The sequence below is a fragment of the Mustela putorius genome, unplaced genomic scaffold (genome assembly GCF_011764305.1).
Source record: "Mustela putorius furo isolate JIRA1106 unplaced genomic scaffold, ASM1176430v1.1 tig00003859_pilon_pilon_pilon, whole genome shotgun sequence".
Classification (NCBI taxonomy): domain Eukaryota; kingdom Metazoa; phylum Chordata; class Mammalia; order Carnivora; family Mustelidae; genus Mustela; species Mustela putorius.
Window position 1 is genome coordinate 32596518 of NW_025422011.1, and position 101190 is coordinate 32697707.

A 101190-nucleotide genomic window follows, 5' to 3' on the forward strand; every position below is an offset into this window, starting at 1 on the left:
ACCCAGCCACCTACCAGATAGAACAAACAACTGTCGCTCTGCACATCAGCCCCTCAAAACTACATGGTAGCATAGGGCCAAATCATAGAGGGTCTTGAATGCCAGCGGAGCTATGGAAGAGAGAAAAGTTAAGTAATCTGATTGGTATTTTAGAAATAGAACACTGGCGGTTGTGAAGAAGATGGATGAGAGGAGGTAATCTAAAGCAGGAAGACCGGTTGGGGTAATAATCCAATACTTCAGATGATGCAGTAGGGCAAAAGCTGAGTGGCTAGGGAAAGGAAGCTTCGAGGAGAAGACCGGAGCAGCCTGGGAGCAGGCCTGTCCAGGTGGGGGACCGTCGAATGGGCCTCAGCTTGGCAGCCCCCGAGGTGGGCCTGGGCACCATGCCTGCCCCAGCTCTTAGGTAGGGCTGTGCCTCCTGCACATATGGCCCCAGAAGTTCAGGACAGGCAGTCCTCAGGGGCTCAGCCCAGATCCAGTCCTTTCTGGGCCCATCTACAGAGCCCTCTGCCCTATAGCTCAAGCCCCTGAGCAAGTGACATTTCCAGAGTACACTGTCACCACCAACTCCAGTGTCACAGCTCAGCCTGGGCTACAGAAAGCTGGGGCCTCTTCTCTGTTAATTTTCTCCAACTCCTCAGAGGCTGGGCCTCAGGCCCAGTGAAGTCACAGTTTGGGAGGCAGCCCTGGCTCCCTGCCGCCCACGGAGGCTATATTTGGAGCAAGACAACTCCCTACAGACATAGACTAGGGACCCACCCTGCAGCGCTGCCCCAACCAATTTTACCTATCCAAGCAGTGTGAGCGTCACTCACATTCGCACGTACCTGCTTATTCATTCTTTCGGTCCCTCACTGATTCATTCCCCATAGAGTTACTGATCCCCTCGTATGACGGGACAGGCACAGCAGGATGTATGGTGGGCACGTGTGTGTGTGTGTGCAAATATATGTGGGTATCTGTGTAGAAATGGGGATGGCAGAACATACTCTCAGCACCCTCCTCAGGGTTCCACGCTGCCTGTGACTCAGGATCGGGGCTCAGTGGCATCTGCGGGCACCTGTGAGCCTGTGCGTGCAGGCACCTGCTCTCCGAGGAGGCAGCTGTGACTCAGCTATACCCGGCAGTCTGTACGGTACCTGTGCGGATAGGACTGCGTGTGCCTCGGGAGCCCTTGCCCCCAGGGGGTGAGGGAAGCAGTTGTGACTGACTCAACTGCATTCCATGACTGGGTGCCCCCAGGCCAGCTGTGACTTTACACCTTGCTCACTTGCCAAGCCCAACAGCCGGTGCTGGGTGCACATATTCTGCACAGAGTGTGCAGGGACAAAGTCCCAAGTCAGAGGCCTCCAGTAAGCGATCTGGGCCCCACTGCTTCCGCCCCTCCCCTGGCAAAGGGCCCTCATCCCAACCTCTCCGGCCTGGCCTCCTAGAGCCTAGAGACTGTGCGACATGCGGACTCCTCCGTCTCCCCCACCCACGAGTGCCAGGTCTGCATACATTAGGAACCAGGCTGAGGGGTACAGAGCGGCCAGCCCGATCCATTTTCTTCCCATACTCCAACTTCTCCCATTTCAGCCATGATCACATCTTTCTCCACCTCCCAGTCGCAGCCTTAGCAGGCACAACCCCGGCAGCATTTCCAGTCTCTGGGGCTCCAGATCCCCAGCCTCAGCTATGGCACCGCCTGGTCCCTCCTTGTCTTCTTCCTCTGTGCTCCTTGACCCGTCTATCCCCGGCGGTCTCTCTCCTTATCTGCCCAAGGGTCTATCTTTGTCTCTTTCCGAGGCAGACTGTCTGCGGCAGAGGCTTCACAGGAGTGGAGGTGCTGACAGGGTGGGGGTGTGGGGAGGCCACTTGGTGTCGCTTCTTGAGCCTTATCAGCAAAACCGAAGTTCCTGCTCAGGGCTCAGGCTGGAATTTCGCCCTGGATGACCTTGCTCCGTTTGCTGGGGCCTCCGCAGGGACAGCCAGGGTCAGACCAGTCAGGAAACAGGCCCCTGCTTGTTGGCTGCTCCCCCTCCCTCCTCACCCACTCTCATCCCAGTCCTGGGGGGCCCCCAGCCAAGCCTGTCCACAGAGGACACAGAGGGGAGAGGACTGTCCCTTCCTAGGCTCTTACAGGAACAGGGCCCTGGCTGTGTGTGTTGGGGGCAGCAGGGAGGGGTGAGCCATGACCTGAATGCCTCAAACTACCAGCAGGGCACTTCCCAGGCCCCCCAAGCGGGCAGGCACTGCAGGCGTGTGGTACATGCCCAAGGGCTGGGAGAGGCTCTGAGTCCGGACATGTGGGTTTTGTCCCCCATCCACCACTGCCTGCCCTTGGGCAATTACCACATTCCCCTCATCCGTAAAGCAGGAAAAAAACGACACCTTTTTGGGCTGTTGATGACACAATGGTACTGCCCACGGCCGCCTCCGGTAGGCTCAGTGCCCGTGGGTTTCCTCAGTCCTTAGCAGACACGGCCACTACCCACTGGCGCTCCCACCCGCCCCAATGGGACCGCCCTGCTGCGGGTGCGACAAGGGACGGCAGGGTGGCCGGGAACATGGCCGCGGCGCACGCCTGCCACCTGGCGGCCCCCAGCGGCGTCGCCCAGGCCGGCATCCCGCATCCCCGGCTCTGCCTGGCCAAGCGCTGCAGGGACACAGGGTCATTCCCCCAAAAGGCACCAACAGCTCACTGCTCCTGGGTCTGGGCTGCTTCAGGACCTGCCAGGGAGACTCTGGATAGGGGGCTCGTCTCTTATGGGGGCGATCGTGACCCTCCTTCCAGCCGAAAGTAGGCCTGAGACCCCGGGCAACCATGGTCCATTGTCCCTGGAGGGTGGGGTTAGAGGGGTATTTTATTGTCTCTGCATACTTCCTTTGTCTCCATTTTCCACATTTGGTATGTACTACTTTGTGATGAGAAAAAACTACAAACATTTTTTTTAAAGATTTTATTTTGGGGAGTGGTCAAAGGGAAAGAGAGAGAATACCAAGCAGACGCTGCACCCAGCTTGAAACCGGGTTCAAGGATGCGGGGATGCGGGGCTAGATTCCACTACCCTGAGATCATGATCTGAGCTGAAATCAAGTCGGTTGGTTAACTGACTGGGCCACCCAAGAGCCCCCAAACGTTATTAAAAAAAAAAATAAAAAATCAGGGAGGGGGCCTAATTGACTTGTCCATCAGGGAATTTTGAAAGACTTTCTAGTATCTCTATTGGGAAAAATGGAGACTAGTATCTCTATTGGGAAAAATGGAGACTGATGGTCCATCCTTCACATAAGCTGGCATTAACTCTCTTAAGAAAGGCAAGAAAAAGTAGCCCCAGCCTCTGCACAGGGTGGTGGCGTTAATGCTCTAAACAGACCAGAAATTCTGTAGAAGAGAGTTGCTTGCAGGTCAGTCACTGTTGTCTCCTGTGAGCTCTGATCAGGCCCAGGCGACTATATCCAGGACATATTTGAGGACAAGGGTGTCGTGCCAAAGGGGCCATTAAAAAGCCAGCCTCTACTAAGTACCTACTCGGTGTCAATATAGCCATGAGGAGGATCTCCCACCCTTAAGGAGCCTTGGGCTTGGGCAGCTCAGTCAGCTAAGCGGCTGCCTTCAGCTCAGGTCACGTTCTCAGGGTCCTGGGATCGAGCCCCGAATCGGGCTCCCTGCTCAGCAAGTCTGCTTCTCCCTCGCCCTCTCCCTCAGTGATCTCTCTCGCTCTCACTCTCTCTCAAATAAAATCTTTAAAAGAAAAGGAGGAGCCTTGGGCTCACCGCTGAGAAAGCGCATCAGGGCTAGATAGCAGTGGGGAGCCTCACCCCACATGTGTTGAGACAGAATCAGCAAGAACATCAGAATTGGCAGCAGGAACAGTAGCTGGATGAGGCCCTGGGAGGTGGTAGTCCCAGACCCTTGAGATCCACTTCAGAGCCTGGCTGCGGCCCCCCCAAAGGGCCTGTGTGACTGGGAAGTGGGAGTCTCACTGGACAGGAGCCATCACCTTTAGGACCTCTGCCATGCAAACGTTTGCCAAATACAGGCCTTTGCAGGACACCGGCTATGGAAATGCAAAGAGAGCACGCTCCAGTGGCTTTGCATGATCACCTACTTCAGTCACCTACAGAATTTTCTCAGAGCCTGCCAGTTCACCAGCAATTTCTCGGTTGTGTCCTGGCCCAGCCAAGATGGAAAGCCCCTTCACCACCTGACTTTCTAAAGAAAATGCACCCAGATGAAGCAAGGCGGCCAGGGAGGGGCTGCGGGGAGAGCATGTCTTTGCAGTGTGGAGAAACCTGAACGGGTTTATATTCCCTCACCAGTGATGGACAGATGAACATCATGTGCTTCTAGGTGTGACACCCCCAGAAGGACACATGACCTGTGCAGGACCCCTCTGGGAATACAGAATCTAACTCAGGTGACAGAGTAAGGTAGAACTATGAGTAGAACCCAGGTCTGTGTCACTCTGAAATCCAGCCTCTTCCAGCTCAGCACTTTTTTTTTTTTAAAGATTTTATTCATTTACTTGACAGAGACAGAGGGATCACAAGTAGTCAGAGAGGCAGGCAGAGAGAGAGGAGGAAGCAGGTTCCCTGCTGAGCAGAGAGCCCGATGTGGGGCTCGATCCCAGGACCCTGAGATCATGACCCGAGCTGAAGGCAGAGGCTTTAACCCACTGAGCCACCCAGGTGCCCCCAGCTCAGCACTTTTGAAGGACATTGACTCCTTGTGATCTCGGGCTGAGAGGGCAGCCACGCTGGAAAAAAGCATTCTCCCTGTCCCTTTAGCCATCTTACAGCTCACCGTGCTGTGGGCAGTACAGGGCCTCGGGACTCAGGGGTGAAATCTTCTGCACACCTTTTTGGATTCCCTGTGTGTTCCTGCTAAGCGAGTATTTCGGAGGCAAATGGCCTCCAAATGGGAACAGAGAGCCCAGTTTGGCAGGATCAACAGCAGCGCTGATTCCTCTTCTCATCCCGGCCACCCTCCTCCACCGCAAAACCAGCCCGTGGGCTCACAGGGCGTCTTCCCCAGGGAGCTGGCCCACGATGGCCCATCAGGAGGGCAGGGGGCCTGAGATCAGAGCAGGGAGAATGTACAAAATGGGGCCCAGGGAGGCCTGCTCCCAGAGACCCCGTGTGGGCTGCAGGTCAGAGCAAAGCATCAGCTGAGGGGAAGAAGCAGGGTAGCAGGGACAGGAAATGAGGGGTTCGGATGGGGAGGGAGCGTCAGCTGCTAGCCTCAGGGGCTGAACGGAAAGGGGGCTGCCTGCCTCTCCCCCCTCCTCACACCTTGCTGGCTCTCAGCGAGGCGCCGTGGACCGCTGTTGAGGAGGTGGACCCAAACGGGGGAAAGGCTTGCATTCCTGTGGTACACAACCTAAAGAAACCGTGTGCAATGCCTGTGTAGAGGAGGAGGGATCTGAGGCTAGCTCGGGCTGGCATTCCCTGTCCACAGCAGCTTAGCCATGGCGTGGGGCCGAAGACACAGCAGCCTCAGGCCAGCAGAAGCTGAGCATAGGACTGGAGCGGGCACGGCCTTTCCTCCAGAGCAAGGTGAGGCATGGACATGCAACTGGCTGGTGATGGGGACAGAAATACATGGAGATGAACACGTTTGATGTCCAAGCTTAAAGGGGAGCCAGGGCAGGTACTGAACCACATCCTACGAGAGGCATTCCAGTGTGGACTTGGCTCCTCCCCTTCCAGGTCCTTCTCTGCAAAGTGAGGGGTTTGGACCCCCTGACCTCTAGGGACTAGCCAGTTCTAGCATTCTAGATGCACTACAGTTACCAACAGCCAACAGTACAAATATTGTGTCGAGTGGATGCATTTTACTTATAGAACAGCTGCCCATTTCCAGCTTCCCAGAAGGTTCACTTATGCTCTTTTGCAATCAACCACCCCGCCTACCCCAAGGTCACTCTACTTCTGATTTGGAAATCCACAGATTAGCTTTGCTGGTTCTGGAAATTACTATAATCACGCAGAATGTTCTCCGGTTTCTTTGCTCTACGTGATGTCTGTGAGATTCATTCATGTTTTCCCATCCTTCAGTGATGTGATATTTCTCATTACAATGTCGTGTCCTTTGGATACACCAGTTCGTCAGTCTCCCCGCCGGTGGGCGCTGAGTGGTTTCTGCTTTGGGGCCATCCCACCAAAGCTGCTGTGAACGACCCTCCCGCTGGGTCTTGGTGGGGACACAGACCTCAGTTCTCCTGGGGGTGGAACTGCTGACTGCTGGACACATGTTGTTTTTAGCTCTAGTAGATATTACCAAATAGCTTCCCCAAGCAGGGACGTGACTTTTATGGGCCTCAAAATGAGTATAAACAAACAAGGAAATAGAGGGGAAGAGAAAGAAACATATTCCTTAAACAATTCCCAGGACTGATCCTTTCGATACATTTTGAGTTCCTGCGGTGAACTGGGGACGGCTGGGCGGCGCGTCTGCGGCGCGTCTGCCGCACATGCTCGAGGCCTCAGGTGAGCCTGATCCCGGCTCCTCCGGCCGCCAAGCCTTGCGGGCCTCTGCTGAGGGGACAAGGCTCTGCCAAGCACAGCAGGCGCCAGTACAAGGCCCAGCAATGAACGCTCGTTCCTTACCAGCTGCTCAATGGTTGCGAGAGACCCTCTCTCTCCTGGAAAGAAAATCAAGCTCATGGTAACTTTCATATTTCAAACCTCAGCAACCTGCAACACAGAAAGACTTTAAAACATACCCAAGCAATTCCCTCCGGATCTTTGTGGAAAAGGCAAACTCAGGGCACCTGGGTGGCTCAGCGGTTAAGCGTCCGCCTTCGGCTCAGGTGCAGGAGGCCTGCTTCTCCCTCTCCCACTCCCCCGCTTGTGTTCCCTCTCTTGCTGTCTCTTTCTCTGTCAAATAAATAAAATGTTTAAAAAAAAAAAAAAGGCAAAACAATGAGAGTTTCTGAAGCATAGCACCCCACGCCGGCTGTGCCAGGCCTCCTGCCCTCGGCTCTCTGCCAGCTACCAGAGCAGGCAGCCTCTCTCCAGGACAACTCCTGGGACTCCTTTTTTTTTTTTTTTTTTTAAGATTTTATTTATTTATTTGACAGACACAGTGAGAGAGTGAGCACAAGCAGGGAGAGTGGGAGAGGGAGAAGCAGGTTCTCCACTGAGCAGGAAGCCCGATGTGGGGCTCCATCCCAGGACCCTGGGATCATGGCCTGAGCCGAAGGCAGACGCTTAATGAGTGAGCCACCCAGGCACCCCTACTCCTGGGACTCTTTGAGGGAAAACCCTGACTGTGTTCTGGGCACTAGAACTTGCCTTTCTGTAGAGCAGGTCTTCTCAATCTTGGCACCATCGACAGCTCAGGCCAGAGGACTCTTGGCTACAGGGAAGTGTCCCATGATTGTAGGAAGTTCGGCAGCATCTCTGGCCTCTACCCACCTAGACTGCCAGTAACAGTACCAGTTGAGACAACCGCAAATGTCCCCACACATTGCCAAATATCCCCTGGGGGAGGGGGGCACAAAAGTGTCCCCTGTTGAGAACCACTACAGTAGAGAAAGATGTTTAAGAAAACATTAGCGAGTGTGTTCTCTCCTTCTAGAAGGGAAAGATCAGCTTTCCAAGACACAACCAAGCTGGCCTGAGTGAGTGGGCTGGCTTAGCCCACAGTAGGCATTTCAGTCTTGGCAACCATGTGAGACCAAAACAAAAAACACACTATTTACTCTGGTAAAACTGAAAGAAAAACCAAAAGTCATAAAAAGAAAATTCAGGAAAGCAGAGGTTAAGCGGATTTGGAGGTAAGAGCAACAATGAGGGAGATATCTTAAAAGGTCCCGTTTGTGAGCGCACACGTCTGCCATGGTTTCCCACAGGAGTAACTCAAACACCAAACATGAAGACTTAGTTCACCTTGTGACCGCACTCATCTGGGGGTCCAAGCTCCAAACTCAGGGTTTTCAGGGAGTATCCCTCAACTCAAGTCCATCTCATTATGTGAAAATATACAGATAGCCACAAAACCTCACCCTGTTCTAGTAAATCAGGCAGTTTAAAATGCATGCTGTTCTTGTGTTTTTAATTTTCTAAGTCCATTTTACTAAAAACACACACACACAAAAAAAAACACCAAAAAAAACACAAAAAACCCAAACATACAAAACATTTTTAATATATCTTAGAAAATTAGCAAAAAATTAAGAAAGTTCAGCATATTACATTGTACAATATTTAGGTAAGAATGTTTGCAAATTATAAATATTTGTTCTCTTTCAACATAGGACATCATAAAAATACATTTTTAAAACTTTCTTCATGTGTAATTCCTATAAATGATCATATCCCTATTTATTAAGGAAAAGGCCTGATTATAACAAGCATTCACACACTCCTGAAATTTTCTGTACAGTAACTACAAAAAGCAAGGGGGTCTGGCAGCAGGTTGACCCTCCAGACCATTTTAAATATTAGAAAGAATTCAGTTAGTATCAAATCACCACTCCAATGGGGCTTAGTTCATCTCTGTGCTATCTTTCATTCCTCAGGATCTATCAGCCAAAGCACTCGCTCCCTTGAGTTGGGGCCACCTGGGCCAGGACGTGGATCAGCGGCAACGCATTGGGTAGAAAGCCCCACACAACTGCATCGGGGACCGCGAGCAGGGATAAGGGTCACATGCTGCCAGATGGCCAGAGCAGCAGTTGCAAGCCTCCTGGCCAGCGGCACCCGCAGCAGATCAGCGGGCTGGTTTAGAAGGCTGCGCTCGGAGACAGGGAACTGCTGCCACAGAGGAGGGAGAGCGACTCCGTCCCCCATGGCGGCTGACGGCGCCCCCCCCCGCGCGGTGTGTGCGCGGCTCACTTCCCACGAGCACCTGAGGGAGCTAAAGGGAATTTTCAGAAGCTGAAGTTTTCAAGGAAAGAGTAGATAAAGAGCTTGATAGTGTCGAATTTTTTTTCTTTTCAGGTGAGCCCTGATTTTCAGGCAGAGAAATCAGATGGCTTCCTTAGTATATTGACCTGATAGGAGGCACAGAAGGAAGATCAGAAGCGGCAAAGCCAGTTCCTGTGTCTTTAGCATCGAGCTTTCCAGCTCCACGGGGCTGTGCCCCGATGGGCCCGGCCCCTCACCCCCCTCACTCCGTGCTCCTCCTCCCCTTCCAGCTCTTCTCTCTCTCTTCCAGCTCTGCCTGGGTGAAAGCCGCAGGGCCCCAGTTAGTGATCAGGTGAGGGTGTTTGGAACCTAAGGGACAAACACACCTTAAATACAGGAAGTACCACACCCTTCAGTTAACATACCCATTTCCCCACAGAGAAAACAGTCACTTTCTCCTTTATTTCTCCTCTGAGGAATATCCATCAATGTCATACCCCCCAAAACCACCAGAAGACGAATGCAAAGGGAATTCCTGGGCCTTCTTATCTATTACAGGGCAAGTTACTCAAGAGCAATTGACCCCAAACAGCTTGGTTTCTATGTATTTGGACTAATGAAGACTTTTAGCACAATTCAAACACACAAATAAAAGAGAGGAAAAAATTGGGAGAATATCTGATTACTCCAAGGAGTGTGTTACCTGGCTCTATCAATCGAATTAATCCTTCATGCTGAGCCACTTTGTCTTTCCAGCTCTTGGTCTTACTAGTTGCCATCTCCAGCTTCTTCTTAACTCCCTGGAACACAAGGAGATTTTGGATGATGCAAACACAACAGGAGCTCAAGAGCCAAATAAAAAATGGCTGGGTGCTGACTCTATGATTGCGGGTTATTCCAGGAAATCCTCCCAGCCACTCTCAAGAGGAGCAACTCTTATTACCCCCATTTTACAGATGTGGAAACCAGATGCAGAGAGCTTGAGTAACCTGCCTGAGGTCAGCTAGGGGACCTACTGACACTGCTACACATGAACGGGTAAGACCCCTGTGTAAGCATCACGGCTCGCCACTCCTTGGCTCCAAACGCCACCTCCCCTGTCCTGTGTGTGACAGCAGGTAACTCTCCTTGCCAGTGGGCACCATTAAGGTTGGTCAGTAAAGGGCACTGAAGGGACACTGGAGGAAGGGCCTCTGCTTCCGGGTTCTACTGGACCCTTCTTGGTTGCTGAGAACCTGCCGCTCTTCTCAGCAGCTACTGTGGCAGGGGGCACCCCAGGGGCTCACCCCAGTGGCCAGAGGACAGCCTCCCAGTCATTGCTCTTTTGCCGTCCAGGGGGCCAAGGCCATGCTCTCTCCAAGGAGGTCGGGATCACAGTCATGGGCATAAGGGGCCAGGATCAAAGGGGGACCCTCTTCCAGCTGGGTCCCCTCTCTGGGTGCCCTGCTTCAGGCACAGAGGCATGGGCTGCTTCCTGTACCTGCCATTGCTGCCTCCTTAGAGTCTTCATTTCCTAGCAGGCAATCCCCTTATTGTGGCTAATAACTGCTTATATTAGACCTCTCCTGTTCAGATTACTGTGTGCCTTTTGACTGGACTTGACCTGATCCCCCTCACCACCTATAAAAACTACTACTACTCACAGCTAGGCAAAATTCTCACTACAGCTTCTTACAGCTAAGCAACTGTTGTTCTTTCTAAATGTTTAAGTTTTTACTTTAAGTCCAGTTAGGTAAGCCAGAGGACTAGATTAGTTTCGGGTGCTTAAACGTTTGTTTTGGAAACCTGAAATCCAGTCATCACCTCGTACTGCTCCAGCGCCTGCTTCCGCTCGAGCTCCAGCTGCGCCAGCTGCTCCATGGCTTCCTGCAGGGCCCGCTCTTTCATGACGCGCTGATTCTCCAGCTCCTGCTTCTCCGCCTCAGTCGTCTGAATGGCCTGCTGCTGCTCCAAGTGCCACTTTTCCAGTTCAGCCCTCTTGGAAGACTCTTCCTCGAGCAACCTGCGACACAGAGCGCTCAGGATCTAACCTGCCCGGGCGCCCACACCCGGCAGATGCCAGAGCCCCCGAGGCCATCTCAGCCAACCCCCTTCTTTCACAAGGAAGAAACGAGCCGCAGAGGCCCACATTCCTAAAGCTGGTAAGGCGACCCTTGCCGCCTGTCCTGCTCCTCTCTGTTGCACTCTTGTTTGAAAACAAATTAACATTTATGAGAGGTTTACTGTGCCACAAACTGGGCCAAGAACTAAGTGTATTTTCCTAATGAATCCCCACAATAAACTTAAGTGCTCTCAGCATTCATAGTTCAATGATGAAGAAAGTGAGGCACAAAAGCTAAGTGACCTGTACCACGTCATTCACCTGGCAGGTGGGAGGGCCAAGTTGTGAAATGTGCCTGGGCTGCTGTAACAGCAAAACATTTCTCATCTCGTACAGACCTACAACCAAGGACAATGCTAACAAACTAATTAAGTGAGGGAAGAAGGAGCCAACAGAAGGCAGACTAAATCAGCTCCCACTTGGCTGAACAATCACTACGTGTATGTCACTCCCTTGACTTCTCGACTGCTAACCCATCAGTTCTGCAAGGTACTGTCATCCCTCCAAATGAAGCAATAAAAAGTCAGGGTGTAAGTACATTACACAGCTAGTAGTGGATTTTTCACCAAGGTTTGTGTGACTCACTCCAAAAGGCTATCTTTGAGTCACAGGCTGCCTATCTAAAATATCGAGCTACAGAGGCTTTTAAATAAACTGAGGTACAGCCCAAACCTGTACCAAGTACAGACGGTGTGGTTAGATGCCGGCCCAGGACCAACACACTTCCAGTGGCCCAAACATCAGCATATTCTTCCAAAGCCAGCGAGAGGAGGAGTAAAGTGACGGACCAGATGGCCTCATGTCACCACCCCAAGCCCGCCGCCCCCCCCCCCCCCCCCCCCGCCCCGTGAGAACTTCCTCTGCGACACCCTGCAGGGTGCTTATCCGACTCTGCTCAAACCGTCTGAGGGATGGCCCGCCCACTGCTTCACGGATCCAGCAAGTTTATTTATGGGCAGCCGTGGAAAGTTCTTCCTAGACTAGGAATAGCTCTCCCATCCACTGCTCCTAGTTCTACACAGGACCGGCCACTCCTCCTTAGATGTCTTCCGGAGTGTAAGACCCACAGCTGAACACAACACTGCAAATGTGCTGTGACAAGTGTTTGTCCACCCACTCAATATGTGCATGTATGATGCACCTTCTGTGTGCTTTTCTAGGCACTGGTGAAACAACATGGAACAGGAAAGGCCTATTTTTTCATCCTAGTGGTAAGAGTATAGAAGGGGATGCACGTTTGCAGGTGTTCAGGCTGCCCGGTCTGAATCCCCTTCACGTGTCCAAGGAATCTGCACAATGGGCATCTTGATGGGAAGCAGGGCCCATCTCCCACTATGGAAGCCAAGGCCAGACCCCTGCCCTCCTGCCCTTTGGCAGCCAGGGCACAGTGGAAGCCCGAGATGGGCCTGCCTAAGCAGATGCATTAGGAAGAAACGAGACTCTGGAACTTGGACTCTGAAGCAACCGACACAAAAGAGCAAAGACAGTGGAGACTTTATCTTGCTGGAGGTGGGAGCATCCCGTGTTGAGTGACAGCAGAAGGCGTAGGGACCAACACATGGTGCCAGTGCTGACGTCAGTGGCATCCTCAGAGCGCTCTCCCCCCAGCCTGGCTGGTGCTGTGGCTGGGCTGCTCAGCCTTGGTTCATGCCTGTGTTCAGGCCTGGCGACCTGCCTGCTCTACACAGATGGAAAGCCTGTCTAGGGCCCTAGAAGCCAGGGTCTTCCAGGGCCCTAGACCAAGAGTAAACAAGTTGGCCAGCCAGCCAGGCCTCCAAGGTCTCTCCGGTCTGGCAGACACTCCTCCCTCTTCACCAGAACGTTAGTCATTCCTAGAAACAACATTCGCCCCAGCGAAGCACATAAAGACACAGGAGACAAACAGAAATGGCACCTGGCCTGAAGCTTCCGCACGGTCTCCTCGTCTTGCCGGGCCTGTCTCTCGTCCTCCAGGGCCTCCTGCAGCTTTAGATACATGTCTTCCAGCTCCCGGACTCTCTGCAAATACTGTTCCAGTTCAGAGGACTTCTGGGCAACTTGTTCTTCCATCTGCTGTCTGATCTGATGGGATAAAAGGGTCATGTTACACTCAGGCTGACTTTATCCCCAGGGAAGGTCTCCCGCTGCTCTCAAGGGGCTGTTCCTGATGGCCAGCCCTTGCCGCAGCCCAGCAGGGTGGGCAGGGCCCCGTCCCCCACTCCCAGACTGAAGATGGAGCCAGGAGAACACCGCAGCCAATACCAACACTGAGACCGCAGCACAGTCGGGGCCACAGGCTACAGCCCTCATGCTGTCTTTCTGCCCAGGGAACATTCCATCCCTTCCACTCCACACTTTAAGATTCAAGTCAAGAAAAATCGTTTCCCTGAATAATTTCTCTTTAAAGTCCTTTCTATTATACAACCACAACCTCTTTACCCATAGTCTTCTCTAAAAGGAATGAACCTCTGCCCAGTTAGAACAGCCAGAGGGAGGGTTAAAGGGGAAAGGGACGACTGACCAGCAGCCAGCGACTCCTCTTACCTGGCTGCCTCCAGGCCCCTCTTCTTCCTCCCTGGGGCACATCCAGCCTTGGGGGGACTCAAGCACCCAAGTTATCACCCTAACAAGTATATGGGTTCTCCTTTCTGTATTAAACAGTTTTGAATCTCAAAAATTGGAAGACAAGGATATCTCAATGTAACAGCACACCAGCATATGTGTTTGTGGTTTATAAAATATTCTCACTGCTCACTTCCTTGTCCCTAAGAGTCATGAGAGATCACATGACAACACCTCCAATGTAAAGAGAAAACTTATGCTCAAAAGCAGGAGTAGAGAAGAAAGAACCCAGCTCTTCTGGCTGTGAGTACAGCGCTCCTTCCCCCAACAGCTGCTTGCCTATGAACTTTTCTCTCCTAACATGAATATATCTATCTCAACTCCAAGCAACAAAAACTTAATAAATGTCACCAGCATCTATTTGATGGGCACTGGGCTCAGTACTCTCCCATACATTACAACTCCGCGTAAGACCTGTGTTCCAATGAACTAGCTAACCACCTCCAGCAGCCTGGCTCTTGGGTGTCTTGGGGGATGAATCAGAGCTTCTAAGGGAAGCAGACCAGAATTCATATGTTCTCATGATTTCAGAACCTCCCACTTTGCTCATGACAGAAGAGGAATGTCATGGAACCCGTGCTTACTTTTTCCATAGCTACTTATTTTCCAAGCCAGGACTCTTTGAGAAGGAAAAAGAATGCTGTTAATAATTATATCAGGATGGCAAGGACTAGCCCAGCAAACCAAGACATACAGTCACCCTAACCACAGTACTTATCACCCCATTCCATGAGTTTCTATTCTGGGGTACTAAAAGCAAGGCTTACATCTTTTACCTTTATATCCTTGGCCTGGTGGCTGGCACATAGGTGCTCAATAAGCCCATACCGAATGAAGAAACACAGAACTTCCCTAGAGCCCCCTGCAGGTCAGAAGCATAGCCCAGCTGACAAGCTGGCCTCCCTCCAGCCTCCCAGGCCTTGGTCCCTCCCCCTTCACCCAAACTGGCTCTGTGAGCGAAGGCAGCAGGTCCCAGGTTCCCAGCTGTGTGGCACTCACAAGCTTCTCTCGCTCCAGCTCTGTGCTGAACCTGGCCTGTAGTTCCACTTGAGTCTGAAGACGTTTCTTTTCTTCTTCTGCTGCACGAGATGCTGCTTCTTCCAGTTTCTACCCAATCAAAAACCCACCCCCAGAAAAGCAATAAATATTAGAGTGGAGGTGCATTAGGAAAGAAAAATGGTGGCACGTGGGTGGCTCAGTCGGTTAAGCATCTGACTTCAGCTCAGGTCATATTATCAGGGTCATGGGATAAAGCCCCACATTGGGCTCCACTCGGCACAGTCCGCTTGGGATTCTCTCTCCCCGCTCCCTCTCTCCTTCCCCGCTGCTCGCTCTTGCACATTCTCTCTCACTAATAAATGAATAAATCTTAAAAGCAAAGTCTCAAAAGACCTAACTTTACACTTCAAGGAACCAGAAAAAGAAAAAAATGAAGCCCAAAGTTAGTTAGAAGGAAAGTAACAAGGACTAGAGCAGAAATAAATAAAAGAGACCAGAAAGATAAGAGAAGATCAGTGAAACTAAGCTTGTTCTTAGAAAAGATAAACAAATTGACAAGTCTTTAGTTAGACTCACCAAGGAAAAAAGAGGATACCACAAACTACAAAGGATCATAAGAGATTAGGAATAATTATACACTAACAAATCAGACAACCCAGAAGAAATTTACAGATTCCTAAAAACATACAACCAATTTGATTACTAGAAGGAGATTCAATCAGTGATCAGAAACCTCCCCAAAAAAACAAGCTGTCCCAGGACCAGACAGTTTCACTAGTGAATTCTACCACACATCCAAAGAAGAAGTAATGTCTATTCTTCTCAAACTTTCCCTCCAAACTCATTTTATGAGGCCAGTGTTACCCTTATATCAAAAGCAAGAAAAGAAAATCAGGGGTTAGTATCCCTGATGAACACAGATGCAAAAATACTCAATAAAATATTAGCAAACCAAATTCAACAATACATTCAAAGGATCATATACCATGATCAAGTGGGATTTATTCTTTTGTATAATTTAAATTTTTGAACCCTATGATTATATTATCTATACAAAAGATTATGTATTTTCTAAAGAAACCACGTAGAAATAAAAGTTATTTGGCAGAGGAGCAGGATGAACAGGGAGAGCACAGAGGATTTTTAGGGAAGGGAAAATAAGCCTGAATGATACTGTAATGGTAAATACATGGCATTATACATTTGTCCAAACCCGCAGAATGCAGAACACCAGCATGAACATTAAGAGAAACTACGGACTTTGGGTGCTATGAGTATCAGTGCAGATTCATCAATTTTAACCAATGTACCACTCTGGAACGGGAGAGGCTGTGCGTGTGTTGACACCGGAGGGACATGGGAAATCTCTGTATCTTCCTTTCAAATTTTATTGTGAATCTAAAAGTGCCCTACAAAAATAAAGCATTTTTTCAAAAACAAACAAAAAAAAGTGGGCAGCCACCTTAAAGAAATGTATTAATTTACAAAAACTACATGATTTCTTGTTCTTTCTTCCAAATTAAGTGAAGCCAATCAAGTCTTACAAAACCCACAAACATTATTGAATTCCAGGTGATTAAAATATTCATCTAAGCAGTTTTTTTCCCTAAATATGTTTCAACGAAAGCTTGATGAATTTTATTTCTTTGTGAGAAAAGGAAAACTAAAGATTATTAAGGGATCTATAATAACTTCTCAACACTTAACAAATCCCAAATCAGTTTCTTAAATAATTCTGTAAATCGAGGTAGGAGGAGAGCTGTCTAGTTTGGCCTAGGCCTTGCCAGCTCTGGGCATACATTCACATAAAGCAGAGCAGGGCACCTATATCCTCATGGGAGACAGAGTTTAAAAGAGTCTAAAGGTTCAAAAAGATGCCAGATGGGTGAATCTCAAATGCATGATGCCAAGTCAAAGAACACAGTCTTGAAAACTTACATACTGAGCAGTTCCATTTATATCACAATTTGGAAAAGGCAAAAATACAGGAACAGAGAAAAGATGAGCAGTTGCGGGGGTTAGGAATTTGTGGACAGTCTGAGTACAGCGGGCAGTGTGAGGAAATTCTGTGGGGCAGTAGAATTGTTCTGCATTCTGTCTGTGCTGGTTACAAGAATCTAGACACATGTAAAAACTCACACAACTATATATAAACCATTAATCTTACTGTTTGTAAACTGCCAAAAAATTAAAACGAAAGAAAAAAGGACACCAGAACTTTCAAATTTTAGCAATACTCTATCCTAACTTGCGTAACAGGAGAGCCTGCTTCCTCCTCTCTCTCTCTGCCTGCCTCTCTGCCTACTTGTGATCTCTGTCAAATAAATAAATAAAATCTTTAAAAAAAAAAAAGGACACTGGAACTTTCAAATTTTGGCAATACTCTATCCTACTTGGGTAATAGTTTCAGGGGTATTCACTTTGTGATGCTTTCGGACACACTCTTTCGTACTCTCTTCTGTAGGACCTATTGCATAATTTTTAAAAAATTATGAAAGAAGGACAACCAGCCCAGATTTCCACCCCACTCTGCTAACATCCACTACTGCCATATGTACAGTGGATGATGGAAGCAGTGATCACATACTACAGGTGCTCATCCTAGTGGGATGTTTTAAAAACTTACGGGAGTTTTTAAAGAAAACATTACAGCAGAAAGGCAAGATGCAAGAGTGATTCAGGAGGAAGAGCAACAAGACCTAAGAAGCTGCTTTTAGAAAGTAGGCATGTCGGGGCACCTGGGTGGCTCAGCTGTTAAGCGCCTGCCTTCGGCTTGGGTTATGATCCTGAAGTCCTGGGACAGAGCCCCACATTGGGTTCCCTGCTCAGCAGGGAGTCCGCTTCTCCCTCTGCCCTTCATCCTGCTCGTGCTATCTCTCTCTCAAATAAATAAATAAAGTCTTAAAAAAAAAAGAAGAAAGAAAGTAGGTAAGCTCTCTGGAAAACAGTATGAAGAGTCCTCAAAAAGTTAAAAGTAGGGCTATCCTATGACCCAGCAAAGGATGCAAACATAGTGATTCTGCACCCCAAAGTTTATAACAGCAATGTCCACAATAGCTAAAATATGGAAAGAGCCCAGATGTCCATCAACAGATGAATGGATAAAGATGTGGCGTATATATACTCGACAATCAAAAAGAATGAAATCTTGTCATTTGCAACAACATGGATGGAACCAGAAGGTATTATGCTACGCAAAATAAGTCAGAGAAGGACAAATACCATATGATTTCACTCGTACATGGAATTTAAGAAACAAAACAGATGAACATAGAGGAAGAGAAGGAAAAATAAAATAGATGAAAACAAAGAGCAAATCATAAGAGACTCTTAACTATAGGAAACAAACAGGGTTACTGGAGGGGAGGTGAGTGGGGATGGGGTAACTGTGATGGGCATTAAGGAGGGCACATGATATAATGAGCACTGGGTGTTGTATGCAACTGATGAATCACTAATAATATACTATATGTTAACTAAATTGGATTTAAATTAAAAATTTAAAAAGAGGGGCGCCTGGGTGGCTCAGTGGGTTAAGCCTCTGCCTTCAGCTCAGGTCATGATCTCAGGGTCCTGGGATCGAGCCCCACATCGGGCTTTCCGCTCAGCGGGGAGCCTGCCTCCCCTCCCCCACTCTCTCTCTGCCTGCTTCTCCACCTACTTGTGATTTCTGCCTGTCAAATAAATAAATAAAACTTAAAAAAAAATTTAAAAAGAAAGGTATGATGGATAGGAGCAACTTTCTAGCTTCGTACACCCACATTAATTCCTAAGGTTACAAAAGTACTAGAAAATTCTTTGTGAATCTACTCAGAGGATGTCAGCACAAAGTGTGGCATCTCCATGGACTAGAAAGGGAGAACCCCACCAGGAATGTGGGGGCTTATATTGTGAGTATCTCCCATACTCCACAGCAAAGGTGCTACAAAAGAGATAGGAGACACAAAAGGGTCTTTGATCTTGTAGACAGCAGGTGCTCACTGATTCAAGGCAGAAACAAGGAGAGTGTCCATACAATGAGGACCGTCACCTCCAGAACTATGATACAGCTGAGCAACAAGGTTTTCCAATGAATGTCAATTATCCTATACAATCAATAGTACTTGATCTCCTAGCCCAGAGATGGAAGGAGAAATTGACCCAGACTGTATCTTTGATTCCAAAAGGTAAGTGAGACCCACAGTTCTATACTAAGAGTATTCATAAGTAAAGCTAGCGGGGGGGCACTGAAAAAGCAACACATCACGCCCAGGTCACCAAAAGTGACCTTGACATGGAGGAAATAAAATTTCTCATCTTTCTCTGACAAAATTCAACTGTGCTCACTATTCTTATACATGTTCTTGTCCGGTCAATGAAATGGCTTGCTGACCTGAGGCCCTCATATTTTCAAGGCTGGTTAAACCAGGATGTCTCACTCAGCAATCTAGATACACTTCCTGAGAAAATAATTTACCAAAGAAGCTGTCTAAAACTGCACGCACCTGGTCTTGGTAGACCCAAAGCTTGTCAGGAAGGTAGCTGTGGCCCCTACAAGGGAAGGGAGAGCCCCCCCAGCCCGGTGTCCACACCCACCTTCCTCACGGTCTCCAGCTCCTGCTGCTTGTTTTCGTTGGCAGCCTGGAGCTCCTTCATCTGTCGCTCCAGCTCCTCCTGCTCAGCCAGCAGCTTCTTCCGCAGTTCTTTCCGACGCTGGCGGGCTTCTTTATGTGGTGGGGGACTGCCCAACTTCAACAGATGGATAGTAGAATGAATGGCTGTAAAAGGTGTAGGACAGAAAAAGGGATGAACTGTTTATTCTTCATAAGCCTAAAATGCGGATGGCATAGTGGGAAGAAAACCAGAGGCCCAGTGGACATTCTGCTTCTGCCACTGAGTCATAACCTGCAGCATCGGTCTCCTCATCTTTGAAATGAAAGATGTGATCTCCAGAGTCCCTTCTAGCTCCAAAATTCCATAACTGCGTATCTACTCTTAAACAGATACTTCACACGGGAATAGTGCACACAATTGAAGAACTTACAACACTTTCAATTCCCTTCTCTGTATTTCTAAAAAGGCCAAATAAGAACAAGAAGTAGTAAGAGCTGAGATTCAAACTTCCTGATATTTGATTTGCTACATGCTGGGTTCAGTCTGCCCTTATCTATGCCTTATGAAACCATATCCTTATACACTCCCTTCCTGAGATGGTAAGAGTAGCTAGCATTTATTGAATACTTGCTGTATGTGTATCTTTACATGCATCATCTCATTTTTATGTATTTTCCTGATTGTTTTAATTAATTTTTTGAACAGCTATTACTTTCACATTGTTCAAATTCAAAAGCATGGAAAGTCATACAGGAAAAGTCTCCCTCCTGCTCCTATCCCAAGTTCTGGCTTCCCCTCTCCATTACCAACTAATGTTAACAGTTTCTTGTGCATCTTTTCTAGAGATATTTTAAACATATACAAATAAATATGCATATGCATCCTCCATCTTCTTTTGACATAATACACTCTTCTGAGCCTTGGTTATTTTCACTTAATTTATCTTAGATAGCTTTCTGTATAAAGCATTATACTGGGCACCTGGGTAGCTCAGTCGGTTGAGTGTCTGCCTTCGGCTGGAGTCATGAGCCCAACGTCTGGGATTGACATCAGGTTCCCTATTCAGCGGGGAGTTTTCTTCTCTCTCTCTCCCTCTCCCCCTCCCCCTGCTCATGCTCTCTCTCATTCACACACACACACACACACACACTCTCTCTCTCTCTCTAATAAAATCTTTTAAAATAAGTAAAACAAATAAATAAAACATTATACATACTGTACAGAACTGTTTCTTCTATCATTTATTCAACCATTTTGCAATTAATGGACATTTAGGTTATCTACAATCTACCACATTTCTGCAATGATGTGCCATTTTTTAAATGTGCAAGTGTATCTTCATTATCTGTTAACCCTCACAAAAACCTTAAGAGGTAGGTACTATTTTTTTAAAAGATTTTATTTATTCAGACGAACCACAAGAGACTATGGACTCTGAGGAACTAAGGGATTAGGAGGGGAGGGGGGTGAGGCGTTGCGTGGGCCTGGTGGTGGGTATTGTGGAGGGCATGTATTGCATGGAGCACAGGGTGTGGTGCATAAACAATGAATTCTGGAACATTGAAAAGAAATTAAAAAATAAAAATTTTTAAAAATTATGTATAACTTCACTTGAAACAACAAAGAAGACTTCTATCAGTTAAAAAAAGAAAGATTCATTCATTTGAGAGAGAGGTAGTGAGAGCATGAGCAGGGAGGAGAGGGGGAAGCAGGCTCCCCACTGAGCAAGGAGCCTGATGCGGGACTCAATCCCAGGACCCGGAGATCATGACCTGAGCCAAAGACAGATGCTTAACCAACTGAGCCACCCAGCTGCCCCAAGATGTTGGTACTATTATTATCCCCATTCTATGGAAAAGGAAAAACAGCTACAAAATTCATAATTCAAGTGACCTAGGAAAGGGGATTTAAACCTAGGTGCACTTGCCTCAAAATCTTAAGCCACATCAAAATGACCAAAATTTTCAGTATAATTGTACTTATGTCCAAGAATATCATATTCAGAAGCTCCTTTCATGACTAAAAAAGAAAATCTCATATGTAGTGTTTCATTCTTTACTAATTTTAGAATACTTTATAAGTTATTAAATCAAAAGTTTGTGTTCTTAAAATAATTATTTAAAACTAGTGATTTCTTATGAAAATAACAGATCTTTTTTTTAAATAACAGATCTTAAAAATTACTGGAAATATTCTAAAGTGATTGCATTATTCCTCTTTTGTTTTCTGTTTATTAAAAATTCAAGATGGTCACTTAAAAATCCTTCTAGTTCTTAAAAGTAGAAGTTCCATTCTCTTCAAACAATAAAAGTTAATAAAACCTAAAATACCCAGTCTATAATTTTCCCATAATCTTATTATGCAAATGAAACTGATGAAAACTTCGGGAACTCTTCTCAATTTGTTTTTCTTTCAGCTACTATGCTGCAGGCAAAAAAGAGAACAATGCCTTTAGCATCTTTAATGAGATTAAAATACAAAGTCAGAGCTCTCAAATTATATCTTGACAAATAATAAAAACTGTCTTACCTTGAATCCACTCCTGTTTCTTCTTCTTATCTGAGGCACTGATTTCAAAGGTCTTATCAAAACATTTTATGAGAAAAAGACATTTCTTCCCATCTTTGTCAGGCAAGGACTAACACAGAAAGCAAAATCAGTTTTTTTTTATTTTATTTTTAAGCATTTAAATTTAATCTCAATTATTTATACAAATCCAGCTGAAATTCAACATCAAGAGCATATTTCTGATTTACAAAATGCTACTCTCTAGGCAACATTACCTATGGTAACAATGACCCCTGATTAGGATACTTCATCTGGACTGCGAGAACCACCCAACACCTGCTTTGGCTCTCCCGAGCACAGGAACTCTTGCATGTGAGCACACCCCTTACAGGAACCCTGGAAGGTATATCCACATTGTTACAACAGGTACTGACCCAGTGCACTACTAGACTACTAAGCCAGGGTGATTCCCATGTCCGCCTGATGCAGATCCATTCTCTTTGCACTTGAGCTGTTATTAAGAGCAAGCTGTAGCTCCTGTTCTATATCCGTAAGCAGACTGGTATGGCCTATGGTAAATCTTGTGAGTCTCCATGTTTAGCCAAATCTAAGAAGACCCCTTCATGGACAGTGCACACCCTGGGGTATTAATATAGCTACACTATTTCATCCATCAAAATACACTGTCATTTATGAGCAAGATTTTAGGTAATTTAAATGTTCTTCATCAAATACAGATGTGATGATAGTTCAGATATAAATTAAAACTCAAAATTTATGTTTCTTCAAGGCTTCACTTCTTTACAGAATTAACAGCAATGAATAAGGTATCCTGACTGAAAGTCACCTAAAATATTCAAAGAGAATGCTTGTATTTTCTTTAATTTTACTTACTGTACTCAAAATGGCCCAGATTGCCTCATATATTCGTGATTTCAAACACTGTCTTACTGAATATTTTTGTGTTTTCTTTTTTATAACTCCATTTTATTCAATAAATATTTCCTTAGTGTTCAAATAAATCTGACGTAATCCCTATACTTTATTCATGAGACAAAAAATAAATTCACATCACAAAAAATTTTTGTCAGTTTATCTTGGTTTTGGTTCAGAAAATCTGCAACTGCCTATACTATTTTCTAAGTATTAATTTTAAGATTATTTTAAGGTTCTATAATCTAGAAGCAAGATAAAAGACTTCAGCAGCAGGGGGCAGCATCAGAAAGAGGTAACAAGAGACTCTTACCTCCACACAGCAATTTTCATCCAAGAGAATGTCTCCTTTCTTATCTTTCAGATCCTCACTCACATAGTAAGAAATTATGTTGGGTTTTAGTACAAACCAGCGTTCAGTCCAGTTTTTCCGTTTATGGCCTTTTTTCATCATGTAACCCTACGAAGGATTAAATCTGGTATAAATGCCTGGCCTTTTATCTATTGGAGACAATATCAGTGGTTCTTGACCTTTGTGGATCTGAACCCACTAAGGATCTATGAAGGCCGAGGGCACTAAATCCAGTCAAATACATGCATATGGAAGTTTACACAGAATTCTGGACATGCAGAGACAACAGTCCGCCCCACACCCCATCTCCCAGTGCTTATAGCCTTAGAACTCCCAGTGCTAAAAGCATTGTCATTTTTTTAATTCTTTTTTTTTTTTAAGATTTTATTTATTTGACAGACAGAGATCACAAGTAGACAGAGAGGCAGGCAGAGAGAGAGAGAGCGAGCGAAGCAGGCTCCCTGCTGAGCAGAGAGGCTGATGCGGGACTCGATCCCAGGACCCTGAGATCATGACCTGAGCCGAAGGCAGCAGCTTAACCCACTGAGCCACCCAGGCACCCCTTAATTCTTTTTTTTAAAGACAGGGAGAGATAATCTTAAGCAGGCTCCACACCCACTATGGAGCCTGACATGGGACTCAATCTCATGACCCTGAGATCATGATCTGAGCCAAAATCAAGAGTTGGATGCTTAACTAACTAAGCCATCCAGGTGCCCCTGGATAATAAAAAATTATATATAAACTTTTTTATAGTGATTCTCAGTAAATTAAAATCTCAATTAATGAAAAGGGTAAACTTGGCCAAATATATATTTCAACCAAAGGCACCAACCTAGCCTTCTACCGACCTCCCTCTCTCACTACTCTGGAGGAAGAACTCTGCTCCAGATGAACAGAAAAGGAATGAGCAGTTAGGATTCTGGCTTCAAAATGTAGCTTCTACACTCACACTTCGTCTAGGCCTATACTTCCTTCCCAGATAGCAGTCATGAAGGTGCATAATTCATATTTTTACTTAAACAAAATGACACATTATTACAGGCCAAGCCCTTCGGGGTTGTTTGAGAATAGCTGACCTTTTTATCTTTTTTTAAAGATTTATTTATTTATTTATTTATTTGAGAAAGTGCTCATGTGCTCAAGGGGGCGGGCAGAGGGAGAGATAATCCCAAGCAGACTCCCATGGAGCACAGAGCCTAGTGTAAGGCTCAATCTCACCACCTCAAGATCATGACCTGAGCCAAAACCAAGAGCGAAACACTTAACTGACTGAGCCACTCAGGAGCCCCAAGAACAGCTAACATTTAAGTATTAAATGTACAAGGGCTGATGGCCTATAGCAGACTATATGTTATCATTAAATATTTATTACCTTGCTGTATCATTTGATTATTATGCCAAGTTCTAATCATATACTTGTTCAGTTTCTTAATCCTTAGACATTTAAGTAAAAGCTATCTCATACTGAAATTCACCTGTAGTCTGATTATCCTGCCATCCTGGTGGGCCTAGAACTCTTTGGACAGAGACCATGTCTCACACTTCTTTTTAGCACTAAAAACCTAGACAAATGAAACCTCAATTAATGTTTATTGATGGGAATCAATTAGGGAAAAAGAGCAAAGACAACAATATCACCTGCTGAATAAATAAAAGACCAAGGTAAGGAAATCCCAACTTGGAGTTATTATTCAGTATAATAATTAAGAAATCTGGGGCGCCTGGGTGGCTCAGTGGTTTAAACCGCTGCCTTCGGCTCAGGTCATGATCTCAGGGTCCTGGGATCGGGTCCCGCATTGGGCTCTCTGCCGAGCAGAGAGCCTGCTTCCCTCTCTCTCTCTCTGCCTGCCTCTCCGTCTACTTGTGATTTTTCTCTGCCAAATAAATAAATAAAATCTTTTTTAAAAATAATAATAATAATTAAGAAATCTGAAAAAGCCACTAAAAATATATATAATTATATAAATTCTATTAAACATTAAGCTTCCCATATGTGTATCAGATGCTATGCAGGTCATAATCTATAAAATAAATGCAGTTTTGCTATATAAGGGTATTTCTCTCCAAAATAAGGGTATTTTTCCGATTTTATAAAATACACAATCAGGGGGGCGCCTGGGTGGCTCAGTGGGTTAAGCCTCTGCCTTCAGCTCAGGTCATGATCCCAGGGTCCTGGAATCGAGCCCCACATAGGGCTCTCTGCTCAGTGGGGAGACTGCTTCCTCCTCTCTCTCTGCCTGCCTCTCTGCCTGCTTGTGATCTCTCTCTGTCAAATAAATAAATAAAATCTTAAAAAAAAAAATACACAATCAGGGGCACCTGGGGGCTCATTGGGTTAACCCTCTGCCTTCGGCTCAGGTCATGATCTCAGGATCCTGGGATCAAGCCCTGCAGCAGGCTCTCTGCTCAGCAGGGAGCCTGCTCCCCCACCTCTCTGCCTGCCTCTCTGTCTACTTGTGATCTCTATCAAATAAATAAATAAAATCTTTAAAAAAATATATATATCTATATATATATAAAATCATATACATACATTCATGTATAGACTCATATAAAGTAGTAAGTTCAATAACAAGTAAGGAATAAAGAAGAAAATAAAATTTACAGAAATCCCACAATCCAGATCACTTTTAACATTTTGGTGACCATCCAAAGGGTTGTAAGATACTTCCTGTTCAACAACCTGCTTTTTTCTCTGAACAATATGCCATAAGGATCTTTCAGATCAACAAATATGGCTGTACACATAACATTAAAGTACTTCAAAAATAGTAAGAAATGTGTTCACTTAAATGCTTAAGTGTACTTTAAAATTATATCAGTAATTTTTTTTAATTAAAGCCTTATATAAGACTAGGAAAATAAGAAACTTTATTCCTGTTCTAATCAGTGTAAAAGTATAAATGACTTGTACTCAATGAAAATATCTTATTTCAAACATACATTCTAAAGGTAAGGAGACAGGACTCTTACCTGTTTCAACACATCTAATATAAGCTCATTAAAGACTTCATTAATCGCCATGGACACTGTCTGCCGGTCCATGCCTTTGCTGAACTGTCCATTTCCAATAAGCTCAATCAGTTCCCACACAGAAAGGCCATCTTTACTGTCATCAAAGTTGATTTTATAATGTTCAAATTGTTCTTGCTGCCAACCTCCTCCCATAGCTTCTGTAAGTTTCTTAAGTAGGTATTCAATCTGTATAAAGAAGAATGTAAAAGTATTAATTCCTAGTTTAAAAAAAAACTTCTTAAAACTTAGATATATATCTATGTTACTTACACTGATAGGGTCAACTTAGGACATGTTTTTTTCCAGTTACAAAAGCATATCTTTAAATAATCATGATACTATCATGGGGAAAGGTATGGATACACTGGTCTTATACTAACCTTATGAAACAAGTAAAGGTTTCAAAAACTGATAACCCTCTAAAAGTACAGTGTATCAGTACGCAAACTGCATACATACAGTACCATACACAAACTAACTGATGAGATTTCATTACTCTCTATTGGATGAGTATTTCAATATACCAGAATACTGATTTTACTGAACTAATATGCAAGTACTAAATTAAATAAGCATTTCAAAGTAGAATGTACAAGTTAGTCCTCAATTTACACATTTTCCACATAACCAATTATTTGAAAGTTATAATGCTTCCTCCCATTAGAATGTTGACAATGTCAGCAACAATGGCTGAACTTTTAACCCACGCTGGAAAAGCTGATGAAATCCTGAAACGCATACATTTGTGTAGAAATACAGTAGAAAATATTGCTATTGAAGTAGCAGCAGATGAATAAAAGAGTGAGGCAGTAATACTCACTGAATGAAAAATTGGTATCTTATCTTCCAAAAAGTCTAGGTTTCCTACAGGGCTCTTGAATTCAACAGGTCCAAAAATAAATGAATCACTTCTACCTTCCAAATGGCTTCCCCTTCTATTATTGATTTCAGCTGGGAACACCATCATTCGTCCATGCCAATCCTTGTTCCCCACTCCTTTATACCAAAAATCAGTGATAATAACCTACCGCTTTTACTTCCCTAGATCAGTGTTTTTCAAACTGTACATTATAACCCAATATAAAATCGACTTATTAGGTAATAACCACCATTATCCTTAATGGAATGAAAATATTTGAGTTCACCTATAATAAAGATAAATGTTTTGTGGTAAGTTTGGCTTTGTGGTGTGTCTATGTATGCAGGGTCATGAAATAAAATACTTATCTTCCTACGGATTACAGTCAAAAGAGAATGAAAAACGTTGTCCCAGCAGTTCTCAAATCCATTCCTTCCTACTCCAGCTGCCTTGGTTCAGCATCCCAGTTGGTATCCTTGACTCCAGCATTGCTCCCTTGCATCTATACTGTTAGAGATATTCTTCTAAAACACAAGCTGAGCCTGTCACCTCCCTCTTTAAATCCTGTCTTGGCTCTGTGTCACCTCAAAGATGAAGGCCAAGCTCTTCTGCATCCCTTGGTGAGCACGACCCTCCCAGGCCCACCCCGGCTTACTATCTGTCTCCAACATGTCTTCCCCCATGCCCACTCAGATGTTACACTCCACCATACACAGATCAGAGGTCTCAAGCTTATTCTGTAAAGGGTTAGGTAGTAAACATTTTAGGCTTTGTGCATCTCTATTATAATTTACTCTTTGTTTTGGTTGGTGTTCTTTTTTTTACACTTTAAAAATGTAAAAACTATTCTTAGCACATGGGCTATACAAAAATAGTCTATGGGCTAGATTTGGCAATGAGCCATAGTTTGCCAACACCTGCCATAGATTATAAAGAGTTTACCAACTTAACACACCTTTTTATGCTTCTACGCCTTTCCCCATGCTGTCCTCTCTGTTTTGAATACCTCTCCTCATTTCTATATCCAGCTAACTTGTATTTGTCCAAAATCTCTATCATGTAGGATATTCCTACTTAAAGTGAGGTATGTGGAACAACGGCAACAGCACCACTTAGACGCCTGTTAGAAGTGAAGAATCTTGAACCTTACCAAAGACGCAAACATCAAAATCTGCATTATTTTTTTTTAAAAGATGTTATTTATTTATTTATTTGACAGGTAGAGATCACAAGTAGGCAGAGAGGCAGGCAGAGAGAGAGAGAGGGAAGCAGGCTCCCCAATGAGCAGAGAGCCCAATGTGGGGCTCGATCCCAGGACCCCGAGATCATGACCTGAGCCAAAGGCAGCGGCCTAACCCACTGAGCCACCCAGGCGCCCCCAAAATCTGCATTATAACAAGAACCCCAGGTACTTCCCCATGCACACTGATGTTGGAGAAGCACTGCTCTAGCAAAACTGCTCTGACCAACCCTAATCCAGGTTAGGTGGTCTTCTATGTCACTGAACTTAGCATACTATACTGAAATCATCTCTTTACTCATTTTCTTCCTCATCATTTTCTGAATTCCTTATACAAGAGACCATGTCCCACCCATCTTTGAATCTCTAGAAATCAGCATCATACCTAGAATGTGGAAGAGCTCAATTAACGTTTATTAAACTGAAATAAACTAAGCTAAGCCTCAATTTTTTCATCTATGAAATGGACATAGTAACACTTGTCATAAAGAACTACTATGGGGATAAAATGAGACAATTACTAATTATTTTGTATAGTGTCTGACACAGTACGTACCCCATCAACATTACTTCCTTTTGCATTGAGTGAGTGGTATATTATTCAAACATTTAAAATTACATTTTAGGGGACACCTAGGTGGCTCAGTTAGTTAAGCAGCTGCCTTCGGCTCAGGTCATGATCCCAGGGTCCTGGGATCAAGTCCCGCATCAGGCTCCTTGCTCAGAGGCGAGCCTGCTTCTCCCTCTGCCTCTGCCTGCCACTCTGCCTGCTTGTGCTCTCTCTCTGACAAATAAATAAATAAAATATTTTTTAAAAAAATAAAACAAAATAAAATTACATTTTAGAGAGCATTTATGAAATAACATAAAGAAGAATGCAAAATTAAATTTACTTATAGTTTCCACTGCATAAAGAGTACACAAATATTTTGACAAACACTAGAGGAAAACATAGAAACAGTAAGTCTAATTTGTTACAGATAAGATTGTAAGTTAATTTTTCTTTCTTTCCTTTGCACTTGTGCTAATTTGGTTGTAATGATGTCTGTGAAATAATGTATTTTAGCAGAGAAAGAAGGTCAACAATAGGAAAAATGTGCTTGCAAAGAAATGTATATCCACAAAATATCACAGAGTCAAAAATATCAAGAGTTCTATGTATTTAATTTGATAGAATACTGTAAATAAGTCCTCTGGTGTGGAAATGATCTTCTCTTCTAAATCTAGCATATGGTAGGCAATCAACAATGTTTACTTGTTGGAGAAAAAGCACAGTTAGATCCTTCCTTTCTCTTGTTGGAAACAGATCATGTATTATTATTAAGCTTATCAGATGTTATTACTCCCTTGGCTTTTAAATAGAAGTATAGGGATGGGAGAGGGGGGCTGGCTATCTCAGTCCATAGAGCATGTGACTCCTGATTTCAGGTCGTGAGTTCAAGACCCACATTGAGTAAAGCTTACTTTAAAAGAAAAAAAAAAAGTTCATTTGCACCTGGCTGGCACAGTTGGTGGAGCATACAACCCTTGATCTTGGGGTTTTTAGTTCAAGCCCCACATTGGGTGTAGAGATTTCTTAAAAATACAATCTTTTTTAAAAAAAGAAGAAGTAGTAACAGGGATAGTCAGTGGAGGAGAGAGAAAAAAATGGTCAACAAGACAGAGAAAGAAGAGAGGAGGAGAGAATGGGGCAGAAAAGAAAAGGAAGAAAGACTATCGACAAGAAAAGATTAAAGAGAGACGAGAGAAAAAGTCAAAAAGGACATTAAGATAAATAAATGCCCAAAGTAAAATATATTAGAGGCATTAAATTAACATGCACAGAAGTTCAGTCCCACTAACTTAGCAGCACAAAGAAGGGCCCAGGCTGTCTGATCACAAGTTTTAGTAGTAAAGCCAACAGAAGGTACGTACATGCCTATGGTCACATGTACACGCATGACCAAAAAAATGGTGCATCCGAATGACCATTCATACTACGGTCAGGAAACAGTCTCAGCTTTTTCTCACATACCACTGTGAATACACCCAAGTCCCTCCCACTCCAAGCTTCAGTTCCTCTTGTATATGGAATGGTCTTTTATAATGTTAGTAACTCAGAGTGCCTATTAGTAGCAAACTCGGCTCTAGAGGCAGCCTCCCAGGTTCCTCCTGAACCTTTCTGAAGGCGCATTACCAAAGCCTTCTGCATTTGTCATCAGCACTGAGCATCTGCCTGGACTGTCCCAGGCAAATTATCTAGATTCATTTCCTGCTGACTTCCAACACAATCATACACTTATCATTAGCAAATAATTGAAGGACCTCTTAATTCATTATATTGGGCCAGGGAGACAAACATTACCATTCTCAACTACTCAATTGTACTAAATAATAAATCACGTGCCACTGTGTTAGTCTCAAGTGGCCTGCATCAATTCTAAGAGCTCATTCAGTTTCAGGAAGCAGCTTACTTCCTCCTTCCAAGCAAGTTTCACCAAAAATAACAAAGAATAAACTTTCAGGCTGCATGTGATTTTTAAGGCCTTTGGCTCCAAAAATTGTCATCATTAAAAACGGCCTCCATTGGCTTAACAACAATTCAGGTTTTATTTCACTAAGGGTCTCTAAAAACTATTTTAGATTTGATATTTAATTGCATCAAGACAATTCTTCCAAATAAGCCCATAACAGACACATCCTGTTTTGTTCTTGGCTCTGTGGAAAATGAATACTAATGAAAAAACTACCGACACACATTTCCAGGAATATCATTTGACAAAAATTACAGAACCATCTTAAACAGGAACATACTGTATCTTGACTTCTACATGATTAACTCACTTAAATATTTAATATTTGACTATTATATATATTTTTTAATATATATAAATATATATTTAATATTTTTGACTATTTTAACATTACTTTCTAGGTATTGGGAAACAGAGTCAAAAGCAAACATTTATACAACTTATGTCATTCATACAACTACCACTGTTATTTATATCTTTTATAGCATTAATCGAAGCTAGCGAATAAAATCTTAATTAAAAACATTCTACACTTGAGGCACCTGGGTGGCTCAGGGGGTTGGTGCCTCTGCCTTCGGCTCAGGTCATGGACTCAGGGTCCTGCGATTGAGCCCCGCGTAGGGCTCTCTGCACAGTGGGGAGCCTGTTTCCTTATCTCTCTCTGCCTGCCTCTCTGCCTACTTGTGATCTCTACCTGTCAAATAAATAAATAAAATCTTTTAAAAAAAATTCTAGACTTAAACAAAATACTAATAATCATTATGATAGATGGATGAATAACTAAAAACATAAAAATTACCTTAAATGTATAAAGCCTAAAAACTGTTGGTAAGATTACAAATTAAATTCATACATACACTTGTGACAAATTAAGACATTATATTCCAAATTTTGTTTTTAAAATATGCCTGTATTTACATTAGATTTTATTAATGTAATAAAATCTAATCATTTTTATTAATTAAAATTAATAAATTTATTAACTAGTCTAAAAACTAGTTCAAATCATGTTTTAAAAAAATGTACTAAAGTATTTAGGAAGGAAGCAAAACATAACAGACAATAGCCACCTTTTTTACTTATTTATCTGTCACAGAGAGAGAGCGAGCATGCACAAGCCGGGGAGTGATAGGCAGAAGGAGAACCAGACTCCCCACTGAGTAAGGAGCCTGATGTGGAACTCGATCCCACCACCCTGGGATCATGACCCCAGCAGAAGGCAGACGTTTTAACTAACCTAGCCACCCAGACATCCCCAGACAATGGCCACCGTAAGAAATATTATGATTCAGTATTTTCCATAAAATAGTGTGACCTTGAGTTTACAGTGCTTGGTCTAAGGACAAGAGATGTGCTAAGAGCTTAATAAATACAAAGCTGTATTTTAAACTTCAGGAGGCTGGTTCAGCAACCGGACAAAGCAATTCCACATAAATCTCTCCCAATGATTCCTTCTTTCCCCACACAAGTACTCCAAGCCACAGAGAAATTGTACATCTAGGCAGAAATGCTGAGAGAGTTAAGGATGTCAAAACAGAGTAAGTCCAAATAGTATCACTAACAAGGTATGCTGCCTGCCTATTCTAAACAAGTCAAAGAGAGGTCATTCCCTTTTCAACTGAGATTAATTTATTTAGAAAGAGGACCAGAGGGGGAAAAAATCTAAACATTCTAACAGCGTGGTTTTTTCCCTAAATGAATAAAATAATATGTAAATCTAATTTAAACAAATAAAAAATATTTTATATAAATAAATACTAGATAGCATCTGGTAAAAATAAGAAAAGAAGAAAAGGCAAAAGAAAAGAAAGGAAAAGGAGCAAAGACGTTACTATCAGCCCACAAAGAGTAAGAGACCCACACTACCTCCAGTGCCAAAGAAAACACAAACAAATTTAGAATACAGAGTAACTACAAAATGTCTTAAAAGGCAATACTGGAAGTTTTATTAGCATAATTCTTACAAGCAACAGCTAGGTTTTTAAAATGCCATCAGTACATCTTTTTCAACACCTATTAATATTCCATCCCCTTCTATATGTCTCTGTATTAAGCTAGACAATTTTGGTGTGCAAGACTCTACAGCACTTTTTATTCCCTGTATCTCCTTTACCATACATGCAATATTACATCATTATTGTTACTAGCACTAAGAAACTGTTCCCACCACTACAGTAAAACTGTGTTCTACCTGATTACCAATGACCACCTAATTAGTAAATCCAAAGGCAACTTCTTACTCATCACCCTCTAATTTTTCTGTTAACATCTAATGCCAGTAACTACTTTCCTGCTTCTTAGAACTTTTTCTTTCTTTGGCATCCATGACTCAACACTCTCCCAGTTCTCCTCCCACCTCATAGACTATTCAATTCAGCTTCCTGTATCAAATCTACTTCCTCTTCCTGCTACAGAAACAGTCCCAAAGTTCTGTACTCAGCCCTCACTTCTCCCACAACAGTTTCTTCTTCCCTGATCTAATCTACTTCCATGGCTCCCCAATCTCTGTCTAAAGTCTGGGCCTCTCACAAGCCCTAGAAGTCCACTTCCAGTTGAATACAGGACAGCTCCACAAATATGTTCCACCTAAAACACCAATATACCCAACCCATCATCAGACACCATATCCCCAACTTATTCATAATCCAGTCATTCATTCATACACACACACGTGTGCACACATTTAGTGAGCACTTATCATGGGGCTAGACACTATGCTAAATGCTTCACATCATCAAATATTTTAGTCCTCACAAAATTCCAATAAATGGAATAGTTTTCCCCATTTTACAGATGGGGAAACCCAAAGAGCTTAAGTAATCTTTTCAAGGTCACATACTTAAAAAGTGGTAGAATTGGGATTTAAACCAGGCAATCTGATTTCAAAGATCATGCTTTTTTTTTAAGTTGTTGTTATTTTTTTTAACAGACAGAGAGCACAAGTAGGCAGAGAAGCAGGCAGAGAGAGAGGAGGAAGCAGGCTTCCTGCTGAGCGGAGAGCCCAATGCGGGTTCAATCCCAGGACCCTGGGATCATGACCTGAGCTGGAGGCAGAGGCTTTAACCCACTGAGCCACCCAGGCGCCCCTCAAAGATCATGCTTTAAACAACCACACTATATTACCTTCTGATTGTCAAGGCCTGAAATTTATCCATAGTCCTACACAGTCAGGCACTATGAACTTCTTCCTGTCACCTCCAGATCTCTCCCATCTGACCTTTTCCACTCCCACTGACATTACCATACTTCAGTCCTCAAATACCAGTTACCTTCTCTCAACTTCCCATCTCCTTTCTCTGTGTATTTCATTTATTACTCGTCACTCTCTTGGTTAAAATCATCAGTGGCTCAGAGCGCGCCACTGCCTACAGGATAAAGTTAGAACTCTTCCTAGCCTCATCTAGTACCACTCCTCTTCATAGCCATCATGTTCCAGTTAGAAATGGCATGTCATTCTTTTTGACTGCCTAGCATCTAATCCCCTTCTTATGTCTAGGCAATTCCCTACCATCCGATAAAGAAGCTAAAAATCCAAATGGATCTTTTACAGGCCTGCTTTGCAGCTACCTCATGGTACCTGACACAGGCCGTAACTAGTCAGATGTGTTATCCCGACTGAACTGGAAATTGGGCACAGAGAATTCTCTCTGGTAGCAAGAACAACTGCAGGAAGACTGGAGTCCTGGGCCACAAAAAGTGTGCAGGGCCAGAGCTGTCCCACAGCACAAGTACAGTCCCCACCCTCTGGAGGCAGCAGCATTTTGCTTGTGATTCCTCACTGGAGTGACAAGTATGGATCCAGACTGATAGCATTCAAACCTGGTTTCTCTGCCATCATGACCACTCTGTGAGCTACCCAATATCCTTTCTGGCATCACTCAGGCCGTCAGCTGTTTCTAAGTAAGCTTCCTGACTAGCTCTTCAGACAAGTGGAATACCTCACTCACCTCAAAACATGCCCTTTGCTTTCCTGACTCACATGACCTTGCCCCCTGTTTCTTCCACCCAGAATTCTTCTCCATGAGTCAAAATTCTTCCTATCTTTTAAGGCCCAGCACAAGTGCTACTTTCCCCATAAACATAAAAGCAAATATTTCATGACCACTTTCCAAAGGCCAGGCATTCTCCTTGTCCAATGTTCACAAAAACAGTAGGAGACAGATACTAGCATTAACCCTATTTTATTGCTGAAACTACAGCAAAAACAAACAATGCACATCACCCAAAGTCACATGGCTAGTGAACAGTGATAGAGCTACAATTCACATCCAGGAAATCTGACTTCAGACCCCTGCCCTTAACCAGGGAACAGCAAATGACAGCCACGGATCAACTCTAGTCCATCAGCCAAACATGACTTATGGCATGTCTTATACAACCAAGACCTAAGAACAGTTTCTGCATTTTCAAATGGTTGGGGGGGGGAGAATAATGTTTCATGATCCATGAATATTATATAAAATTCACAAATTCACATTTCAAAGTCCGTGTTACTAAAGCACAGCAACATATGGTCTATGCTGCTTTCTTACCATAACAGCAGATTTAAGTAGCTGCAACAGAGACAATAGGGCCTAAAAGGGCACAAAGCCTCAAATACTTATTGTCTGGTCCTTTATGGAAAAAAGTTTAAGACGCTACTTTTGCCCATTAGATTACATTGCCTCTTACAAAGCTTTCCTTCCTTACCTCCCCACGCTGGAATAAATCTTTCCCTTCTTAGTATTCGCATGGCCTTTGCACCTCTCTTATAACAGGCAGCCTATTTTGCTTCAAATTACACTTGACTTACTTTTTTCCTTGAACAGACTACAAATTCCTTGAAGGCAGGCAGTAATCTTTTTCACTCTGCACTCCTCCTGGCACCTTACTTATTGTTGGCAGTCAACAAACGCTTGCTGACTTTAAATAAAGTACTGCAGTATGAACTTTTAAACAAATTTTCCTAAAAAAATATTAATAACTCTGAATTGACAGGAGGGGTAACAACAGGCCCCCTCAATCACTGCTGGTAGGTGTATAAATTAGTACAGCCTTTCTGACAGGTAATACTGCCTGTTCAGCAAATACCTTGAAAGTGTGTTTTTTAGAAGTCAGAATTCCACTGCTGGAAATTTGTCCTAAGGAAATAAGCAGCCTAGTGTGCAAACATGCAACAACAGTAGTCCCAGCAGCTGATGCATTTACCGAGTACATCCTACATGCCACATACTGAGCTAAGTCCTTTAAATGTAGAAGCTCCTAACCCTTAAACACTGTGATGAGCCCTATTTTATAGGTGAGTAAATTAAAACTCAAGAGGTGAAATAATTTGTCAAAAGTTAAGGAATGGGGCGCCTGAGTGGCTCAATGGTTTAAAGCCTCTGCCTTCGGCTCAGGTCATGATCCCAGGGTCCTGGGATTGAGCCCCACATCGGGCTCTCTGCTCAGCAGGGAGCCTGATTCCTCCTCTCTCTGCCTGCCTCTCTGCCTACTTGTGATCTCTGTCAAACAAATAAATAAAAAATCTTAAAAAAAAAAAGTTAAGGAATGACAGATTTCTTTTAAGGGGAGCACTACAGCTGATTGTAATTCTGTGTATTAGTCTTTTCTATACTTACTACTATAATAAGCATGCATTACATATGTAATTTTTTAAGGCAGAAAGATAGCACAGAAACCCTCCTCCTGTCTTTTTTTTTTTACTTTGGAAGCTCAGGGAAAATAAGTCAAAACAGAATAAGCAAATGCCCTTTTTCATTTACTTTGGAAAGCACAATAAAAAGTCACCATTCTGGACTTTGAAATGAGGATAGTATTTCCTCACACGAAACAGCCTTGAGAATAACAATGTGGAGTCTATGCTTTCCATATAGCAACACTCAGCCAATTTTGCCCTGCTCTCCTAAAATGCCATACTGGTTTTGCCAATATGTAAGTAGACAGAAAATTATGTTGTAACTTGCACTGAATAAAGACTCTGGATATGAAGACGGAGTCATCCATAATTATAGCAATTTAGAGAGGAAAAGTCCCACCCTGTCTGCAAATCTCCAGGGATATGACATGACCCCAAATCACTGAGTTTTGGACTTTTTTGGACTCAGGCTGTTTTGCCTCTGATCCAAAAACACTAGTCCCGGATCTCCTTCTATATCTACACTGAATTAGCACAATACTTCCATGCTAGATCTATTAAGTGCTATGATGACCACATCAGAATTTCCCAGAGCCACACCTTACCTCTTCTGGCACAATAATTAATGGATACTTGTCCTCAGATAAAAAGTTGAAAATGACCCATATTTTAAATGCATCTTCTTCTGTAATGAGCAGGGGACTCTTGGTGAGGTTCTTTTTGACACAGAGGGTCCAACACATCCTATTGAATTCAATCTTGTCAAAGTTGTCTTGGACCTAAAAAAAGAATGAGTTAAAATTTCAGTGAAAAAATTCCAATGAGTGAGGAAATATTCTAAAATATGCAGGATATAAGCCAAGTAGAACAGATACAGGTTTCCGTTTTAACCAATCCAATTAACCAATAAGCATTTTCTAAGTACTTGCTTGTGTACCACACTTTCAAAAGCCCAATTAAGAATGTTATATTTAGCGGGACAGTAAAGTAACATCTACCTGTCCAAATCACTCACTTGGCACATAAAATACTAGCTTGTTGAATAGTTATTTTTTCACATGTACACATTCTCTTCTAAATAAAACTACCAACCCTGGTACAGAGGAGTGGAGAATGTCAATTACTTCATATGAGCCATATGCAAATATCTCATCTCTACCTGTACAGTCAAAGAAGACATTTTCTTTTTGGGGGGAAGGGAAGCTTTAATTGAAATTCTAAAATGATAGCCCCGACATACAGTCATTCAATCATGCATTCGATATTCCCTCAGCATCTACCATGAACCAAGTACTATGCTACAAATTAAGGATGTAAAGATTAAGAACTGGTCTCTGCTCATAAAATATTCCATTTATTAGGGAAAATAGATATGCAGCAGACAAATTCTAATATAATACCATGTATAATGCAATAGATTTTCACTCATTTAACAGATAAGATTTAGATAGTAATTATTATCTGCTAGGGATACTTAATATAATACTAGCCCATGTCTCCAAGTAATGTCAAGACAATTACAATATAGTATGGTAAGTACTATAATAGAGGTAAGCAGAGGGTTCTGTGGGAACACTGAGAAACTAATCTAATCTTAAGAACTGGGGGAAGATTTGCAGAAAAAGTGACATGACAACAGAGTAGAGTCCTAAAGGTTCATTAAATATCAAACAGTTTATAGTCACTATGGAAAACAGAATGGAGGATCCTCAAAATAATTTTTTTAAAAATCCCATATGAGGGACGCCTGGGTGGCTCAGTTGGTTAAGAAGCTGCCTTCGGCTCAGATCATGATCCCAGCATCCTGGGATCGAGTCCCACATCGGGCTCCTTGCTCAGCGGGGAGCCTGCTTCTCCCTCTGCCTCTGCCTGCCACTCTGTCTGCCTGTGCTCGCTCTCTCCCCCTCTCTCTCTCTGATAAATTAAAAAAAAAAAAAAAAAATCTTTAAAAAAAAAAAAAATCCCATATGATCCAGCAATTCCACTCTGGGAATGTATCCAAAGGTAACAAAAATGCTAACTCAAAAAAATATCTGCATCCCCATGTTCCTAGCAGCATTATTTACAATAGCTAAGACATGGAAACAACCTAAGTGTTCATCGACAGATGAATGGATAAAGAAGTTGTGCTGTATCTCAATCCCAGGACCCAATCAGGAACTGAACCGAAATCAAGAATCAAACACTTAACTGACTGAGCCACCCAAGCGCCCCTTACAACCTGCATTTAAAAATCCATATTCTGGGACAATAAGGAAAATGTACTAGAGAAGGCAGAATGGGTGGCAGGACGATATGAACAAAGCATTTCTTTTTGGAAAGAGAGAAACAAAGTGCTATGTGTACCATAAGGAAGGAGTCACTAACAGACAGCAGTGAGAAATTTCTCTTGATCTCTACCTAGAATTTGTGGTGGGCACACCAGTTCCCTAGGAGTACGAAGATCTCCTCTGTGCTCTGTTTTCAGTACCCTGTCTCAGTCTGGCACCATTTCCCATACCCCAATCGTACACAATTGATCCCACAAAGGGAAAGCAGTAGATGCTGATGCAGCTTCTTTTTCTTTTCTTTTCTTCTTTAACACCATTTATGAAGACTTTTAGTGTGTATGTTTGGCATTTTATATGCAGTTTCTGACTTAAACTTTATAGTATCCATGTAAGGCCAAATATTGCCCCTATTTTACATATCAGGAAATAGAGGTTAAGAAAAATTGAGTACTTTTATCAAGTTCACATGGCTTGTAAATCTGAGGAAACAAAAGTTCAGGAAAACTGAATACTAAGTTCACATGGCTGGTAAATATAAAAGCTAGAGCTTAAATCAAAGCTCAAATGCTGTTATCTTTCCACTATGCTAAACTGCTTACAGAACTCAGTAGATGGAGGACCTCTGTGCGATAGAAGACATCTCTACAGGACTCGTTTCACAGGCCACCACCATCAACTCTATCCTACACCCCCAAAAAAACACTTTGGGGAATCACATGTATACAAAAGCATGTAGGGGCACCTGGTTGGCTCAGTGGGTTAGGCCTCTGCCTTCCGCTCAGGTCATGATCTCAGGGTCCTGAGATGGAGTCCCAAGTCAGGCTCTCTGCTCAGTGGGGAGTCTGCTTCCCCTCTCTCTCTGACTGCCTCTCTGCCTACTTCTGATCTCTCTCTCTGTCAAATAAGTAAATAAAATTTAAAAAAAAAAAAAAAAGCATGTAGCCTTACCCTGAAGAACAAGAAGTGATTCTACGTGTATTATCTGATGAATTATAGGGTTTCTGAGGGGGAGTGGCTAGACTTATAGCTAGAAAAAGCAAACAAACCAAATCACAAACAGCTTTGTAATTTTAAGAAACACAATAAGAAACCCCCAATTGAAGGGGTTTAGAGCAGAGAATGAGAACAGGTCGTCAGTGGCCCTGATTATTACTTTGCAGAAAGATGGTATTTGAGGCCGACCTTGAAGTATATGAAGAGTGCAAGGGAAAATATTACAAAAGACAGAAAAGGAAATGGCATGAGCAAAGGTATGACAGAAACATCACACCATCACATCATACCAACCAAAGGTATGGCAGTTTAGGGAATAGTCACAGGATGGAAGGAAAGATAAAGTTTTCAATTATGAGCATCTTCCTGAAGGTCTGGTAAGATATTTAGATGGAGGTGTCCAAAGACAAACAAAGTGGAATGTAGCCTAAGAGGAGAAGCAGATCTGTGAATCAACTGTATGCTGTTGACAACAGAAGCCATGATAGTCAATGAGATCACTGACACAATACGTAAATCGAGAAAAGAGATAGAATCAAAAAACAAAACCTCGGGGCATATAGACATTTACAAAGCAAGAGGAGGAAGAGGAATTATGATGACCAAAAGAACAATCAAAGTGGTAGAAGAATCACAAAGATATGAAAATTGAGTGAGGAAACATTTAAGAAAGTTTGATCAATAGTGCCAAATACTACAGAGATTAAAAAGGAGTTGAGAAAAGACCACTGGTTTAGAAACTTAGTGGTTACTAGTTACCTTCAAGATAGCCAAGAAGTTTGGGTAAAAATCAGATTGCAACGACATCAAAAACCAAGCAAATTCTCCATAAATTTTCCCAGGAAATAAATAGTGGCTTTTTGATCCAAATCCACCATATAACTTAATTTTAATAAATTGTCTGTTTGGCTCATTCCTTTCTCTAAAATTTAATGCACTATTCTTCAGTTTCATCATGCTCAAGAATAAAAACATACTAAATGAAGGCATTTACGTATTTTTAAAAAGTACAAAATAAGATCATGTATGAAAAGCCCACGCTAACATTGTACACAACAGTGGAAAACTGAGTTTTTCTTCTAGGATCAGGAACAAGGCAAGGATGCCCACTCTCACCACTTGTATTCAACACAATACTGAAAGTCCTAGCCAGAGCAATTAGGCAGGCAGTCAGGCAGGCAAGAAGGGAAAGAAACGGGAAAAAAGAAAAAGTAAAAGGAAAGACAAGACAAGACATAACAAGACAGAGGGAGGGAGGGAGGAATGAAGGAAGAGAGGAAGGAAGGGCATCCAAATGAGAAAGGAAGAAGTAAAATTACCTGTTTGCAGATAACATGCTCTTTCTTTTATGTAGAAAACTCTAAAGATTCCACAAAGAAAACTTGTTAGAACTAATAAGTCTGGCAAAGATGCAGGATACAAATCAACACTTAAAAATCAGTTCTGTTTCTAGACACTAACAATAAGCAATCTAAAAAAGAAATTTTAAAAATCCCATTTAGCATAGTATCAAAAAGAATACAATACTTAGAAATAAACTTAACCAAGGAGGCAGAAGATTTGTACATTGAAAACTACAAAATGTTACTGAAAGAAATTAAGGATGACATAAATAAATGGAAAGACCTCCCATGTTCATGGATTGGAAGACTTGCTATTGCTAAAATGTTCACACTACCCAAAGCAATTTACAGATTCAATGTAATCCCTATCAAAATCCCAATGGCATTTTTTTTCCCAGAAACAGAAAACATCATGCTGAAATTCACACAGAATATCAAAGGACCATGAATAGCCAAAATAATCTTAAGAAGAACAAAAGTGGAGACCTTATACTTAAACAAAATATATCACAGCTACAGTAATCAAAATAGTATGGTACTAGCATAAGGAGAGACATATAGACCAGTAAAACAGAGCCCAGAAATAAATCCTCATGTATGTAGTCAAATGATCTTTAACAAGGATGCCAAGACTATATAACGAGGAAAAGAAAGTCTCTTCAACAACTGGTGCTAGGAAAACTAAGTGTCCGTATGCAGCAGAATAAAATGGGCCCTTATATTACACCATATACAAAAATTAATGCAAAATGGAGTAAAAATCTAAATGTAAGACCTGAAACTACAAAACTCCTACAAGAAAACAGAGGGGAAGAGCTTCACGACACTGAAATGGGCAATGATTTCTTGAATATGACAATTATAGCAAAGGCAACAAAAGCAAAAAGAACTAAGACTACATCAAACTTTAAAACTTCTGCACAAAATTAAAGTAAAAAATAGATTACTTTAATTGGCTCTATTGTTGCCCAATGGTGAACCAGTCCTTGCCCATCACAGAAGTTACACTCCAGGAGGAGGGGTATCAGTATCAAGCAATACAGCAATAACCTAACCATCTACATGATGAAAACTCTGGTAAATGCTACAAAGGGAAAACACAGGAAAGTGTAAGAACACTTTATAAGACAGCAAATTAGCTCTGGGAAGAGCAGTGTGCTCCCTGGAGAAACCTCCCTGAGGAAGTAACAATCAAGCTGAGACCTACAGGATGAACAGGAATTAGATGCATTTTAAGGGTGGAGGAAGCCTTACAACAGAGGAAGTGACATGTCTGAAGGCTCTGTGGCAGGAAGGGTCTTGGTAATATGAGGAACAGAGAGAAGAAGAGAGAAGACCAACATAACTGCACTGAAGTGAACGAGAAGGGGAGAGGAAGAAAAGGAGGCTGGAGAAGGCAGCAGAGGCCAAATCAAACAGGCTCTGCATGCCATGATAAGGACGTTGGGCTTCACCTAAAAAACACAAGCCATTGAAGGATACGGGCTCAATATTTAATGCTTGCGAGATTAAAATAAATCTATACACTGAGAAGATTTCAAGGTCTATTCTAACTATAAAAGGTCTAGAAATCTATGATTCCATACTCCATCTCATCTAAGATTACAAACTGCTCCAAAATCCCAGTTTACATCACACATAATCTATTGAAAGTCTCACATCTTTTAAAAAACTGATAACGGCTGCCAGTGGTTTCAAGGTATCCAAATGGAAGATAATACCCTAGAAAGAAGTGTATAGAGTTGTTCTCATTTTCAACATATTTCCTTCTCACTAAAATCCATACAAGATAGTGATGCTATTTATAGACCTCAATTCTAACTAAAAGACTTAAAGTATTTACAAAACTAAACACACATGTTCTCTAAACTAGAATTCTCATCCAAACCAGCTCAAGACTAAAGTTCCTGTGGCACAGACACAGTCCTCAGAAGATAGGGAAATTGGCCAGTTTGATGCTTTGGAAATTGATTGTAGAAATTGTTTTCTCAGAAAGTATTCATACTCTCCCGGGGCACCTGGGTGGTTCAGTGGGTTAAAGCCTCTGCCTTTGGCTCCAGTCATGATCCCAGGGTCCTGGGATCGAGCCCCACACTGGGCTCTCTGCTCAGCAGGGAGCCTGCATCACCCTCTCTCTGCTGCCTCTCTGCCTACTTGTAATCTCTCTCTCTCTCTCTCTGTCAAATAAATAAATAAAATCTTAAAAGTATTCATACTCTCCCATCAATAATTATACTTCAAATAATCTATCCTAGAAAGAGAATCAGAGTCAGATAATAATTTACTTAGAATAGTCACTATTGTTTATAAGAGTAGTGGAAAAAAATAAAATATAAGCCCACCAAAAATGGCATAGTTATAAAGCCACAGGACAAAATTATCATACAGTCATTGAATACCACTTAGCGGCTGGGTGACCTGAGTCAAGTAATGTAACCCAAAGCCCAGTTTCTTTGTCTTTACAATGGCAGTGATGATGGTACTTAACCCATGGAGCTGATATAATTCAGAACACTTGTTTAAAATATTTAGCAGAGGGGCGCCTGGGTGGCTCAGTCAGTTAAGCGTCCATTTTTTTTTTTTAAGTTTCCTTTCTGTGTTCCAGAATTCATTGTTTATGCACCACACCCAGTACTCCATGCAATACTTGCCCTTCACAACACCCACCCCCAGGCTTACCCAACCTCCCACCTCCTCGCCCCTCCAAAACCCTCAGTTAGCTCCTCGGAGTCCACAGTCTCTCATGGCTCGTCTCCCCCTCCGATTTCTCCCAACTCCCTTCTCTCCAACTCCCCATGTCCTCTGTGTTATTCCTTATGCTCCACAAGTTAAGTGAAACCATATGATAATTGACTCTCTCTGCTTGACTCATTTCACTCAGCATAATCTCCTCCAGTCCCATCCATGTTGATTCAAAAGTTGGGTATTCACCCTTTCTGATGGAGGCATAATATTCCATTGTATATATGGACCATATCTTCTTTATCCATTTGTTTGTTGAAGGGCATCTTGGTTCTTTCCACAGTCTGGTGACTGTGGCCATTGCTGCTATGAACATTGGGGTACAGATGGCCCTTCTTTTCACTACATCTGTATCTTTGGGGTAAATACCCCATAGACAATTGCAAGGTCATAGGGAAGCTCTTGATCCTTGATTTCAGCTCAGGTCATGAGATTGAGCTCCACCTGCAGGGATTAGGCTTAAGACTCTCTCTCTATCTCTCCTGCCCCTCCCCACCCTCATGCACTCTCTCTAAAATAAATAGATCCTTTTAAAAAATTTAATGAAATATTCAGCCATCAAAAGGAATGAGGTACCATTAAATGCTACAATGTAGATGAATTTTGAAGACATGCCAAATGAAAGAAGGCAGACACAAAAGGCCTCACATTTATGAGTCCAGAATAGGCAAATCTATAGAAATAGAAAATAGATTAGTGGTTTCTTAGGAGTGTGGGGAAGGAGAGAGTGAGTCCTAATGGATACAGTTTTTTTGAAGGAAGGTAAAGAAAATATTCTAAAATTGACTATGGTGTTGTCTGCACAAAAGAAGTGACTACACTACACTACACTACACTGGGTGGTTCAGTATGTTAAGCATCAGACTCTTGGCTTGAGCTCAGGCCATGATCTCAGGGTCCTGGGATTGAGCCATGTCAAGCTCCCACTCAGCAGGAGTCTACCTGTCTACCTCTCTCCCTCCCCCTGCTCACACTCGTGTTTCTCCCTAAAATACACAAATAAATGTTTTTTTTTGTTTTTTTGTTTTAAAGTCCCTAGGATGCCTGAGTGGCTCAGTCAGTGAAACATCTGCCTTTGGCTCAGGTCATGATTCCAGGATCCTGGGATCAAGTCCCACATCAGACTCATTGCTTGGCGGGAAGCCTGCCTCTCCCTCTGCCTGCCGCTCCCCCTGTTTGTGTGCTCACTCTCTCTCTGACAAATAAATAAAATCTTAAAAAAGAAGTGGTTATACCAAGAACCACTGAATTATACACTTTAACTAAGGCTTTTATTTTAAAAAACAGTATTTCTTTAAACCATGTCACTCTTATATTGCTGGCCACAGTACCCAGTGGCATAAAGTCATCCACAATTTTCAGCATTTAACCTCTTTTTTCACCAGAAATTTTTAGTGCTGGGCACCACCTGGGTGGCTCAGTCAATTAAATGTCCAACTCTTGATTTCCGCTCAGGTCATGATCTCAGCATCATGAGATCAGGCCGCACCCATCAGGCTCTGTGCTGGGCATGGAGCCTGTTTAAGATTCTCTCCCTCCCTCTCTCTCTGTCCCTCTCCAACCACCTCTTCACCTCAAACACATGCTCTCCCCCTCTCAAAAAATTAAAATTGAAAAAAAAAGTCCTTAGTGCTGTATAACTTCACAAATGTGATGAAAATATAGAGTCTGACTTGACCATTATGCCAAAATAATACTACGTAACTCTTAAGCAACAATGAAAGAAAAAATAACACAGGCTAATAAATTTTAAAAATCTGTACAAAAACATGGTTTTGGGTAGTTGAGAGCAGTAGGACTTCCTACTGAATGACAGTTGTTAGGCACCCATTTGAAGATATTTTGATTGCTGATGATATACGGATTCAAGCAACAGAAATCTGAAACTTCATTTTATGGAAGAACTAGAACTGACATGAACAGCAAGCTTTTGGTATGTCAGCCTAGAAAACAGAATGCAGATGCTACTAGCCTTTAGAGAAAGGACATTATATTGAACCGAAACATTTCTTTTTGCTTTTCTTCCATGTGTATGTATGTTTCCAAAAAGCCAAAAGCAAAAAAGAAAAGGATTTTTTTTTTAAAGATTCTATTTATTTATTTGACAGAGAGAGATCACAAGTAGGCAGAGAGGCAGGCAGAGAGAGAGAGGGAAGCAGGTCCCCTGCTGAGCAGAGAGCCCAATGCGGGACTCGATCCCAAGATCCTGAGATCACGACCTGAGCGGAAGGCAGCAGCTTAAACCACTGAGCCACCCAGGTGCCCAAGAAAAGGATTCTTCTAGGAAAGCAGCAAATTCCCCAATGAGACTAGGCATCTTGCTAACAGATTACTATTGGTTTTAGTCATAAATAGCTCAGAACAACCCTTAAAATGTGGAATCAGGAAAAAGAACTGAAAATGATTCAGACCCAAAAGCCTAACAAGTTATTAAATCTCATAAGAGAATTAGATTGCTACATAAATATGCTGAAGCAGAATTACCTTTTGATGTAATCTATCAGGGCTCAGTAGTAAAAAGGTAACAAATATATTGCTTTCTTCAATTATTTACTGTCAGATAATCCAGATATAACGTCTCTTTGCAAAAAAAGAAGAGGGGAGGCTCACAAAAACATTCTTCCTAAATGTTCACAGAATCCCATTTTTTACTAAAGAAGAAATTTAACAAAAAAGTAAAAAAATAAAAGTTAACACTCTGGGAAGGCAAAATAATTGATACAAGAACACAGGCATATTAATCATTTGATGTCTCAGGAAAGCTGAAAATAAATCCTGTCATCATGAAGAACAACAGAAATATGATTATCTCTGAAAGCAAATACAGAAATCAATTGGAAAAATTAGTTTTTAGAAAGTGAATTTCAACATAATTTATCTCTCAGTCCCAGCCCCTTCAGAATAATTAACCTAGACAAAGGCAAAAAACCTCTAAAACCACCTGGAGAAAATGTGATGAGAATGAACACTAAAGAACACAAGATACTAATTATGAGAAAAGACTCATGTTAAAACTCATGTTTTTTGAGAAAAAAACCTAAGAAACTAGAGGCTGACAGAGTTTGAGATTTGTCAGAATAGCTTTTAAGCCTCTCCCCCTTCCCCTATATACCCCATAATTGGAAAAACAATAATTCTTAAAGGAAGTAATTAATCCCTCAACAGTACAGTTAAAAGAACACTGATCTAGAAATTAAATGGCTTAGGTTTAAAATCTCTCTAACCCTTATTAGTTAGGCAACCTTATGCTCAGCTTCCTCCTAGGTTAAATGGGAGTAAGAATTCCAGTTATGCATTACAGGATTAACATGAGGATCGAATGAGATAGTGTGTGATGTGTATGTGTGTGTGTGTGTGTGTGTGTATGTTTATGTATATGTATATGTATGACACACACAGATATGTTATCACATCTTGCAAATTTAATCATTATTTTCTATTTCTTTTGCATAACCAATTAGAATCTCTAAACTTTATGTTAACGTTCTCCAGTCACTATTGGCACTTTTTCAACCAAGTTTCAAAACAAGGCACTAATCTTTTTCAATTTAAACCTACACCATGGAAACCTTGGCTGTTTTATTTGGATTGAAGGACTGGCAAAATTCCACTCCAGGTGGCTAAGCAATAATAAACAAGAACTTACTGTTTCATCATATCCTCATTCATTTTGAGTAAGTTTTTCTCCAAACTTAGTAGCTAATTTTGAACTTTTTAAATACTGCTATATTTGCTCCCCCCATTACAAAACTTTAAAACACCTAAATACTAAAGGAAAAAACATTTTAAAGCTTAAAATTCAAGGTATTTAATGAAAGTTACACCAACAAGAACAAAATGCAGTATTAGGGTACAGCACTTTGAGACATGAAACCATGTTTCTCTATCCACTGGCCCACCCTACACAAATTCTAGCACTGAAAAGGCAATTTTCAGATTTCTGAATACTTCCCAGTACATTCTACATTTTAATAACAGACACAATTCTGCTGACTGTTTTTTAATTTGGGGGGAGGGTAGAGAGCAGAAGGAGAGGGAGAAAGAGAATCTTTCTTTTTTTTTTTTTTAAGATTTTATTTATTTATTTGACAGACAGAGATCAGAAGTAGGCAGAGAGGCAGTCAGAGAGAGAGGGGGAAGCAGGCTCCCTGCTGAGCAGAGAGCCAGATGTGGGGCTTGATCCCAGGACCCTGAGATCACAACCCGAGCCGAAGGCAGAGGCTTAACCCACTGAGGCACCCAGGCACCCCGGAGAAAGAGAATCTTAAGCAGGCTCCACACCCAGTGCAGACCCCAAGGGAAAGCTCAATCTCAGAACCCTGAGATCACAACCTAAGCCAAAATCAAGAGTTGGGATGCTTAACCAACAGAGCCACCCAGGTGCCACTGACTATCTTTAATTTTTAAGATTAAACACACTCACACAGCAGGGCATCAAATATTTGTGGAATTTAAGACATATTTACTTATAATACAACTACAGAGCACAAATGAACTACCTCATCAATGAACAGAACAGCACCCAGGAAAAGCTCCAGAAAATAGTACAGCATCATATGAAATTTTGAGACCTCACAAATCAGTTTCCATATAATCTGATTTAAAACATTTCTAAAGATTTATTTATTTATTTATTTCAGAGAAAGGGGGAGAGAGAGAAAGTTCACAGGCAAGGGGTAGAGCAGAGGAAGAGGGAGAGGCAGACTTCCCACAGACCAGGGAGCTTCCTGCAGGGCTCATTCCCAGGACTCCTGGATCATGACTGGAGCCAGAGGCAGGCACTTAACTGACTGAGCCACCCAGGCGACCCTAGACAATTTTTTTATTGAAACATAATTCACATACCATAAAACTTGCATTTTAAAGTGTACAATTCAATAGATTTTAATATATTCACAAAGTTTTGCAACTACCATCACTATCTAATTCTAGAACATTTTCATCATTCCAAAAAGAAATCCCAAGCCCATTGGTAGTTACTCACCATTCCAACTTCCCCTCAACCTCTGTCAACCACTAATCTACTTTTTATCTCTATTTGTTTGCCTATTTTAGGCATTTCATATAAGTGGAATCACATAATTTGTGGCTTCTGTGAGCCTTATTAAATCTTGTATTTCATTATGGTAGATTTCTCTTATTTTCCTAATAATTAGGCATGATCAAAGCAATGTTATCATCTCTACAGGGAATACTTAAAACACATATAAGCACATATACACATAAAACAAACACAAATAAAGAGCAGAAAATTGTATTGTGGGGTGCCTGCGTGGCTCAGTGGCTTAAGCCTCTGCTTTCTGCTCAGGTCATGATCTCAGGGTCCTGGGATCGAGCCCCATATTGGGCTCTCTGCTCAACGGGGAGCCTGTTTTCCCCTCTCTCTCTCTGCCTGCCTCTCTGCCTACTTGCGATCTCTCTCTCTCTCTCTCTGTGTCAAATAAATAAAATCTTAAAAAACAAAAAAAGAAGAGGGCGCCTGGGTGGCTCAGTGGGTTAAGCCGCTGCCTTCGGCTCAGGTCATGATCTCAGGGTCCTGGGATCGAGTCCCGCATCGGGCTCTCTGCTCAGCGGGGAGCCTGTTTCCCTCTCTCTCTCTCTGCCTGCCTCTCCGTCTATTTGTGATTTCTCTCTGTCAAATAAATAAATAAAATCTTTAAAAAACAAAAAAAAAACAAAAAAAGAAGAAAGAAAATTGTATTGTGAGGCTGATACGGAATAATAGACACAGGTACAAAGAATCCTACATAAATGAAAACATTGTAATCTTGACAACCTTTGCAATAAAATTTCTGAAAAATCTGATTTTTTATATTTTAAAATTTTATTTATTTATTTGACAAAGAGAGAGAGCACAAGCAGGGGGAGTGGCAGGCAGAGAGAGAGAGGGAGAAGCAAGCTCCCTGCTCAGCAGGCAGCCAAACACAGGGCTCAATCCAAGGACCCGGGGATCATGATCTGCGCTGATGGCAGATGCTCAACCGTCTGAGCCACCCAGGCACACTAAAACATGAGACTTTTTAAAAGAACCTTGACCAACATCTTGACCTTTTCCAAACTACTAACTTAACTTATTCTCATAAATTTTAATTACTGTACTTTACTATTATAAAAAGATATTGAATATAAAAAATGTATACAAATACAGCAATAAAAAAATCCAAAGAAACCATAGGAAAAAATACATAAATAGTTGTGGTATTTAGGTGATGGGAAAATATAGTTTTTAAATTTTTTTTAAGTTTATTTATTTAAGTCCTCTCTACACCCAATGTGGGGCTCATACTCACAACCTCAAGATCAAGAGTCACATGCTCTTCTGACTTAGCCAGCCAGGTGTCCCTAAATGTATTTTCTTTTTAATTTAAAAGTATTATCACTGTCACTTTTTGAAAGGCATTTTTAAGATATATCCAAAAATTTCATGCTTGGTGTTATAAATAGCCAAAGCAGGAATTTCCCAGCCATTCATGTGAATATATAATTAATTTCATACCTAAACAAAGTTAGACAATATGGAAAAATGACACTAATATATCATTCAGTTAAAAAAAAACAATTTGGGGGGAAGGGGGTTGGGAGAAGGGGTGTGGGATTATGGACATTGGGGAGGGTATGTGCTTTGGTGAGTGCTGTGAAGTGTGTAAATCTGGCGATTCACAGACCTGTACCCCTGGGGATAAAAATATATGTTTATAAAAAATTAAAAATTTAAAAAAAAAACAATTTGAAGAAGTTTATGTATAGCATGATCCAAGCCCTATGGAAACAAACACTATGTATTATGTACAGGGATATTTACATGCATATATTTAAAAAGACTGGCAAAGATATTCACCAAACTGTTAAAGGTGGTTACTCATGGAGCGTGAGACTAGAAAGAGTAAAGAGACATTCACTTTTTATTTCATATATTTTTGTATTAACTGCCTATTTAATAAGCATACAAAACCTTTCATAATTTTTAATCACCGATTTTTTTAAATTATTTGAAGGTGCCATCCGTTTATTTTCTTCTAAATAGAAATAGAAGTACATTAAATTCAACACCTTCTTCTGTCAATTTTTAATTATCCAAACCAGAAGAGAAATTGAACATGGCAGCAATGCCAATAGGTTATATTTGGCTTCCAAACACAAAACAGGTTTTTGCAGCATCTTTATTCATTATATACCCCAGAGGGAGCATCTGAGCAATACCCTGAAAAGTCTATGATGAAAACTTTGCTGTACAATAGCTATTTAGTAAAGATAATTAATATCAACTTTGGTATTCATGTTTTACCCTAACACACCCATGCTTTAACAATCATTGCCAGTACATGTGGAACCAGAATTTTAAAAGGAGGGGGGGGGGGGAAGCACTCTAAGGAAACATTACAGACTAATACAAAGTACAGTTCTTAATTTCAAAAAATGAGCCAAGCTGCAAAATACCAAACCAACTTTAAGAAGACAGTGAAGAGGAAGAAATAGGAAATGTCAGTCTCCCATTCTTTCTTTCGTTTCTGACTGACTTATCCTCCTGATGCATCACACCTAAAATCCTTACTGAACGAACTCACCAGCAAGAGGCTCTGGGGCCCACTTGAAATGTGCAAACCAAACCACTCTGAAAGCAAGAAGACATCAGAAACATACCTTTTCCAGAATGAACTTGTTTAAATATGGCATGTAGCCCTGATTGGAAACAGGCCCCTCATCATCGTCCCGGAAGTGCTCTTCAAGGGCAACAGGGTCATGTGGAACCTTCAGCACTGTGCACAGGTTATGGGAAAGGACCTAAGGGGGAAAGAAAGTCATTTAAAGGCATCCACAAACCAACACATGGCAGCTTCACTGTCTGAGCACTACTGGCTGCTCCCTGCCCTAGGAAAAAAAGATGGAGAAATGAGCTAACAAATGCTGGGTGAGTACTGCTCGCCTGCCTGCTCCTCACTTGGTTGTTACCTCATTCCCTCCCCAGTTCTGGCTCACTTCAAAAAGTCTCTTTTACGTGCCTACAATGAGCCGGCTCCACGCCAGATCTGTGACTCTACACAGGAATAAAGGGAACAGCAACAGGAATGCAGTCAATAAGACTGTGACAGTGCTGGGCAGTGACAGATGGAGCTAGGCTTGTGGTGGGCACAGCATCAAGTATAGAGAAGGTGAATCACGACGCTGTACACTTGAAACTTCTAGACACTGTGTGTCAACTCTACTAAAAAGAAATATGTTTACATATCTGTGACTATAATATTCCTTAGAGTTTTTTATTACTTGGCCCACATTAGAAAGAAAAAAGGGGGGGCGCCTGGGTGGCTCAGTGGGTTAAAGCCTCTGCCTCGGCTCAAGTCACGATCCCAGAGTCCTGGGATCGAGCCCGGCATCGGGCTCTCTGCTTGGCAGGAAGCCTGCTTCCTCCTCTCTCTCTCTGCCTGCCTCTCTGCCTACTTGTGATCTCTGTCTGCCAAATAAATAAATAAAATCTTTAGAAGAAGAAGAAGAAGAAGAAAGAAATTAAAAAGAGCTGGGAAGGGCCAAAACAATGTTTTCAAAATTAAATTCCCCAGGTAGAGCAGTGTCAGTGAGAGCTGTCTGAGAAAGAACGTGGAACCAGACAGCTGCAGCCGAGGGTTCTGGACAAAGTGACTGACCAGGGCCAATCATACCTTTCTGGGCTCCAGTGTTCTCTCACTTGTTACAACACAAAGGGCCAAGTTAATATACAAAGGTACCAAACATTATTTAGCAATCGCTAAGTGTCCAAATATCTCTAAAATCCTAGGATACTAGACTGTTTTCAGCATGAGTATTAAAAAAAAATAAATACAAAAAGAAAAAAGAAACCAAGGGCCTGGTTTAGAAGAAATAGGAGAAAATTTATTGAAAAAATATCTCAGAAGTCACCAAAATGGTTGAAAGTCTTTTGTAGAAAATTTGCATTCCATATACAAAGCGTTACTGGTTTTGGCATAACCTGAGCTCATAATTAATACTCAGGCAGTTCAAGTAGCAGTTTGGGCTCTCTGAGTACTAACCTCATTTTGCATTAAATGAAAGTTTTACAGTAAAACTTAAATCCCTCCCATTTTCATTTGTGCATTCTGTACAGGTCAATTATAGAGCTCTGGCTGTACTTTAACAGAGAATCTTACCAAATGTTAAATTCCAGGTTAAAATACTACCTACTTTTCTCAGCCCTACACATTTAATCACTTGAAGAACCACATTCATCTTAATGCCATTAAGCAAGTCACTTTTTTCTGCATACACATGTTTCAGTTAGGATTTTTTAAGATTAAAAAAAGTAACCTATAAAAAGAATATTTGCATATCTTCTCTCTATATTTGTTTTGTTTCTCAAAGCTTCCTTTATCTGGAGATCCTTTTCAACATGCTCTACTGGTTTTAAGGAAGTAAGTAAAGGAAAGGAAGTAAATTCACAAATGGTTATAAATGAAGTAATGAAGACTTTTATCAGCCCCTACAAAGCAGGCTGTGTTTCTCAAGCAAAATCTCTATTTGCCAATAGTAGAGCACATGAAAAGAGCACGGTAGAGCTTTTGCTGAAGAATCTTGTACCGCAGTCAGCAGAAACCTAAATAGATATTTCCTTTCTCTATTTACCTAGTAAAACTTACAGAGTAAATTACCTACTTCCACAGAGGTTTTGTGAGGATCAACTTCAAGTACATAAAGCGCTTAAAACCTGTAAAGCACCATAGAAATAGGAGTTTAGAGAAATAAGGAGTGATTTTCTCAGAAAAGGCTCAAAGGTCATTCAAATCCGAAATCATTTGGGACTTCGAGTAAAAATTCCCAACCACTGGTTAAATTATGATGCATTCATAAAACATTAAGAACAATAAGGAAGCTCACTATCTAGTGATATGAAAAGATCTCTAAGATAAGTGAAAAAAGTAATATGCTTAAGATTATGTTTAGTGTGCCATCTTTTATGTAAAAGAAAAAGAAAGAAAAAATAAGAAACTCTAGCAGAGTGGCACCTCAGTGGCTCAGTAGGTTGAGTGTCTGCCTTCAGCTCAGGTCATGATCCCAAGGCCCTGGAATCCCATGCCAGAGAGCCACATGAGGCTCCTTGCTCAGCAGGGAGCCTGCCTCTCCCTCTGTCTGCTGCTCCCCCTCCTTGGGCTCTCTCTCTGACAAATAAATAAATCTTAAAAATAGATAAATAAAGGTTCTATTTCTTTAAAAAATTAAAAACTCTAGCAGAATATATAAAAAACTAGTAACAGTCGGGGAAAGACTAGCTTGGTGGTAGACCTGAGGAAGGAAGACTTTTCACTGCACCTCCTCTTTTTCTTAAGCTTGAAAAAAATTTTATCTAATCAAAAATGTTCTATTAAAAAAAATTAAACATGTATTTTTAGAAAGTGGCTGACATAAGATCATACAGCTAGATCTATTTAACTTCGAAGTCTATATTTTTTCTTTCACATTAATCCACTCTCTAGAGATAGGTATAAAAGGAAGGCAATTTCCACAGCAATTACCATGATTAACAGATGAGTGTGATGTAAGGACAATCAATGAGTTCAGAAAAGAAAAACAATGTGTGTTAAAGTGACTTCACAGAGGAAGTGATATGTAATCTAGGCCTTAAAATATGGAGAGCTTTTTGGACAGAAAAGGGCAATTAGAAGGCTTTTAGATAGGGGAGTAACATGAGAAAAGTAGTTGATCAATGCAAACTCCCAAAGGTACAAAAAGGATACACCAATCTCTCCCACACCCCTCTCTCTCTGCCTTCGGGTTTTATAGATCTTCCAACTAAAGTCCTGGCAGGAGCTTTACCTGCCATATTGTCATCCTCCTCATCCTATAGTTGATAAGTACTGGCTTAAAGACATAAAATTTCTCTTGTTTTGTTTTTAACTAAGGTTACTTAGCAGAACAGAGACTAGAATTCAGGTTTTGTAATCCCTGGTCCAACACTCTCTAGTAATAAAGGACATCATAGTTTTAGGTCTCTAAAGTAAACAATGCTCTTTTTATGTGTAGGTGCTTAGTTCAATTCAGTGATCCCACCAAAGAAGATTTAGATTTGAACTCTAGACTTCTCTAGAATTTTCTTAACTGCCTTTCTTTATTTTATTTAGTTAAACAAACTGAGGGAGACAACACTTAATAGTAACAATGACCCTAGAGAAGATCTGAGCGCTAGCCCTGCTCATGCAGTCTGTTCCTGCTCAGTGGTTTGCCACTTACCATTTTATAATGCTTTAATGTTTTGCTACCTATTTGCTCATACTGAGCACACTCACTGCAGAATAAGGTGTTAAACCTGCTTCTAAAAAAAAATTTTTTTAAAGACCAATCCTTAACTGTCAACCCAAACTTGCTTTATGAATTCAAGCAAAAGCACTACAATTTGATTATAAACTGGCTTTTTTCATTGTTAATATGGCCTAGAATAGGGAAGTCTTTGTCAAACAAAATAACAAACTGAATAATAGATAACTGAAAAGGTTTTGTTAATAAAACAGAAAAAAAAAGTGTGCTATCTTTAAAACTTTTCAAAAAATTTTATCAGGGGCGCCTGGGTGGCTCAGTGGGTTAAGCCGCTGCCTTCGGCTCAGGTCATGATCTCAGGGTCCTGGGATCGAGTCCCACATCAGGCTCTCTGCTCAGCAGGGAGCCTGCTTCCTCCTCTCTCTCTGCCTGCCTCTCTGCCTACTTGTGATCTCTGTCTGTCAAATAAATAAATAAAATCTTTAAAAAAAAAATTTTATCAGGATAAATAAATAAAATCTTTTAAAAAGGTAGGGGGTGGCATGCCTGGGTGGCTCAGTCAGTTAAGCATCTGCCTTCAGCTCAGTTTATGATCCCAGGGTCCTGAGGTAGAGTCCCACATTGGGGTCCCTGCTCAGTGAGGAGTCTGCTTCTCCTTCTCCTCCTGTTCTTGTGTTCTTTCTTTCTCAAATAAATAAATAAATGAAATCTTTTTTTTTTTTTTTTAATTATCAGCAATTTTTTTTAAAACCCTGAATGGTATCTCAAGTTTTTTAATAAAAAAATGTATAAAGTAATCAAAATCTTAAAGGCCAGAATACAAACTACTAGTAAGAAGTAAACACTCCGTAAGCTTGTATAGTACTTTATGCTTTTTAGAGTAGACTGGCATCGTCCATTGGTGGTTTTAGTCTCACCCCAGGGAAAGGTAGGTATTATTGCTATTTTACAGATGAAGAGTCTGAGTCAGAGGTTTGGAGATATCCCCAAATCACAGAATTTTATGTGTAGTGAAACTGGGCCAGAACCCAAGCCTCCTGTTCTGATGCCCCTTCCACATTTGCCACTTGCCCTCTGTTTCTGGAAGAACAGAGAGCCCAATACCCTGTGGCCACGTATGCATGTTGTAGATAAGGTGCACTGATGGACTGGTACTCGCCTAGCCCTACCTAATCAGTTCTCCAGGACCCAATAAGATGTCTGGCACTATTTTGTGGAGCCAAGTTAAATCCAGTGGCAAAGAACTACACATGCCTAGAACTCTGGAACCATTCTCTCTCAGGAAGCCCCTCTCCTAGCAGCCATCTTTGGGGGAACCAGTTCCAAGAAGTGCTAGCCTCTCCAGATGAGGAAGCTGGAAAATAGATCAGGACAAAAGCAATCAGGACAAGAGGGCTGCAAGTTCTCGATTTGCATGAGGACTGCCCATGAATCACTCTAATCAGACTGTTTGCAAGTTTCTCAAAAAAGTTGAATTGATCCCACTTCAAATGCCTGCTTCCAAAGGCCATTCTTCTAGCGCCCACATGATTGCTAAGCAACTTTGCTCTCATTCCCTTGATTTGAAGAATAAACTATTGTTACTATAATAAAAGATCCATATCCATGCCAACAACCCATCTCTCCAGTCCTTTCATATCTACTATTGCCTCTGCAGGGCCTTTGCTGAAGAGAGATGACTAATTAGCTGCATGAGCCCTGTTCATTGGTCTGTTCCTATTCAGTGGTTTGCCATTTACCCTTTTTAAGCACTTTACTCCAACTATCATGAAAACAAAACCAAGGATGACGAACGACTAAGCAGTGTTTTAACACACATGAGTGCATAATCTTTACCCTCCTCCCTCCCAAGATGTAGAGATTATAAAGGTTCTCTGAAATGTGCCCCCCCACAAGTCACACAGTTTCCCTTTACAGGATGTGCGTAATGGGCAAACTTCAACACTGAAGAAAAGGGGGGTGGGGATCTCTATTCCAATAAGCTTATCTGAACCAACACAATTATAGAATTATAGTTCATAATAAGCAATCTTTAGGGAAAAAAAACATGAAAATTCCTGTCTGATTTATAAAATTTCAAGCTAATGGCAAATTACCAGAAAACTCTTCCTAACAATGAAGCAGAATGACCAATTTCCTACCAGTATTATGCCCTGCCTTAAGAGCATTGTCTTAATAGAAGTCCTGCCCCTTACCACATAGAGTCATTTTCCCTTTCCTGACAATATCCTTTCATCCTGCTTATCACTGTTTCAATCTTGCTTGCTTTCTCTTAAATTATCTTTACTGTATTCAACCTCAGAAATCTCCAACTCAATGTTGATTCAGGCCTAAATGCAATACTAGACACTTTTACCAAATAAATCTTTTTTTTTTTTTTGAAGATTTTATTTATTTATTTGACAGAGAGAGAGCACGCGCTAGAGAGCACAATCGGGGAGCAGCAGAGGCAGAGGGAGAAGGAGACTCCCCGCTGAGCAGGGAGCCCAAAGCAGACTCCATCCCAGGATTCTGGTATTATGACCTAAGCCAAAGGCAGATGTTTAAAGGACTGAGCCACCCAGGCGCCCCTTACTAAGTTAATCTTTAAGTGCTGCTTATACCACATTATTCCCTCATCTAAAATTCAAAAAAAAGTCTACAGAAGTAAAAAACCAAATAAGTATCTCATCTGTATATTTAAGTCCACTCGACAAATCAGGCCCTTGTTAGCTTTTTAGCATTTCTTCCTACCCCTCTGTACCAACAATACAATTCCCACCAAACAAGTTTACTGGTTGAAAGCATCTAAACACCTCAAATATCTAACAATAGTAAAGTGGTTAAATAAAACATGGTGCATCAACACAGTGAAATAGTTTATAGCCATTATTAAGAATGCTGTCTGTATCTATGAGGAGTGATATGCAAAGATAACCCTAACACCTCTTTAAGAAAATAGGTTACAGAGGTGCCTAGGTGGCTCCGTCTGTTAAGCGTCTACCTTCAGCTCAGGTCATGATCCCAGGGTCCTATGATCAAGCCCCACATCGGGCTCCCTACTGGGCGGGAAGCCTGCTTCTCTCTTCCCCCACTCTCCCTGCCTCTGTTCCTGCTCTCGCGCTTGCTCTCTCTCTCTCTCTCTCTCTGTCAAGTAAACAAAAGAAACCTTAAAAAAAAAAAAAGAATAAAAAGAAAATAGGTTTAAAAAGTATATGAAATACAGTCCCATTTATATAAAAGGATGAGTATGTTTGTGTATATGCAACTGTGTGCATGCATGTGTATATGCATAAAGAGCAAGGAGAAGGAGGAAAAAGCGGTGGAAGAAACAGAAAAGATGTTAGAAAGATATTCACTGAAAAGTTAACTGCATCTGCCCTTGGTGGTGGAATTTTGGGTACTTTTAACTTTGCCTTTATACTTCAACGCATTGTTTGAATATTCTACATATTATCTTTATAATCAGAAAAAGTGAAGTTCTTATATTTATGGAAAACTTAAAAATTAAGTATGTCTGGAGGTTCCAGGGAACACCAATAAAATTACAAAAAATTACAAAAATATGAAGAGATCACTCTAGGAATATAGAATTGATGAAACTAACTCAGTTCAGTCATCACAAAGAACTAGGCTTTGCCATGCCTCTTAAAGAAGCCACATGATGGGCAACAAAGTCTCCCAATCTGGGACAACTTCCTTAGATTCCAGTCTCCCTCCTGCTGGATTACAGCATAAGCAAATGTTTTAAGATAAATCATGTATAAAAATATTTAACTCCAATAAGTGTATCTATCTCTCCCACTACTCTGTAAGCTCTGTAAAGGGAAGATCTATATTTTATCCAACTGTACAATACCAAAGCCTAATAAAGTACCTGATGTTCAACAAATGTGTGCTAAATGAGCCCTATTTAAGAATTTTCTTATGTCTCTCTCTCTTTAATTTAGTTTGCTTCTCCATCATTTTTATCTAGATCTAAGTCTTTGAATTTACTTCATTGTACTACCACTATATTCTACTGGAGAGCATTTTTGTTTAATTGGAATCTCTAATTCAGATCATTTTTAGAGTAAAAACCAATGCCCCCATTAGTTATTCATACCACCAGAACTAGCAGGCGTAATTCATTTGACCTGCAGTCTAGTAAAGCAATCCATTTCCTCAAAATTCAAGTTGAGATTTTTTTTTTTTCAAGTTGAGATTTTTGAGGAAGGGACTCAGTAAGAATTAAGCAACTGTGAGAGAGAACACTGTAACAGAAGAGAGAAAAATTAGGTCGTTCAATTTAGTACACTCTACTCCAAAAGAAAATCTGAAGACACAGTATACACCCAAAGTGATGATAAACATCACAAATCTGAGGTTTATCGTTGCTGTCCCCTCTTCTGATCACTGTCTCCTTATGGCCCCCATAATATGGCTCCCATCCTTATCAATCTCATGAAATTGCTTTTTCAAAAGGATTCTGTGGCAGACACGTTTAGGCTCCTCAGCCAATGACCGAGCAAGATGGTGATATCATTTGTTCCTAGTTTTGTCAGGTCCGTATCACAATTTGATAACCTCCTTTTCCCAATTCTGCTTCCTCTTTCTCTCTTTTTTCCCCCCATAGGTGTTTCTTCTCAGTAGCCCTTTTGCAATCCCAACTCTGTCTCACCATCTGCTTCCTGGAGAACCTATCATAGGACAGACACCTTCTGAACAAGTCATTCTCCCAAGTTGCTAGCACTTGGCAATCTGGATCACCCCCATCCTCTTAGACTTATGTTGGTTCTTCTCCTTAGGAAAATGAGGGGTGAGGGAGGTGAACCCATAAAGGCACCTCTACCAAAGCTCAATTTTCAACCCTGAGTTCTTTCTCCCTATTCTCTTCTTCAAAAGTGCTTTTATTCTGACAATGTTAAGTTACCTCTATTTTAATAACTCTCACATCTCCTTTTGGTCTTTCCCTCTGATTTACATCCCTACATCTAGAGATTTCTACACTAAATTTACCTCACATCCAAAAAAACCCAAAGAATTCATCACCTTTTTCCCCAAAAAACAGGCTTCCCACCCTGATGCTAACTTTGGTACTATCATTCCTTTCACAACAAATCATGGACTCTACTCTTCTTGTACCTCCTTAACTTAAAGATTGTCCTATTGCTAAATCTAATTCAGCACCCCCCAAGGCCAACTCCTCTCTCCACTGAATGAACTGCTCTATCAACTTATGGCTAACCAGAAAATGTAATGCTGGCGAAACAGGGGCTCCCCATCCTCAGCAGCAGGTTCCATTCTCCCTTCTGAGACTCCAACAAAGAGCTGCTGCAGAGCAAACACTCAACAGGATATGACTGTGGTAAACACACCAAGCTAACATAGTTAAATTAGAAGGCTAACCCTCAAAGACCTCATCAGATACTCTACATTTTACAAATGAGGAAGCTGAAGCCCAGCAAGAAGTGACTTCCCATGGCTACACAAGTATCAGAGCTAAGACAGTTCTCCTGACTCCCCAACAAAGTGCTCTTTCCTGAGACTTTTTCCTGTTTTTCCAGAGGATTTATTTTCTGTATCTTTCATCACAGATGTTCTTACAGACAAGTCTGACGCATCATCCCTTAAGGTCCACGACAAATGCCTCTTCCTCTAGAAGTATTCTCTGACCTAACTCCTCCAATCCTCCCCTTAAGCTAGGTAAGTTCCCCTCCTCTGTGCATCCAGCACTTTTTTTCTGGTGAAAGTTTAATTTAAAAATAGTTAGAAAATGAATGCTTGTCTTTAAACAAGAATGACATTTAATAAATGGACAAAAATGATAAAACTAATCTTAAAATTCACTATATTGGGGCACCTGGGTGGCTCAGCGGGTTAAAACCTCTGCCTTTGGTTCAGGTCATGATCCCAGGGTCCTGGGATGGAGCCCCACATTGGGCTCTCTGCTCAGCAGGGAGCCTGCTTCCCCCACTCTCTCTCTGCCTGCCTCTCTGCCTACTTATGATCTCTGTCTGCCAAATAAATAAAAATCTTTTTTAAAAAATCACTATATTGCACCCAACAATAAAATAATTCATTACAGGCAAGTGTTATGAATAGATTCCACAAGGCTTAGGTGAAATGTGTACTTTATCTCACTATATTTGAATTGACAGTTTGCTGGGTCTCCATCAATCCCAGGACTAAAGCTCTATAAGGGTAAGGAACAAACCTGTTTTGATTCCCACAGCCACCATCCCAGTCCAGCCCTCATCAACTGACTCATCAACTTTCACAGATGCTCCCCAATTGGTCTTCCCATCTCCAGGCTCTCACCTCTAATTACCACATCCACATCATCACAATAATCTCAAAACTCTACCTTTGTCATAAATACTAAAAAGTTTTCATAACTTCCCCTTTATAGGATCAGTTCTGAAGTACTGGCACTAATGTTGTCAGTCAACAAATATATGTTAACCATCTATTCTGTACAGGATCGAAAATGTAACCCCACATCCATCACCCTATGAGCTGAAAGAACTGATGGGGATGTGCTGCCTGGCAAGGTAATGCTCCATCCTCCCACAGCTACTTACGCAATGAAAATAGAATACCTTCCACACTGTTCAGCATGTGTCGGAGTCCGGCTGGTACACCGTGCTCACATACACACCACTCTCCATGCTTGATTACCAAACAAAGGTAATTATTCCTAAGGAAGCAAAAGGTATAGAAAGCAGAGAGGAATCCCAAGATGAAAAAATTAGTTTTTCCAATATTGCAGAAATCTCTCCCTAATCACAAGATCTCTTCATTTATAAAATTCAGCTACATGCAGATTTACTCCTAAACACCTTTCTACAGTTAATTAGTTGCTGAGAATTGCAGTTTCAAGGAATCACAGATTTTGAATTAAAAAAAAAAAGGAATCTGAAGGTACAATGAAAAGGAAATAAAGCAGAAAGCTGAGCAGAAAAATAGATTCATGAAATGAATCCCTGGGGAAGATAAAGGAAGCGGAGACAAAGGGCTACCTTAGACTTATGTAGTAGGACAAGAACAGGGGCACACATAAGACAAACTGGGGAGGCAAGCTGGAATACCTCGAGGTCCAACGTGCTAATTAGCCACTGAGGGGATTACATAATAAGCCTCTTGTCGGGAGGGAATGAGAACATAGCTACTCTGTGATGGCAAATGGAATAAGTGAGAAATGGTCATGCAAAGCCTCTTCTGTCTCTAGCTTCCAGGTACTATGTACCTCAGGATTATAGTGAGACCCAAAAGGAAGTATGAAATGGAGATCAAGGTTAAGAACTCTGAGTCATAAGATTAGAAATGCACGCTGGTTCTTAAGATGGAGGTGCGCACGCACACACACACAGCGCCTCACAGTTTACCTTCAATAAAGCAGAAGTTTACATGTTATTTCAAAAAAACCCCAAAACTTCCAACTCACCTCATTGAAAAGCTGTTAGCAAATAAGGAATGAGGAATGGAAATAACCCAGAATCCATTATTACCATTTTAAGATTTTTAAATGTCTCTTACATGTTCTTTATTTGGAGAACTGTCTTTACTATTTTGTTTTGGTGAAATATAAAAAATATTTACAAAGGCATATTCATGATTCCAATTCCTGAATCCCATTTTTTAATTAGAGTTTTTAGTTCTTCAACAGAAAGAACTTTTACCACAGAGGTTAACAGAAACTTAATACTAAATATTAAGGAAAAAGGGGCGCCTGGGTTGATCAGGCAGTTAAGCGTCTGCCATCAGCTAAGATCATGAACTCAGGGTCCTGGGATCAAGCCCCACACAGGGCTCCCTGCTCAGCAGAGAGCTTGCTTCTCCCTCTCCCTCTGCTGCTCCCCCTGCTTGTGCTCTCTTTCTGTCAAATAAATAAATAAAATATTAAAAAAATAAAGTTCAACACCTTAAAAAATTAGGGAAAAATATTATACATGCCAAGTTCACAAAAATTAGACATATTTTTACATTGTGTTTCACACAATAAAAGCCTTTTACAACTTGCTTCCTGTATACAGTTGTCCTGCTTATGCAGTGGACATATTCCAAGTGGAATCCTGAAATCCTATCGGATAGTACTGAACCCTAGATATATGTTTTTTTAGATACATATATACCTATGATCAAGTTTAATTTATAAATTAGGCACAGTAAAAAGATTAACAACAATAACAAATACTAAAATAGAATAATTATAGGATGCCTGGGTGGCTCAGTGGGTTAAGCCTCTGTCTTCGGCTCAGGTCATGATCTCAGGGTCCTGGGATCTAGCCCCACACCAGGCTCTCTGCTCAGCGGGGAGCCTGCTTCCCCCTCTCTCTCTGCCTTCCTCTCTGCTTACTTGTAATCTCTCTCTCTCTGTTAAATAAATAAATAAAATCCTTAAAAATATATATAGAATAATTATAACAACATACTGTAACAAAAGTTATGTGAATGTCATATCTCTCTCAAAATATTACCCTATACTTACCCTTCCTATAATTATAAGAGATGATAAAAGGCCTACGTGATGAGATAAGTGAATGATGGAGGCACTGTGACGTACTATTGTGCTATTAGAGAACTTCTGAAAAATGTCAGAATAGGGATCATCTGCTTCCAGACCACAGATGACTGCAAGTAAATGAAACTGTGAAATTCGAAAATGCAGGTAAGTAGGGACTACTGTATTTTCAACTGACACACTGCCCAGGCTCAATTACTTTTGTAACTAATAAGATTCAAAAATTTTAAGGCTAAATGCCTAAAAATATAATATAATGTTCTATTCATAAGATACAAAAACTGCAAAGCAAAGAATAAAAATATTTTGCTAAAAATGATCATTGAGAAATGAATAAAGATTCAAACTACCCATATTCCCAAAAAATTTTTTCCACTTAGATTCTGTTTTACTTCAAAAGGGCACAATTTGAAACAAAAAAAAAAACAACCCTGTGTTTCTAAAAACAACAGAATAAAAGTGTACAACCAAAAAGCTTATTTCAAGACATTTCCAGGACTGACATGTAATTCGCACTCCAACCATAATTGCAAAGTAAAGTTATAATAAAGGCTGCAAAAAATATCACTAGACTTGGCTCTATTTAAAAGGACAACACTTGGGGCGCCTGGGTGGCTCAGTCATTAGGCATCTGCCTTGGGCTCAGGTCATGATCCCAGAGTCCTGGGATTGAGCCCCACATCGGGCTCCCTGCTCAGTGGGAAGCCTGCTTCTCCTACTCCCACTCCCCCTGCTTGTGTTCCCTCTCTCACTGTCTCTGTCTCTGTCAGATTAAATAAATAAAATTTTTAAAAAATAATAACAATAAATAAAAAATAAAAGGACAACACTTACTAAAACAATAAGAGTATTAATCTTAAAGTACATTTTGATCTCTGGAAGGAACATAGTAAACTAGTAATAATGGTTACCTCCAGAGCAGGAAAATAGTGTAGGACAAGGATTGAAGAAAATTTACTTTTCACTTCTGTAGATGCCCTTTTGAACTTTATGAATTCTTTTTTTTTTTTTAAATTTATTTGAGCAAGAGAGAGAGCAAGAGAACATAAGTGGGGGTGAGGAGCAGAGGGAGATGGAGAGCAGACTCCCCACAGAGCACGGGGCCGGACATAGGGCTTGAGCCCAGGACCCTGGTATTATGACCTGAGCCAAAGGCAGACGCCCAACTGACTGAGCCATCCAGGCACACGGAACTTTATGAATCCTATACCATGTGTTTATATGAATTATTCGAAAGTTTCTCTTTGATATACAAGAGTTCACATAATAGTTTTCATTATCTTATCTTCTTGAATTACATGCATTTTTTTTCTTTTTTAAATTTTTATGTTATTTTAAGCCAGTATAATTAATACACAGTGCTATATTAGTTTCAGGTATATAATATAGTGATTCAAGAATACATTACTCTGGGGGCGCCTGGGTGGCTCAGTTGGTTAAGCGACTGCCTTCGGCTCAGGTCATGATCTTGGAGTTCAGGGATCGAGTCCCGCATCGGGCTCCCAGCTCCATGGGGAGTCTGCTTCTCCCTCTGACCTCTTTCCCTCTCATGCTCTCTCTCAATCTCTCTCAAATAAATAAAAAAAAAATAAAAAAAAAAAAAAATACATTACTCTGGGGCACCTGGGTGGCTCAGTCAGTTAGGCATCTGCCTTTGGGTCAGGTCATGATTCCAGAGACCGGAGGCTGAGCTCTACTTGGGCTCCCTGCTCATTGGGGAAGTCTGCCTCTCTGCCTCCCTCTGTCCCTCATGCCCGCCCCCATTCATTTTCTCTCTCTCAAATAAATAAATTCTTAAAAAAGAAAAAAATAGGGACGCCTGGGTGGCTCAGTTGGTTGAGCAGCTGCCTTCGGCTCAGGTCATGATCCCAGTGTCCTGGGATAGAGTCCCACATCAGGCTCCTTGCTCCATGGGGAGCCTGCTTCTCCCTCTGACTCTGCCTGCCACTCTGTCTGCCTGTGCTCGCTCTCGCTCTCTCTCTCTGACTAAATAAATTTAAATAAATAAGTAAATAAATAAATAAATAAAAGAAAAAAGAAAAAAATACTCAGTGCCCATCACAATACATGTACTCCTAATCACCCTTCCTGCACCTATGGCCCTCTCCTTGAGTAACCACCAATTTGTTCTCTATATTTAAGTCTTTTTTCTTCTCTTTTTTAATCTGTTTTTTCTTAAATCTACATGCGTGAAATCATATGGTATCTGTCTTTCTTTGCCTAACTTACTTCACTTAGCATCATGCCCTTTAGATCCATCCATGTTGTTGCAAATGATATTTTTCACTCTTTTTCATGGCTGAGTAATATTCCATTGTATGCATATGCCACATCTTCTTTATCCATTCATCTATCCACGGACACTCGGGTTGCTTCTATATCTTATTATAAATAATGCTTCAATAAACAGAGGGGTGAATATATTTTTCAAATTAATGTTTTCATATTTCATAAATACCCAGTCATGGAGTTACTAGATCATACAGTAATTCTCTATTTTTTGAGAAACCTCCATAACCATCTTCCAGAGTGGCTGCACTAGTTTGCATTTCCACCAACAGTGAAGGAGGATTCCTTTTTTCCACATCTTTACCAACACTTGCTGTTTCTGGCGTTTTTTATTTTAGTCATTCTGACAGCTGTGAGGTGTTATCTCATTGTGGTTTTGATTTGCATTTCCCTAATGGTAAGTGATGCTGAGCATCTTTTCATGTGTCTGTTGGCTATCTGGATGTCCTCTTTGCAGAAATGTCTGTTCACAGATGCCTAGGTGGCTCAGTAGGTTAAGCATGTGCCTTCGCCTCAGGTCATGATCTCAGATTCCTGGGACCAAGCCCACTTTGGGCTCTCTGCTCAGCAGGGAGTCTGCTTCTCCCTATACCCCTCCCTCCTGCTCATGATCTCTCTCTCTAATCAATAAATAAAGTCTTTACTTTTAACTAATTTTTAAAAGATTTTATTTTATTTATTTGTCAGAGAGAGAGAGTGAGCAAGCACACAAGCAGGGGGAGCAGCAGTCAGAGAGAGAAGCAGACTCCCCACTGAGCAAGAAGCCCCATGTAGAACTTGATCCCAGGACCCTGGGATCATGACCTGAGCCAAAGGCAGATGCTTAATAACCCAGCTGAGCCACTTAACCCAACTGAGCCACCCAGGCATCTGAGTAAAGAAAATCTTTAAAAAAAAAAAAAAAAAAAGGCTGGGGTGCCTGGGTGGCTCAATTGGTTAAGTGACTGCCTTTGGCTCAGGTCATGATTCTGGGCTCCTGGATCCAGTCCCACATTGGGCTCCTTACTCAGCAGGAAGCCTGCTTCTCCCTCTGCCTGCTGCTCCCTCTGCTTGTTTGCACTCTCGCTCTCTTGCTCTCCCTGACAAATAAATAAAATCTTTAAAAAAGAACCTTTTAAAAAAATTGCATTCAAAACAAGTCATAGTGTTATAGTTTGTTCTAAGGAAAGACTATAAATACAAGTTTAAAAGCAAGTAGAGAATGTGTTTCTGAAGATTTCCTTCCCCACTGTATCTACTTCAGCCATCAACAACTAAATCACTACACATTAGGAAAAGCTTAATTTAAAATAATAATTCAGGGGTACCTGGCTGGCTCAGTAATTTAAGTGTCTCCCTTCAGCTCAGATCCTGATCACAGAGTTCTGGGATGAAGAGCCCTTCATCTGGCTCCCTGCTCAACAGGGAACCTGATTCTCCCCCTCAGCCTGCCCCTCCCCCACAACTAGTGCTCCCTCTGGTTTGCTCTGTGTTTTCTCTCTCTCAAATAAAAATCTTTAAAATAATAAAATAATAATTCAGTTTAATGTCCCTCTGTATCCAGCCTGAAAAACAGAATAATACCAAATCAATATGACAATTAAAAAAAATAAGCTGCCTTCTAACAATCCCACCACAAATTACACTAATACAGCTGATGACTTCTATGGGAATACACAGTCTGAGTGTGGTGGGGAATGAAGACTTGTACATCTGCAGCTCAGGTGGGGAGCCAGAAACACAACTGGGGCCAAAGAGAAGGCTACTGCTGAGGATGTACAGATTCCAAGAAAGAAGCCTGAGAGATCACAGGGAATGCAGAAGGACGAGGGGAAAGAATGAAGGGTAAGAAAAGTGAGGCAGAGGTGGTTCCCCCTTTTTTGGAGGGTACAGAAAACAGGGGCTGGGGGGGAGGAGAAGGGTTCATTAATGAAGATCATGAAGATATTGACCTACATTGACCTCATGCCTAATTGTCTTAACAAAGAAGCATCACAGTGACTAAACAACCTCAACAACTTGCCTCTATAGTAGCTTATGCAAGTCCCAAGTGGTGTTCCAATTTTGTGTTCCATATTTTTATCTTACTGATAAATTTAATGAAAGTCTATGGCTGCAAAACAAAATAATATGTTGTTTATTCTTTGGATTTCAAGTTTCAAGTTTTTGAGGTAGTAATTTTTGTTTTCTCAAAAAGAGACAATTAATTAATAAAAATTATGTATAAAACAAGTTTTTGTACTAAACTGGAGACCCTGAAGGAAAATATTCACTAATTTTTTTAAAAAGATTTTATTTCTTTTAGAGAGAGTGTTCCTGCATGCAGGATGAAGCGGGGGCAGGGAGGGGGTTGGAGCACAGAGGGCGAGGGAGAAGTAGTCTCTCCACTGAGCAGGGAATCCAATGCAGGGCTGGATCCCAGGAGACCCCGAGATGATGACTTGAACTGAAGGCAGTCACTTAACCGACTAAGCCAGGTGGGTGCCCCAATATTTACTAATTATAGCAATGACTCAAACACATCTACCTAAATGAGTACTATACTACAAAGTAATCTCCTAAAAATAAAAAAATGAATTTACGCCCAAAACGATGCCAAAACTTCAAACTTTTCACAACTTCACTTTAGAGAAGAAATATGTAGTTTATAAGCTATAGCAGGGAAGAGACACTTTCATTACTTTACAATCTCCAAAATACATATATAGAGAGAACAATAATAATAATAACTCAACTCTCAAAGATAAGAGACCATGTCGTCCTTGAAGTCTCTTCTCCCTCAGTTCCAGTGTTGCTCCAAAGTGGTTCTTGCTCTCCTTTCTGGACCCTTCGCTTCTATTCTTCCTTTCATCACATACTCTAGCCATTCCCCAAGGCCATTAATTAATCTCGCCTCTCTTTTTTCCAAGTTTCAACTAATCAGATCCTGTACTGACAGCCCCACCCTTGCCAAGGATATCATCTCCAACAAGGACTTCAAAAACAAAACAAAGTAAACAAAACCCTATACATGTTAAAAGCTAACTTTCCTTTCTTTTCTAAACAGTTCCTTTTCATAGCTTTCCTGTTTCTGTTAAAAACCACTACAATCCATTGGTCATCCACAGTTGAAATTTGAAACTTTTCTGACTGTCCCTTTCATTTCTCACACCCAATCATGAGCCGGCTACAAGAGAGCAAAATTCCTTCACCCACCATCCCCCACTTGTCCATTCTCACCACCTCCAGCCCTATAACCTCTCATTAAGGCTACTACAATAGTTTATTAATTCCATATATGCCCAATCCACTCTAACCCAGGTCCATGGCCCATCACCTCTCAGAAACCTTGGAGGCTCTATGGCACCTACCCCACTAACCCAGTACTCAAAGTCTTCCATGCATTAACCACAATCTATTTCTATTGTTTTATCACCAGCAATAACTCTCTCTTAAATATTCTATATTTAAGAGAATATTCTATACTGCAATCAAAAAAAAATTAAAAGGAAGTCCCCATAAATGACTGATTAATTCCTGACTGCTGCAATAGTTCACAGGGATGCCCTGGAGCTAACAGCAGTCAACAAATATCCAATGAATATCCAAAGAATGAATGAATGAATGAATGAATGACTAGAATGGGCCTACCCCTCCCTCCTGCCGTTTGTTTGTTTCTATATAATCACATCCCCCTCTTTCGGAGTTTATTTCAAAGAAGCTTTTTTCATGAAATAATCTCACCAGTAAAAAGTAATCACCTCTTCCTTTAAAGTCTAATGGTGCCTTCTTCTAACCCACTCAACATCCTCTATCCAATAATACTTATTTCTTATCTCAACCACCAGACTTTACATTTCTTTTTTTTTTTTTAAGAATTTAATTATTGGGGTACCTCGGTGGCTCAGTGGGTTAAGCCTCTGCCTTTGGCCAAGGTCATGATCTCAGGGTCCTGGGATCAAGCCCCACATGAGCCCCACATCGGGCTCTCTGCTCAGCAGGGAACCTGCTTACCCCTTTCTCTCTGCCTGCCTCTCTGCCTACTTATGATCTGTGTGTGTGTGTGTGAAATAAATAAATAAAACTTTAAAAAAAAGATTTTATTTATTTGAGATAAGGAGCAGAGAGAGAGCACACAAGTGGTGGGGGAGGGCAGAGGAAGAGGGAGAAGAAGACTTTACATTTCTTAAGGATAAGGTACCTGAGTAATGTAATTGAGAGAGAGAACCAACCATCTCTAATGGTTGATTAATTTCTTAATTTGCCTACCAAAATTTAATCTCTTTGAAGGCAAAAATTTGTATTTGTTTCTCCCCTCTCCCCCAACTCTACTACCATCCCTAGCATTGAGCACAGTATCTAACACATGAAGTATCTATTAAATAGTTAGTGAATATCCATTTCAAAAATATTTTAGAATGTCCAAACAATTTTACAAAGTGATAAATTATAACACTTGTTTTGGATATTTAGTCTGGTATTTAATAAAGCAATTATGATATTAACTCTTAAGAACCTAAAAATAGCAAAAATGAGCTACTGGGACTTCATCAAGATAAAAAGCTTTTGCACAGCAAAAAAAGGTGGACAAAACCAAAGACAACCAGCAGAATGGGAGAAGATATTTACAAATGACATATCAGATAAAGGGCTAGTATCCAAAATCTATAAAGAACTTACAAACTCAACACCCAAGGAACAAATAATCCAATCAAGAAATGGGTGGAAGACATCCAAATGGCCAACAGATACATGAAAGTGAAGAAAAAGTGTTTAACAGCACTCAGCATCAGGGAAATATAAATTAAAACCACAATGAGATATCACCTCACATGAGTCAGAATGGCTAAAATCAAGTCAGGAAATGAAAGGTGTTGGCGAGGATGCAGAGAAAGGGGAACTCTCCTATACTGTTGGTAGGAATGCAAGCTGGTGCAGGTACTCTGGAAAACAGTATGGAGGTTCCTCAAAAAGTTGAAAAGAGAACTACCCTACAACCCAGCAAATTGCACTACTGGGTTATTTACCCCAAGGATACAAATGTAGTAGGGCGCCTGGGTGGCTCAGTTGTTAAGTATCTGCCTTTGGCTCAAGTCATAATCCCAGGGTCCTGGGATAGAGCTCCATATTGGCTCTCTACTTGGCAGGAAGCCTGCTTCCCCTCTCCTGCTCCCCCTGCTTGTGTTCCCTCTCTCTGACAAATGAATAAATAAACTTAAAAAAAAAAAAACTTTAAAAAAAAGATACAAATGTAATAATCCAAAGGGGCACGTACATCCCAATGTTATAGCAGCAATGTCCACAATAGCCGAACTAAGGAAAATGCTTAGATGTCATGTCCATTGACAGATGAATGGATAGAGAAGACATGGGGTATATATATACAATGGAATATAATGCAGCCATCAAAAAAAATGAAATCTTGCTATTTGCAACAACATGGATGGAACTAGAGTGTATTATGCTAAGCGAAATAAATCAGAGAAAAACAATTATCATATGATCTCACTGATATGTGGAATCTGAGAAACAAATTCCAAAGGATCATAGGGGAAGAGAGGAAAAAAATAAACAAGATGAAACCAGAGAGGGAGATAAACCATAAGAGACTCTTAATCTCAATAAACAAACTGAGGGTTGCTGGAGTAGAGAGGGGTAGGAAGGATAGGGTGGCTGGGTGATGGACACTGGGGAGAGTATGTGTTATGGTGAACACTGTGAATTGTGTAAGACTGATGAATCAGACCCGAACCCCTGAAACAAATAATACATTATACATAATAAAAAGTAAAGAAAGAAAATAAAGAAAAAAGAGCTTAAAAATACTAATCTTGATATGAAATTAACATGGTATCTTACACAGAATAGACACACAAAAGGTTATTGTATGAACAAATGAATGAACATATTAAGGCAAAACTCTACTCCTAGACAATAAAATCAGTGGACTTCAAATTTCAGAGTCAAAACAAAAAGGAAAGATCTAAACAGAAATTTTTTCTTAATATTTTCCATTCCAGGAAGACTGGCAAGATAAACAGAACTAAATCAATCCCAAAGTCTCTCAGTGAAGCAGACAAGGGACAGACAAAATACAATTGCATAGCAGCATTATCAACATCTTGTGGATGAACACTTGTACTGGGATTTACTATTTCTTGCCAAGCCTTTCAGTCAAGAATCCCCTTTCTCTATAAGCAGTTGCAAGGACAATTTTGAAGGGAGTGCAACAAAAGTAATAGAAACATCTCATTTATGTCATCAACCAAATGAGAAAAAAATGAAAAAAAATTGGCTCAAAGGTTTAAAAATCTTGGTACTAGATTCAGCTGCTACTTACAACTGGGAGTCTGGGCAAGCCATCAAATATCTCATAAGCTTAATCCACCTCACCTATAAAATTAAAGAGTTATCAGGGTACCTGGGTGGTTCAGTCAGTGAAGCGTCTGCCTTCAGTTCAGGCTCAGGTCATGATCCCAGGGTCCTGGAATTGAGCCCCAATTTGGGCTTCCTGTTCAGTGGGGAGTCTACTTCTCCCCTTCCCTCTGCCTGCCCCTCCTCCTGTTTGTACGCACTCTCTCTCTCAAATAAATAAATAAAATCTTTTTTTAAAAAAGTTAAAGAGTGGGGCGCCTGGGTGACTCAGTCATTGGGCATCTGCCTTTGGCTCGGGTCATGGTCCCAGAGTCCTGGGATCAAGCCCCGCATCAGGCTCCCTGCTCCATGGGAAGCCTGCTTCTCCTTCTCCCACTCCCCAGCTTGTATTCTTGTGTTCCCTCTCTCACTGTGTCTCTTTTTGTCAAATAAATCTTTAAAAATCTTTTTTTAAATAATAATAATAATAAATAAAATACATAAATTAAAAAGTTAAAAGAGTTATCTGAGGAGAAAAAATTATTCTTAAGAGATCTTTAAAATAAAAATGGTGTTTGAAAAAAATTTTAACATTGTCTGGTAAAGTTTTCAATGTGTGTAAATTAATAAATATGACAATTATAAAGCGGGGAGGTTAAAAGGACTAAATGGTCATAAGTTTTCCACATTTCTCCTAAAGTGGTAAAATATTAATTCTAAGTAGACTGAACAGTTAAGTATATATTATAATCTCTAGAGCAGACATTAAGGAAACTATACAAAAAAATACAGTCAAAAAACTCAGTATCAAGACACCTGGGTGGCTCAGTCGGTTAAGCATCCGCCTTCAGCTCAGGTCATGGTCCCAGGGTCCTGGGGTCAAGCCCCATTTTGGGCTCCCTGCTCAGCGGGGAGCCTGCTTCTCCCTCTCCCTCTGCCTGCAGCATCCCCTGCTAGTGCTCACTCTCTCTTTGTCAAATAAACAAATAAAATCTTTAAAAACAGGGTGCCTGGGTGACTCAGTGGGTTGGGCCACTGCCTTCGGCTCAGGTCATGATCTCAGGGTCCTGGGATCGAGTCCCGCATCTGGCTCTCTGCTCAGCAGGGAGCCTGCTTCCTCCTCTCTCTCTCTCTGCCTGCCTCTGCCTACTTGTAATCTCTCTCTGTCAAATAAATAAATAAAATCTTTAAAAACAAAAACAAAAACTCAGTATTAATCTAAAAGAAGGAAGGAAAGGAGAAACAGTGGAACAAAAAAATTGGAAAACAGAAACCAAATAGTAAAATTAGTGGCCTTAAATCTAACCATATAAATAATTACATTAAATGTAAATGGCCTAAATACAACAATTAAAAGACAGAGATTGTCAGAATGGATTAAAGAACAAGACCCAACTACATGCTCTCTAGAAGAAATCCACTTTAAATATAGTGGTATAATTAAATTAAAAGTAAAAACAGTAAGGGCGCCTGGGTGGTTCAGTCACTTAAGTGTCTGCCTTTGGCTCAGGTCACGCATGATTCCAGGGTCCTAGGACTGAGTCCAGCATGGGGCTCCCTGCTCAATGGGAAGCCTGCTTCTCCCTTAGCCTGCTATTCCCCCCACTTGTGTGCACTCTCTCACTCTTAAGTAAATAAATAAAATCTTTTTAAAAAGGTAAAAAGTAGGGGCGCCTGGGTGGCTGGAGGATTAAGTCTCTGCCTTCAGCTCAGGTCATGATCTCAGGGTCCTGGAATCGAGCCCCGCATTGGGCTCTCTGTTCGGCAGGGAGCCTGTTTCTCCCTCTCTCTGCCTGCTTCTCTGCCTACTTGTGATCTCCCGTCTGTTGAATAAATAAATAAAATCTTTTAAAAAAAAAAAAAGGTAAAAAGTAAAACACAGCTCTATTCGTAATCATCAAAAAGGGGAAATAACACAAATATTCAAGGATTAATGGATTAACTTGGGTATATCCAGACAATGGATTAGTTAATAAAAATAAGTATGCATACTGGGGCATCTGCCTTTGGCTCAGGTCATGATCCCAGGATCCTGGGATAGAGATCTTCATCAGGTTCCTTGCTCAGCAGGGAACCTGCTTCTGCCCCTGCCTGCTGCTCTCCCTGCTTGTCCTTGCTCTCTCTCTCTGATAAATAAATAAATAAAATCTTTTTTTAAAAAATAAGTATTAATACATACACACAATAACATGGATGAATGTCTAAGGCATTACCCTGAATAAAAGAAGCCAGTGTCCAAAGGCTACATACCAAATGGTTTCATTTGCATGACACTGTGGAAAACACAAAACTATAGCAATTAAGAATAGAACACACCATTGGCTGACCACAGCTGGAGGTGCAATGGCAATATGAAACTTTCTGGCATGACAGAACTGATGGAAACCTGATTTAAATTCCATAGAGATTTGTACATGTGTTTAAACTCATAGAACTGTACATCAAAAAGTCAATTTTACTGGAGTTTAAAAGTAAAATAAAGATTAAGAGAATGATCTCTGTGAACCCTTCCAGACTATGATTTTATGAATGAGAAGAAGAAAGGAGTGTGAAAGGAAGATCAAGGGAGGAGGGTGAATGCTAAATCCTACTGACATAAAAAAGCCACCACTCATAAAACCCTTCTGATTACTGCACAAAATAAACAAAGCAAATCCAATCTTCAGAAACTCATTCCCAAAAGAGGCTAAGAAAACCAGACATTCAGATCCAAAATGTGGATATTAGAAAATGCCTGTGAATGGCTCTTCTTGTCTGTTTCTATATTTTATACTTTCAAGAAGCTGCCAGTTTCTCCTGGCTAAGTGCCACTTTCCCTGCTTGGGGTTACTCAGTTTACAAGCATTCCTTTATTTATATCCTATACTCTCAATGATGGGGTCTTTGGCAGTCACAATAAAGACTCTGCCAGAAAGATCAGGGCTCCTCACCGGAACTAAAGTCCCTGAGGGACGCAGCACACGAGTGACCGACCTAAAGCCCGCTAGGCGGTGAGGTGTTTCTAACAAGTGCCCCATCACCAAAGCCCCCAAAGGAGGAAGCCGCTGGAGACCAGGCGCCGGGCACTTCTCCCTCCTCTGAACAGCCAGACTGCCTCGGGTGCAGCTGGGTTTTGAGGGCTGCCCGGGTGTGGAGCGTGCGCTCTGCAGAAGGTTCTGCCTAGCGACCTTGGGTAAGTCCCTTCCTCTTCCAGAGTACAGCGGTAACCTGGGTATTCTGTCTAATGAGGAGCTCCCCATCGCCCTCTTCGAGTCTGAGACTTTCTGGGCGTCCCCCCAACCGCCCCCCACCGTACCTTGCCGAAAGGAGCCCGCCAGGCCCCTCAGACCCCATCCCCGCCTAACCCTCCCGCCACCGCTCACGGGAAGCCCTGAGGGGACTAACTACCCGCCCCAGCGCACCGCCCGAAGGCAGGAACCAGGCAGAACGCCAAACCCCTGTCTCTGGCCCCTGTGCGCGGAACAGGCCGCCCGGCCGCATTCCTGCTCACCCCCCCACCCTGGGCTCACTGCCCTCCCGGGCCGGTTTCCACCACCGGGGGGTGGTGGAGCGCGCGCCGGGGAGAGTCGGGCTTGGGGACTCGGACGTCGGAGGTTGGGGGGGGGGCGCCCACCTTAAGCTGGGATTTAGAGACCTTGCCGCTGTGGTCCAGGTCGAGCGCGGTGAAGGCGTGCCAGATGGCCTTGAGCAGCTCGTCCTTCAAGCCCCCCATGGCCGCGGCGTGGCTATTCTGACTGCCAGCCCTGCCTCGCGGACCCCAGGGCGAGTCTGACACCCCTCCGTCACCGCCGCCACAGCCGCGGGCCTTTCAGTCACCTGACCGTGGCAGGCCCCGCCTCTTCTAAGCCCCGCCCCCTCGGCTCCTGCTGCGAGCCTGGCGCGCTGGGGTGGGAGTGCAGGGTGGACTCGGCAGTGCACCGGGCTTCCCACCCGTGCTGGCCTTCCCTCCCGACTTGGACGCTGAGCACAACCCCGCAGGTGCTCGTGTACCCCATACCTACTCGGGCTACCTTTGGGGCTTGCGACCCCCATTCCTAGGAAAAATGAGAATCGGGGTGAGGCAGCTTCCAGCCCGCGCACCGCAGTGGGAAAAAAAGAGCCCCGCAACTGTCCCGCGGACGCGCCACTGTCTTCGGGAGAACTAAGAAGAGCGGGAAAAGCCCCTGAGCAGGGGGTCCATTGCTAGCGCAGCTCCTAGCCAGAGAGGATGTTGGGGAGAGGGGGGAGGCAGGGAAGGGCTTCTGAGAGAAGGTTTATATTAACTTCTCAAACGTTCCTTGATGCCCACTATGTCGTGGGCCGTGGGGGCACAGAGACGAGGTTTAAGGTTAGTTGAGAAGCCACAGAGTCAGGCAACCCTTTCTTCCTAAACCTCAGCTGTTGAGGGTCAGTTCGCAATTTAGGAAGGGTTTGATCCCGGTTATTGTGCCGTTCTTGGTATTTCTGTGCTTGCACAATAGGAGTTATGAGAGAATCACAGCAAATCACTCCACTAGTTAGAATGGGCGGACCATTTAAACGAACACAGCCAAGCCTATAACAGCAACCTCTTCATCATAGATGTTTAATTAGTATCTGTTAACGACGGTCACCTCAGCTCTCTAGGCTTCAGATCCTCCACATACAAATGAGCATGTTGCACCAGCTGTTCTGGAGGGGTTCCTCTCATGTTCACATCCTGGGATAATAAGGATTGCTGGCTGACTCCAATCTGATGATGTCACCAGGCACAGTTAGTGCCTTGCCTCTCCAATCCAAAACTAAATCTGGGCAATATGGACAGAAGAACAAATACCAAGAGTTTTCAAAAGAAGGTCATTCTCAGATCAAGTTTGGTTTTTGTTTTCCTCTTTTATGTTCCTAAATACACACATATGTACCTTATAAAAAAGGGAAAAAGCATCATAAGGAAGGGGATTGGGAAAAGGCAGAAAAGGAAGGAACTGCTCAATGAGTTAGAGACCAAAGGGAACTTGGTAGGCCAGAGGAAAGGATCACCTAGTTGAAGGGAGGGGGCATAAGCAGAGGGACTGCTGGTCCCTCACTCTGACCTTGAGGCCCTACCTCACTCTATCACCATTTGCCAGGACTTATGTTGACATGCCAGTATCATTTCTATCATTTATCTTCCCAGCTCCAGGCTAAATCTGCCAGTCAGGAAAAACACATGATTCAACCTTTAATTTCTGAAGGCCAACTCAGCTTTCCCTAGGCAGTGACAAAAAAGAAACTCTCCTTATTCTCAGGGTTCAGTTTAACCAGTAGGTGGTTCTCTCAGTATCTGTTAGCACCAAACAGGTATTTCAAAGCTTTTTACATATATATAATCACATGACTAGGATATTCTGAACTTCCAAATTCCCATTTCTCCCACAATCCCAATTCTCATAATCCAAACAAGTTTTAAAGCAGATAGATGTCATGAAAAGAGCTGTGCTTTGGAACCTAACAAATTGTATTAGTTCTCTAGTACTGTGTAACCAATTAAACCAAATTTAGCTTAAAACAATAATAAACATTATCTCAAAAAAGAAAAAAAATCTCATATTTTCCAGTGGGAGGAATAGGACACATAACCTGTCTCTTTAATTCACAGGTCTTCAGATGAAATAGAGCTCCAGTCAAGGAGCCTCATACACCTGGTCGTGACTTGGGCAATCCTGGACTTTCAAGGCAATTCCATGAAAGGTACATGAATTGTTGTGGCTGGGATGAGGGAAGGACTATGGTGGATGGTCTCCAAGATGGCAGCAATTAACTCTGTTCCTCTCTATGGATCCATACTGATCTAAAGATCAAGAAGTAAGGGCACCTGGGTGGCTCAGCCTGTTAAGAGGCTGCCTTCAGCTTAGATCATGATCCCAGGGTCCTGGGATCGAGCCCCACATCAGGCTCCCTACTCAGCAGAGAGCCTGCTTCTCCCTCTCCTTCTGCCTGCTGCTCTGCCTACTTGTTTGTGTGTGTGTGTGTGTGTGTGTGTGTGTGTGTGTGAAATGAATAAATAAAATCTTAAATAAATAAATATCAAGAGGTAAATCTAATTCTCCTCCCCTTGGATATGAACTGGATTGAGCGGCTTATTTGACCAACAGAATGTGGCGAAGTAACAGCTTCGGACTTTTTTTTTTTTTTTTTAATTTCTTTCCAGCATAACAGTATTCACTGTTTTTGCACCACACCCAGTGCTCCATGCAATCCGTGCCCTCTCTAATACCCACCACCTGGTTCCCCAACCTCCCACCCCCCCCTTCAAAACCCTCAGATTGTTTTTCAGAGTCCATAGTCTCTCATGGTTCACCTCCCCTTCCAATTTCCCTCAACTCCCTTCTCCTCTCCATCTCCCCTTGTCCTCCATGTTATTTGTTATGCTCCACAAATAAGTGAAACCATATGATAATTGACTCTCTCTGCTTGACTTAGTTCACTCAGCATAATCAAAAATACTGAACGCTTCACGAATTTGCGTGTCATCCTTGTGCAGGGGCCATGCTAATCTTCTCTGTATCATTCCAATTTTAGTATATGTGCTGCCGAAGCGAGCACCAGCTTGGGACTTCAGCTTGGGAATCAGATGACAAAACGCCTTTCAGCTTTCACCTGGATTTCTTGGAATTCTTTCTTTGGAATGTTCCTTCTTGGAACCTCACCACCCTGCTGTGAGAAGCTAAGGTCACATGGAAAAGCCACATGAAGAGAGAAAACAATGCTGGCCATATCCTAGCTGTTTCAAACATACAGCCCGGACATAAATGAAGGAACCATCTTGGATGGTCTAGCCCCAGCAGACACTGTATAGGAAAGAACCCAAATCTCAGACATATGACCCCAGTCAAGCTGTCCCTACCATCTGCAGCCATTTTTGTGCCATCACCACTGAGGCCCCCAGACGCTGGGAAGCAAAGACAAACCATCCTTTCTGTGCCCCGCCCAAACTTCTGACCCCCTGAATGAGTATAATGAAATGGTAGTTGTCTCAAGCCACTAAGTTTTGAGTGGTTTGTTATGTAGGATTAGATAACTGAACAACAGTGAAAAGATAATGTTCCCAAGATAATGTTTCCTTCCCCAAAGAAGATTCTGGTCTGGCCTACTCATTCTTCCCTTCCCCTGATTTCCAGGGGAGTTCTACCTTCCCAGACTAGTTCTTAAGCTGTTCTTTGTCATGGAGAACTAAGAAGAAAAGAAGAAGGAAAGAAGACCACAATGCAGAAATTTGGGATGTGGGGGGAAGAGGTGAAGGGACAGTTGTTGAGAAGAAAAGAAAAGCAGCTCTAGCATGTGAAGGCAATGGGTAGGAAAGGGGGGATTCTCACAAGTCTCATGGAAGACTCCATGAGCTTCATAGCCTTTGCAAGGTATAGATAAAGGATTTGAAATCTTTTCAAATAGTTTTGGCTAGATAGACTTTGTTCTTTCATTCAGGACCAGATTAATTATGGCTAATACTTATGGCTTTTAAGTGCTATAAAGGGCACTCCCTCCCCTTGGACCCCATTCCAGACCACGCTGTGTTTTTCTGCTAAGTGCTACAGAGGAAAAGTATGGGTTGATATGAGTGTGTACAGGGTGAACATGTTACGCTCTCCGGAACAGGGAAAGCTGCAAATGAGGAGGGACAGTGAGGCTGAGTCCTGAAGGATGAGTTGTAGCTAACTGGGCCAACGTGAGAGAAGAAACTTCCAGACAAATAAGAGCCTACATAGAGGATGGTTTAATCAAGAAACCCAAGTGAAGGCCAGTGTAGAGTGTGGAGAGCAACAGAGAGAGCAGAGAAGTGAGAAGAAATTGGAGAGGTTGGCATCTGAGGCCAAATAAACAAGGAGCGCCAGGCCTGTCAGTTAGGTCTGTAGAGCTCTTATCTTCCCCAGGGGTCTGAAATACCACGTAATCAGTGGCACGATCTGGCAGCAAGGAGCAGAAATGCCGAACAGCTCAACAGCTCGGCCTGAAGTTGCAGATGTGGGAGTGGTGTCCAGCCCCTGGCCACTCGGCTGCTGATAGCATCTCTATTACGGCCATACCACAGCTTTCCTAAGGACAAGTGGAAGCTTCTGGTTCCATGGGAAATTTCACAAATCAGGTTATGGGAGTCAGGCCAGCTCCACATCCTCAAAGCCAGGTGAAATCGCAATCCCCTCCACTGGGAAAAACAATAGCCCTCTCTGCCTCACAGGGGTGGGTTATTATGAGGAACAAATAAGATACTATCTGTGAAAGCACCCATATTCACTAAAGCCTATCTAAATGGGAGGGGCAATAGTGACGAACAAGAAGAAGGAGAATAATAATAGAGTTCTGATGCCAACAAGGACAAAAACCTCTGAGGCTTTAGGGTTGGGTGGTTTGCTCAAGGTGCAAAAGGAGCAAAATTTGAGCTTTTAATGATGAGAACCGTGTGACACGGCTAATTCTTAAAGCCTTCTCAGACAACAGTAGCTGGACTTTAGGCTGAGCCCAGTGTTCTATGGAATATCTTGACTTAATGATCTTCTGTTGAGACCAAAGTCGGATCTACTGACCCACTGAATGCATGAAAGTCAATGTCAACATTACCCACTGAGGATAGGGATAAGGGTAGGCTTCACAAAGGTGGAGATTGAGTCTTGAAAATTAATTAAAGGTTACAGACAGCTGGAGAGGAGAAGGAAGGACAGTTCAGAAAGAGGTAGATGAATGTGCAGAAGTATGAAAGCCAAAAAATAAAATAAAAAATAACTTTGGGGAGATAAAAAAAAGAAGGAAGAATGTAGAATGGTATTTTGGCTAAGGGCTCCTGGGTGGCTTAGCTGGTTAAGCATCTGCCTTGGGCTCAGGTCACGATCCCAGAGTCCCTGGATCAAGCCAAGTAAGGGTCCCGCTCAGCAGGGAGTCTGCTTCCCCCTCTCCCTCTTCTCCTCTTCCTCCTCCCCGTTTGTTCTCTCTCTTTCTCTCTCTCAGATAAATAAAATCTTTTAAAAAATAGCATTTGGGCTACATGATATTGTGATTTATAATAAGAAACATATATAGTTGACCCTTGAACAGTGTGGAGATTAGGGGCACTAACCACCTCACAGCTGAAAATCCGTGTATAATTTTTGACTTCTTCAAAACTTAACTGCTGATAGCCCACTGTTGTCTGGAAGCCTTACTGATAACATAAACAGTCAATATATATTTTGTATATGTATTATGTACTGAATTCTTACAATAAAGCTAGAAAAAAGAAAATGTTATTAAGAAAATCACAAGGAAGAGAAAATACATTTATTGTACCCACTGTTTCGAAAAAATCCACATGTAAGTGGACCCATGCAGTCCAAACCTGTGTTGTTCAAGGGTCAACTGTATTTGGCCTTCTTCCAATCCCTGGCACAGAATTCCTAAAGCCCATGAATTTCCTAGGTGATGAGAATGACTAAATTGTCTTTTTTTATGTTCATGAGCTTTTGGAAAGCACCTGAGGATGAGGGCTGGTTGCCAGTGTAGCCAACCATATCATTAGAAGGTTGGAACTTCCACTTCCACTCTGACCACCAAGGGAGGGCAGAGGGGTTGAAGGTTTAATCAATCACCAATGGCCAGTGATTTAATCATTCATCATTCTGTGATGTGATGAAGCCTCCCTAAAAGCCCAAGAAGACAAGGTTTGAAGAGTTTCTGGGCTGGTGAGCCAGCCCACACCCATGTGCAAGGCCCCACACTCTGCAGAAATCAGCTTCCATGTGCAAGACCTCACCCTATGTATCTCTTCATATGGCTGTTCATTCATTCTTTAAAATCTTTTGTAATATGTCAGTAATCTTGTAAGTGAACTGGTTTCCTGAGTTCTGTGAGGCACTCTAACAAACCAATCGGATGCAGGGAAGAGGGGTGTAGGAACCTCTGATTTCTAGCTAGTCTATCAGAAGCCCTGGTAATAACCCATGCTTGGACTGGTGGTTAACGTCTGCCCGGTGGGACTGAGCCCTTAAACTGTAGCATCTGATGCTATCTCCAGGTAGATCATGTCAGAATTGACACCAGCTGGTGTGGGAGAATTGCTTGGTGTAGGACAAACCCACATATCATAGTTGGTTTCAGAATTATAGGTTAAGACACCTTGGTCTTTGCAGTCAGAAAGATGACCCAAAAAAGAGTTTTGTGTGGGGTGTGTGTGTGTGTGTGTGTGTGTGTGTTTAAGGTGAAACTGAATGCAAAAGCCAGACAGGGCCTCCAAATGAGTAGTAAAATCTACTAGATTTCACTTCTGGAAAAAGGACTACACAGAGAGGAGGGGAATTGGGTACAAAAGCAGTGGTGCAGAAATCAGGGAGAGCAGCCAAACCAAAGCTCCAAACCCAGGGGTGGGAGGCAGAGCCTGAAGACGTGCTTGATTTGTACACGGTTCCTGTGGTCAAAGGCAAGAGGTTGACCTGAGGGCTTACGGGTTAATGTCTATCCCAGATGGGACATACAAGTAGATGAGTGGAGGAGACCAGCTAGAGAAAGCCGAAGATGAAACAAGGGTATAGAGTCCAGGAACACCAAAATTTAAGGGATGGTTTGAAGAGGAGTCCTTGAAAAGGACTAAAAAAATGTAGCCAGAGAGGTCATGCCCCTCATTCTTGAATTAATTCTTGATTCTTCCCCCTCCACCCTCTCCATCAAAACTCCTCTTCTGAGTGTGAGAAAGCAATCTGAGACAAAGTGATCCACGTTTAGATTTGAATGACCAATTCTTCTCTACCTTCATCCTTGAGTGTAAATCTCCAAGTGTAAATTCATCTCCAGTGGATAAACGTTCAGCCTACTTGGGAGTGGTAAAGAAAACTTCAGTTGTGGCCACCCTGGCTATTTACTTCAGCTTGGGGAAGAGAAGCCAAGGAGAGAGTTGAAAGCAGCTATGAAGTCCCTCTGAAGTCCTAATTTGGTGACACTCACGTGGTCCCCTCCTTCCCACCTCCCATTTTTATTTTTAATTTAATTTAATTTTTAAGTAGTCTCCACACTGAGCGTGGAGCCCAGTGCAGGGCTTGAACTCATGACCCTGAGATCAAGACCTGAACTGAGATTAAGAGTCAGACACTTAACCAACTGAGCCACCCAGGAGCCCCTACTCTCCATTTTTAATGGGGGGTATTCATGGTTTGAATCTGCTGGGAACGTCTAACTGATGGCCATGCATACCTAGAAACTCTGGGAACTAGGACAAGCCAAACAGTAGTGTCCTGGGTGTAGTTCAGTTTCAGGTTGAATATCCTTCTTTCTTCTTTCCCTTTATTGACTCTCAGCAAGGACAGAACAATTTAGGTCCTCAGACTCCATAGAGGAAACTGATGGAGAGAGTAGTAGAGAAGAGGACATCTCTTTCCATCCATTCTCTTTCTGGGAGAGGCATCAAACATCTTTTCTTCTGGTATAACCATTATGAAAAACAGTTTGGAGTTTCCTCAAAAAATTAAAAATATAATAATCTTATAATCAGCTTCAGGTCATGATCTCATGATCTTAGGGTCATGGAACTGAGCTCTAAATGGAGCTCCATGGTGGGCTTCACACTCAGGAGTCTGCTTGGGGATTCTCTCCCACTCCCTCTGCCCCTCCCCCCACTCACACGTGCACTTTCTTGCACACACTCGAACCGTCTCTCTCTCTCACATAAATATTCTTTTTTTTAAAAAAAGATTTTATTTATTTATTTGACAGACAGAAAGCACAAGTAGGCAGAGAAGCAGGCAGAGAGAGAGAGGAAGAAGCAGGCTCCCCGCCAAGCAGAGAGCCCAATGCGGGCTCGATCCCAAGACTCTGGGATCATGACCTGAGCCAAAAGCAAAGGCTTTAACCCACTGAGCCACCCAGGCACCCCACACATAAATAATTCTTTAAAAGAAAGAAAACTTTCCATTTTTATCCAACTGGAAATTCCTTTTGTTCTAACAAAAATATACTTCCTTAACATACCATATACTTCCTTTTTTAACCTCTCACCAAATCTATATTATAACCTCTTCTCTTTTATAATCTTTATTTGAATCACCATCCAGAAGTCTCTTGACTGATGCAAATTTGTTTGCATTCTTTTTTGGTCCAAAATAAATTTAGTACTCAACTGTAAGAAAGATTTTCCAGTTAACTCTTACTGTCTATACTATGGTTATTTATAGATGACCTGTGTTCTGCTTCAATTCAAATCCTTTTTTCATAAGAATCTCGGTATAAATATAAAATAAATGAATAGAATAGTGTTGTAATCAAGTGAAACCTGATAACAAAGCAACTCATATATATTTCATGATTTGTTGTTGTAATAAGATAATTCAGCATGATGGAAAAGTTTATATTTTTTTTTAAGATTTTTTAAATTTATTTGACAGAGAGAGCACACAAGCAGAGGGAGAAGCAGGCTCCCCACTGAGCTGGAAGCCAATGTGGGACTGGATCCCACGATCCTGGGATCAGGACCTGAGCCAAAGGCAGACCCTTACCCAACTGAGCTACCCAGCCACCACTGGAAAAGTTTATATAAATGATGATAATAACATAGAAGGATGGTATGTCAAGGGTTAGATGGTAGGAGAGAAGGAAGGAAGGAAGGGAGGGAGGCAAGCAGGCAGGCAGTCATGGAGAAAGAGAAAAAGGAAGTGAATGACTAATATATATGGCATGTTTGTATTTCTCTTTATTTCCAGTTATTCCAAATAACTGGGTCAATACATAACAAAAGACAATACAACCAATCATACAATACCAAATAAAACTTTCAAAATACATAATTTCAGGGTCGCCTGGGTGGTTCAGTCATTAAGCATCTGCTTTTGGCTCAGGTCATGATCCCAGAGTCCTGTGATCGTGCCCAGCATGGGGCTCCCTGCTCAGTAGGGAGCTTGCTTCTCCTTCTCCCACTCCCCCTGCTTGTGTTCCCTCTCTCACTGTGTTTCTGTCAAATAAATAAATAAAATCTTTTTTTAAAAAATCAACAACACATAATTTCAGGACCCCCCCCCCATGAAAGGTGTAGGCCTGACAAATAACACCGATGGAGCAAGTACAGTTTAATAACTTTTTTAAAAGATTTTATTTATTTATTTATTTGACAGACAGAGATCACAAGTAGGCCGAGAGGCAGGCGGGGGGGGGGGCGGGGGGAGAGGCGGGGCCGGGGGAGCAGGCTCCCCATGGAGCAGGGAGCCCGGTGCAGAGCCTGATCCCAGGACCCCGGGATCATGACCTGAGCAGAAGGCAGAGGCTTTAACCCACGAGCCACCCAGGTGCCCCAAGTTCAATGTTTTAAAGGAGTCAAGTTTCTATATAGTGTATGATTCCATTTGTATGAAATGTCCAGAGTAGACAAAGCCATATAGACAAAAAGTAGTTTGGTGGTTGTTCAGGGCTTGGAGGAGGGAAGAAATGGAGTGTGAATGCTAACCAGTTTCTTATTGGAGCGATGGAAATATTCTTTTTCCTTACTTTCTTCCTTCCTTTCTTTCTTTTCTCTTTCTCTCTTTCTCTCCTTTCTTTCTTTCTTTCTTTCCTTCTTTCTCTTTCTATCTTAAGTAGGCTCCATGCTCAATGTGGAGCTTGAACTTATGATCCTGAGATCACCAGTCACATGCTCTACTGACTGAGCCAACCGGGAACCCCTCCATGAAAATGTTCTAACAGTGATTGTGCTAATGGTGGCACAGCTCTGAAGATACTAAAAACCATTGAATTGTATACTTTAAATAGTCAATTACATGGTATGTGAATTTTATCTCAATAAAGCTGTTATGAAAGTAAGGTCAGCCTGATGTCTGACAGTTCAGGATTAGAAGTTCCCACCACCCCCCTGCTGCCAGCCAATAACAAATAATTACAAATAACAAATCAATTATAAATAACTCCAACCTACACAAACAACCAAACATAAGTAACCTACAACTGTGGCCAGTATGAAATGGTATTATTTTAATTGGGGATTACTAAAATTACTGTAACCCTAGAAGAGTATCAAAATAAATATTACTTATAGAGATAAATAAAATCTGTGGTTTTAATATTTTAAAATTAGATTTAAGCGTAGTTCTAGCCTGTGATTATTTTATTTTCGCGTTTCTGCCTGCCATTTTGTGTGTTAGGATGTTTGAAATGTTCAAAGAATCAATTGGTTTGTGCATCTAATTTGGATTGTTTAAGTGAATTTAACTAAGTGTATGCAGTAATCATTAAGGCGGATTGCCCTACACTCATTCACTCTGGGATAATTAGTAAAAAGGCAATTGGCAGTCCCATGGTCCTAGCCAGTGACTGGTCTAGGAATAGACATGTGACACAACTCTGACCAATGAGATGTAAGCAAAAGTCCACTCATGGGGCTTCTGGGAAAGGTTTCCATGGTCTCCACTCCACAACAAGGAAATAAAAGTCCCACTTCCTGATCTGAAATGTTGTGTCTGCATAGGATAATGTCATTGCAGCAGCCCTGTCTTGAAGAGCCTGAGGGTGTTGCCAAAACACGGAGAAGGGTAGAACCAAGCCCACCCTACCATGGGGCTTTACCTTATTATAGTAAAGCTATTTTCTTATTATTTAAGCCACTTTGAGTTAGGGTTTTCTGTTATTGTCACCCCCAAAGAAATAGAAGTTATAATCAGGATTTAAATGTAAAAATGTTTAAGAAATTTTTATTTTCTAAGTTTTACTAAGCACGTAAGTTTGATAAATTGAGCATCAGTTGTCTTGATACTGGGAGTTGCAGAGAGAATTCCTCTGCACACGCAGAAGCCCCTTGGACTTTGAAGAACCTAGAAGCAGCACCAACAGACAATTTTCAAAGAGGGATTCGTTCCCTTGATCCTTGTATGAAAACCTACTGGTAACTTGACACATCTTCAACTGTGGCATTAAATATAAACTCTGAGAAGACATATCTGTCCGAATCACAAACACTGACTTCTGGTATCGTTTCTGGTGGAGGAATAGAAGTTAGAGAACCCAAAGGAACAAAACACAAGTCATCATGCTCTCTGTCAGTGACTAAAGGAGACTTCACAGGCCAAGAGTCCCCAACTCAAATGCCTTTAGGGTTCAGGTAATTTCTGTGACTGAAATTGAGTGGAAGTGAGGCAGCAGGAAATGACAGTCCCACCTAGAGGATCCCAGCCCCAGATGATGTTACTATGAGGAAAAGCTACAGCTTCAGTGTTGCCAGACTGTCCCCTTTTAAGAAAAGCCAGAAACCTGGATCATATGAATTTTTAGATCAAGCTAACCAATTCAACTTCAAAAATAAAAGCAAAACTTTGTGTGGCCAAACAAAACACATCTATAGGCTGTCCACAGGCTACCAGCTTGCAACCTCACCCCACTGATTTGTAGCATTCCCATAGAGCAGATGTGTACGGCTGTGACATCTGTCCTGTGCTGCCAGCTAGGGCCACCATTTCCCTCCCACAGGTGCTTCTTAGACACTTAAATTCAGGGCCACCAAGCCCAAAAGAGGTGATTCATACCAATAGCCCAGCCAGAAGGATTAGCTGCAAAATGTACCTGCAGAGTTGAATGAATGATATGTCATGTGGGGCTGCTTAAATGTTGTCCTCTGGGGATCCTGGGTGGCTCAGTCAGTTAAGCAGCTGCCTTGGGCTTGGGGGTCATGTGCCCATGGTCCTGGAATTAAGCCCCACATTGTGTCAGGCTCCCTGTTCAACAAGGAACCTGCTTCTCCCTCTCCCTCTCCCTCTCCCCCTCACCCTGCTCATGCTCTCTCTCTTTTGCTCTCTCTCTCTCTCTTTCACTCTCTCTCTCAAATAAACAAAATCTTTTTTTTTTTAATGTTGTCCTCTGCTTCAAAGCAGAGTGACACATAATTTGCATTTCTATCCTGCCAGATCCAAGTGATTAGCTACAAATGTGATCAGTCCTGCTGAACTCCTTTTTTGTGTTCCTAGGCTTTCTAAATTAGGATCAACCATTCACTCACAGATGAGAGAAACTAGACACACACACACACACACAGACTGATTCTTCTAGTCACTGGACCCTCATCACACATCTCCAGACCTTCCCAGTTTTCCCCAGCACAGTCCACAGTCTGCAGGGGTCACATGACAAATATTCCCTGGTTTCTCAAAGACTTAAGAGTAAACCCAAGGTCTGTGAATGCCTCTGACTCATAGAAAAATCTGCTCATTTTCATGGGTCTATTTGTGTGTTATTTTAAAATACGTGTGCTATGACACATTGTAACAGGAGGAACTTAGGTTAGATATTAAGAACAGTTTCCTGACGAACAGATTGTGAAACATGAGAGCAGGTTATGAATGAGGAAGTAGAGGCTACGTCTCTGCTGGACTTTTCCGCGAGGGTAAACGCCTGATTCTGCCAGATGCTATCACTGAAGTCAGCAGCGCTGATGTGAGATGTCTCCACCAGCCTGCTCCTCACTTAGTACGAGCTGCCATTGATAACATGCTCCTTGTTGTAGGTCCTTACCAAGTCCTCCCAGAAACCCCTGTAAGACCAATTATCCCCATTTTACAGATGAGGAAGCTGAACTTCATTTCAGAGAGATGAAAATAACTTGCTTCACCCTGGCAGGGTTAGGGTTAGAACCTATCTCTGTGGGACTTCCAAGCCTAGGCTCCTTCTATGAGACCATGTTGCTGCAGGTCCCTTGGCAGAGCCCCCATAACTACCTGGGGGAAGAGCAACCAAAGGGCAGGTTCCAGCAAAGAAAATATTCCCCAAAACAGTTGTGAGAGCGTTGCTGAGACCCAAAAAAGGAAACCAGCGTCAGGAAGAGAGATAAGATGCCAACCGGGGAGGAGAAAGAGACACAAAGGGGAGGCGAGGTCAGAACCTGGAAGTCAAGGGATATCCTTTTAGAATATGAGTCTACACAGACATGGACAGTCCAGGAAATGAAGATAGTGACCAGGGACTTCCTTTGAAACAACACCCCCCCTTGCGCTGCTGAGCCTGCCAAGCACCAGGCTGGATGCCGCTGACCCTCCCAGCTCAGATTTTCCTTAGGTGACTCCTGACTTGCTAACAGCGCCCTTGGACAACTCCCGTTCCCACTGTCCCACCCGCCAGCAGTTGTCTTTGATGTACAGGAACTGGAACACTTTCCAGCAATGGCTTTGCAATGTGGTCAGGGGTTTATGCTTGTGTTCAGAATACCTGTAAATGGTATAACCTCCCTTCTCTAAAATATTGGCCCTGGTGCTTCCACCCTGCTAGGGCCCAGGCTCCTGGAATAGCATCATTGCTACTACATAAGAGAGGGCAGGTTGGAAACCAATGGGTCCCCAGAGCCCCAGTATATGGTATGTTAAGCCACACTGATTTTCCTACTTAACCCTTGTGGCTGAAAATAGTTAGTATCTGTATTGTGAAATCAGCCAAAGAGCAGCTCCAAGACAACTCCAGTTGCAGGGGGGGCGGGGGGGACAGGGGGAAGACTCTCTATACATTATTTTAAGAGGTAATCTGGGTCCCTCTTCTGTTTTATTGAAGTATCATTGGGGCGCCTGGGTGGCTCAGTCATTAAGCATCTGCCTTCAGCTCGGGTCATGATCCGGTCATGATCCTGGGGTCCTGAGATTGAGCCCCACATTGGGCTTCCTGCTCATTAGGAAGCCTGCTTCTCTCTCCCCCACTGCTTGTGTTCCCTCTTTTGCTGTCTCTCTCTGCCAAATAAATAAAATCTTTAAAAAAAAAAAAAGTACAGTTAACATACCGTGTTACCATAGGTTCAGGTGTACAACCTAATGAGTTGACAATTCTATACATTACCCAACGCTCCCCACAAATGCTGTCACCAGCTGTCACCAAACAATGTTATTACCATCTTACTGGCCATATTTCCCTATGCTGTCCTTTTCATCTCCATGACTTATTTATTTTATAACTAGAAGTTTGTGCTCTTAACAGCTTGGTTTCCCAAACTCCAGAGGGCTGTAGGGACTCCAGACTCTGTGCTCAAATAGGAAATTTAAAGAAATGAGCACAACCACAGAGACACAGAACAACAGACTCACTGGCTTGAGTTCCCAGCTGTTCGACTAGAACTGACACCCAGTTTCTTCCGTTAAACTCAAAACTTCCTAGGAGCTTAGGCCTTGAGGAGCAGAAGGCAGACCCAACTCTGTCCCACTGGCCAGAGTTTTTTGGGGGAAGATTTTTCATTCAGTCTGTACTTTCCTGATGCACACTGCTCTACAATATGGATGGAGAGAGAAAAAGTAAAGCAGAAACTTAAAAAAATAAGTCAGGTCTTTTCTTTTTTCCTGACTGGTCATAGCTTGGCCAGGTCAATAAATCAGTGCAAGGACACATCCGCCTGAAATTGTTTATCTCACCTCGCCCTCCACTCAGTACAAAAAAAAAAGCCAGAGCGCACTTATCTATGACTCCAGCAGAACGTTAAAGCTCTCCAAAGCCTTCTGAGAGTTTGGCCTAGGGAAAAACAGAATTCTGGGGAATGCTTTGGATTTTAGGTTCATTCAGTCATCCCTCAATCATTTATTGGGAATTAACTGACTTTCTAGGTGCTGAGCTAGGAGTGGGGGAGTACTCCAGAATGACGAGAGCACAGATCCTGCTCTCCAGCTGCTCAGGGGGTAGAGGGGAGACAAAGCATGAATTAGAAGGCTGTAGATAGAGGGAAAAAAATGCTAAGTACCACGAGAGAGAGAAAGAGAGAGAGAACGAGAACCACATAATACTCATTTATATTTAAATGGGACTTTCTAAAATCAGTCTCCTTATATTATCTCAATTGCTCCTCAGCACACCTGTGGCAGACACCTGCTGTGATTCTTCTCTAGCATCCTCTCACCGTTCTGATCAATGTACCCTAACTTCTCACTGGAGAAGCTCCACCTACCCACTCTCATCCCATGTGCTGTTGCCAAGACTACACCCCAGCGTCTGAGGTCGGACAAGTCTTCTGTGTCCCAGCTGATCCAAGCAGCCAATTCTCTGGCCATAGGGACCACCTTAGGGATGGGAACATGACCCAGTTAGAGCAATGAAAACTTGGTTGGGACTCCTGCAAAAGTTCTCGAGCTTGTCTGCTGGAGTTGAAGCAGGGCTTGGGTTCTCGGACTGCTGCCAGCCATCTTGTCACTCTTTGAATCTGAGCCTGAAGGCGTCAGTAAAATGCAGCGCTGAGAGTCTTGATAATATCATTAGAGCTCTGAATTCACCAATGCCTGAAGCCATCTCTCCCCCTAGACTTTTCAACTGTGTAAACCATTAAGTGCCCTTTTGTCAGAAGCTGATTTGGGTTGGGTTTTCTGTTACTTGAAACAAAAAGAGTCACAAAAAAAGGATCTAACTCTATGAGATAAATATGTCCATCTCTGTGTCACAAAAGAAACATTGAAGATCATATAGGAAAGAAAGAAAAAAAAAAAAACCCAGCTAAGGAGTAGCAGAGCCCCATCCAGAACCCACAAGCCCTGATATCAATTTGTTGGTTCAGTCCTTCACATCACAACTGCTTCCCTCAGTCACAGAAATCCTGAGGAAGCACAAATAACTAGGCTGGAGAGATTAGCCAGGCTTCATAAGAGTACTAGCTGAGCTGGACTGTGAAAGACAGGCTGGATTCCGCTCAAGCTCATGACAAAACAACTATGGGTAAAGGAAACATCATACACAAGGTCATGGATATGAGAAACTCAGGGGTAGCTGGACAAGAGCAAGTACTTCGGTTTGTCCAATGCTTTGGGGGGACAAGAGAAGATAATAGAAAGCTTATTTATGATCAGCATGTTTGGGGAACTTGAAATTTATCCTGAATGTCAAAAATTTCCAAACCCCACTATATTGAAGAATTGGTTTCAAGTGACTGGAACTCAGTTTTGGCTAAGCTTGGTTGTACAAGGTCTTGGGGATAAGGTCCTGGAAAGAAGATTCAAAAGAACCGAGTGAGAAGAAAGAGTCACATTCTTGGCTCTAAGTTCCAAAATGGTATCGTGAAACTAGGACAAGATGATGGATCTGAAGCAAGACTCACCTCTTTGAGACTGAAATCAAGAAAGGGAAGTTCTCAGGAGCCAGAAATCAAAGCCAAAGCTAGCACAGTGAACAGAATCTGAAGCTGGGACAGGATGGCCTTAGAGATTAAGGACATTTTAACATCGATGTGGCAACAAAAGATGAGGTATTGTGCCCTGATGAGATCTGGATTGGTAAAAGAGGTCCTACCTGCTCCCCATAGGAGGATAGAAAAACCAAAGAGGGGAAGGAGCAAGAGAACTTGCCATTAGCCCAGATTACAAGGAAAACAATCGTCTGTGATATACTGGAGCCCCAAACCTGTTTTTGACCAGTATGGGACCTGAACTCACAGGTATATCAGGTCCTGTGCCTTATCCATTAGGGGTAGGTCCCAAGATATTGAGTAATATAGAAGCAAATTCATATCTCCAAATTCATAATAAGATTGAAGAACATCAATTATAAAAGACAAAAAACGTAAAAGCAATCTATTAAAAAGAGTACCTACAAAAGACTAACAAACTGTAGGAAGCTACTCAACATCAGCAACGATAAATGCCAGAAGACAAAGAGATATCTTAAAACTGCTAATCTATGGAGCTGCAAAAGACAACAAAAATGAGAATCAGGAGAGTAACAAGGAATCACACAGAAAGTGATATTTTAAGAACCAGGCAGTAAGGGATGCCTGGGTGGCTCCGTTGGTTAAGCCACTGCCTTTAGCTCAGGTCATGATCCCGGAGTTCTGGGATCGAGTCCCACATAAGACTCCCAGCTCCTTGGGGAGTCTGCTTCTCCCTTCTCATGCTCTCTCTCCCTCTCTCAAATAAATAAATAAAATCTTAAAAAAAAAAAAAAAAAACAGGCAGCAATACAGCATTCTTTACAATAGCCAAAACATAGAAACAACCTAACTGTCCATCAATGAATAAATAGATAATTAAATGTAATACACACACACACACACACACACACACACACACACACTGGATATAGCCATAAAAAAGGAAACCCTGCCTTTGGTAACATCATGGATGGATCTTAAGGATATTATGCTAAATGAGATAAGTCAGAGAAAGACTAATACTGTCTCATCTCACTTATTTATATGGGTGTCTAAAAAAATAAATAACTCAAACTCAAACAGATTGGTGGCTACCAAAGCTGGGGGTTGGAGGAGTGGGCAAAATGGGTGAAGGGAGTCAATGTATGAACTTTCAGTTATAAGATAAATAAATCATGGGTATATAACATACCTCAGTCAGTTAAGCGTCTTCCTTTGGCTCAGGTCATGATCCCAAGGTCCTGGGAGCAAGTCCCACATCAGGCTCCCCTGTTCATTGGAGAGCCTGCTGCTCCCCCTGCTTGTGCTCACTCTCTCTAACAAATAAATAAAACTATTAAAGAAAAAAAGCTCTCATCACAAGAAAAATATTGTAAATATGTATGGTAATGGTCGTTAACTAAACCTATTGTGGTAATCATTTTGATATATATATATCAAATTATTACATTGTACACCTAAAAAAATATGATGTTATATGTCAGTTATATCACAATTAGAAGAAAAAAACAAAACAGGTGGTTAATTATGTCAAAAGCTGCCAAATAGGAGCACCTGGATGGCTCAGGTGGTTAAACATCTGCCTTTGGCTTGGGTCATGACCCCAGGGTTCTGAGATTGAGCCCCTAATTGGGCTCCTTGCTCAGTAGGGAGCCTGCTTCTTCCTCTCCCTCTGACTGCTGCTCCCCTGCTTGGGTGCGCACTCTCTCTCTCTCTCTCTCTCTCTCTCTGCCAAATAAATAAATAAATAATCATTAAAAACTGCCAAATAGTCAAGAACAATTAGGGCAGAGAAACGTCCATTGGATTTGGTAACCTAGAAATCACAAGCAAACCTGACTTCATGTTCAGTAGTTGGGGGGGTGGGGGTGGAGGACAGAAAGCAGGTGCCAGAACTCTGAAGTCAGCACAAGGAAGTAAATTTTTATCTCCAAAAACCCCTTTGCTTCAAACGTATAGCCATGGCATTTAAAAATGTAAAAGTGAAAAAAAAAATTAAAAATAAAAATGATTTTTTAAAAAGACATAGCTGAACTCTTAGCTATCCCAATGAACCAAAAATGGAATAGAACACAGTATGAAGTCTTAGGTTTAGGGGCTCTAAGTCTAGAAGTTGTAGAGCAGCAGCTGGTCAAGAGTTCAGCTCCTTTGGGAATAAAGTGCTCCCCTCATTGTGGGAGACTGATGCTCACAGCTCCATACCAGAGGATGATGTGGGCTCCACAGCTTATTTAAAAAAAAAAAAAAAGATGAATAAAATAGCTGTCAATCTGTGGGCTCTGTCTTTATTAGAGCCCCGAGAGGTGAGGAACAAAGAGAAATTGTCAAGTCATCTGCTGGCCCCATGACTAGATCCGCCATTTCCCTGAAATCTGGGGGTGGAGAACCATGGGCAGAGGGCCTGGCTCTAGGTTGACACCCAGAAGGCCAGATGGAGGCATCCTGGGAAGGGATGAGGGGAAAGTAAGAGAGAGAAAAATCAAACAAAAACAAATACTTCCTCATTCAAAAGCTTATGAATAGTAATAATTCCAAATACTAATTCATAATAATTCCAAAACATATGAAAGGACCTCCTTGTGGGAAAGCTAACCTTTAAAATGAACAACCAAATCAGAAATTTTCTGAAATTTCCTCTGGAAATTTGTATAAGAGCATAAGGAAGCTTTAAAATAGTATGTTGAACATGTTCAGAGATGAATGTACAACTTCCATTTCAAAAGGAAAGTGTGAAGCAAAAATACGCAGAAATGAAACAACGTGCACCATAACCAATTGAAATCCTTGAAATGAAAAATACCCTACGGGCACCTAGCTGGGCTCAGTCAGTAGAGCATAAGACTCTTGATCTCGGGGTCTTGAATTCAAGCCTTGCCTTGGGGGCTGAGATTCTTTTAAAAAAGAAAAGAAAAATACTCTAGTTGAAATCTAAGGGCCATTAAAGGGAGAAATTCTAGAGCAAGTTACTCTCAAAGAGTGTGTTAGAAAATTGGAAGAGGGAACAGAGGAATTTACTCAGAACACAGCATGAGATTAAAAAAAAAAACCAGCAAAAAAAATTAATTAAAAAAAAACCCTATTCCTTTTTTTTTTTTTTTAAGATTTTATTTATTTATTTGACAGAGAGAGATCACAAGCAGGCAGAGAGGCAGGCAGAGAGAGAGGAGGAAGCAGGCTCCCCGCTGAGCAGAGAGCCGGATGCAGGCCTCGATCCCAGGACCCTGAGATCATGACCTGAGCCGAAGGCAGAGGCTTAACCCACTGAGCCACCCAGGCGCCCAAAACCCTATTCCTTTTTTGCAGTTCTTTGGAGCTCCTTTCTGTTTGCTAGGTGTGATGTATTCATGAATCACTGAATAAAGCCAATTAGGTTTTCAAAAAAAAAAAAAACCAGCAATTAAAAACATGCAGAATATATGAGGTTTAAATATGTATATAATAGAGGAGTTCCAGAGAAAGACAATTGAAAGAAATAACAGAAAAAGCAATATTTGAAGAGAAAATTACTGAGCTTTTTTATTCCCAGAATTTAAGAAAAGATCCTACAAATGAAAGAAATTTATACTCGGGCAAATTATTATTCACATGTTGGGGCAGAGGGGAGCTCAGCATATAAAAACAGAAATGTTTGCTACTCACAGGTCCTTGCTAAATTACAGGATTTTGATTCTAACACATGCGTCTGTTTATATGTTCACATCCAAAATCATTATGTGTTACAATCAATCAGAAACTTTTTTTAGAAATATTTTTTTAATTTATTTTTTATTTATTTTCGGCATAACAGTATTCATTATTTTTTCACCACACCCAGTGCTCCATGCAATCCGTGCCCTCTATCGTACCCACCACCTGATACCCCAACCACCCACCCACCTGCCAATTCAAACCCCTCAGATTGTTTTTTAGAGTCCATAGTCTCTCATGGTTCACCTCCCCTTCCAATTTCCCCCCACTCCCTTCTCCTCTCTAACTCCCCATGTCCTCCATGCTATTTGTTATTTATTTATTTGACAGAGAGAGATCACAAGTAGGCAGGGAAGCAGGCTCCCTGCTGAGCAGAAAGCCTGATGAGGGCCTCAGTCCCAGGACCCTGGGATCATGACCCAAGCCGAAGGCAGAGGTCTTAACTCACTGAGCCATCCACGCTCCCCCAATCAGAAACTTTTATTTTTAGTTTTATTTGCTCTTAAAAGAAAGGTCTAGACTTTTATTTGCTTAGTTTTCTAGGTACTTATCCTAATATGCCATTGAATGTTCCAACAGCTGTGCAAATGTGCTCTCCAGGATCATTCCCATTAGGCACTCTGTTCCAGCTACTCGAAGAGCTCTTGCTGGAGCCTTCGGACTTGCTCCAGAATGAACTGGCTGTTCTCAAAGCCTATGGCATCATCCCTACCTTAGAATTTCTATTCAGCATTATTTTGGTGATTTCTTTCACCTCTGTCCTGTAATGAAGACCTAGTTTCCTGGGTCCCATTATTCTTCCCTTTTGGTTTGTTCCCCTTTTAAATTTTATTTAAGATTTTATTTATTTATTTGACAGAGAGAGACACAAGAGAGAGAGAATACAAGCAGGGGGAGTGGGAGAGGAAGAAGCAGGCTTCCCGCCGAGCAGGGAGCCCAATGCGGGCTCCATCCCAGGACCCTGGGATCATGACCTGAGCCGAAGGCAGATGCTTAACAACTGAGCCACCCAGGTGCCCCTTCCCCCCCCCCCTTTTTAGTGGAGCAAATTCTCCTGTTGTATCCCAACAGTGCACTGGAACGAACATTTTTTGAGATTTTGCACTTCTGAAAATATTTTCTTACTCTCACTTGGTATCTTGTTAGGGTTAGAGTTCTAAGTTGGAAATTATTTCTTTCTCAGTATTTTGAAGGCATTTTCCCATTGTCTCATAGTTTTCCATGAGAAAACTGAGAATTCAGATGCACCTGATCCTTAAGCCTTGTGGAAAACTGTTCTTCCTTTCTAAAAGGTTTTAGGAATGTCTCCTTGCCCACCTGTTTTGGAATTTCTCCATAGAGTACCTATTTTCATTCACTCTGCTAGACTTTTTTTTTTGGACAGAGAATGAGAGATCACAAGTGGGCAGAGAGGCAGGCAGAGAGAGAGGAAAGGAAGCAGGCTCCCCGATGAGCAGAGAGCCTGATGCGGGGCTCAATCCCAGGACCCTGGGATCATGACCTGAGCTGAAGTCAGAGGCTTCAACCCACTGAGCCACCCAAGCGCCCCCCACCTTTTTTTTTTACTCTCTGCTAGACTTTTAATGGGCTCTTTCATACTTCATGATGAAGCCTTCATTCCAGCTTCAAGTTTTTTAGGGTGAAGGCCTCATCTCCATGTCAACATTAAAATCCCATCCTCAGTGCCTTACACCTATTTTGTTCCAGCTTCAGATTCTGCTCACCATATGAGTTTAGAGCTCCTCTTTAATTTCTGGTACCTGGGGATTTCCCTTTCTTGCTCCCAAGCTGCCTTGGTGACATCATCCCAGCTCATGGCTTTTAATGCCATCTATAATGACAACTAGCAAATTAGTTATCCACACCAGACCTCTCCAAACCTGCAGTCAACTGCTCCTTGATACCTCCATGTGTATATCCAATAGAAACCTCAAACTTAACATTTCAAATTTAAACTCCTGATACTCCTGTAAACCTGCCTCTCCCTCCATCTTCTCCTCAGTAAATGGCCTTCTTCCATGTGCTCAATCAGAGTCACCCTTCACTCTTCCCTGTGCCACACCCGTATTCAACACTGTCAGGAAATCCCCTCAACCCTGCCTTCAAAACATACCCAGAAACCAGTGAATTCTTACCATCTCTAGTGCTAACACCTGGGTCTACACCACATCAAGTTTGGCCTCTATTATTAGCCTTCAAGTCAGTGGTGATGAACTATCACTGTTGTCCCTTGTCATTGAATGCCACCAATAAACTACAGCTCCTATATTCATATTCGTTTTTCTTTCTCTTCTTTTTTTTTAAGTAGGCGCCATGCCTAATGTAGGACTTGAACTCATGACCCTGAGATCAAGAGTTGCATGCTCTAGCCACTGAGCCAGCCACACACTCCTTTTATTCTTTCTTCTTTCCTTTTTTTAAAGTCTTCATGTTCTTGAGGGACCCACTCCCTCAAATCTGCACTGGCCCTGTACCCTGCTTTAAATAAGAGAAAGTGGCAAAACTGATGCTTACCAGTGATAAGCCAAAGCCTTAAGAAGACCCCATAGCCCTGGGGTGCCCGGATGGCTCAGTTAAGCATCCAATCCTTGGTTTCAGTCCTGATCTTGGGTCGTGAGATCGAACCCCACGCTGAGCCCTGTGCTCAGCGCAGTCTGCTGGAGATTCTTTGTCTCCCTCTGCCCCGCCCCCTTGTTCATGCTCTCTCTCAAATAAATATAATCTTTAAAACAAAACAAAAATCCAAGAAGGCCCTGTAGCCCTGAACAGCCATGTAAGAAGCTACCCTGTTAGGGATGCCTACGTAGCTCAGTTGGTTAAGCAACTGCCTTCGGCTCAGGTCATGATCCCGGCGTCCTGGGATCGAGTTCCACATCGGGCTCCTTGCTCCGCAGGGAGCCTGCTTCTCCCTCTGACTCTGCCTGCCACTCTGTCTGCCTGTGCTCGCTCTCACTCGCTCTCTCTCTGACAAAAAAATAAGTAAAATCTTTAAAAAATAAAAATTTTAAAAAATTAAAAAAAGAAGAAGAAGCTACCCTGTTGGAGAGGCCACATGAAGAGGGAGAGTATATGAGACCACCTAGAGGTAAACCGGGGAGTCCAAGCAACGGCAAAGCGCCCAAACATCTGATGCGCATGCGGATCTCGCAGCCAGCCCCCAGCTATTGATGAACACACGTGAATGAAGAAGCCATAGTGGACATTCCAGGTCCAGGAGGAATTGCTAGCCAGGCTGTGCTTGGTCCCAATTCCTCATCCACAGAACCATGAGTAATAATAAGAGTTTGTTTGTTTAAGCCTTTAAGTTATAGGGGAGCTTATTTTGCCACAAAATATAACATAAACTCTACTGTCTCTGCTTTCTCCTTCACTACCACCCTCACACCCCGCCATCTGCAGTCTATTCTCTCTATAATAGCTGGATTGATTCTTTTAAAATATAAGAGATTAGGGACACCTGGGTGGCTCAGTGGGTTCAGCTTCTACCTTCAGCTCAGTTCATGATCCCAGGGTCCTGGAATCAAGCCCCATATTGGGCTCCCTGCTCAGCGGGGAGCCTGTTTCTCCCTCTCTGTCTGCCTGCCCCTCCTCCTGGCTTCTGTGCACTCTCTCTCTGTCAATAAATAAAATCTTTAAAAAAGAAATATATATATATATATATATATATATATATATATATATATATATGAGATCACATCTCTTCTCAGGCACAATACTCCATTGCTTCTCATCTCACTCAGAGGAACACCAAAATCTTTACAACAACAGAGGAACACCAAAATCTTTACAACAACAGCCTACAAGATCCCAAGAGCTGGCAAACTCTCGCCCGTTTGCCAAATCTTTGTATTGCCAGACTTATTTTTTAACAGGCTATTAAAAAAAATTAAAAAGAGAAGAAGAACGCATGACAGAGACCATATGTGACCTTCAAAACTTAAAATATTTACTATCTGGTATTTTACAGAAAAATTTGCCAACCTCTGCACTGCATAGCTGGCCCCTTGGTGACTCTGTTCATCTCCTCCCCTGGTCATCTACCCTTTGGCTCACATGACTCCAGGCAGACTGGCCACCTGCTCATTCCTTGCATTTTTTACAGTTTCTCCTACCAGCCACGCTCGCCCTTGCCCTGAGGCCTTTGCTCCTGCTGTTTTCTCTGCGAGATATGTTCTTCCCCAAGTTAGCCATCCAGAGTCCTATTCTCTCAGGGCTTTACCCAAACGCACCTCTTCAGTGAGCCTTATCTGACCACCTTATTGAAAATTACTATCCAGGGCACCTGGGTGGCTCAGTCGTTAAGCATCTGCCTTCTGTTTGGATCTCAGAGTTTCAGGATCAAGACCTTCATGAGCTCTCTGCTCAGCGGGAAACCTGTTCTCCCTCTCCCACTCCCCCCTGCTTGTGTTGTCTCTCTCTGTCAAATAAATAAATAATCTTTTAAAAAGAAAGAAAGAAAATTATTATCTCCCTGCATCTCTCTCCCTCTGCTTTATTTTTCTCTATATCTCACGTCACTGACATTTATTTTTTACCTTTTGTTGTCACTGCTTTTCTTCTATATCCTCCCACTAGAATGCAAATGTGTGAACCAGAATCTTTGCTTTCTTCACTGATGCATTCTCAGAGCCTAGAGCTCCTGGTGCATTGTGGGTGCTCCATGTGTATTCCTTGTGTGTCCTTTTGGGTTGTAAAAACCATCACATCCCTCTGTTTTCAGCATAACACTTGTCACCAGCTGCAAATGCCATATTTAGTGGTCTGTCCGTGAACTCCATGAAAGCGGGAGTAGAGCAGTGCTCAACAAATATCAAATATCCAGGGTAATATCTATCCCAGAAATAAATCCACTTCCCACACATCTTTTAAAAGAGTGAATGGGAAATGGGGATATAAAAACACCATCAACAACTTTTTCAAGAATTTGGCTGTGGAATGGGAGCAGAGAAATGGAATGGTGGCCAGAAAAGGTTATATGGTCAATGGAGGGTTACCAATGAGGATACAAGGAATAATCCAGATCGACACATATATTAATAGCATAGGAAAAAGGAGAAATTGAAGAAGCCAAGTTCTTGGAGAGGTGAAAACAACAGGGGCCAGAACCCAGGAGGAGAGATTGACTGTGATGGGCGGAGATCTACCCTTCCCTTGAACAGGAGGAAAGAGCAACATCCAGCGGTTAATGCCTCATTGATGGCAAGATGAGGGAGTTCCCTTCTGGCTTCTAGTACCTCACTCAAGTGTGGGAGGTGAAGTTACCAGCCGAAATTAAGCGGTGGGCAGGGGATTGGAGGTTTGAGAAGAGGAGACAGAAGAGTGTGCAGACAGATAGAGACCGTCCTAGAGAACTGTGAAAGGATAGTCAGAAAGTTAATGAGGACTCATTTGGGATCAATAATCATGAATTTCAACAAAACCAGTCACCCTGCTCAGTAGTTTCTCTTGAGAAGACAGAAGCGAGTTCAGTCAGGGGGTTGTAGCAAAGCAGTGATTTTCAGTGCATGGTCCCCAGACCGTGTAAATTCTCGGGCCTTACCCCAGAACTCTTGAATCAGCAACTCTGCAAGAGGGCCCAGCAGTCTATGCTTTAACAAGCCCTTCAGATGATTCTGATGCTATGCCCAATCAAGGTGCTCAGC

The 101190-nt window shown here is 42.1% G+C and overlaps 1 protein-coding gene, 1 long non-coding RNA gene and 1 other non-coding gene across 4 annotated transcripts; 1 reads left to right on the plus strand and 2 right to left on the minus strand.

Annotated features, from left to right (window-relative positions):
- Positions 1-8117: 8117 nt before the first annotated feature.
- Positions 8118-75670, minus strand: SWAP70 (switching B cell complex subunit SWAP70). 2 transcript variants are annotated; one of them, XM_004751961.3, is made up of 13 exons: positions 75458-75664; positions 61322-61419; positions 51165-51305; positions 36781-36954; positions 25905-26132; positions 22890-23036; positions 21665-21773; positions 19118-19299; positions 14543-14650; positions 12837-13003; positions 10645-10843; positions 9545-9641; positions 8118-9210 (listed from the first exon to the last, which is right to left on the minus strand). In XM_004751961.3, the coding sequence occupies exons 3-13, from the start codon at positions 51195-51197 to the stop codon at positions 9104-9106; spliced, it is 1551 nt and encodes a 516-aa protein (XP_004752018.1). In that variant the 5' UTR covers positions 51198-51305; positions 61322-61419; positions 75458-75664; the 3' UTR covers positions 8118-9103. The 2 variants fall into 2 exon arrangements, with proteins under 2 accessions (XP_004752018.1, XP_004752017.1); XM_004751960.3 differs by lacking the exon at positions 61322-61419 and having other exon boundaries at positions 75458-75670.
- Positions 74728-80589, plus strand: LOC106005721. Its single transcript, XR_001179295.2, has 3 exons — positions 74728-75016; positions 77441-77532; positions 78364-80589. It is a non-coding gene; the product is annotated as an uncharacterized LOC106005721 (long non-coding RNA).
- Positions 78281-78387, minus strand: LOC123387790. The gene has a single exon (XR_006602279.1). It is a non-coding gene; the product is annotated as a U6 spliceosomal RNA (small nuclear RNA).
- Positions 80590-101190: the final 20601 nt, after the last annotated feature.

Coding starts and splice junctions, on each gene's coding strand:
- SWAP70 (XM_004751960.3), bottom strand. CDS start 75,556: ATGGGGGGCTTGAAGGACGAGCTGCTCAAGGCCATCTGGCACGCCTTC. Junction 51,306..75,457: donor TCTCTAAATCCCAGCTTAAG/GTGGGCGCCCCC, acceptor TTTCCCCCTTAG/GTCCTTTCCCATAACCTGTG. Junction 13,004..14,542: donor AGCTGGAGCGAGAGAAGCTT/GTGAGTGCCACA, acceptor TTATCCCATCAG/ATCAGACAGCAGATGGAAGA.